The sequence below is a fragment of the Bufo gargarizans genome, chromosome 4 (genome assembly GCF_014858855.1).
Source record: "Bufo gargarizans isolate SCDJY-AF-19 chromosome 4, ASM1485885v1, whole genome shotgun sequence".
NCBI lineage: Eukaryota > Metazoa > Chordata > Amphibia > Anura > Bufonidae > Bufo > Bufo gargarizans.
Window position 1 is genome coordinate 226608459 of NC_058083.1, and position 144179 is coordinate 226752637.

The 144179-nt window shown below is 45.3% G+C and overlaps 1 protein-coding gene across 2 annotated transcripts; it reads right to left on the minus strand.

The window, feature by feature from the left end:
- Window positions 1-56286: 56286 nt before the first annotated feature.
- Window positions 56287-107283, minus strand: GCLC (glutamate-cysteine ligase catalytic subunit). Of its 2 annotated transcripts, XM_044289758.1 has the most exons (17): window positions 107025-107135; window positions 106772-106834; window positions 81558-81670; window positions 74408-74590; window positions 71400-71513; window positions 70827-70885; window positions 70326-70462; window positions 69449-69523; window positions 68824-68940; window positions 68565-68703; window positions 66727-66839; window positions 66285-66377; window positions 64719-64823; window positions 64284-64365; window positions 63172-63269; window positions 62957-63077; window positions 56287-57726 (listed from the first exon to the last, which is right to left on the minus strand). In XM_044289758.1, the coding sequence occupies exons 3-17, from the start codon at window positions 81599-81601 to the stop codon at window positions 57527-57529; spliced, it is 1680 nt and encodes a 559-aa protein (XP_044145693.1). In that variant the 5' UTR covers window positions 81602-81670; window positions 106772-106834; window positions 107025-107135; the 3' UTR covers window positions 56287-57526. The 2 variants fall into 2 exon arrangements, with proteins under 2 accessions (XP_044145693.1, XP_044145692.1); XM_044289757.1 differs by lacking the exon at window positions 106772-106834 and having other exon boundaries at window positions 107025-107283.
- Window positions 107284-144179: the final 36896 nt, after the last annotated feature.

Here is a 144179-nt window from a genome sequence, read left to right on the forward strand (position 1 = left end):
CCAATTGCATGGTGAGGGTATTCAGCGACTTGCCACATTTAGCAATGGCCTGCATCCTGAGGGCAGACAGTCCCTTGCGGTAGCTAATGCGCCAAATCTATTTGAATGGGCCACCGGAGCATTATATGGATCAGGCCCTTCAGTGTCAGAGTCCATATCAGACAGGTCCCCATTTGCCACTGATTTTCTAGGGGTACCTTTCCCTGAGGCCACATTCGAGAGTCTGGCATACTTCTCCAACTTGGCCGCTGCTTCTTTCTGAAGTGCCGTGACGCGACCCGAGCGCCCAGGAGTGGCGTCGGTGCCATCTTGGCTCTCCTTCTCCGGCCCTCTCTGCTCCTTCCTACGGGTCATGCCGGCTTTGCACAGTACCCCCAACAGTTCAGACGGGTGCTCAAACGTCTGTCCTCCAAGGTATCGCAGGAAAAACTTTAATCCAGGAGGCTTTTCGGGATAATTTAGCCAAGGTGGCGGAGGAGCTCTGCACCACGTGTCCGCTCATATCCTCCGCTAGGCCACGCCCCCCAACCATCCCAAGTGTAGTGGCTTGCATACTATATAACACTGCTCCGGAATGGGAAAGTACAGCAGCCTGGATTTTGTAAAAGAAAGGCCAGATATCCATATGTCAGAAGAGGATGCAGAATTCTCCATCGGAAGCCGGGAGAGACTACACCGACATGTAGAAACCAGCTACCAGCAGAGCACAGTGAAGTCCCCAAGGAAGGGGGAAGAAACTGACAGGTGCAGAAAACGGCAAGGCCCAAGGGGACGGCACTACTGTCATGTAGCACCACTAGTCCCTGAATCTAAGGGCGTACAAGAACGCCCAGACCATGGAAGAACTACGGGACCATATCCGATACCAGGGCGAGCAGTGGAAAATTCCACCCACCAAGTAGGGGTGTGGCGCTCACTGGTCCTGTCACACCCATATCAGCGAGGACGTCCAGCGATGACCCAAAAACTGCAGTAGCGGCTGGTGCTCACAATGCTTCGTATCCCTGCAGGATAGAGCATTCAGTGGAGATTCAGGAACTCTGTCAGGACTGGACCACGTATCTCTGTGAAAACAAAGCAGAAAAGCAGTAAAAACAACGCGAGTACTCCATCATGAAATGGGGCAACGCGACTGTGCGGAATACAGTAGTACTTTATAGGGTTCAAAATCTAGCATGACAGCCAATAACCTGCACGCGCGAGGGGAGTGTGCGGTGCGCGACAAGCAATAAAGTAAAAATCATGCCTAGTACAAGCGCAATGAGAGGACTTGGTGTCATGCCCTGCTCAGGCTATGTGCGGAGGTCTGCCAGGTTAGCAGCATGTGTGTAGCCTTTTTGTTTTTGTTTTGGAATTGAGCTATAGCCGCCTCCCTTCAGGTGCACTGGGTGGGGTCATTGGTTTGAGTTTAAATTACGCCCACTCCCAGTGTCCTGTGCGGGTTATAGCTTCTGTCTGGCTCAGAGGAAGGAAGGATTTGCTGTTCCTGCTCAGTAAAGAGAAGTTGGTTTTGTTTTCTTGTGGTTTTCTGTCTAGGCTGTTAGAGAGACGCCTGCCCCCTCCAGGTCATGAGGGAGCAGGCTGCCTCTTTCCCCCATTCATAATCTTAGGGATTCTAGGGAATCTTCAGCCTAGGCGCGAGGACACATTTTTTCCCACCTTCAGGGTCTAAACGTGGGCATAGAAGTCTAGGGAGAGCTGTTAGGGATTTGTCAGGAGGTGACCTCTATCCCCAGCTTCTTGCCTAGACACTTGTTTGTTTATATCCTGTGTATCTTGTATCCTGTCTGCCGTGACAGTTGGAGGTACTGCACAGGGTGCCAGATCTGAAGAGGCCAGCTATATTCTGGATCTAAGAATTGCAACTCTACTCCGCCCAAAAGGGGGGAGAACATACTGTTGCCAGGTACATATTCCAACCACGATGGCCTGTCTGATACATCGCCTTAAGATAGTACAAGTACACCTCTGAGCATGACGGTAATAAGGTGCCAGATGCATACTAGAACCAGAAAAGGGTGATGAATACAGCGTCTGGGGATGGGACCATCACTCAGCATGAAGCGGGGCCCCATGATTGCCTAGCACACATTAGAGCCTGGAAAATACACCCAGTAATGCAGGAGCTGTATGGGCCACAGATTGTACCAATAGAGCACAGCACTTGGAGATACTATAAATACTCCACCTGAAAGGGAGTAATCTGATTGCATGTTGCACACGATAATGAGAGTGGAGACATAGCATCTGGAAATGGCATAGGTACTGCGCTTGATAAAGGAGTAGAATGCCTGCATGATGCATACTACAACCAGACATGTGTAATTGCGAGAAAAACAGCTGTGTAATGCAGACTAAAAACCAGACAGGTGTAAAGGCTATAACATCTGGTACAGGTACTCTACCCAATAAGGGAGTAATACATTGTGTAGTGCAGACTAAAAACCAGACAGATGGAATGGCTACAGCATCTGGAGATGGTACAGGTACTCCACTAAAGAAGGAAGCAAGGTTGCTGCATGGTGTACACTAGAGCCAGACAGGTGCCATGGCTACAGCGACTGAACATGGCATGTATACTTCGCCTGTGGTGCACACTAGAACCAAACAGGTGTAATGGCTACAGCCTCTGAAGATGATACAGGTACTGAATTAGAACAACATAACAGTAACCAGTATATATATTACAATTTATCTTACTGTGAATCCATGGCCCTTAGAAGCCTTGAAAGTGATAATACAATTGTAATAAAACCTTCTGATAAAGGTGGTAATCTAGTCATACTTGACCACAAAAAATATCAAAAAATGTGCCTAGATCTGCTAAATAAGGACAGCTATAGAACTCTCCTGAGTGATCCCTCTCCCATGTTCCAGACACAACTTAAATCCATTCTCCAAAACAGTCTTGAACAGGGAGTCATTGATAATACGGAATTCCTATTTCTTTTTCCTAAATCTCCTGCGTTTTATAGTCTTCCGAAAGTGCATAAGGGGCTGCAGTTACTCAAGGGTCGTCCTATTGTATCAGGAGTCGACTCTCTCACTCATCATTGTGGTATATATCTAGACAGAGTTTTGAGGGATTTTGTTTTGTCATTACCATCATATACTAGAGATACTATGGATTTTCTACGCAAGATCGAAACCATCTCCATCGATTCCCATTGTTTCCTTGCTAGTATAGACGTGGAATCCTTCTATCACATACACATCTATACCACATTATAGAGGCATGGCGGCAACAGCCCACTACCTCAGCACTAGAGGTATTCACTGTCGCAACCATAATCAGTTCATCATGTGTCTTCTTGAATATACCCTAACTCATAATTTTTTTGTGTTTAATGGATCTTTCTACCACCAGCTCAGGGGGACAGCAATGGGGAGCCCTTGTGCCCCTACTTATGCTAATCTCCTCCTGGGATGGTGGGAGGACAAATACATTTTCCCAGACCATCAGATCTGGTGGAACGATAAGATCCTTTTTTAGACTCGTTACATGATGACTGTTCGGTGACTAACTACACTCATAAAATCAGAGACTTCATAAAATGTAAGACCAAGGGAGTTATTTATATATGCCAATGTACCTGTCCCAAAGATTATATTGGGAAAACATACAGAGAGTTTAGACGAAGGGTGTGTGAACACACTAATGACATTAAATGTAGTGACACCCCCATTGCCAACCATATTAACAAAGATCATGGAGGTAACCTTAATTCCTTCATGTTCTCGGCTTTGAAGGTAGTTCCAATGCCTCCGAGAAAGGGTGACTGGGATCGGAAGATTCTCCAGAAGGAAACTGAATGAATATATCACTTCCGATTCCAGTCACCAGGTGGTTTAAATGAAAGACTTACGTACACTTGTTTTATTTAAACTGTTTCTCCTTTGGATTATAGCTTCTACCTCTAGTAAAATACAGTTGTCCCCCACTGGACCATAATGGTGCGAGAAGCACCTGTAATACTAACAGTGACCTATACATCATGGTCCCTGTAATCGTTATATATAGTGAGCATGGGTACCACTCACTTTCTTTATATATCCCTACTATCAGATTTTTAACTCTCTCCCTTCTTAACACTATACCTCGGCTAGCTGTATATTTTCACCAATATGTCCTTCAGGTAAAAAAAAAAAGGGGTCCTCTGTAATATTATCATGTTCATCGTAACCTTGTGGCATTTCTTTCTATGAGTCTTTTCCATCGGAGCTTTGTGACCCCATCACTTCTGGTTTCAGAGCTTTGCGATTCACATGTGCGCTCCAGATACCGGAAGTCACATGTTTGCGCTCGATTTCTGCCTTCCACCAGCAGGAAGCATCTCCCCGGCGTCCGGAAGCTCTGTGACGCTTGCACTTTAAATTCTGAGCACTAAATTCAGTACACTATCCGCTTGCACTCCCCATACGTCAGCGTGCCAGGCACTGTGGGCATTGTATATCAGTGAGTACAACTATATCAGGACAATTTATCTATATCATGTGAGCTTTTAGTGACAATCTCCATCTATCTAAATTATTATTTTCTAGGTGTGTGCTGACATGGTCTCATACATACCTTGATCCCACATATGAACTCAGGGAGATAAGTACCTTATCATTTATGTATCATCTTTTTTACATGATTATATTAATCCCTACGAACATTCATTATTATCACCCCCTGATGAATCGCCAGATGCGTATGTGTATAAGGTTGATTCTTGTACCCGTGCGAAAATGTACATATCGGATACGTACATGAATGTAGGGTTTTAATAGGGCTCAGTCAGGTTTTAGGCACGGGGACAGGGGGCCTCCACCATCAGGGGGCTTCCCTGGGCAGAGACTACAATTTAAGGCTAAAAATAGGGATAGAATTTTCTACCCTGAGGCTCAACTTTGCTACCCCAGACATACCTATCCTTCCTTCCAGCCCTTCTATGAAACAAGTGATTATTTTGTTTTGTTAGGCGAGAGCCTGTATTTCTTTTGTTTATCACTAGGGCATTTGCCCTGTTACCCCTAAATCAAATTAAAGGTAATTTTAGAAGCACGTTTTTCCTCAAGAAATGTCCCAATTAATTAATACGTGCTGTATATCCATCATATCTACTTTAAGTATTTTTTTCTGATACAGGTACTTCACCTAATAAAGGAGTAATATGATAAACCAGGGGTCCCCCAGTAATATGTTGCGTGGTGTACGCTACAGCTACAGCTTCTGAAGAAGTAATACGGTGGCCTGGAACACTCTCCGACTAGAAGAGTGTGTTGAATATAGCCCCTGGAATAGAGAAATTACTCCAGCTGAAAAGGAGATACCTTGGAATGAGGAAAGTCTGCAGGATACAGCATTTGGCAGTGGTACGAGTACCCCCCTGTGAAGGGAAAGGCGTATGTACCTGGGACACCACATAGGTATGCTGGCGTGCTAAACACGGTTACGGGTAAAGCACCATGTACTGGAGAGGCGGCAAGCTGACTTACCTGTGTGGATAATATCCTGTGCAGCCAGGGAAGTGCCATCTGAAAATTCACTAAAGGGGATACCAACTCTGGAGAGGAGAGGTTCCTCAGTGGACATTTGTCTTTGACCACCCAGAGAGATTCTGTATGGTGGAAGACCACCTGATGCTCTGTTCCCAGTCAGAATCGGTGCAGAGGTGTCCCCCCGAGGAGGCGTAAGATGCGTCAGGGAAGAATATGTCACCAGCCTCAGACCTGTACTGGGGGTGACCCGAGGATGCAGAGGAGGAGCAGGACTTAGTTGCGACAACCCGTGGTCGTTTGCGGGACCTGGTGTCTGAATGTGAGCATGCCCCATCCGCTGAAGAGTCCATGGGAGGGGCAGAGGCGGACGCAATTTGGGCAGGCAAGCGGTCCAGTGAGTCCACCATGGATTGGGAGAGTCGGGCAAGGTTCCCTATGGCTTGGGAAAAGGAAGAGGCCCATTCAGGAGGGACCGACACAGAAGGGGTGGTCAGGGAGACATAAAGGGCCTGGGAGCAAGGTAATGCACAAAAAACAGGGAAGGCTGACAGCATGGCAACTTTTTATTGCAACAGGTTCATGTAAAATACATGGCGACCAGTAGAGCTGGGAATGAGAGTCCTCTCTGGAGAAGGATACAGGGGCTGATAGGGAGTGTGAAAAAAGAAAAACAGCCAGGCAGAGGCTGTCCTACCATAGCCCAGGTGCCATGTCCCTGAAGAGGTACTGCAGCAGCTGCAGAAACGTGCAAGGAGGTTTGCTGACAAGATGGAGGCTCTTTCTTCTTGAAAAAGAGATACAGTGGAAACCTCCCCCCACAGGGTTAAAGCCCACGCTTGGCTGGGCTAGGAGGGGAAGAGAACCCCTCCCATAAGCCGAGAGGAGCATGGAGGGGCTAAGAAAAAGGTCGGGAAGCGAGGGGGGGGGGGACGCGGGAGAAGATTCGGCCTAGGCGAGAAAGAAGCCGGGGCCTCGATTAATGAAGTGGCTGAAATAGGGCCCTCATGAATGAAAAAAACGGGTGAGGGGGAGCGATGCTCAGGGAGGGTAAAAACAGGGCAAAATGAAGATGCGGCCTAGTCCCGGCAAAAGTCGGGGACTAAAGTAGAGGGAAAAATCCGGGAGACACATGGGTGGCCAGGGAGGTGAAGGATACCCAAGGGAGGGAAAAAAAAGGGGAAAGGAGGGACCTAACCAGGCCCCACAAATGAAATGAATCCCACCCCTTGGCCAGAAAGGGGGATTTAACCCGGAGGACCTCTTGGGGCAGGGACACAGGGGAGAATACTTACTGTCCGGCGTCCTCAGTCGCCGCAAGGGTCACCCTTTTGGCAAACTCAACACTTACGTGGGATTGCCGGCATGCCACTGCAGACTGGGTGACCGGCGTAGGTACTTCAAGTATGCACCCGCAGGGGTTGCAGCAGACCGAGACATGTCGAATAAAGGAAAAATGAATCAAATAAAAATGAAAAGCAGCAAGAGCTGCAAAAAACTGAGCAGGTCATGTCTGCCTCCTACAGACATTAGACTAAAACTGATTAGCCTAGTGGCTGTGGAGAGGGTATAGCCCACCTGGGCGGAGCCAACCTTTTTGTTATCTGGTGTCGCCTCCTAGTGGTAGCTGGGCATATACCCATGGTGCTGTGTCCCCCAATGACATTAATGAGAAATGCAGATTTTAGTATAATTTGTTCCCAGAAACAATTAAATAGTGACATTTTATGATCCAGACAGAGCAATGCTATATTATTATATGAGTATGGTAAAGTTACTGCATTTGGACATCTGAAGTCAACTTGATTAGATCTCTGATCTTTCTTCGATCACTTGTATGTTCCTTTTCCATAACTAGGTTTTCATCACTGCTTTCCCTGTCAAGTGTTGTTGCCATGTTATTTCCTGAAAGAGACTAGTTATATAGAAAAGCTAAATAAATAACAGTGACCGCTGTATTGGCAGCCATATTGTCATCTAGTTTTCTCATAGGCATGTACTTATGTACTTCAAGGCTATGGACACCTTTGTTCTTATTGTATTTATTGCTGTTTCTTCATATATTCTTGTAGTACGCCTGATGAAGAGACTGGTGATGTCTCGAAAGCTCGCTATGTAACAGCATTACTTCTATTTTTCTATTTTTGTCCATTTTACAATACTCTTATTTTGTTTCTCTTAATGAGAGCACTCAACTAGTTTTAGTTTACTGGTTTTAGCTTTGCTTCACATGCACTCAGGAATGCTCTTCCATGAGATTCACTCACTGTTCTCCTCTGCTCTGAGAATGTTCCTGTGGATGTTCCTGTGGATTTCACATGCACCGACACAGCTCTGCTTCCCCGCCCCCACATCCTGTTACATAGCACAGCTAGCAGCTACTTGTATGCTACAGCCTGCAATCAGCAGCTCTGTCCCTCACTTTCCATTCTGTAGAAAATCCATTATTTGTAGACACAATAGATATTTCTGCTGATAACGTTAGTGCAGCGATCTACAGTCAGAACCATGGTGTTCTAAGCAGGATATAGATCTCATTATTGATGTGCTCACTACATGCGCTCTCTTCAGAATACAGTATTGTGTGCAGTCCACACAGGGAGCGGTCGCTTTTCCCACACAGATTAGTACAGTGTGAAGACACACAATGCTATGTACAGCAGTGGGCACCATGTGGCAGTGCTGTGTGTGTATACCATGTGGCAGACCTGTGTATGCTGCGGGCACTTTTAGGGCAAAATCCCTACTTCTATGACCTGCTGGGGTCCAAATCAGGTAAAAATGCGAGTACTCGGAAGAGATGAACAATTATCTCTCATCTTTATTGGGTGGACACAAAATATTTATACCCTTTTTCTAGAACTCAAGCCAAACATAGATATCGTCATTTTACGTAAGCATTTATTTTTTGATGTTTGCAAGTCAAGCATATTTAATTACAAAAAACCTTATCTATCCTTGAGTTATTCATCCTTGAGAAGTATCTAGAACCAGTTGTACTCCCAGAACATCAGACACACAGTTCTGAGAACTAACAAGTAATTAACTTTGTTTGTCTCAAGTACACATGGCTCAGCAATTCTCAATTCTGACCTAAAATAAACCAGCAAAGTAAGGCTACTTTCACACTAGCGTTCTGCTGTCCGCTCGTGAGCTCCGTTTGAAGGGGCTCACGAGCGGAGCAGAACGCTTCCGTCCAGCCCTGATGCAGTCTGAATGGATGCGGATCCGCTCAGACTGCATCAGTCTGGCGGGGTTCAGCCTCCGCTCCGCTCGCCTCCGCACAGCCAGGCGGACAGCTGAACGCTGCTTGCAGCGTTCAGCTGTCCGCCTGGCCGTGCGGAGGCGTGCGTATCCGTCCAGACTTACAATGTAAGTCAATGGGAACGGATCCGCTTGAAGATGACACCATATGGCTCAATCTTCAAGCGGATCCGTCCCCCATTGACTTTACATTGAAAGTCTGAACGGATCCACTCAGGCTACTTTCGCACTTAGAAATTTTTCTAAGTTATTAATGCAGACGGATCCGTACTGAACGGAGCCTCCGTCTGCATTAATATGATCAGATCCGTTCAGAACGGATCCGATCAAACGCAAGTGTGAAAGTAGCCTAAAATGGAATCCCTCACAGGCACCATGTGGTAGAGCTGTGTGTCAATGGGCACCATGTGGCAGAGTTGTGTGTCAATGGGCAACATGTAGCACAGCTGTGTCTTAATGGGCACCATGTATCAGTGCTGTATGTGTGTAGGGGACACCATGTGGCAGAGTTGTGTATGCAGTGGGCACCATGGGGCAGTTGTGTGTGTTTAGTGGGCACCTGTAGCAGAGCTGTGCGTGTAGTGGGCACTATGCGGTAAAGCTATGTGTGCAGTGGAACCCATGTAGCAGAGCTGTGTGTACAATGAGCACCATGTAGAAGAGCTGTATGTGCAGTGGGCACCATGTAGCGGGGTTGTGTGTGTAGTGGACACCATGTAGCAGAGTTGTGGGTATAGTGGACACCATGTGGCAGAGCTGTGGGTGTAGTGGGCCCCATGTGGCAGAGCTGTGTGTACAAAGGGCACCATGTAGCAAGCTGTGTGTGTAGTGGGCACAATGTAGCATAGATGTGCATCTAGTAGGCACCATGTGGCAGAGCTGTGTGTGTAGTGGGTACTATGTAGCAGAGCTGTGTGTACAATGGGCACCATGTGGCAGAGCTGTGTGTGCAGTGGACACCATGTAGAAGTACTGTGTGTGCAGTGGGCAGCATGCAGCAGTGCTGTGTGTGTAGTGGGCACCATGTGGCATATCTGTTCCTGGCCTCTACTCTGCTCTCCCAGATTGCAGAGCAGTCTCCCAGGAAAGTTACTGTAGTTCCTACCCAGACTAATTCAGAAATGCAAAGCACAAGAAGAGGTTGCATATGGCAGGGTGATAAGGAACCTCTGTCCACTCCTATACCCAATCCCCCTGTTATCATATCAACCATTCCCCTCCTCCACATGCCCAGAACTTTTTTGCAGGCAAGGGCCAGGGGGGCGCAGGCAGCAGGCACACACCTGAAAAAGCGAGCAATGTGTGCCGCTGTGCCACTCCTCTTCAGTGCTGCGCTGTTTCTCCTGCCTGCTGCTCCATCTGGTCTTCAGAAACTTGGTGAACATAGAATAGCAGCTAGTACTTTTCTCTAGCTGGCGGCACATGGCAGGCACTGGCTGCTGAATCTGGGGTAGAGTGGGCTACCTTCTTTTATTGATTGTGGGAATGGCAGGATGAATAAGGGCCAGGGAGCTGTCACCCCAATGTGACCGCACTGTATGTGAAGGGGGGTCGGGGGCACTGGCACATGACAGGCCAGACGCTGTCATCACACAAGTGTATGCTAATGACAGGACTGGTCTGGAATGTGTTTTACAGCCTCTAATAGACATGGGATGTGTATTGGGAGCTATAAAACACATGGCAGACTAGGGCTGTCATTAGCAGGGAGAAAGAGACAGCGCGCGCTCCCGTGTGGAGTGAGGAGGAGTTAGATGACGGATTCTCTGTAAATTCACTGAGAGCAATCGGCTGTGCATAGGAAGCAGGCTGTAGAATAAAAATGAAAAAAATAAAAATAAATTATAAATTCAACCAATTGGAGAAATGATTTTCTCCACAAAATAAATTGGTGGAAATTATTATTATTATTTTTTTTAAAAAAAGGTGTGCATATCCTTTAACTTACCTGAAACAGAATAAGGAGTTATTTCTGTTCCAGAGCCCTTTTTTCCAGGCGATCTACTGTACTTACTTGATTGACCTCCTATTTCAAGTGTCTAAATACCTATTGGCCTTTATACCATTACTATGTATAAATATATCAGGGGTCAGTACAGAGATCTATCCCATCAGCTATTTATCCCCAGGACGGTGACTGTGACGAGGGGACATCCTCTGCGTCTGGAGGAAAGAAGGTTTGTACACAAACATAGAAGAGTATTCTTTACGGTAAGAGCAGTGAGACTATGGAACTCTCTGCCTGAGGAGGTGGTGATGGTGAGTACAATAAAGGAACTCAAGAGGGGCCTGGATGTATTTCTGGAGTGTAATAATATTACAGGATATAGCTACTAGAGAGAGATCGTTGATCCAGGGAGTTATTCTGATTGCCTGATTGGAGTCGGGAAGGAATTTTTCCTCTTAAGTGGGGAAAATTGGCTTCTATCTCACAGATTTTCTTTTGCCTTCCTCTGGATCAACTTGCAGGATAACAGGCCAAACCGGATGGATTATGTACTATTACTATGTTACCATGCAACACTAGTAAGGAGAGTTTTTTTGAAGGGGGTGGGTTGCTCTCACAACTACTTTGTACGTACAAACCCTATGTTAACGGTTAGTATTAGATTGCATTGATAGAAAATAACACCACCCTTGCTGAGGGTGATCTCCTGAACTTTCCTTATGGTTGGTGGTCTATCTGTGAGTAGTGTTGACTGCGAATATTCTAATCGCAAATTTTTATCGTGAATATCGGGACTTCTAGAATTCGCGAAGATGTAGACTATAGTGCTATATCTTCGTAATCGCAAATATTCTAGATTTTTTTCCATCGGTACCCTTCTGCTTCTTGCTTGTGGGCCAATGAGAAGGCTGCAATATCTTTGTCTGAGCTTAGCAACATCCCTAGCAACCAATAGGAAAGTTGCCTACCCCTTACTATATAAGAAACTCCCCAGCAGCCATTTCTGCAGTTTTTTGCAGTTGTGAGAGAGAGAGAGCAGTGTCATTGCTGTGCTCTGTGTTTTACTGTGTCATTACATTAGATAGATAGTTAGCTCATATATATAATACAGATAGTTAGTGAGAGATAGTCAGTGTAGGTTAGATCAGTGGTCAGCAAAGTGCGGCTCGCGAGCCACAAGCGGTTCTTTAGAACCTTCACTGCGGCTCTTTGGTGTGGGCTGGCGGGTGGGCGGTCGCGCAGCCATATAGCGCCGCTCAAGCTGCTTGCAAAATGTCTGTAATGCGCCTCCTGCCCCCCGTCTGTCTGCTCCTTCCACTTTATGAATGAAGCAGGCAGGCGGGGCACGAGGCGCATGACGGAGGGAGAGATGTCACGCTGCGCACAGCAGCAGAAGGGCGGGCAGCGGCGCTCTAGTTTGGCTGCCCACTGCCGGCCATGTGAGGAGTGGTGAAGAGGCCGCCGCTCAGGAGGAGCGAAATGTCCTGCAGCAGAAAGGTAGGAGCTGCCCCCGGTGTGTGCACAGCACCGGCCCCGCCGCAAGTGTCCCTGCCTCCTCCCTTCCCCCCACTAATACATTACTTTACTTACTAGAAGGCACTTATGGGGGATATCTGTGGATGACACATATATAGCATCTTATGCTATATATGTGTCATCCACAGATATCCCCCATAAGTGCGTCATCCACAGATATCCCCCATAAGTGCGTCATCCACAGATATCCCCCATAAGTGCGTCATCCACAGATATCCCCCATAAGTGCGTCATCCACAGATATCCCCCATAAGTGCGTCATCCACAGATATCCCCCATAAGTGCGTCATCCACAGATATCCCCCATAAGTGCCCTCCACAGATATCCCCCATAAGTGCGTCATCCACAGATATCCCCCATAAGTGCGTCATCCACAGATATCCCCCATAAGTGTGTCATCCACAGATATCCCCCATAAGTGCGTCATCCACAGATATCCCCCATAAGTGCGTCATCCACAGATATCCCCCATAAGTGCGTCATCCACAGATATCCCCCATAAGTGCGTCATCCACAGATATCCCCCATAAGTGCATCATCCACAGATATCCCCCATAAGTGCATCATCCACATCTGCAGACAAATTTAATAAAAGTGAAAAATGATAAAGATAAAATGAAATAATAATCAAATCCAAAAAAAAGAAAGTACATATAAAAGTATGCAAAAACACACTCTGGGCAAATAGCGGTCCGCAATGCACGGACGCAGACCATGGGGCAGCTGCATGAGAATCGCGGACCCATTCACTTGAATGGGGTTTGCGATCCGCATCCGACTGCCCGCACCGCAAAAAAGTAGCGCATGCTGAAGTGAATGGGTCCATGATGCGGGCTGCACACAAAAAAGTAGTGCATACGCTACTTTTTTGCGGTGCGGAGGCACAGCCAGAAGCACCACGGAAGCACTCTGTAGCACTCATATCCCGGATCCTGGACCCATTGAAGTGAATGGGTCCTTGATGCGGGCTGCACACGGCCAATGCCCGTGTATTGCGGACCCGCCGTATGCGGCCTGCAATATGGCAACGGCGGGCACACGGTTGTGTGCATGAGCCCTAATAGTCCTCACTGGTACTGTTGACGCAATATTGTAGGTTTTAAAAATGTGGCTCTCGAAAAAAGATTCAATCATGGTTTTGGCGATATTTGGCTCAGTTGACAAAAAAGTTTGCACACCACTGCCATATACCATCGGGCCTACTCATTCCTTTGCAGGAGGGCAACCTGTGTGATCAGAGACTACAGTAGGTATGAACGGACGTTCTTCAGTCCCCCCCCCCCCCACCCACCCCCACAGGACACACTGGGGAATTCATTATTGATGATAGATAGATCAGAGGCAGGGCCTACTGAAGGATTCCGTCAAACTCTGACACTGCTGCTGGAAACTAGTGACGCATTTGTTTGCCCTTTAATCGGGGGCACTGTTAATGGATTATTTCTCAGGTGACATTCTGTGCTGCACAAGTGTATTGCTCTCATTAAGGCTACATGCACACAACCGTATGTGTTTTGCGGTCCGCAAATTGTGGATCCGCAAAAAATAAATAAAGGATGCTTACAGGTGTGAAAGTTTTATGGTGCCTAAATTCTCAGATACCTGATGTCCCCACTATCTCTTCAGTTTTGAAAAGATTTCACATAAGTTGTAATTTAGACATTTCAAATTCTGGGCGTTAAAGTCAAGGAGGCGGTCTTATCAATGATTGACAGCTATCTCTATAATGGACACGGCTGCATCCTTGACTTTATAGTCCAGAATGAGTAGAAATTTTAATGTATAAAATACAAGTTTTAATGAATCTTTTCCCATAAAATATATAGATCAATCTGCTCAGCTCCTCCTGCTCTATAACATACTGCCTGCAGCTCAAACACCAGTATCAATGTGACAGATTCCCTTTAATAGCATTTGTTCGATAAAAATACTAGGCAAAAATACTACAAGTAAAATGCAGACTAGAGAAGACAACCTCTTTACCATCTCTACCTTTATTATATTTCACAAATAAATAAAGCACACAGAATACCAGAACAGCAAGGCTTTAATTTAAAAAGTGGAGCTTTGCTTGTTTGACCTGCTCTTTACTAAACTGCACTGTCCTCTGGTGGACATTATTGGTAATGCAATTAACCAAGCCACAGTTGTGACTCAAAAAATGTAGTTAAAGGGTTTGTCTCACTTCAGTAAGGGGCATTTATCATGTAGAGGAAGTTAATACAAGGCGCTTACTAATGTATTGTTGTTATCCATATTGCCAGCTTAAAGGAAGTGTCTCTTCTGCTGCAGCTCAGGGGTTGTGGCCATGCTCTCCCTATCAGTGGTGTCGCCGGGGGGGGGGGGGGGGGGGGGGGGGGCCAGAGGGGGCCACGGCCCCCCCTACATCATGCTGTGCCCCCCCAACTAAAATGCCCGTGCCCCCCCAAGTGAGCCGCCGCAGTCGGGCACAGCCAGGGAGATGAGCGCTTCCATTGTGCTCATCTCCATAGTTATCTGCCGGCCTGTGTGCTGCGGCGGTGCAGGGGAGGGAGAGGTGTGTCCCTTCCCCTTTCTCTGGTAGGCTGCAGGTACTAGGCCGGCAGCCTATCAGAGGCCGCCGGCCGGCGCAGGCGGCGCAATGACGTCATCGCGCCGCCTGATCCATACAGCGCGGGACACAGGCCGGAAGAGGCCTGCATTGCATCGCTGACATGGAGGTAAGTATGAGTTGTTTTTTTTTTTTTTTTTTTTTTTACAACAGTGTTACTGGCACATTGGGGGGGCAGCTTATTACTGGCACATTGGGGGGGCAGCTTATTACTGGCACATTGGGGGGGCATCTTATTACTGGCACATTGGGGGGCAGCTTATTACTGGCACATTGGGGGGCAGCTTATTACTGGCACATTGGGGGGCAGCTTATTACTGGCACATTGGGGGGCAGCTTATTACTGGCACATTGGGGGGCAGCTTATTACTGGCACATTGGGGGGCAGCTTATTACTGGCACATTGGGGGGCAGCTTATTACTGGCACATTGGGGGGCAGCTTATTACTGGCACATTGGGGGGCAGCTTATTACTGGCACATTGGGGGGCAGCTTATTACTGGCACATTGGGGGGCAGCTTATTACTGGCACATTGGGGGGCGGCTTATTACTGGCACGTGATGGGGGGGCTTATTACTGGCACGTGATGGGGGGGGCTTATTACTGGCACGTGATGGGGGGGGCTTATTACTGGCACGTGATGGGGGGCTTATTACTGGCACGTGATGGGGGGCTTATTACTGGCACATGATGGGGGGCTTATTGCTGGCACGTGATGGGGGGGCCTATTACTGGCACGTGATGGGGGGCTTATTACTGGCACATTGGGGGGCGGCTTATTACTGGCACGTGAAGGGGGGCTCTTGTTACTGGCACGTGAAGGGGGGCTCTTGTTACTGGCACGTGATGGGGGGCTCTTGTTACTGGCACGTGATGGGGGGCTCTTGTTACTGGCACGTGATGGGGGGCTCTTGTTACTGGCACGTGATGGGGGGCTCTTGTTATTGGTGGGCACTATAGGGGCATCTACTGAGGCCACAAAGAAGGGGTATTTTATATGGGGGGCTCTGTACAGTAGAATTTTATACTGGGACACATTATGGTGGGTACTATGGGGAAGGGGGGAGAGGAGTACTATGGAGTCATCTACGTGGGGCACTAAGAAGGGGTATTTTATACTTGCAAATTATGGGGGACACTGAGGGTATCTACTGGGGCACTATATATGGGGCATTTTATACTGGTAAATTATGGGGGGCACTAGGAGGAAGGGGGGAGAGGAGCACTATGGGGGCATTTACTGGGGGCACTATATAGGGGTATTTTACACTGGCACATTATGGGGGACATTAGCTCAACTTGGGGCATTACAAGGGGGTATTTTTTGCACTGTCACATTATAAGGAGAATTATTTCTACTGGGGGGGGGGGGGGCATTATGGTGGGCTTTATTACTCCCCCATGGTATGACCCCCTAGTAGCAGCACCAGCCTCTCCCTGCTCTGCTATCCCTCTGCCCCTTCTCCAAATCCTTATTATGAAATCGTTCTTATTAGTATGAAACACAACATCAGCTCCGCCGAGCCCCCGGCCAATGTGGTGAAGTTGTGTCCGAGATCCCCAAGGGCCAAGCCAAGTAACTAAGTTTTCATGTGAAATATGTTTGTTATACACATATAGCCTACACTGTGCCCCACAATGTACAGTATAACGCTACACTGTGCAACACAATGTACAGTATACCGCTACACTGTGCCACACAATATACAGTATACCGCTACACTGTAGAGTCTGTTCTATAAGCACCCTTGTTCTGTGGCAGCGGACAGAAAATAATCTGGAAGTGCCGCTCCCGAGACCAGGCTCTGGATCCGCCACTGGACCGCTCACAGGAGTGTACATTTCTTCTAAACTGTAATCCGTATCCTCGACCTGCAGCAATCAGCACTCGCTCGGTAACAACTAACAGGCAGTACCTGAAGGCTGTAGCCTGGCCCTGTTACCGAAGCTAGCCGAGTGGTGTAAGGTTAAGGTACTAGTAGAGATGAGCGGCCGCTGAATCCGGATTTAAAGTTAGTTACTGCAGGATATGGATTACAGTTTAGAAATGTCAAATGTACACTCTTGTGAGTGGCGGGGAGGGGGATCTGTGGATGACACTGTTATAGAGGGGGAAATGGGGATGACACTGTCATGGGGTGGATCTGTGGATGACACATAAGATGCTATACACGGTATGTGGCATCCACAGATCCCCCCCCCCCCCCCATAGCAGTGTCATCCACAGATACTCCTCTCTATAAAAGTGTCATCCACAGGCAGCTAGGACATGTTGAAATCTGAGTGATTTTTTTAATTTATTTTTTAAACCACAGACAGCAGGACTTTTCTTCCCTGTTGCGGTTTTAGGTATTGGGTAAAGTATCGCAGCATTTCTAAGCGTACTTGTGTAAATATATCGTTGTTATAGCTGCCCCCCCTACTTTTGTCTGGCCCCCAGTGTGCCCCCCAAGATTTAAAAGCAAGAGACGCCACTGACTGTATATATACTACAGAGGACAGTATACTGCTACAGATGGATCTGGATAGTTTGGACTATTGGGCAGAGAAGTGGCAGATGAGGTTTAACACTGACAAATGTAAGATTATGCACATGGAAAGGAATAATGCAAGTCACCCGTACATACTAAATGGTAAAACACTGGGTAACACTGACATGGAAAAGGACCGAGGAATTTTAGTGGACAGCTTTCCGTTTCTGAGTTCCATCATGGGCTCTCACAAGCGGTCCAAAACGGATCAGTTTTGCCCTAATGCATTCTGCATGGAAAAGGATCCGCTCAGAATGCATCAGTTTGCCTCCGTTCAGTCACCATTCCACTCTAGAGGCGGACACCAAAACACAGCCTGCAGCGTTTTTCTGTCCGCCATGTGGTGTGGAACGAGATGGATCATGACACACAATGCAAGTCAATGGGGACGGATCCGTTTTCTCTGACACAATAGAAAACGGATCCATCCCCCATTGACATTCAATGGTGTTCAAGACGGATCCCTCATGGCTAGATTTGAGCGAACCCAAACTGCAAAGTTCGGGTTCGTACCGAACTTTGCGAGTTCGGGTATCCAGAGCCGAACCCGGACATTTTCACTTAAGTTCGGGTTCAGTGTCCGGGTGTTAATAGCATTATTAAAACAGAATGCTAAATAAAATGTCTACTGAGGGGTTAAAAAAAAAAAAAAAAAAAATCACCTCATCCACTTGATCACGCAGCCGATATCTTCTTTTCTTCAGGACCTACAAAAGGACCTGTGGTGACATCACCGCGCTCACCAGGTGATGTCACCGCAGGTCCTGCTGAATGAAGATAGAAGGACCTGCGGTGATGTCACTGCACTCAACATGGGAAAATAATAAATTGAAGTTCGGGTCCCCATTGACTTAAATACCCGGCAAACGCAAACTTCCACGGGTTCGCTCAACCTTAGTCATGGCTATAGAAGACATAATAAACCGGATCCGTTCATGACGGATGCATGAGGTTGTATTACTGTAACGGAAGTGCTTTTGCAGATCCATGACGGATCTCGAAAAAAATGCTAATGTAAAAGTAGCGCTATTCAGTTTTAAAAAAAAGATGACTGAGGGGAGATCTAATTACTATGTATAAATATATCAGGGGTCAGTACAGAGATCTCTCTCATCATCTATTTATCCCCAGGACTGTGACGAGGGGACATCCTCTGCGTCTGGAGGAAAGAAGGTTTGTACACAAACATAGAAGAGGATTCTTTACGGTAAGAGCAGTGAGAATATGGAACTCTCTGCCTGAGGAGGTGGTGATGGTGAGTACAATAAAGGAATTCAAGAGGGGCCTGGATGTATTTCTGGAGTGTAATACTGTTACAGGCTATAGCTACTAGAGATGGGTCGTTGATCCAGGGAGTTATTCTGATGCCTGATTGGAAGGAATTTTCCCCGCTAAAATAAGGAAAATTGTCTTTCACCTTGTAGTTTTTTTTGTCTTTCTGTGGATCAACTTGCAGGATAACAGGCTGAACTAGATGGACGTATGTAGCACATGGCCGTTGCCAGGCGTGACCCCTTATGGTGGTCCACAAACAGCAGGTCCGCAATATGCGGGCACTAGCCATGTGCTCACCGCATCACGGATGCAGACTCATTCACTTGAATGGGTCGGCAATCTGGAAGGTGTGGTGCGGAACGGAGGCACGGAACCCCATGGAAGCATTATGGGTTTTCTGCCCGTGCCTCTGCGCCACAGGCGCATAAAAATAGAACTTGTTCTATTTTTTGTGGTGTGGACGGATCACGGACCAAATTAAGTTGAATGGGTCTGAATCCATCTCGGGAGTCGCACGGATAGTGCCCATGTCTTGGGGACCTCAAATTGCGGTCCCCAATGCATGGAATGGCCGTGTGCATGAGGCCTTAGGCTGTGGCTACACTGCAACTTTTTGTTGCACGACTAATTTATTTTAACTATTGAACTACAGCTATAATCCAAATGAATGCATTCAGTTGAATACAATCTTGTGGACTGCAGCTGTCATTCAATAGTTAAAATCAATCAGTCGCGCTACAAAAAGTCGCAGTGTAGCCCTAGCCGTACACACTATATTACTATGTTATTAATGTATGGGGGTAATACTGATCTTCCTACAGTGGTCTGTTAGTAACAGTACGGTGGAAATATTCAGTCACTATTTAGCTGTATTACTAGTAGTCATGGTGCGGCGCTATCTGGATTGGGGGCCATTCAGGTGATGGGTGCTGACCCCCTATCTATGCCCCGCAGTCATGCCACTGATTTTGACACTCAGACTCTGTAGCCGATGACATCACAGATAGTGTTTCTAAGGAAAAAAAGAAGCGTTATCGTGCCAGGATTCTAATGGTGACATCACAAAAAGTGTAACCATGCCAATGATGACATCACAAAGGATGGCGTAGCATCAGAGCGGCCATCTTGAATGTAATGGGCTTACACTTTATTAACATACCCTTAATGGAGATAAAACTAGTGGATGGAGTATTAACTGGGGGATCAGTTATTTTGAGACTTGTACTAGTTTTCCGGCTATAATAAAAGTCACAAACTTTAGCACATGCAGATTGTGTGCAAAAATGTGTGACTTTAAATATAACGCTTTTAAATATTGGTAACGCGCCCCTTCAGGATCCAGCTCTGAGCTTACTTATGCAATTTGATAATTAAGAGAAATAAAACACATTTTTTTTTTCTTTTAAAAAAACACTATTTTTATTTGTAATTCTTTTGCAGCTCTGGCTCCGTCTTCAGGATTGGCTGGATTCAGGTCCGCTAACTTGTAGAGAGGAGGTCAGGGGTCGCACCTCTGGCAGATTTTCAGGGACAGAATATTGTCACCAGAGGTTCCTGATGTTATTTTGTAGTCGGATCCTAGAAGAAAAAATACCCAAATAAAAAAACGGTTTACAAAAACACAAGAAGACGGAGGGAAGCGGCCAAACTTACTGGACCTGGTGGTGCTCTGCTGTCTTCACTGGAATTTCAGATGGTTTGGATGGCAGAAACCATCTATAGATGGTAAGTGGGCCCCAAGGGGTAGATGGTAAGTGGGCCCCAAGGGGTAGATGGTAAGTGGGCCCAAAGGTGTAGATGGTAAGTGGGCCCCAAGCTGCAGATGGTAAATGGCCCCAAGCCGCAGATGGTAAATGGCCCCAGGCGGCAGATGGTAAATGGCCCCAGGCGGCAGATGGTAAATGGCCCCAGGCGGCAGATGGTAAATGGCCCCAGGCGGCAGATGGTAAATGGTGGCCAAGGGGCAGATGGTATAGTAAGGGCCTATCGGCAGATGTTATAGCCGGCGGCAGATGATACAGCTTGGCCGCTTTCTCTTCCGGGTACTTAAGGCCCTGATGTTAGTGGTGTTCCCCGGAAGGTCCTCCATCTCCACATCGTCCGGATATTGGCGAGGGCCAACATCCATTTTCTCATCATCACCGTTATCAGACTTCATATCCACATCATCGGGATATTGTCGAGGGCCGACATCCATTTTCTCTAAAGCATTCACCACAGGAATCGTCTTTGGCACCAACCTCCTCTTCTTCCAGGACTTCCCCATGGTGAGAGACAGCTAGAGATACTGACACTGCTGTCAGGGCGTGACCCCAATTTATGGGATTAGACCACACCCCCTGATTATTATGTCATAAGTAATGAGTCATGCCCCATTATGACATCACAAGTAAAAAGGTCATGCCAGAGGAGGGGGGGGCCAAGGGGACAAGCATCTATTGATGACATCACAAGAAGTGTCTTAGCATGAGAGCGGCCATATTGGATGTACTGAACTCACGTTTTTAATATCACATCATGTACATACATGTTCTTGTCTAAAATTTTCTTCATATTTTTTCATTCTTTTCACATAGATTTTGGCATGAGGGGTGGGATATATGACCCCAGAGGACTTTGGTCCCTGTAGCAGCCAATCACAGTGCAGATTTAATTTCGTATTCCGTCTTGGAAAATAAAAGCTGCGCTGTGATTGGTCGCTATGGGCAACAAGGACTGTTTTTCTTTTTGACCATTTCACCACATTTGTCCCATCTCCATCTACATCTCCCAACCTCTCAGTTTTCACGAATAAAATTGCTTTAGACAAATGAAAGCAGCGCTGTGATTGGTTGCTAGGGACTGTTTTACTGTTAATCTGACCCGATTTGTGAGATGATGGGAGTGATAGATTGTGTATGAGAAATAGATGACGGGAGTGATACATTGTGAGATGGTGTGAGTGATAAATTACATACAAGATGATGGGTGTGACATACATTGTGTGTGAGATGATTACAGATATTTAACTATAATGTAACATTTTTACAATAAAACATTTTAAAGATATTTCTCATACAGTGGATTATTGTGTAATATACAGGACTATACATGGGGTGCAGTATAATATACAGGACTATACATGGGGTGCAGTGTAATATACAGGACTATACATGGGGGGCAGTGTAATATACAGGACTATACATGGGGCGCAGTGTAATATACAGGACTATACATGGGGTGCAGTGTAATATACAGGACTATACATGGGGCGCAGTGTAATATACAGGACTATACATGGGGGCAGTATAATATACAGGACTATACATGGGGTGCAGTGTAATATACAGGACTATACATGGGGTGCAGTGTAATATACAGGACTATACATGGGGTGCAGTGTAATATACAGGACTATACATGGGGTGCAGTGTAATATACAGGACTATACATGGGGTGCAGTATAATATACAGGACTATACATGGAGCGCAGTATAATATACAGGACTATACATGGGGTGCAGTATAATATACAGGACTATACATGGGGTGCAGTATAATATACAGGACTATACATGGGGTGCAGTATAATATACAGGACTATACATGGAGCGCAGTATAATATACAGGACTATACATGGGGTGCAGTATAATATACAGGACTATACATGGAGCGCAGTATAATATACAGGACTATACAGAGGACAGTATACTGTATATATATATGTACTACAGAGGACGGTATACTGTATATATATGTACTACAGAGGACAGTACTGTATACAGTGGCGTCGCCAGGGGGGGCCAGAGGAGGCCACGGCCCCCCTACATCATGCTGTGCCCCCCCAACTAAAATACCAGTGCCCCCCAAGTGAGCCGCCGCAGTCGGGCACAGCCAGGGAGATGAGCGCTTCCATTGCGCTCATCTCCATAGTCATCTGCCGGCCTGTGTGCTGCGGCGGTGCAGGGGAGGGAGAGGCGTGTCCCTTCCCCTTTCTCTGATAGGCTGCAGGCACTAGGCCGGCAGCCTATCAGAGGCCGGAGCAGGCGGCGCGATGACGTCATCGCGCCGCCTGAGCCATACAGCGCGGGACACAGGCCGGAAGAGGACACAGTGTTACTGGCACATTGGGGAGGGCAGCTTATTACTGGCACATTGGGGGGGGGCAGCTTATTACTGGCACATTGGGGGCAGCTTATTACTGGCTCATTGGGGGGGGGGCAGCTTATTACTGGCACATTGGGGGCAGCTTATTACTGGCACATTGGGGAGGGCAGCCTATTACTGGCACATTGGGGAGGGCAGCCTATTACTGGCACATTGGGGAGGGCAGCTTATTACTGGCACATTGGGGAGGGCAGCCTATTACTGGCACATTGGGGAGGGCAGCCTATTACTGGCACATTGGGGAGGGCAGCCTATTACTGGCACATTGGGGAGGGCAGCCTATTACTGGCACATTGGGGAGGGCAGCCTATTACTGGCACATTGGGGAGGGCAGCTTATTACTGGCACATTGGGGAGGGCAGCTTATTACTGGCTCATTGGGGGGGCAGCTTATTACTGGCACATTGGGGGGGCAGCTTATTACTGGCACATTGGGGGGGCAGCTTATTACTGGCACATTGGGGGGGCAGCTTATTACTGGCACATTGGGGGGGCAGCTTATTACTGGCACATTGGGGGGGCAGCTTATTTTTGTACTTGCAAATTATGGGGGACACTGAGGGCATCTACTGGGGCACTATATATGGGGCATTTTATACTGGTACATTATGGGGGGCACTAGGAGGAAGGGGGGAGAGGAGCACTATGGGGGCATTTACTGGGGGCACCATATAGGGGTATTTTACACTGGCACATTATGGGGGACATTAGCTCAACTTAGGGCATTACAAGGGGGTATTTTTTGCACTGTCACATTATAAGGAGAATTATTTCTACTGGGGGGGCATTATGGTGGGCTTTATTACTCCCCCATGGTATGACCCCCTAGTAGCAGCACCAGCCTCTCCCTGCTCTGCTATCCCTCTGCCCCTTCTCCAAATCCTTATTATTAAATCTTTCTTATTAGGATGAAACAGAACATCAGCTCCGCCGAGACCCCGGCCAATGTGGTGAAGTGGTGTCCGAGTAAGTTTTCATGTGAAATATGTTTGTTATACACATATAGCCTACACTGTGCCCCACAATGTACAGTATAACGCTACACTGTGCCACACAATGTACAGTATACCGCTACACTGTGCCACACAATGTACAGTATACCTCTACACTGTAGAGTCTGTTCTATAAGCACCCTTGTTCTGTGGCAGCGGACAGAAAATAATCTGGAAGTGCCGCTCCCGAGACCAGGCTCTGAATCCGCCACTGGACCGCTCACAGGAGTGTACATTTCTTTTAAACTGTAATCCGTATCCTCTGACCTGCAGAAATCAGCACTCGCTCGGTAACAACTAACAGGCAGTACCTGAAGGCTGTAGCCTGGCCCTGTTACCGAAGCTAGCCGAGTGGTGTAAGGTTAAGGTACTAGTAGAAATGAGCGGCCGCTGAATCCGGATTTAAAGTTAGTTACTGCAGGATATGGATTACAGTTTAGAAATGTCAAATGTACACTCCTGTGAGAGGTGGGGAGGGGTATCTGTGGATGACACTGTTATAGAGGGGGAAATGGGGATGACACTGTCATGGGGTGGATCTGTGGATGACACATATAGCATAAGATTCTATATACGGTATGTGTTATCCACAGATACCCCCCACCTATGCAGTGTCATTCACAGATCCTCCCCCCCCCCCATAGCAGTGTCATCCACAGATCCCCCTCCCTATAAAAGTGTCATCCACAGGCAGCTAGGACATGTTGAAATCTGAGTGATTTTTAAAAATTTATTTTTTAAACCACAGACAGGACTTTTCTTCCCTGTTGCGGTTTTAGGTATTGGGTAAAGTATCGCAGCATTTCTGAGCGTACTTTTGTAAATATATCGTTGTTATAGCTGCCCCCCCTACTTTTGTCCTGGCCCCCAGTGTGCCCCCCCCCCCAAAAAATTTGAAAGCTAGAGACGCCACTGCTCCCTATCACAGCTCAGGAGGCAGTTGAAGGATGAAGGATGTGTAGCCTTCTTAATGAGCCGGACAAAGTATTCAGATCCAGGTGCTAATTTAAAAACTGCAGAATATTTTTTGTGGGACGACCCCTTAAAGGCGAGCTTACACAGCCCGATGGATGGAGCAACACTTCCTTCCCGATAACTGCCTGCTTGTCTGTGGAGGAAAGAGCTGCACTTACATACAGCGATCACCTCCACAGTATGGGGAGGTGCGATCGCTAATGCATTCTCTCATCCTCAAATTCATTTTTTCGGGTCAGCTTTACAGGGGCTGCTTATTTGGAATGAGAATATAAATATGAAAGACTGAACTTAAGTTTAGCACAATCAAGTATTATGTTTAGTGGAAACATTTTAGCTGTTATTAAGGAAATTATCAAACCGGTTCTGGCTTGCTACAAATGATGGCTTCATCAGCGCTATTGCCAATATGCATAGTGTGGAGACACTTGACCAACACCAGGTGTCATGGTGTCGGGTGCCATCAGCTTCTATGGCCGTTCCCGTCTGATATTACTGGAGGGAACATCCAGCCTTCAGTATGTTCAGGACATTGTGGACCAAGTCCTACTGCCCCTTTTGGACTCGCCTGTCCACACATTCCCTACACTACACAACATGCTCTTCAGGATATCCAACAGTTCCCCTGGCAAACTCTATCTCCAGATCTCTCCCCCATTAAGAATGTCGGCTACTGGATGGGGTAACGGATCTTCCATGCACAGCAGCCGACAACCACCTTTGCTGAACTACGATTCCAAGATAAAAGAGCTTACAATAAGGAGGCTATCCAGCATCTGTATGACCGCTACAATGCCAGAGTGGCAGCCTTGGGCCTCTTTCACACTACAGTTTTTTGCGTTCCGTATACGGTCCGTTTTTTGCGTTCCGTATACGGAACCATTAATTTCAATGGTTCCGCAAAAAAACTGAATGTGTTCCGTATGCATTCCGTTTCCGTATTTCCGTTTTTCCGTTCCGTTGAAAAGATAGAACATGTCCTATATTTGGCCGAGAATCACAGTCCGTGGCTCCATTCAAGTCAATGGGGCCGCAAAAAAAACGGAACACATACGGAAATGCATCCGTATGTCTTCCGTATCCGTTCCGTTTTTTGCGGAACCATCAATTGAAAATGTTATGCCCAGCCCAATTTTTAATATGAAATTACTGTATACTGTATTTGCCATACGGAAAAACGGAACGGAACAACGGAACAGAAACGGAACCACAACGGAAGCAAAAAAACGGAACAACGGATCCGTGAAAAACGGAACGCAAAACACTAAATGCAACATACTGTAGTGTGAAAGAGGCCTTGATCACAGCAAGTAGAGATGCCACCCAGTATTAACCTCTTAATGACCACTTTTTTGTGATTAAGCGTACATTGTGGTTTAACGATTGTCAAATAATTTTAAAAAGTTACTATCAAAATCATTTTTGGCATATTTTTTGGTTTTTCATATTTTTTTTTTTTAGCAATTTCAGTTTTTTTTTTAGTTTAGTTTTAAAAATATTTATTTACATAGAAACATAGAATGTGTCGGCAGATAAGAACCATTTGGCCCATCTAGTCTGCCCAATATACTAAATACTATGGATAGCCCCTGGCCCTATCTTATATGAAGGATAGCCTTATGCCTATCCCATGCATGCTTAAACTCCTTCACTGTATTTGCAGCTACCACTTCTGCAGGAAGGCTATTCCATGCATCCATTACTCTCTCAGTAAAGTAATACTTCCTGATATTACTATTAAACCTTTGCCCCTCTAATTTAAAACTATGTCCTCTTGTAGCAGTTTTTCTTTTTTAAAATATTCTCTCCTCTTTTACCTTGTTGATTCCCTTTATGTATTTAAAAGTTTCTATCATATCCCCTCTGTCTCGTCTTTCTTCCAAGACGGTATGTTCAAGCTTTTTATTCTTTAAATATGCAAACTGACACTAAAATAAATTATTGAAATGGGTTCCCTATTTTTTTAAATATAATATGTAATTTCACCAACGGAGTGGTAATGGCAATGGTTTTGGTTGGCATTGTATTTTATTTCTTTTGGCACATAATTTGTCCCCCAAGAATCATAAAAATACCTCTAGGGGACACAATTTTTTTTTCCATTTTGGATTATTTCCACTGTAAGTGGGGCATCCACAGAAGCCCCAGTTACAGGGAAAACAGCTCCCTCTGGGGGCATTGTACACAGGCAGAGCTGATCAGGGCCTGCTAAGGATGGATTCTCTCTGGGTCTGTTCGGGGAAAAAACTGATGGTTTTGCACACAAGTTCAGCACAAGTTCATTCAGTTTTGTCTGCGATCACGTTCAGCGTTTCATTTTTTTTCCACATGGACGCAATCAGTTTTTGATTTGTTTTTTCACGTACTTGAAAAAAAATGAAGAATAATCTACATCTCCTAGCAATCATAAGTGAACAACGCATTGCATCCAGATGCAATCCGTTTTTCACTAAAGCCCCATTCACCAAAAATGCAGAATATAGAACATGCTGTAGTTTTTCCTCAATGCAATTCACTGCTCGGTGCTCATTGGGCACTATGCACCGAGAAATTGACTAGACCAAAAGACAAAAAAGAAGCCGGAAACCAAAATCAAAGAGAGAAAAAAAAAACCGCAAAAAGCCACCTCATGAACAAAAATGCCTGTGTCTCCCGCATTTCATATTTCCCATAGACATTCAGCTAACATCTGTAGTTGTAGTGTTTTTACTGCAAAAATGCACCCAAAAAATAAAATAAAACACAGGAGCAAAAATGCCACTAAAAACACACAAGTGCGGAAAAACGCCAGCAAAAAGCTGTGTGAGTGATCCGATTCCCAGGGGAGGTGGATTATCTAGGAAAGCTAAATTGACGCAATTGTGAGCTACATCTTGTAGCTGAACTACCATCAATGGAAGATTCATTCATTCATGATTTAACTAGTAAATATCGGGTTAACATCTTGTGCTTTACGTCCACAGTTAGTTCAGGAATATTCACCTGCAGATAAGCTGAAACTTGGGCTGTAATATGGCCATTAAAATGACTATATTCCAGACGGCTAGATACAGTAGTGTGTTAGGATCATCAATGGTGGAATCTATTCATTACAACATTCAAATATTTTAAAAAATTGTAGTCAAGACAGTAGTGCATCCTATCTGAATATGTGCTAGGTCATTCTCTTAGGCTGGGTTCAGACCTGAGCGTTCTGAAACGAGCGCTCTGTATGCGCGATTGTACGGGCGTTTACAATCGCGCATACAGAGACTGGCGTTCACACATTGTCGCGCGTTCCCGAATTTCTATGTGCGGGAACGCGCGACAAACGCCCAAAAAAAAGCTCAAGCACTTGTTTGAGCGTCGGGCGTTTTACAGCGCGATCGTACGCGCTGTAAAACGCCCAGGTGAGAACCATTCCCATAGGGAATCATTGTTTCTTGCCTGTTGTGCGTTTTACAGCGCGTAGGAACGCGCTGTAAAACGCTCAGGTGTGAACCCAGCCTTAATGATAAACGGACGACATTACTGGCTGCCCAGAGGGTACAAAGGACTGATCAGAACAAGAAGACCTAACCTTCTCTGAAATGACATCACTTTACTCTTTTACAATTTTAGCATAATTACATATTGACCTGGGCATGTTCATTTCACTGACCTGGCAATGTTCATCGGTACGTAAAACATTTACTTTGTCTTTTTAGTTTTGAAAGGAAAATCAGGTGAATATCTTAGACCAGATGGCCTATTATGGCTGCACCAAAATATGTTTCCTATGTTCAGAAAAAACGGAGTAGTCTTTGTTAGGAGCTATTACAAGAGACACATAAATTCTCATACGGCATTAATCTATATAAAAAGTTACGGTAAGTAACCCATACTGGGTTACTTACCGTAACTTTTTATATAGTATAGCTTAATGCCGTATAAGAATTTACTCATTACTCATCTTGTACTTTGCCTAAGGCTCCTTTCACACGGGTGAGAATTCCGTGCGGGTGCAATGCGCGAGGTGAACGCATTGCACCCGCACAGAATCCGGACCCATTCACTTCAATGGGGCTGTTCAGATGAGCGGTTATTTTCACGTATCACTTGTGCGTTGCGTGAAAATCGCAGCATGTTCTATATTCTGCATTTTTCACGCAACGCAGGCCCCATAGAAATGAATGGGTCATCGTGAAAATTGCAAGCATCCGCAAGCAAGTGCGGATGCGGTGCGATTTTCACGCATGGTTGATAGGAGATGATGTAAGTAAATTGATAATATAAGTAAATTGATAATATAAAGTTAATTTACGGTAATATTTTCCCTTATAACATGGTTATAAAGGAAAATAATAGCATTCTTAATACTACTGAATGAAGATAGAAATCTTCTATCTTCATTTAGCAGAACCTGCGCAGACGTCATTGCGCTCACCACGTGGTGAGCGCGATTACGTCAAAGGTCCTTTGGCAGGTCCTGAAAGAGGAAGAAAGAAGATGATGCCGGCTGCGCGAACAACAGGATGAGGTAAGTTAATTTATATATTTTTTTAACCCCTCCACCCCTATTTTACTATGCATTCTGTATTAAGAATGCTATTATTTTCCCTTATAACCATGTTATAAGAGTAAATAATAAAATCTACAGAACACCTAACCTAAACCCGAACTTCAGTGAAGAAGTCTGGGTTCGGGTCTGGGTACCACAGTCAGTTTTTTATCACGCGCGTGCAAAACGCATTGCACTCGCACGATAAAAACTGAACATCGGAATGCAATCGCAGTCAAAACTGACTGCAATTGCGTACCCACTCGCACGATTTTCCCTGATTGCAGACGCAACACATCCGGACCTAATCCATACACGCTCGTCTGCAAGGGGCCTGTGGCCTCTTGCACACGACCGTATGTATTTTGCGGTCTGCAAAAAAACAGATCCGCTAAAAATACGGATGACTTCCGTGTGCATTCCGTATTTTGCTGAATGGAACAGCTGGCCCCTAATATAAGCAATATAATGTCCAGATATATTGTTGCTCCTCACATACACATGCAACAAATTATCTTGAAAAACCATCTGCAACAACAGTTACAATTTAACCCCCTCCCCGTATGCATTTTGCAACTTAGTGACCAATCTTTTTCATTTTGTCGCATTCGTAGTGTGTCTTGTCATAAAATAGGCACATCCCCGGAATTGTGTGCCTGTTGAGTAAAACAGGGAGTGGAGTAATTTTATGCCAACATTTAAAGGCATAGACAATGGGGGCATATCGCAAGGATATGCTCCCATTGTCTTATAGGTGCGAGTGCCACCACTGGGACCCGCACCTATATCGAGAACGGAGCCCTGCAAGGTGGTGGCTGGAGGACTCCGGTCCAGCCACCACCAAGCCGGCTCCTCATAGAAGTGAATGAGAGCGCACTGCGCATGACCGGCCACAGCTCCCATTCACTTCTATGGGCTCGACGGAAATAGCCGAAATAGCTATTTTCTCCGGCCCCATAGAAAATGAATGGAGGGCTGTGCATGCGCAGTGCGCCCTCCTTCACTTTCAGGGCTCCGTTCTCGATATAGGTGCAGGTCCCAGCGGTGGGACCCGCACCTATATGACAATGGCGGCATATCCTAGCGATATTCCCCCATTGTCTGTCATGAGACAACCCCTTTAAGCATGTTTACAGGTGTAAATGTTAGTAAATTGTCTGGGGCCATACCCCCACCACTCCCTCACCAAAACCAAATGTTGAACGCGGCATACAAATGCCTGTGCTGTGAAATATTGTCACACGGGTGATCCCTCCCCCAAAAAGAAGCACCGCTGCCTTCTCAAACAGCTGATCGGTAGGGGTCCTGGGTGTCAGACCACTACCAATCAGATACTGATTACCTATCCTGAGTAGGCTTGAGCAATCTGACCTTCAGATTAAAGATCCGAAGTCGATTAGTTCAAATACTTCAATTTCAATGCAGTTTCTGTATAGCATTAAAATGTATTGACTCAGTGGAGCCAAAGTTCATTTTGCCTGGTCGCGCAAGACGTCAATGAATTCCTACTGTATCCATATCTGCATATTTAAAAACAATTTAAAATAGCAATCCGAAGTGGGCTTTGGTACTGGCTGGTACCTCAGTACCAAAGACCACTTCAGATTGATATTTTAAATTGTTTTTAAATACGCAGATATGAATACAGTAGGAACTCACCGCTCACTCGACTTCGGACGAGAAGAACTTTGGCTCCACGGAATCATCCAGTACATTTTAATGCTGTACATGTGATGGAAAAATGAATCAAGCCAGCAAAGGAAACATTATGGACAATCACAATACATTAGTAAGTGCCTTGTATTAACTTTGAAATGTCTATCAATTCCCTTTGCTATTCCAAAATTATTAGGTTCTGCAAAACAGCTAAGCTGCTCCTGGAGTGGCGTAATTAACCCAATGTCTAAGGCCTCTTTCACATGGGCGTTGTGGGTGAGGCCCGAATGCGTTCAGGGTGCATTGTTGGAAACTCGCGCGAGTAGGCATGCAATTGCAGTCAGTTTTGTCTGCGATTGCGTTCCAATGTTCAGTTTGGGTTTGGTGTTCTGTAGATTTTATTATTTTCCATTATAACATGGTTATAATGGAAAATAATAGTAACATACATAGTAATATAGTACATAAGGCCGAAAAAAGACATTTGTCCATCCACTTCGGCCTGTCATCCTGCAAGTTGATCCAGAGGAAGGCAAAAAAAAAACTGTGAGGTAGAAGCCAATTTTCCTCACTTTAGGGGAATAAAAAATTCCTTCCCGACTCCAATCAGAATAACTCCCTGGATCAACGACCCCTCTCTAGTAGCTATAGCCTGTAATATTATTACACTCCAGAAATACATCCAGGCCCCTCTTGTATTCCTTTATTGTACTCACCATTACCACCTTCTAAGGCCCCATGCACACGGCCGTGTGCGGGCCGTGGAACCGCGGCCTGGATCCCTCCTGAGAGCAGGAGCGCACGGCGTCACTGGTTGCTATGACGCCGTGCGCTCCCTGCTGCCGCCGCAATACAGTAATACACTGGTATGATCTATACCAGTGTATTACTGTACTGTGCCGGCAGCAGGGAGCGCACGGCGTCATAGCAACCAGTGACGCCGTGCGCTCCTGCTCTCAGGAGGGATCCAGGCCGCGGTTCCACGGCCCGCACACAGCCGTGAAACACGGCCGTGTGCATGGGGCCTAAGGCAGAGAGTTCTATAGTCTCACTGCTCTTACTGTAAAGAATCCTCTTCTATGTTTGTGTACAAACCTTCTTTCCTCCAGACGCAGAGGATGTCCCCTCGTCACAGTCACAGTCCTGGGAATGAATAGATGATGGGATAGATCTCTGTACTGACCCCTGATATATTTATACATATTAATTAGATCTCCTCTCAGTCGTCTTTTTTCTAAAGTGAATAACCCTAATTTTGATAATCTTTCAGGGTACTGTAGTTGCCCCATTCCAGTTATTACTTTAGTTGCCCTCCTCTGGACCCTCTCCAGCTCTGCTATGTCTGCCTTGTTTACAGGAGCCCAGAACTGTACACAGTACTCCATGTGTGGTCTGACTAGCAATTTGTAAAGTGGTAGGACTATGTTCTCATCACGGGCATCTATGCCCCTTCTGATGCAACCCATTATCTTATTGGCCTTGGTAGCAGCTGCCTGACAATGGTTTTTGCAACTTAGTTTGCAGTTTATTAAAATTCCTAGATCTTTTTCCATGTCAGTGTTACCGAGTGTTTTACCATTTAATAAGTACGGGTGACTTGCATTATTCCTTCCCATGTGCATAACTTTACATTTGTCAGTGTTAAACCTCATCTGCCACTTATCTGCCCAAGCCTCCAATCTATCCAGATCGCTCTGTAGTAGTATACTGTCCTCTTCAGTGTTAATTACTTTAATACAGAATGTTAAGTATAATGTCAATTGAGGGTTAAAAAATAATAAAAACATAACTCACCTCATCCACTTGATCGCGCAGCCGGCATAGTCTTCTATCTTCTTCTTTCAGGACCTGCAAAAGGACCTGTGATGATGTAATCGCGCTCACCATGTGGTGAGCGTGGTGACGCCAGCGCAGGTCCTGCTGAATGAAGCTAGAAGGATCTTCTATCTTCATTCAGCAGGACCTGTGCTGACGTCACCGCGTTCACCACATGGTGAGCGCGATTACGTCATCAAAGGTCCTTTGTTAGGTCCTGAAAGAAGAAGAAAGAAGACCATGATGGCTGCGCGATCAAGTGGATGAGGTGAGTTAATTTTTTTACATTTTTCAACCCCTGTTAAAAGGGAAAATAATACAGTGAACAGACTTTAATGAGGTCCGGGGTTGCTCATCCCTATCATCTCCTAGCAAGCATGAGTGAAAATCGCACCGCATCCGCACTTGCTTGCGGATCCTTGCAATTTTCACGCAGCCCCATTCATTTCTATGGGGCCTGCGTTGCGTGAAAAACGCAGAATATAGAACATGCTGCGATTTTCACGCAACACATAAGTGATGCGTGAAAATTACAGCTCATCTGCACAGCCCCATTGAAGTGAATGGATATGGGTTCAGTGCGGGTGCAATGCGATCACCTCACGCATTGCGCCAGCAGGGAATTCTCGCCCGTGTGAAAGGGGCATAAGGCCTCTTTCACATGAGCGTGACGGATTGGCTCCGGATGCGTTCAGGGTGCGTTCAGTGAAACTCGCACCATTTTGCAAGCAAGTTCAGTCAGTTTTGTCTGCGCTCGCGTTCAGTTGATTTTTCTGCGCGGATGCAATGCGTTTTGATGCGTTTTTCACGCATGTGATAAAAAACTGAAGGTTTACAAACAACATCTCTTAGCAACCATCAGTGAAAAACGCATTGCATCCACACTTGCTTGCGGATGCAATGCGTTTTTTTTTATTGAAGCCCTATTCACTTCTATGGGGTCAGGGCTGCGTGAAAAAATATATAGAATATGCTGCGATTTTAACGCAATGCAGAACTGATGAGTGAAAAAAAACGCTCATGTACACAGACACATTGAAATGAATAGGTCAGGATTCACTGCAGGTGCTATGCATTCACGTCACGAGTTGCACCTGCCCGGAAAACTCGCTCGTGTGAAAGAAGCCTAAGGGCTCTTTCACACAAGCGGATGCCATGCGTGGAATCCGCTGCATGAAAGAATGCCAAGACCCGTTCCGGACAGCAGAGACACGGAGCAGTAACATGATTGATAATGCTCCGTGCCTCTCTGTGACCTTTTTACTACAAAATCTCAGTGAGATAAAGTTGTCACTGTGATTTCGTAGTAAAGAGATCACAGAGAGGCACAGAGTTATCAATCATGTTAATGCTCCGTGTCTCCGCTGTCCGGAGCGGGGCTTGGCATCCTTTCACGCAACGGATTCCACGCATGGCATCCCCTTGTGTGAAAGAGCCCTAAGGGTACGACTACTTGGAACAGTCGTGTACAGCAGCTACCACTAATTAAACTAATGAGACTGCACTGTTCAGTGGACAGTTTAACCCCTTCTTCCCCAAGCCACTTTTCGCCTCCCTGCACAAGTCATTTTTTGCAAATCTGACATGTGTCACTTTATGTGGTAATAACTTTGGAACACTTATTTATCCAAGCCATTCTGAGATAGTTTTCTCGTGACACATTGTACTTCATTATAGTCATAAATTTAAGTCAATATATTTCACCTTTATTTATGAAAAAATCTCAAATTTACCAAACAAAAAGTGATACCTCATAAAATATTTATTACTTAACATTCCCCATATGTCTACTTTATGTCGGCATCATTTTATAAATGTCTTTTTTTTTTTTAGGACGTTAGAAGGCTTACAATTTTAGAAGCAATTGAAGTCTGAAGTCACTTTGTGGTGTTATATAGTGGAAACTCCCCATAAAAGCCATTGTAGAAACTACACCCCTCAAGTTACTCAAAACTGATTTTACAAACTTTGTTAACCCTTTAGGTGTTCCACAAGAATTAAGGGAAAATGGAGATGAAATTTCAACATTTTTGGGCAGATTTTCCATTTTAATCCATTTTTTTCTTTAACCCATCGAGGGTTAACAGCTAACCAAAACTCAATATCTATTACCCTGACTCTGCGGTTTAAAGAAACAGCCCACATGTGGTCGTAAACTGATGTAACGGCACACGGCAAGGCACAGAAGAAAAAGAGCGCCATATGGTTTTTAAGAAGGCAGATTTTGCTGGACTGGTTTTTAGATGCAATGTCCCATTTGAAGCCCCCCTGATGCACCCGTACAGTAGAAACTCCCAGAAAGTGACCCCATTTTGGAAACTACGAGATCAGGTTCCAGTTTAATTGGTACTGTTTTGGGGTACATATGATTATTAATTGCTCTATATTACATTTTTTGTGAGGCAAGGTAACACAAGGTTTTGGCAACACTTTTATTTTTTACAACATTCATCTGACAGGGTAGATCATGTGCTATTTTTATAGAACAGGTTGTTACGGACACAATGATATCAAATATGTCTACTTTTTTGGTTTATTTGTTTCAGTTTTATATAATAAAGCATTTTTGAAAAAAAATAAAAATTTTGTGTCTCCATTTTCTGAACGCCATATTTTTTTTTAATTAAAAACACTTTTTTTTGGCTTTTTTAAAAATAAAAAAAATTTCTGTCCTACTCTGGGACTTCAACTTTTGAGGGTCTGATCCTCTCTGCAATGCATTACAATTAGTGTGGAGCGAACCCAAACTCTAAAGTTCGGGTCTGTACCGAACTTTGCTGGAAAGTTTGGGTTTGGGTTCGAGTTCGGGCATTTAATAAAGCTTTTGAAAAGCTGGATCACGTGTAGAACCGCCCATCAGCTCTGAGTAGTGCAGGGACAGGAAGCAGGCAGCTGAAGGGAGCAAGAGTGTTAGGACTCTGGCTATTTGTTTTGTGGGTGACCTATAATGATTTTTTGCGGGTGCAATACACCAGCTTTGCACCCCTGACACACAAATATAAGAAATCTGGCTGTTAATTCTGTAGCGATTTTTTGTGGGTGCAATGCACCATTTTTGTACCCCTGACACAAAAATATAATAGTTAATCTGTCTGTTAATTCGATGGGTGACATGTACCCATTTTTGGTGTGAGACACACGCGCACTGCAAATGTGACAGAGAAATTAATATAGTTAATCCGTCTGTTAGTTCGGCCGGTGACATACCCATTTTTTGGTGTGAGATACACATGCACTGCATATGTGACAGGAAAATTTATATACAATGAACAAAAATATAAATGCAACACTTTCGGTTTTGCTCCCATTTTGCATGAGCTGAACTCAAAGATCTGAAACATTTTCTGTGGCAGGCGCAGCACTATGCCTTTTAGGCCTCATGCACACGACCGTTGTGTGCATCCGTGGCCGTTGTGCCATTTTCAGTTTTTTTTCACGGACCCATTGACTTTCAATAGGTCCGTGGAAAAATCGTAAAATGCACCGTTTGGCAGCCGCATCCGTGATCCGTGTTTCCTGGCCGTGAAAAAAATACGACCTGTCCTATTTTTTTCACGGCCAACGGTTCACGGACCCATTCAAGTCAATGGGTCCGTGAAAAAACACTGATGCACACAAGATTGGCATCCATGTCCGTGATCCGTTTTTTCCTATCATTTCAATGGCAAACTTGACTTAGATTTTTTTTTTCATTTTACATGTCCGTGGATCCTCCAAAAAACAAGGAAGACCCACGGACGAAAAAACGGTCACGGATCACGGACCTACGGACCCCGTTTTTGCGGACCTTAAAAAAAAACGGTCGTGTGCATGAGGCCTTAAGCTGTGGCATTAGAAGAATTTTGATATCTCTGACTTTTAGTCTAACCAGACTGTCTATTAGGGTCCATTCACACGTATGCAATTTCATTCCGCATTTTGCAGAACAGAATTGCAGACCCATTCATTTCTATGGGGCTGCACGATGTGCTGCCCGTATCCGGAATTTCAGATCCGCACTTCTGGGTCCGCTGTTTCGATCCTGAAAAAAAATAAAACATGTCCTATTCTTGTCCGTAATTGCGGACAAGAATAGGCATTTTCTATTAAGTGTCGGAGATGTGTGTTCCGCAAAATGCGGAACACACATCGCCGATGTCCGTGTTTTGCGGATCCACTGATCCGCAAAACACACACAGTTGTGTGAATGGACCCTTACTCTGTAATTCCTCTAGCGCCGTTCTATGGAAACAGTAGGTTTAAAGAGCACACCAAATGCTTGAAATAACTTCTTTATTAACTTCAACTTTTCTTCATATAATACTGCCGGCTCCGCAGCAGATAGTCCATGTCCAAAACACATGTTGAAAAGAGATCACAAAATGGCGGTATGCATAAATCTAAGGCACACCTGTGCAATATTCATGCTGTCTAATCAGCACCTTGATATGCTACACCTGTGAGGTGGATTATCTCGGCAAGGGAGAAGTGCTCACTAACACAGATTTAGACAGATTTGTGAATAATATTTGAGAGCAATGGGTCTTTTGGTGTATGTAGAAAAAGTTTCAGATCTTTGAGTTCAGCTCATGCAAAATGGGAGCAAAACCGAAAGTGTTGCGTTTATATTTTTGTTCAGTGTAGTTAATCCGTCTGTTAGTTCGGTGGGTGACATATTCCCATTTTTGGTGTGAGGTACACCTGCACTGCATACGTGACAGGGAAATTAATATAGTTAATCCGTCTGTTAGTTCGGTGGGTGATGTATACCCATTTTTGGTGTGAAGTACACCTGCACTACAATTGTGACAGGGAAATTATTTTAGTTAATTCGTCTGTTAGTTCAGTGGCGTCCCAAGAGCAAGCGAGGCGAAATATGGGGGGTTGGTGTTTCCTCCAGGCTCCTGGTCTGTATTTGTCTTCTCTGCTACATTGCACAATTGTTCATAAGTTTTGCATTGCCTTAGGCCGAATGCACACGGCCGTGAGCGGTCCGTGGAACCGGGGCCTGGATTCCTGCTGAGTGCAGGAGCGCACGGTGTCATTGGTTGCTATGACGCCGTGCGCTCCCTGCTGCCGCCGCAATACAGTGATAGAGCGCACGGCGTCATAGCAACCAATGACGCCGTGCGCTCCTGCACTCAGCAGGAATCCAGGCCGCGGTTCCACGGACCACTCACGGCCGTGTGCATTCGGGCTTATTCTGTATGTCTCACCCACTATGGTTTACTCATTGTTATTCCCTGTTGTGACCTTTTTGAATGAATTTATGGACTGGCATTGATCGTATTGATAGAAAAAAGGAAATTAAGCAGGCACACTCTATTTGGGTTCTATTAAATATTTATTTGTATTAATAATAAGAAGTTAGGTTGTTTGGTGTTTGGGTATATATGGTTATGAGGGTACTATATGGGTAATATCACTCTGTGGTGAATGTCCTGGAAACGAGGTGGCAAATATAAAAAAAATATAGATAAAAATATAGATACTCTATGGTGAGTATCCTGGAAACAAAGTGGCAGTATATATGTACTCATCTTCCCATTGCGCCATGAATAGATTTGCATAGCTGGGGGCGAATCTGGTGCCCATGGCCGTCCCTTGGATTTGTAAGTAGAAATCTGTATTCCAGTGAAAGTAATTGTGGTTAAGTATAAATTCTATGCCTCTCATTATGTATTCAATTTGTTCGGGTAATAGGGTGGCTTCTTTTGTTAGTTGTTTGTTAACTGCTTGTATTCCCTGTTGGTGGTTGATGCTGGTGTAGAGTGATTGGACGTCTAGTGTTCCTATGTACCAGTGGGATTTGAATTCTAGGTTTTCTACTGTCTTAATGATTTGTGTGGTGTCTTTGATGTATGATTTAATCTTTTTTACTCTTGGTTGTAGTAGTGTATCTATGTATTGTGATAAGTTGCTGGTTAATGATTGTATTCCCGAAATGATGGGGCGGCCCGGTGGGTTGTCTCTATTTTTGTGTATTTTCGGAAGGCAGTACAGTGCGGGTAATCTTTGGGGCGTGTTTACTATGAACGTATATTCTGTTTCTGATATGATGCCTTCTTCTTTTCCTTTTTCACAGTATTGTAGTAGTTCTGAATAGTATTGTTCTGTTGGATTGTTTTTTAGTTTTTTATATGTGCTGGTGTCTGCCAATTGTCTCATGCACTCATTGTTATAGTCAGAGACATTTTGGCTTATGATAGCCCCTCCCTTATCTGCAGGGTGTATTACTATGTCTTTTTCTTTTTGTAGTTGTTTTATTGCTTCTGTTTCTTTTCTAGATAGGTTGTTCCATTTTTTTTCGGGTGTTCCTTTATTTTGCGTAGGTCTCTCTCTACACATTGTTTAAATGCTGCCAATTCCTGTCCTATTTCTTGTCGTGGATATTGATAACTCGTCTAACTGTCCATTGATCGTATTGAGTTGTGCAATACCATATGTACAATTTGAATGATTATTTGCAACCTGCATAAAGTTACTGACTTTTTCTGTCAGGCTCTATAAATGGATATTGCACATCCTCTGAAGATTTAAGTATATGCCTGAGGGGGAGCTTTTCTGTTATAGCACTTCATGTATTGCTGCTATTTTATTATGATATTTGTTTGTCAAATTATGATGTTACATTATATGTGTGTTTTCAAGTTTTTGGTCAGCTGTTTGGGCGAAAAAACCCACACCGTGCAGGAGCTGTGGACAGGCATGGAACAGCAGACCGATGAGTGGTTGGTGCCAAGGAGCCTGGCTGCGTGCGATAACAGGCGAAATTTCGTAGAAGCTCTGGGGCTAGCCGGTTTGATGCACAGGTTCCAGAAAAATTACCCCGATACATCAGAGCTGCTGCAGAAGTGCGGGCTGCCTGTACGCACTTTCACCGTTCTCATCCTCCTGCTGCTCACCTGTCTGCGCTGCACGTAACTTTGGCCGTCCCGCTCACTGCAACGTACCTACAAGGTGGAACTCTACCTTGCACATGCTAGAAAGACTTTGCAAGCAGCAGGAGATAGTGGAGTTTCAGTGGGTCTCCATGCGGGACATGTGTGCAGTGTTGCGCTGTTTCAAGTACTCCACCAACATGGCCAGTGCCGATGACACAGTCCTCAGTGTTACTCTCCCACTTCTATGTCTCCTTGACAAAACACTTTGAGCGATGATGGAAGAGGCTGTGGCACAGGAGGAAGCAGGATTATTGCCACAGTTATCAGGCCAGACATTCACCTGTGGCTCGGAGGGTGGGTTCCTGCACCAACAGAGACCAGGTACACAACTGTCCAGCCAGGGCACAGTTCTGCAGAATGATTAGGAGGAACAGTGTTCACAGCAGGGTGGCAACCAAAGCAGCTTATGGGCATCAATTGAGCGTTGGTTGGGGGTGTGGGATACAGATGATACACCTCCCACATAGGACAGCTTGTTGTTGCCTGGAACACATGAGCAACTACATGCTGCAGTGCCTGCACAACGACCGCCCAGTTGCCCACATTCTAACCAGTGTCGATTAGTGCGTGGCCACCCTGCTGGATTCCCACTACATGGGCAACGTGCATGAGGGCAGCACAAGGCAAGGGCAGAGAAGGCAGTCACCAACGCATTTGGCACACCGCCAGCACCTCAGAAGGAAGGGTTAACATGGCCAAAATGTGGAAAAGCTTTGTCATCACACAACAACCAGCACCACCAGCTGATACGGAATGTATTAGCAGGAGGCAGCATTTCAGCAACATGGTGGAACAGTACATGGTCACATGCACTGACTGATGAGTCTACCCCATTCAACTTCTGGGTCTCCAAATTGGGCACATTGACTGAGCTTGTCCTTTATGCCTTGGAGATGCTGGCCTGCCCTGCAGCCAGCGTATTGTCTGAACGCGGGTTTCGCACGGCAGTGTGGGGTTATCACAGACAAGTGCAGCCGCCTGTCCACAGCCAACGTAGACAAGCTCACGTTCATTAAAATGGGACCAGGCATGGATAGCACAGGACTTGTCCGTACCTTGTGCTGAGTAGACAAGGATACTGGCCACACCAAGCCATTGTTATACTCCAGCGCACTTTCTCTGTATTCTCTTTTCTAATTAATTACCCAATGTTTTGGTGTCTTCCCAAATTTATTAAATAAAATAAAAAGAGTGTTGGCTACCTCCTCCACCACCACCTCTTCAACCTCCTACTCCAAGATTATTTTTTTTTCTATTCTATGTTATTTTAAGTCATTTAGCTATCCACATTTGTTTGCAGGGCTACAGTCCTGCTCTTGCTCCCATTTTGCAGCCCCCTAGCCCTTACTATTACTATTTTACAGCCATTTTCGTGCACCAAAGTTCAGGTTCCTATTGACTTCAATAGGGTTTGGGTTTTGGTCCAGAACCCAAATTCTGACCCAAACATCCACGGGTACGATCACCTCTAATTACAATACATCTGGGGCTGGATCTCCTCAGCCCCCTTAGAAGGCAGGTCCCGATGCCGTGCAAGGCATTGGACAGACTTGGCACCCATCAGGTCCCAGCCACATCAGTGTGGGGACCCAATAGGCTCCCTCACCCAGCGCATGCACCCTAGTGCTGACTGTGGCATAGAAGAGGTAAATCCGCCGGCATCGGATTTACAGCGATGCCGGAGGATACAGCCGGGCCCCTGCAGTGATAAGGTGCGCACCGCTCCGATGCCCGCCTGATCACCATGACGTAATAGTACAGACTTGCTGTATTTTGACGTACTATTAAGTGATCTGGTGGGAAGAGGTTAAATAGAGGCAGCCGTGGTCTGTACAACCACAGCACTGCTAGAGCGCAGTACAGCCACACCACAACCTCGCTGTTCTAGCCATACACAGTATTTAATTTATTTTTTGGGCTGAACCTGCCGAGAATGGTGGGTTCGGATGACTAATGTGGACTGAAAGCTTCTGACTACGCCGACAGATTATGTTGGCGAAGACCAGGATAGGGCAAAATGTTTTTGTCAAATCCTTTTGTTCTCCTGGGAGATAAGCCAGAAGCAGTTTTCTCTACTCTCTCCATAGAATACACATGTTCGGTCATACCGTATGCGCATGTGGAAGTCGGGAGGGAGCAGTCAGCCCAAAAAAACGAGATTTTTGTATAACTTACCAGTAAAATCTCTTTCTCGCTCTTTCCTTGGGGGACACAGAAGACCTTGGGTATAGCTCATCTCCCTAGGAGGCGTGACACTAAGTAAGAACTGACAGTCTCTCTCTCCAGGCTGAGGGTATAGCTGTGGAGGAGGGGCTGTCAGTTGCGTGTCCAAGTAGTGAAAACAAGGCAAAGTCCAAAAGTGGAACCAACAAGCCAACTACCCAACGGGTAAAACAAACCCGGAAACCGTGCAGAGAAGAACAAAGAATGGGTGGGTGCTGTGTCCCCCAAGGAAAGAGCGAGAAAGAGATTTTACTGGTAAGTTATACAAAAATCTCGTTTTCTCGCCCAGTTTCCTTGGGGGACACAGAAGACCTTGGGACGTTCAATAGCAGTCCAAGAGGGGAGGGACCACAGCACCAAGGCGAAGCACCTGAAGGCATCAAGAAACCGCCGCCTGCAGACCAGGCGGCCCAAGGCAGCAGACGCTGAAGCCCGAGTACGCACCCTGTAGAACCTGGTAAGGTGTGCAAGGAAGAAGTGACCGCCTTGCACAAATGCATGGCCGAAGCCTAATGCCTCTGACCCAGGAGGAACCGACAGCTCTGGTGAAATGAACGGTGACACCAAAAGCAGAACCCTGCCCTTGGTGCGGCAACCACAGCAATAGCCACTCTGAGAAAGAGGAGGAAAGCCACCCTGGATGCCGTCAACCCTTCGCGCGGACCTCCTGGAACCCAAGAGGCCGAACGTAGACAAGAGTCGGAGATCTCCAAGTAAAAAAACTGCAAGGTCCAAACAACGTCCAAACCGGTGAAGTGTCCGTTCCCGGGGGTGGGAAGGGGAGGACGACTGCCTCGACGAAATGAAAGACAAACACCACCTTCAGAAGGAAGGAAGAGACGGAATGGAGAACAGCCCTGTCCTGGGGAAAGACAAAAGGCTCGGAACAAGAAGGGCCGCCACTCAGGCACCTGCCAGAGACACGATGGCTACAGAAACACAACCGTACAGGACAGAAGGAGTAGAGAGAACCACTGTAACGGCTACAAGCGAAAGATTGGAGCGCCGAGAGCCCAGTATGTAGGTCCCAGGGCGGTACCGGAGGGCAGCACAAAAGGAACCCAAGAGCCGCTCCACGGAAGAAGGTCCAGACAGGCCCAGAGGGCCAGGGAACACTGAAAGAAGAAGGGCAGCGCTGACACCTGATACTTCAAGCGACAGAGTCCCAGTCCCAGTTCCAGGCCGGACTGGAGAAAAACAGAACCATGGAGAGAGAAAGGAAGAGCGGGGGAACGCCCAGCTTCCCACAGAACCCCAGGTAAAAACCTAAGTCCTCCAACAGATCCTGGACGAAACACGGCCAGGAGCGAACACTAGCGAGCCCACTAGAGTCGCCTGGGCAAGAGGGTGAAAACCCAATGATCAGGCGCAGACCAGTAACACGGGTAGAACGGTCGGTAGAACTGGTCCCGCCGGCCCCCGAGCAAGTTGTCCCGGATCCACCCTGAGTGGGGGAGCAGAAGGACAAACGGACAGGAACCGAAGGGTCCGTCCAGCAACCGCCAGATGCCAGGACAAGACAGGCTAAAACCCAAGCCGATGCAGTCACCACAGGAAGACGGACTACAGTCCCGGTGTGGGAGATCTGAAGACAATCTTGGCAAAAGGCAGTCCTCCCAAGCTACCGAGAAGGTAAGTCCATAGCAGAAACATTGCCTAGAATTGAAAACAAAAAAACAAAAACGCAATCTGCACCCAGCGGGAGGACAGAACGCCGTAGACCCGGTAACTAGGTACACAGCTAGTACAACCAGTGTGGACAAGGGGGACTCAAAGGGAACACCAGTACCATCCACATGAACAACCACGCTCTCCCCCGAGGGAAGGGCAGTGAAGGAACAGCCTCTGACGCGCGGCCGGAACAGAAGCCACATCGGAGTGATCTGTACCGAGTGGGAGCCAAACCGACCGGCGAGAAAAGGCGGTCGAGACAGAGGCCGGCATAGGAGTGGGCAACAGAGAAGCCATAGAACAGCTCAAAAGCAGCACACCGCTACACTGAGACACCCGGTCCACCGCCTTGAATACCCTGAAGAACTCAAGGCGGAGGTCCTCCGGACCTGGGTAGGCGAGCACCCAAGAGAAGTTGGGTGACCTTCCCAAGAAGAGCAGCCCGAACCTGGTAGCAGATCAGACTGAAGCACCGAGGGCGCCAACCGGAAAGAATCATACCACACTGCACCCGAAGAGGAGGAAAAGGTACTAGGCGAGGGGACCGTAGTCCTGCCAGAGCCAACATAAAATGCGAAGGGCGCTGCAGACAGCACTCTCGACCATGTGACCACTAGCGCAGGGAAACAATGCCGCGGAAGGACGAATGGGTACGTATCTAGGAACCACGAACACTCCCCGGGCGGAAGGGCCAACGAAATGAGTGAGTACCACCCAGCTCGGTGCAGTAGCGAGCAGCAGAGCCCGTCTACTTAAATATAAGGTATTCATCTGTTGCTTATTGGACAACACCTTAGGCTCACACATGTGGACAGAATGATCTCCTTAGAGAATAGTGCAAGGCTTGCTGCAAACACCGTCTCCCAAGAGAAAAAGTATGTCGCAGGGGGAAAGGAGGCATACGTACGAGTAGCCCCGTAAGCAGTGAGGCTAACCCACCTACGGGACGAGAAGGCATACACGGCCCAAACAACGCACAAGAACGTCCGCTCACTGCAAAAATATCACTCAGCGAAGAAGGCCAGCCACAGAGTCCCACAGTATCTACGGAAGTGCAACTGAAAAGGAGTTATGCACAAGACTAGTAAGGTATGCGATAGAACGCAAACTGACCTCCTCGAAAGGGGGGGGGGGGGACATGTACCTGGCAAACTGCAGTCAGCAAGAGTGCAAGGGCCCGCCCCAAAAAGGGGGTGATGCCCAAGGTCGTAACTACGTCAGAGAAGTAGGGCATACCCTACTTCGCCCAGAAGGGCGCCATACACATGGCCACACAGTATCCAGCAGGAACGCAGGAGGTCCACCTAGTGAAAGGGGGGTCATGCACAGGGCTATCCTAGCATTAAGTGAGTGTGCAACAATTCACCCAACACCGAAATTTTGTGAGAGTGCAACTACTCCACCAATGAAGGGGGAACATGAGCAAGTCCAGCACAGCACATACAAGGACAGCCTTGAATCCCGTGAGCGTGCAAAATTCCGCCCATGGAATGAGGGGTGGTCACGCACAAGGCCAGCACCGCATCCAATGGGAACACAAGCGTTCCACCCATGTTAGAAGGCCATGCTCAAGGCCAGCAATGTATCCGGTGAGAGTGTAGTATGCCGCCCAGAACACGAAGGGTGGGGGGGGGGGGGGGGGCCATGCACATGGCCAGCATCGCATTCAGGGAGAGTGCGAGCAGCCGGTGAAAATGTGCGTATGTCACCTAAAGGAGGCATGCCCATGGCCGGCAGCGAATCCAGTGAGAGTGCGTACACCGCCCACGGAAGAGGGGTCATGCATATGGCCGGCAGCGGATCCAGAGAGAGTGCAAGCACCCCGCCATGCATAGGGTTCATGCACCTGGCCAACAACGTACCGGCGAGAGAACAACCACCGACCGAGGGAGTGTATGTATGCCGCCACCAGGGAAGGAGGCATGCCCAAGGCCGGCAGTGAATCCAATGAGAGTGCATGATACCGCCTATGGAAGGTGGTCATGCACATGGCTGGCAGTGAATCCAGTGAGAGTGCCAAATGCCGTCCACAGAAGGGAGTCATGCCTATGGCAGGCAGCGAATCCAGAGACAGTGCGGCGTTCCGCCTAAGGAAGGGGGTCGTGCACATGGCCAGCACCGAATCCGATGAGAGTGCAATATTCCGCCTAAGAAGGGGGTCATGCACATGATCGGCAACGAATCCAGTGAGAGTGTAGCGTTCCGCCTATGGAAGGGGTCACGCACATGGCCGGCAACGAATTGCCGTGTTCCACCTATGGAAGGTGGTCGTGCACATGGCCAGCACCGTATCCGGAGAAACTGCAGTAGGCCGCCAATGAAAGGGCGATCATGCACAAGGCCAACCCGCAGTTAAGGAGAGTGCAGTATCCCGCCAGGAGGGGGGTCCTGCACATGGCAGGCACCCCTACAGAAAAGGCCACATGCACTGACCAGCGCCGTAGCGCGGAGAGGGCAAAAAAAACCGCCTAGAAGGGGAAATGACCCTGGTAGCGCCGCAGCCGGGGAGCGCGACACCATGCCACCTATGGAAGGGGGGCATGTATACAGGCAGCACTCTGAGATGAGGCTGCAGTGTCCTGCGCAGCCCACAAGTCATATTAATAAATAATTTAATTTCTTTTTTTTTTTTTTTTTTATTTATTTATTTATTATAACCCAGCCTCACTGAGGCAGAAAGCCACACAGGCCCATCGGAAGCCGGCCTGTACCCAAGGGGTTAACAGGGATCCGGCCTGGGGGCGGCACTGCGATCCTCTGGGGGCGGGGGAACCTCCAGGCGGGAAGATTCGCACCCGGAGAAGTTCCAGCCCCCTCCAACAGAGGCCCGAATTTTGCGGCCTAGCAGGCCGTGAAGCCGGGGTCTAAATTTTTAGCGGCGCCCGGCTGACCGGGGCCGCACAGTATTTAAAGTACCGGCCGGGCCTACGGAGCGGCACATACCGGCCGCGGGTGCCCACCCCGCGGGCCGGAAGAGCTGGGGACCCGGATAGAGTGGGATCGCTGCCGCGAAGTGTCGCCCAGGAGGGGAACAACATTTTGCGGCGCCCGGCCGACCGGAATGTTCCGACGGTCGGCCGGGGGCTGTTGAGGCATAGCGCTCATTTGTAGGCCGCGGTGCCCACCCGCTGTCGGAAGCGATGACCCGGCAGCCATTTCACCCCTGGAGCGGGCCCTTGGCCTAGAACAGCGCTCCATATGGCCGGCAGCCACAACCACCTTGCCCTTGGACCGGTGCCCGTGATGGGTCAGGGGCAGCAAGGCGCGGGCCCTCTGGCCCTGAAGCAGTGGCCGGTAAGAGGGAGGGGGACCCTGAGACCGGGTCTGTGAGGGTGGGAGGCCTGCATAACCCCTACGTCAGGGGCAGCTAGGTGCGAACCTCTGCAGCTCCCCAGGCATTCTTCTTGTCAGGGAGAAGGGTGCCAATGTCCTATGGAGGGGAGGAGAGGGAGCAGAATGTCGCCCTGTGGCAGCCAGGGGCCAGCCTAGGACTAGCAGGGACAAAAGGGTCCAGAGGCCCTGTCAGTATGGGGGTCAGGCACGCAGGAGACCGGGGTGGGGGGGGGGGACGTAGGGCTGGAGAAGCCAATCTCTCACCACAGCCGTCTTCACCCTCGGTCCGTTCCAGCAGGGTCGCCCCTTCAGCTACTGGCACCGTAGTGGCAGGACGCTGGAAGAGGGACTTGGCGTGCGGGCGACCCTTGCGCTGGCGGGATGTAGGGGAGCTGGGCTGCCCTGATCCACCTTGCCTTCTGTGGGGGAGGCAGCAGTGCGGATGACCGGCACTGGCGCAGCTCGACCCCGGGAGAAACAGAGAGGTCTAGTGCGTCTGTGTTGTCCCTGATGTTCTGGAACAAAAAGAAAAGAAAAAAGTAAAAATCTAAAATTAAAACAAGGAGAAAACAGCCCTGCAGAGCAGGGAGTGTCTTGCCTCCTTGGACACTAAGCTAAAAACTGACAGTCTCTCTCTCCAGGCTGAGGGTATAGCTGTGGAGGAGGGGCTAACAGTTCTTACTTAGTGTCACGCCTCCTAGGGAGATGAGCTATACCCAAGGTCTTCTGTGTCCCCCCAAGGAAACTGGGCGAGAAATCTTTTGTTCAAAGGATTTGAAATTTTAATTATATATTATTTTTACCAGACTAGAAGAGAAATACATTCTTGCTTTGCTACACTGCAGATATATTATTGTGTTGATACTCATTTTCAATCTTCTAAATCGCTGAGGAGAACACATCTTTGTGTAGCTTCGCTGGCGCAGAGTCAGATTTCATCAGGAATGTTATTGTGTAGTAATATTGACCAACGCCAGAGGAGCGACCACATACTTGTGTTGCTCTGCTGGCGCAGGTAGATTTTATCAGGCCTGTCTGGTGTAGTCTAATCTGACCAACGCCAGAGGAGCGACAACATACTTGTGTTGCTCCGCTGGCGCAGGTAGATTTTATCAGGCCTGTTATGGTGTAGTAATCTGACCAACGCCAGCGGAGCGACACATACTTGTGTCGCTCCTCTGGCGCAGTTAGATTTTATCAGGCTGTTATGGTGTAGTAATCTGACCAACGCCAGAGGAGCGACACATACTTGGTCGCTCCACTGGCGAAGGAGATTTATCAGGCCTGTTATGTGTTAGCCTTGGAGCACCATGAAGATAGCAAGTGCAAACTGAGTAGATCACCAGTAGCACACCCTGCTGGATTAAACAAAAAAAAACACACACATTTTTAAAGACTCCGACCCCCCCGCCCCCCCCAGCCCAAGATCAAACAGACTGGAAGCAGCCTTTGGGTGCTGTCACATATTGTGGCAGTTTTGCTTTTTGAACTACCAAGGGTACAGTCAAACGTTCAGATTCTTTAAAGCAGTTTTTGAAGTCAAGCCAGTAGATAATATATATAAAAAAAAAAAAAAAAAAAAGAGATTTTTTGTATAACTTACCAGTTAAATCTCTTTCTCGCTCTTCCTTGGGGGACACAGACCTTGGGTATAGCTCAGCTCCCTAGGAGGCGTGACACTAAGTAAAACTGTTAAGCCCCTCCTCCATCAGCTATACCCTCAGCCTGGAGATAGAGGCTACCAGTTGCGTGTCCAAGTAGTGAAAGGATAACAACCAATAACGGAAACAACCAGCCAGCAACCCAACGGGGCGCCAGACCATAACCCTGTAACCAAACACAGAAGGGTGGGTGCTGTGTCCCCCAAGGAAGAGCGAGAAAGAGATTTAACTGGTAAGTTATACAAAAAATCTCCTTTTCTCGCCCATTTTCCTTGGGGGACACAGACCTTGGGACGTTCAAGAGCAGTCCAAGAAGGGAGGGACCACAAACCCAAGGCGGAACACCACCAGAGCATCAGGAAACCGCTGCCTGCAAAACCAGGCGGCCCAAAGCAGCATCCGCTGATGGATGCGTATGCACCCTATAGAACTTTGTGAAAGTGTGCAGAGAGGACCAAGTGGCTGCTTTGCACAACTGTTCAGCCGAGGCCCGATGCCTCTGCGCCCAGGAAGCTCCGACTGCTCTGGTGGAATGAGCAGTGACGCCGAAAGGCGGAGGTCTGCCCTTGGCTCGATAAGCCTCAGACACCGCCAGTTTAATGAAACGGGCAATAGCCACCTTGGAGACCGCCAACCCTCTGCGCGAACCCTCCGGAACCACAAACAGGGAGTCCGTGCGCCGAAAGGACCCGGTGACCTCCAAGTAAATCCTCAACGCCCTGACCACATCCAGACGGTGCAGTTCCCGTTCTCTGGGGTGGGAAGGAGAGGGACAGAGCGACGGAAGGACGATGTCCTCATTGATGTGAAAGGCGGAGACCACCTTTGGCAGGAAAGTCGGGGACAGGCCGAAGCACAACCTTATCCTGGTGGAAGATCAGGAAAGGTTCGGAGCAAGAAAGAGCCGCTAACTCCGACACCCGTCGGAGAGACGTGACGGCCACAAGAAAGATGACCTTGCAGGACAGAAGGCGAAGGGAGACCTCCCGTAAAGGCTCGAAGGGGGCTGATTGGAGCGCCGAGAGCACCACATTCAGGTCCCAGGAAGGAACTGGAGGGCGGTACGGCGGAACAGAGTGAGCCACCCCTTGTAAGAAGGTCTTAATTGGCCCTAGAGGGGCCAGGGGACGCTGGAGAAGAATAGACAGCGCCGAAATCTGACCCTTCAGAGAACTGAGGCACAGCCCCAGGTCCAGACCCGACTGGAGGAAGGACAGGATTGTGGGAAGAGAAAACCGGAGAGGTGGGATGCTCCGGGACTCACAGAACCCCAGATAGGACCTCCAAACCCGATAGTAGATCCTAGAGGATACAGGCTTACGAGCCCGGATCATGGTGCGGACTACGTCCGCGGAGAAACCCCGTCGCGTTAAGACGGCGGTCTCAATAGCCACGCCGTCAAACGTAGCGAGCCTAAATGCTCGTGGAAGATCGGTCCCTGAGAGAGAAGGTCTTCCCTGGAGGGCAGTGGCCACGGTGCGTCTGCCAACAGCAACATTAGGTCGGCGTACCAAGACCGGCGGGGCCAATCCGGGGCGATTAGAATCGCGGGGACGCCCTCTGCCGCGATCCTCCGAAGAACCCGTGGCAGGAGGGGAAAAGGAGGAAAGACGTACAGAAGGGAGAATTCGCGCCACGGAAGGACGAGCGCGTCGGCGCCGTATGCCTTCGGGTCCCGTGCCCTGGCCAGGTATAGGGGGACCTTGTGGTTGAATTTGGAGGCCATGAGGTCCACGTCAGGGCGACCCCAGCGAAGACAAAGGGCTTCGAACACCTCTGGGTGCAGGGACCATTCTCCCGGGTCGATGGTGGACCGGCTGAGGAAATCCGCCGCCCAGTTGTCCACCCCCGGGATGTAAATCGCAGATAAGGCCGGCACGTGCGTCTCCGCCCAGAGGAGAATGAGGGTCACCTCTTGCATCGCTGCAGCGCTGCCTCCCTGATGGTTTATGTATGCCACAGCCGTGGCATTGTCCGATTGGATCCGAACAGGGTGGCCCCTCAGCAGATGGGTCCAGTGTCTGAGGGACAGAAGAATCGCCCTCAGTTCCAGAATATTGATTGGAAGTCTGGACTCCGATAGAGACCAAATGCCCTGGACGGACCGGGGAGGGAAAACCCCCCCCCCACCCCCGTAAGCTGGCATCTGTGGTAATCACCAGCCAGTTCAGTGGAAGGAAGGACTTCCCCCTTAGAGGGATATGCAACCACCAGCCGAGGGAAGCCCGAGCCAGGGGAGGCAGAAGAAAGGTCCTGTCCAGACTCCTCGGTGATTTGTCCCAGGCCGACAGAATTGCCCTCTGAAAGGTGCGGGATCGGAATTGTGCGAACGGCACCGCTTCGAAACAGGCAACCATCTTTCCCAACAACCGCATGCTGGATCTGAGGGAAGGGCGGTGATGGCGGAGGAGACTGCGAACCGACCCGCGAAGGGCCAGACGCTTGTCCGACGGAAGGCGGACCTCCGCCAACTCTGTATCCAGGAGCATCCCCAGGAAGATCAGCCGTCTGGAGGGGGTAAGGGAAGATTTGGGGTGGTTGATAATCCAACCGAACCGCGTCAGGGTCTCCAGAGTGAGTTCCACACTGCGGGATGTCTGAGAGAAGGAGGGTGCCTTGACCAGGATGTCGTCCAAGTATGGGAGAAGAAAAACACTTCTTGAACGTAGAAGGGCCAAGACAGGGGCCAGGACCTTGGTGAACACTCGAGGAGCCGTCGCCAGACCAAAGGGAAGGGCGACGAATTGGAAGTGATCGTCCCCCACCGCGAAGCGCAGGAAGCGGTGATGACATGGAGCAACCGGAACGTGGAGGTATGCATCCTGAATGTCGATTGAGGCCATGAAATCCCCTCTTTCCAGGGAGGCCACTGCGGACCTGAGAGACTCCATCCGGAATCTCTGCAGTCGGAGAAAACGGTTCAGGCGTTTTAGGTCCAAGATCGGACGCACTGAGCCTTCCTTCTTGGGAACCACAAAGAGGTTCGAGTAGAACCCCCTGAACCTTTCCGTCGGAGGCACGGGGGCGACGACACCCTTGTCCATTAGAGAGTGAATGGCCGCGAAGAAGGCGGCCACTCGTACGGGATCTCGCGGAGGACGGGATCGGAAGAAACGGTCTGGCGGAATGGACGCAAATTCGATTTTGTATCCGCAAGATACAATCTCGAGCGCCCATGCGTCTGAGATGTGGGCCCGCCATACGTTCCTGAATAGGAGAAGGCGGCCCCCCACCCGGGTGGGTGGGGGCGCACCTTCAGGCAGAGGGCTGCTGGCCTGTGGGAGCCCGTGCAGGCTGGGACTTGCGCCAGGTAGGTTGCGTCCGAAAAAACGCCTTCTTGCGTCTATCCTGGGCTGGGCCAGAGGAAGAAGAACTGGCCGCGGGTCTAGACCCGGTGGGCTTGCGAAAGGACCGAAAACGGGACGAACCAGCGCGACCACGGGGGGCGCCCATTGGCCTGGACTGGGGGAGGTGAGTACTCTTCCCACCCGTGGCCTCTGATATAAGTTCGTCCAGACGGGTTCCGAACAGGCGGGAACCCGTGAATGGTAGGCCGGCCAAAGAGCGTTTGGAAGCGGCGTCCGCCGCCCAAACCTTCAGCCAGAGTTCCCTCCTGACAGAAACTGCCAGGGCAGAGGAACGGGCAATGAGGGCACCCGCATCAAGGGAGGCCTCACAGACGAATTTTCCGGCCTGAACAATTAGTTGGGCTAAGGAACGGAGGTCCTGAACAGGGACGACCGACCCTAACTCCCGTTCCAGTTGCAAACCCCATTCAGAGACCGCTTTGCCAACCCAGGCAGAGGCAAAGACCGGTCTAAGGGCCGAACCAGAGGCAGTAAATATGGCCTTGGAGAGGGATTCCGTACGACGGTCCTCAACAGACTGGAGGGAAGATCCGTCCTGTACAGGAATAGTAGTGCTTTTGGACAGGCGAGCCACGGGAGGATCAACCTTAGGCGGGGATGTCCACGTGGTCACAGAATCCGCTGGAAAGGGATAACAAATGTCCAGCTTTTTGGGTGTAATAAAGCGGACGTTAGGCCGAGTCCAAGCCTTGGATACCACAGAAGAAAAATCAGCGTGTATGGGAAAAACCTTGGAGGCCTGTTTGGGGCGGAGAAAGGACACGCCGGCCTGTTCAGAGCTGGGGGGGGTCATCGTGTAGCTGAAAGGTATCACGGATGCTAGTGACAAGATGCCCCACCGCGGACGCCAATTTGGACGGAAGCTCTGAGTCCATGTCCACCTCCGAATCCGCCAGTTCTCCCTCAGAAAGCGTATCCCTTTGAGAGGATAGACTTGACTGAGCTCGCACGCATGGCGGAGAGAGCGAAGCATCTGGAGAAGATGTGCGCTCAACCCTTGAACGTTTCTGAGTATGCCGGGCCCTGGAAGATTCGCTGGGAGGCAGGGAACCAGTGGGGGCGGCAGAAACGGTAGTCCCAGCGGGTGCGACAGGGATTGTGGCAGCCTGCGGGAGAGGCGGTCTATCCACGAGACGGCCCACTACGTGTGTAAGGCTTTCCACCGCCTGAGACAGAGACCTAGCCCAGTCAGGGGGTTCAGAGGCACCGGGGGGCGCAGCGGGAAGCGGGCCCTGCACCGGGGCCTGACATGCAAGGCAATGCGGCTCAGATTGCCCACGCGGAAAAAGTTCCTTACAGGCGGTACAGGCATGGTACCAGGGTTTGGGGGCACCTGTGGGATCTGACATGCTGAAGTGTGGTTGTACTCTAATATAGAGACCACAAAGGGTTATAGCAGCTATGACCAGGAGGGTTAGGAGAGGGTTAACTGTCCTACCAGTGCCTCAGAAGAACGTCAGGAGATGGCCCAGATCAGCAGCAGCAGAGAAGCAATGAACAGCAGTGAGCAGCAGAGAGCGCCCACAGAAGCCGAGCGATGTACACAGGAGGTTAGAGTCCCCCACCGTGTCCCAGCTTCCTGTCAGGAGTGAGGAAGCGCGGGAAACCTCAGCAGAAAGCGCGGGGAACAAGCTCCGCCCCCTCCAGCGCTTGAAATGTCTCCTGTGAAGGAGAATGTAGCTCCGCCCCCAAAATGACGCGCGCGTAAGCCCCGCCCCCTGCCGGGACCGCTAAGCCCCGCCCCCCGGTCTCGGCGGGAAGGGGGAGAGAGAGAAGAGAAAAAATGGAGTCAGAGCCCCGAATGAGGGGGGGAGAGAAAGATAGCAGCGTGGGGGGGGGAACGGCGTGGGGGTGCTGAGGATGCTGCTGTGCTGCATTGTCCTGCAGATGAGCGCTCAGAATGAGCGACCACGGGTGCCCCCCTTACCCAGAGGGGTAGATGCTGCAGATAGGGACGGGGTATGGGCTGGAATAGCCATCTCACCCTCCGACGTCTTCACCCTCAGTCCTTTCCAGCAGGGTCGCCCCTTCAGCCACTGGCACCGCAGTGGCAGGAAGAGGGGCTTGGCGTGCGGGCGACCCCCTAGCTGGCGGGATGTAGGGGAGCCATTGCTGCCCAGATCCTCCTATTGCTTCTGTGGGGGAGGCAGCAGTGCAGATAAGTTGGCACTGGCGCAGCTCAACCCCGGGAGAGCAGAGAGGTCTAATGCGTCTCTGGTATCCCTAGGAAAAAATAAAATAACAAAATTAGAAGAAAAAGTAAAAATAACAAGGAGAAAACAGCCCTGCAGTAGCAGGGAGTGTCTTGCCTCCTTGGACACTAAGCTAAAACTGGTAGCCTCTATCTCCAGGCTGAGGGTATAGCTGATGGAGGAGGGGCTTAACAGTTTTACTTAGTGTCACGCCTCCTAGGGAGCTGAGCTATACCCAAGGTCTGTGTCCCCCAAGGAAAATGGGCGAGAAAAGGCATTTTTTAACAACTATATTGATGGCCTATCCTCAGGATAGGTCAGTCTCTGACGGGCAGGGCTCCAATTACCAGCACCCCCACCAAACAGATGTTTGAAGAGCAGACAGCCCTCATGCAAGTGCTACTTCTCCTTCAAGATTACACTGCATCTGTGCTGCCGCTGGAAGCGAGACAATGCGCAGTGTGATGCTAATGAGGAAGCTGCGCTTGGAGTGTCGCCTCCTCTTCAGTCGGACCCTGACCATTCAGATATTGATGACCTATGCTGAGGATAGGTCATCAATATTACTGGCTGTACAACCCCTTTAACCCCTTAGTGACCAAGCCTGTTTGGGCCTTTATGACCAAGCGTTTTTCTTCCTTTTTTCATCGTCGCGTTCCAAGAGCTATAACTTTTTTATTTTTTCGTATATATAGCTTTATGAGGGCTTGTTTTTTACGGGACAAGTTGTAGTTTTTAATGGAACCATTTTTGGGTACACATAACTTTCTGATTAACTTTTATTAACTCTTTCTGGGAGGGAGATGGGGGAAAATAGCAATACTGCCACTGCGTTTTTACATTATAAATTTTACGGCGTTCATTTTTCGGTACAAATAACATAATATCTTTATTCTCTGGGTCAGTACGATTACAGTGATACTAAATACTTATAATTTTTTTAACGTTTTACTACTTTTTTTTTCCAATAAAACCCCTTTTATTAACCAAAAAAATGATTTTGCATTGCCACTTCACAAGACCCCTAACTTTTTTTTTTTCTTTTTCTATGGAGTTGTGTGAGGGCTTGATTTTTGAGGGACAACTTGTATTTTTCATTGGTATCATTTTGGAGTAAATGGCGCTTTTTGATCGCTTGTTATTACGTTTTTTTTCGGTGGAAACTAAGAATAAATTAGAAATTCTCTCTTTTTTATTTTTATTTTTTACAGCGTTCACCATAGGGGATAATTTATGTAATATTTATGTAGTCCGGGTCGTTACGGACGCGGCAATACCAAACATATGGGGGATATTTTCTTTTTGCAATTTTTTTCATTGAAAAGCGTATTTTCAATGAAAAAAAAGCATATTTTTTTATTTTATGGAATTTTTTTTATTTAATAAATGTTTTTTTTTTTTTTTTACTACTTAAAAGTCCCACAAGGGGACTATAATATACAGTATTTTGATTGCTTTTAAAATGTAATGCATTATCTCTATAAGGCATTACATTTCAATAGCATTTCAATAGGGATGCTATTCAAAACTTGACCAGCAGCTGGCGCCAGAGAGGCACGGCCTGCTGGAAATAACTGAAGACAGGCTCGGGGCCCTGATCGGAAGTGAGGTAAGCTTCCGAACACATCAGCACCCCGCGATCTTATTTTCGGGGTGCTGATGGGAGACAGAGGGAGTCCGCTCCCTCTGTCACCACTTTACATGCAGCGGGCGCCATTGCGCCCGGCATGTAAAGGGTTAAACAGCCCGGATCGGCACTCCTGCCGGTCCGGGCTGTTAGAGCAGGGTCCCGGCTCTCATGTGAGAGCCGGGTCCGTGCTCCCCGCTGCACGGGGGAGCCGTGCAGCGCTTAGACCGGGCCGCCGTAAAAACGCGGCAGCCCAGCCTAAGGCCCCTTAGTGACCGCCGTAAAAACACGTATGGGTGGTCACTAAGGGGTTAAGGGCCTTTTACACAGGCCAATAAGTTGCCAAATATCACCCTATATAAAAGCCCTGATCAACTGAGAAACCAGCTAATTTGTTTGCTGGCAGAACATGACCTTGTGTAAACAGGAGATGTGCTGCCAGCAACAGTGTAAATCAATGATCCCTGTAAGTAGTCCTGGATCAGCACTCACTACCCCATGTAAAGTGACCCTCATGTTTGCATGTTCCTCCCTCCAACAAAAAGACAAACATACCGTAGGTAACAGTTATGTATTTTTAAATATACATCAGGATTAAAATAATGCTGTAGAACAATTGACCGTTCTTCTCCAGACTTTATAGCATAACTATAGCAGGCAAGCATCGCAAGTTCAGCTACTGGAATAAAAGTTTAAACATCACATCCGTAATATATATATATTATTTATACAGACAAGTAATAGAACGGTAACAACCCACTTTATATTCAGTTATTAAAATAAACCTGGACTTGCAGTCAACAACCAGTTAGTTATAATTCCTTTACAACAGATAAGAGCAGTATTACAAACAGTTAAATATTACAAAATCTCACATAAAATCAGGCTAACGTTCTTTGTACATAACGCACTCAAGTTTTAAGGCCAATGAGGTTGTCAGTTGGACATGCTCTGAAAAGTACTATAGGCAAATCCTACAGCACAAGTCAAGTTATCAAAACTGGAGTTCTGAAGTCATTTTAACTGCTCATGTGAAAATAAAAAAGCCTAAGGCCTCACGAACACAACCTTTTTTGTATCTGTGTTTGATTCTGCATTTTTTGCATATGGATCCATTCATTTCTATGGGTCATTTCTAGTAACGGGAGTGAGAAAAATGCAGATTGCACACAGAAGGCGTCTATATTTTATGGGTCCGAGGTTTGCAGACAGTTGTGTACATGAGGCCCAAGCAGCATTTTTCCTAAAACATGCAGAGTGGGAATCTGGCTGATCAGTACTGTGGAATTAAAATGGTTTGACAAATCACGGAATACACGTCTCCCCGAGGCAACGCCAGTCCATTGGGCAAAAGGTGCTAGCTTCAGCACAGAGGACTTTCACCCGCCTGCTTCATTTGGCAACTTTATAATCTGATATAGTAGTTCTGAAACTTGCCAATTTTTTTTGTACATTGGTTATAAAAGGGCTGCCATTCTACACATTCCTTTAAAAACAAAAAAAAGATAAAACCTTGAATTACATACACCTATTGGTAACTTAGTGTAGAACTAAATGAACAGAACTGTATTCCCAGAGTATACATAAAAATAAGCTAATTTCACAGTAACATAATACAATGTTAACCAAATACATTGTTAGTCAAAAATATTTTACTATTTACATGTATACTGTATAATTGTTAATCGGATTCATTATGAAGCTACCACTACATAAAATCAGATCGCCTTAAGTGCAGCGCCCCTTGGTCACCATACCACCAGGACTGACCGTACACTTTATAGGCGATAGGTCCCATCATACATATTTGTTCCCACTTTGCTTTACTCTAGTTGAAAACCCCAGCAGCTCTGGACAGCTCGCCTGTTCATTAGCTATTTGATTGCATTTCACTATCAGGTCATAATTAATTCTGTCAGTGATCACGCTGTCTTGCTTGTAATCCGGATGATTTGATACAAATTCTCTCATCCATCGGGCAACGGTCATCAGCTCTCCTACAAAAACAAACATTGATATGCATCAAGACTGGAAAGTTACTCATGCAGGTATTAATATATGAGCTTACAGAGTTTGCGCAGTGTCGATATTGACGACCTACAGTGAGGAACAGAAGTATTTGAACACCATGCAATTCTGCAAGTTCTCCCACTAAGAAATCATGGAGGGGTCTGAAATTCACATTGTAGGTCCATTCACACCTCAAACAGAAAAAAGTAAATTCAGGAAATCACATTGTATGATTTTTAAAGAATTTATTTGTCCACCAGGTTGTCTCTGGTGTCTTTTGACAGCTCTTTGGTCTTGCCCATGGTAGTAGTTGGTGTCAGACTGTGTGGTACACAGGGGTCTTTAACCCCTTGGGGACCAGTCTAATTTTCACCTTAAGGACCAGGCTATTTTTTGCAAATGTGTCACTTTGTGGTGATAACTATTGCTTTTACTTATTCAGGCTATTCTAAAACTGTTTTCTCATCACGTATTGTACTTCTAGACAGTAGTAAAATTGAGTAAATTTTTTTAAATAAAAATAAAAATCTAAATTTAGCAAAAATTAGGAAAAATTTGCTAGTTTCCAAATTTCACTCTACTTTTATAAGAGTTAGTAATACCTCAAAAAAATGGATATTACTTTACATTCCCCATATGTCTACTTCATGTTGGGATCATTTTGTGACTAGACATTTTATTTTTGTGGATGTTAGAAGGCTTAAAAAGTTTAGAAGCAAATCTTAGAAAATGTCTAAAACCCACTTTCAGGACCAGTTCAGGTCTGAAGTTACTTTGTGAGGCTTACATAATAGAAACCACTGAAAAATGACCCCCATTTTACAAACTACGCCCCTCAAGGTATTCAAAACTGATTTTACAGACTGTTAACCCTTTAGGTGTTCCACAAGAATTTATGGAAAATAGAGATACAATTTCACTTTGGCAGATTTTCCATTTGAATCTATTTTTTCCCAGTTACAAAGCAAGGGTTAACAGCCAAACAACTCAATATTTATTACTCCGATTCTGTAGTTTAGAGAAACAGCCCACATGCGGTAGTAAACAGCTGTACGGGCACACGGCAGGGCGCAGAAGGAAAGGAATGCCATATGGTTTTTGGAAGGCAGATTTTGCTGGACTGGTTTGACACCATGCCCCATTTGAAGCCCCCCCTAGAGAAGAAACTCCCAATAATAAAAAAAAAAAAAGAAAAAAAAAAAAAAAAAAAGTGACCCCATTTTACAAACTACGGGATAAGGTGGCAGTTTTGTTGGTACTAGTTTAGGGCACATATGATTTTTTTTGTTGCTCTATATTACACTTTTTGCGAGGCAAGCTAACAAGAAATAGCTGTTTTGGCACAGTTTATTTTTTTTGTTTTTTTACAACATTCATCTGATAGGTTACATCATGTGATATTTTTATAGAGCAGGTTGTCACGTATGCGACAATACCAAATGTGTTTTGCTGTTTGTTTCAGTTTTACATAAAGCATTTTATTTGTTTTATTATTCTTTAGAGTCTCCACATTTTGAAAGCCATAGTTTTATTTATTTTTTGGTGACTGTCTTGTTGGGGCTCATTTTCATTATGGGTTAGGTCATGTGATATTTTTTATAGAGAATCTTAGAAAAATATATTTAACTTTTTGGGCGATGTCTCATGTAGGGGCTCATTTTTTGCGGGATGAGGTGACTTTCATTTTGATCACTTTGGGAAGGTGGGCAAAAATTTCAATTTCATCATAGTTTTTCTTTGTTATGGCGTTCACCGTGTCGGGGAAGTAACATGACCGTTTCATAGATCAGGTCATTAGGGACGCGGCGATATCAAACATGTGTAGTGCATTTTATTTTTTATTCCGTAATAAGTTTTTATTGACCCAGACCCACTTGGTTCTTGAAGATCCAGTGGGTCCTGATGTCACAGGACCCCCCCCCCCCCTCAGCATTGTAACAGAGTGCCTGCTGAATGATTTCAGAAGGCACTCTGTTCCATTCGCCGCACGGTGGTGATCGGAAATACACCGCTGGCTTCACACATGAGCGTTCGCGATGGAGCGCTCTGTATGCGCGATTGTACCGGCGTTTACAATCGAGCATACAGAGACAAGCGAACGCCCATTGTCACGCGTTCCCGAAAGTCTATGTACGGGAACGCGCGACAAAAACGCCCCAAAGAAGCTCAAGAACTTTTTTGAGCATCGGGCGTTTTACAGCACGATCGTACGCGCTGTAAAACGCCCAGGTGAGAACCATTCCCATAGGGAAGCATTGGTTTCTCCTTGTTGAGGAGGAACGCGCTGTAAAACGCTCAGGTGTGAACCCAGGGTAAGTCCTTGTGTCCCCAATAGGTTAAAGAGCTCAGACAGGTGCTAAAAAATTAGAATAATGAGTGGAGTAGAGGTGGACTTTTTAAAGCCACAGTAACAGGTCTTTGAAAGCCAGAATTCTTGCTGTTTCTCAGGTGTTCAAATACTTATGTTCAGCAATGCAAGACAAATAAATTCTTTAAAAAAAAAACAAAAACAAACAAATGCGATTTCCTATAATAAAAAAAAATTCCACAATGTAAATTTCAGACCCCTCCATGATTTTGTGGGAGAATGTGCAAAATCGCAGGGTGTTCAAATACTTCTGCTCCTCACTGTATCCTCAAGACTGGTCATAAATATCAGATTGGCGGGGGAGCATCTGCCAGCTCCACCACAGAGTACAAAAAAAAAAAAAAAAAAAAAAAAAAAAATAAAAAGGGGTGCCGCATTTCTACGGACAGGTATAAGTTGAGCTTGAAATCAAAGGCAGTTTACCCTTGGACAGCCCTTATAACCTGTTTCAGTATAAGTTCCAGAGGGTTAACTGCAGAAATGCATTTCAAATTTTTCTGATCTGTCCTCTCCACCCAACAGAGCCTTGATGCAATGTTTTGGCTGCACAGCGATGGCCTTTATACTGAGCAGCAACTCACTTGCCTCAACGGTTTTGAACCATACTCTGCTTAGGCAGTGATTGGCTGTGGCGGTACATGGGGCATTACCACTTAAAGGATAACTTTATTTTTTATTTTTTTTATTTGCTAGTTTATTACAGCTGGGCATGTATATTTGAGTTAGTCAATGATCACAGATCTTTTGACAATTACCTTATAATAACAGCTTTCAATAAAGGGGTTGTCCAGGTTCACAGCTGAACCCAGACATACCTCAATTTTCACCCCGGCATCCCCCCCTGACATGAACATCGGAGCAGTTCATGCTCCAATGCTCTCCTTTTCCCTGCGCTAAATCACGCAGGGCAAAGGCATTTTTTGGAGATTCAATGACATATTGGGGCTCTCCATAGGGCGGTGACGTCACCGGCACTGATCGGCAGGCTTTAGCGCTGCCCTAGACAGTAAAACAGTCAGCAGTGTGTTAGATCGGAGCACGAGAGGCTCCAATGCTAGCCTCAGGGGGCTGCCTGGGTGAAAATAAGGGTATGTCCAGATTCAGCTCTGAACCTGGACAACCCCTTTAATGTCCTCAGTCCCTTAAAAGACCATTGCTATGGCTCATCTGTCTCCGGCTAGGAAGACAGAGGGGTGGTCCTCCAAACTGAATGCCTACATTAGGCTTCAGAGTGAGGAGGCATGTCTCTCAGTAATCCAATCTGATTGGCGGGCAGGAAGCTGCTGGCTACAGCAAGTTTGTATGTGACCTGAGGGAATGCAGTTTTGGCCTCAGAGAACTGGCAGGGGAGCCATTTTGAATAGATCCTCATAATGTAGGATTCAAAACAGCCGTAACTAAAGGGGAAAACTCAAGGAAAACAGTGGTAAGTGAAGAAAGTAAAGATTGCTTTATGCATAATGCTGCTGCGGCAGTAACATGCTAAAATAGATTATTTTTTATAATGAAAATATATGACAGTTATTCTTTAAGTAAAAACATTAAATAAGGGCTGCAGGCAGAGGACAGATTTGTGGCACTGGATCCAAGGGGTGTTTTGAATGACTGGAATACAATGCTTGCTGTCAGTTTGCAACTCCAACACTATGAATGGACAATTTATCAAGGCTTTAACTAGTTTAGAAATGGCTCATGTATAATTATTAATATACTGCCGTAAGATCATGATATCAGGCTTTTCATCCCCATTGTGTAAAATTTTTATTTAGAAGATACAATTGGTGTCAGTACCAAACTACACAGCTCAGATATATAGGTAAAGGAAGAATATAAGGATAGAGTTAATTCCATTTTCCAAAGATTAAATGGCTGAAGTGATCTTAACCCAAATTGCTCATACAGTTAACTAACTAGGTATCTAAAAATGTGTCGGGGGTTCATGCACAGACCCATATCAGTATGCCAGGATGAAATAAGAGTCATATTAATTTTAATATTAATCTTTTCCAACACTATTCAAAGGATCACTACCCTTCCACCAAATATATATAATACTACCAAGAACCACCTTTTCAGTTCTAAAAAGATTAAAGGGGTTTTCTGAGATTTTCATACTGATGACCTATCCTCTGGATAGGTCATCAAGTTCCTTTTTTCAAGTGGAATCCATATAATGTACATAAAGTGCAAGTAGTGCAACGTTTCAACTAATACATACATGAGAGAATATGTATTAGTCGAAACAGTGCACTACTTACACTTTATGTACTACATGGATCACACTTTAATAAAAAGGAACTTGAGGATATGCTGCCGTCTACAACATTCTTTGGCATCTCTGGATAAGGCCTCTTGCACACAACCGTATGGCATTTCAGTCCGCAAAAAATACGGATGACGTCCGTGTGCATTCCATTTTTGCGGAACGGAACAGCTGGCCCCTAATAGAATACTACTATCCTTGTCAGTTATGCAGACAATAGGACATGTGTGTGTGCAAGAAGCCTAAGTTATGAGCATCTGATGGGTGGGGGGGTCCAACACCTGGGACCCCCACAGATCAGCTGTTTGAGAAGGCAGCAGCGGTCCTGTGAGCGCTGCTGCCTACTTGCAGCTTACCATAGGCCAGTGATGACCCGTTTATTGGTCACATGGCCTAGGCGCAGCGGAGCCCCGAGTGCGATACCAAGCACAGCCACTATACAACGTAAAGTACAATGCATGGCAAGTTGCGAGAAAGCAACGGCACTCCTGTGATCTAATTGGCGGTGGTCCTGGGTGTCAGACTCTCACCAATCAGACCCTTTTAACATGCAGGTTAAAATGCATTTCTCTCCATATAACCTTACCAGACGCTCTCTTCTTGATAAGTTTAAGGTAGTTTAAGATGGTGCAGCGAGTATCTACATCAACCTCCATATTTTCAAGGTAGGAATTGAGAATTGGTAATAAACCTGGGAACACACCATCCTGTAAATTATAAAGTAGGGACTTAATCTACCGTGCAAACAGACATTCAGATATTACTATACCTTATAAAAAAAAATTGAACAAAACACCTTACCTTTCCATTGATTATTGTATCAATGCTCATTAGAGTGTATTCTTCAGCTTCTGTCCCATTAACTGCTGTGCAGCAACCATCAACAGGAGCTATACTAGCTATTTGCAAGAAAAAAAAAAAAACTGATTCATTAACCCTACAACACTTTTAAGACTGAGTTAAGATTTTTTTATCTAATGGATCCATCTTTACATGTGCAAAAACAAACCTTCATGGTTGCCTGTGCCTCTAGGACAATTTACTAGGTATAGTGTGGCAGGAAATTCGGCAAGTTAACTGTTCTGCTTGCTGATACACAGGAATAGTCAATGATAAACTAACAAACTTTTGCAAAATAAAAATTATATCTATATACACACACACACACACACACACACACACACACACACTTGACTCATTTTGGCAGCATTAACCAAAATATTGTGTAGCAGTCAACTCAAATGGTAAGACCTCCTATATTGATATAATCCATTGCCAGATTACTGCTGCAATGCTCTTTATAATATTTGGTGTAGAATTGGGAGAACAGTACAATAGATCTATTGTTCTCATAATTACTCTGAGGCCATAACTGCGCCAGAAGGGCCAAGTTCAGCTAAGTTCACATATGCAGTGTGAACTCTGGCAGAAGAACGGGCTAGGGCTGCGCATCACCAGATCCCCATTGACTACAATGAGATCCAGCAGCTTTCCAGCATAAAAAACAGAATTTTTGCCAGAAAGTCTAAATCCCAGTGAGATCCCATTGTAAACAATAGGGATCTGGCAGTGTGCGGTCCTATCTGCTATGCAGTGTTCGGTCAATTCTGTCAGTATGTTCTTCTGCTGGATCAGGCTGCCAGAGTTTACATTGCATACGTGAACCCAGCCTAAGACAGTTTGCCATGCTCAAAGTTCAAATAAAGGAGGACGTAGAAGGGCCATTCCAGTCTCAATTACTGTAACCCATTACTAATTGGTCCCCCTTCACCAGACACTCCTCTCTCCAATATATTATGGAACTGCCTAATTTTCCTGTGCTAGATGGCTACTGCTCTAAGCTTCCTGAAGAGAAGCCTAGGCATCTCATACCGAGTAGGCACATTTGACAACTACAAAATCATAGCACATACCTTTACAAATATCCTTTCTGAAGTAAAACATGCCTTTCCTAACAGCATCTCTTTTTTGGGCCACTTTCATGTTTTCATCAACCTGTGAGAAAATAGATTGAATACAATGCTCATCTACTTCTGAATCAAAATAAATAGTTGTGCATGTGTACAATAGGAATAATCCTATATCTAAAACATGTACGGCGGACCCAACTAAAGTGATGGCATCTGTTTACAGATCACAAAAAGGAAACGGCGATATGCATTAGGCCTAACCGAGAGGAATTTTAGTAGTGATCTGAGTGAATTATTAGCACAGAAGAGAGAAGAGATGGCTGTTGAGTGGAGAAAGACAAAATTAAATTACTTTGCTTGCAGTACTGACTTATGCAAAGTTTGTTGAAATGACAGTGCCCATTTGATCTTCACCCAGAGGTCTCCGATACTACTTACCTTTGACAAAGGAATTAGAAAATCCAACTTGTATGAAAGAATTACTCTCGTCAGTAAAACCACAAACACTACATATGCAGAGTTCTCAAAATCTGTCAACTGAACCTAAAAAAAAAAAAAAAAAAAAAAGCTGTTTATGTACAATCAAACTTTGCACATTCCTAGTTTTATGCCAACCAAAGCCCTGCAGACACTAGCCCCTTTAGGAGATGCTCAAAAGAGCGACATCCTATCTGGCCTACGGCGAGATGATGCATTACATTTTTTAGGGTGTTAGCAACACCCACTTGTCACCGATGCCTGATGTAATCATTACGAGTTCTCTTGTAAAAACGCTAAAATATATAGAACACAGCTTTGCTTTTATAGCCTTAGGGCTCTTTCACACCTGCGTTCTTTTCTTCCGGCATAGAGTTCCATCGTCGGGGCTCTATGCCGGAAGAATTCTGATCAGTTTTATCCTAATGCATTCTGAATGGAGTGAAATCCGTTCAGGATGTCTTCAGTTCCGGCCAAAAATCCTGAAGACTTGCCGCAAGGCCGGATCCGGAATTAATGCCCATTGAAAAGGCATTGATCCGGATCCGGCCTTAAAGAGGACCTTTCACTAATATAGAAACTAAAAACTAACTCTATCCCTGGGCAGAGCGGCGCCCAGGGGCCCCCCTGCACTTACTAGTATGCCTGGGCGCCACTCCGTTCGCCCGGTATAAGCTCCGGTGTCTCAGCTCCGTCTGTTGTATTGGACTGATTTTTTTTGTAGGAGGAGTGTCCCTTGCTGCAGTGCTGGCCAATCGCAGCGCACAGCTCATAGCCTGGCTATGAGCTGTGCACTGCGATTGGCCAGCACTGCAGCAAGGGACATGCCTCCTACAAAAAAAAATAAAAATCAGTCCAATACAACAGACGGAGCTGAGACACCGGAGCGGCGCCCAGGCATACTAGTAAGTGCAGGGGGGCCCCTGGGCACCGCTCTGCCCAGGGATAGAGTTAGTTTTTAGTTTCTATATTAGTGAAAGGTCCTCTTTAAGCCAAAACGTTGTTTCGGCGCATTGCCGGAGCCGACGTTTAGCTTTTTCTGAATGGTTACCATGGCTGCCGGGACGCTAAAGTCCTGGCAGCCATGGTAAAGTGTAGTGGGGAGAAGTATACTTATAGTCCGTGCGGCTCCCGGGGCGCTCCAGAGTGACGTCAGGGCGCCCCATGCACATGGATGACGTGATCGCATGGCACGTCATCCATGCGCATGGGGCGCTCTGACGTCATTCTGGAGCGCCCTGGGAGCCGCACGGGCTATAAGTATACTGCTCCCCACTACTACTATGGCAACCAGGACTTTAATAGCGTCCTGGCTGCCATAGCAACACTAAACGCATTTTGAAGATGGATCCGTCTTCAAATGCTTTCCGTTCACTTGCGTTTTTTCCGGATCTGGCATGTAATTCCGGCAAGTGGAGTACACGCCGGATCCGGACAACGCAAGTGTGAAAGAGGCCTTAGAAAAGTGAAATACAGACAGGAATAGCAGTTAACCGGCTAAGATCTACTCATAGAACACAAACTAACCTCCATAGGACGAAACTCCACTCTCCAACCTATATCCGAGTTGGGCGGAGGTGGCTTAAACCTCATAGTCTGCCAATTTGTCGACTGAATATTCTGTGGATTAAAGAAACGCAGGATAAGGCAACAAACTGAACTCACAACTCAGACTGACAAACAGGCGTGCAAGATACATTTAGAGAAACAGAGCCAAGCCCATCAATATCACAATGTACTTCTGTGGGCTTCCATAAGATCACAAGTACCTGTACCAAGCTACTTAGGGGTGGTCTGGGATTACACACCTTCTCCTCTCATTGGATTGTTAGACTAGGGTCCCACTCAAAGCAGCTTCAGCATTTGTTTTGGCTTACAAATAAATCTAAATACTGCCCAGAATATAGATCCATGTGAAAGCAAGTAGTAAAGCATTCCATATGCCCCATATTTTGTCCTGTCACCGTACCTCAAAATGATCAGATTCATTGGAGTCGTCCAGATCTATTTTCTCTTCAAACAAGGTCAAAGGATCTCGGATAAATAGATGTGCGATGTGTTGAGCCAAGAGATGGTCAATCCCTGTTTCACAAAGTAAATCACAAGAGGATTGAAATTGAATCGGTGACGCCCATAACCATGCTGGTGCGGTTTTAATAGGAGAGGGAATTGTCAGAAGGTTGGTGTTTTAAACCCCTAGTAAAGTGCTTGGTCATTTCATTCTCTAAGGAACTACCTGAAAAGGAGCAGCAGAGCTCATGCTTGACCTGCTGCTCAATTCAGATGGGGCAACAGGACTCCAAGGTGGTCTCAGTGGTCAGACTCCCCAACCAAGTGATAACATGTAAAATGGTATAACCTCTGAGCATTCAGCCCCCCCTGCCCCTTTTCTTTATCCTTACATCTTCAGATCTGTAAGCTTTTAGTTCTCTGTCCACATGGTCCTGTCCTGCAAGACTAACATTTACAAATGGCTCAATCGCAACATTCAGAAAGCCATAACAGACTGCTTCGTAAGGCTTTTGAAGCATAAGTTATATTAACACCATTTTGGGGTACACAACCCATTTAATAATTATTTTAAGGAGGGTTAATTGAAACAAACCCAGCAGCTAGGTAACCTTTTGGGCTTTATTTACAGCTTTCAGCATGTGGTTTAAAGAGGCAGTCCCATTTTCTCATATTTATGACCTATCCTCAAGATGGTCAATAATATGTTGCCAGGGATCAGACTCCCAACATTCCTGCCAATCACATTTGCTTTAATGCAGGCTTGTCCAAACTGCGGCCCTCCAGCTATTGCAAAACTACAACTCCCAGCATGCCCTAATAGCTGTAAGCTATCCAGGAATGCTTGGAGTTGTAGTTTTGGAACAGCTGGAGGGCTGCAGTTTGGACATGCCTGCTTTAATGGAAAAGAGCATATGTAACGACACTGCTCCACCGGTGCAATGTTGATGACGAGCAGGTAAACAGTCAGGAAATAGTGCTTGCACAAGTGCCACCTTCTCTTCAAACTGATCGGCGGGCTGCTGGCAGTCAGTCCCTCACCGATCTGATATTGATGACCTATCCTGAGAATGGATCAATGTGACAACCTCTTTAACATCTTGACTAAGTACTAGCTGTCGACAGCCCTATATATCCCTAAAATCTCACCGCTTTTATTATCAAATTCACTAAAATCCCCACCTAGGGTTACATTTTGAGATTGCATGTACTTTGTCTCATGGTAAAACATTTAAACTTGTGCAGCTCCTTTTAGTAATCTGGACCTTTTATTTTCTCTGTTCTCCTGACTGGATGGAATCAGTGAAGAACATCAGGGGCTCCTGGCTATACACAACCACCTTTGCATTTAAGGTGCCAGAACTACAGGCCTTGGCAGTTTATTACTATATAAAACTTCTGATTATTCAAGGGAGAGGTGCAGAATGAAGGTGGTAGGCAGATTTAAGAGACAGTTTCTCTTTAAAAAGAACGACAATTACTTAAAGGAGTTATCCAACCCCTATAATGACCCCCCAATGACCAGGCCCATCATAGATTATACTTACCCCACTTGGGAGCCTCCCATCCCCCCTTGCAGCCCGCTATTGGCCGCACCCCCCCCCCCCCTCCCAATCACCAGATGTTTTGATCCATGTGATGTGAAATGCAGCAGCGGCCGTGGGGGCATCTGGAGTGACACAAGTGCCGAGGAGAAGGGTACGTATAGTCTATATGAGGGGCCTGGGCATTGGGGCAATTATAGGTGCTAGATAACCCCTTGAAAAATGCGATACTTTTATGCAGATGTAATCTTACCTTCTCTTGTTAGCTGGCTATAGATTTCTTTATCTATAGTTAAGTCAATATCATTGTACTTTTCACCACATGTAGACAGATAACTGTCTATAGAATCATACCGAGATTTACTGATTCGATATTTGTCATTTTTTAAAGGCTAAAGGAAACAAAAATACACAATTTCAACTTCAGCCATAAAGAAACAATTTTATAATAAAAAAAGAGCAGGGAATCAAACAAAAAACAAAACACATTATGCAGTAATATTAAAAGTTACCTCCAGGCCCCGTTCTTCTTTAGTGCGATCATCTACAGAGGCAGATATAACGCCCCACCGGCAGTCAATATCAGATACATAGCCTCTGTAGAATGGAGCAGCAGCACTTAAAGCCATCTAGAAAACAATATATATATTTTTTTTTTTAATCAAAGCTCCAAGAAGGCAAACTTGTCACTTAAACCCACATGAGAAAAGTCTGAAACTAGGAGGAGTTCGCAAACTGCATATTCAGGGAGATTAATGAAGATAGGCCTTACAACATTTAGTGAAATCCTGAACTCTCATCCTTTCATTTGATCTCATTAGGTCTCCCATTACAATTAAAACTGATACATTTATGAAGAACCCTTCTGTGTGCTAGACGAGTTCAGACCTATCCCTCCTCCTCCACCCTGTCCAGAATAAAAAGGATCATTAAAACCCGGGGATATCAGGCCGAGGAGAGGGGGAAAAAAACAAAACAAAAAACAAAAAAAAAACCACAGCAGATTAACCTCTGTTCTCAAACAAGCCTGTAGATGTAGAAAACATGAAGGTGATAATCTTTTTACTTTTTGAAGTCATGTCCTTTAAAGAACGAAGGAAATATGAAATACTGAAAAAATAAAAACTATACACTTACTACAATTGGGCATATTGTTGCTAGCTGGTCATAAAGACATCTGGCTTCTGAAATGCTGCACGCCTGGAAAGTTACCTAATGAAATAAAATATATTATATACAAAATTAAAGATAATATATCTCTCCATCACACATACCGTGTTTCTACAAAAATAATTTTTATCCGAAAAAAGGGTTAGGGCTTATTTTGGCTGCATGAACATATTTTATATAGCCACATGCCAATTACAGAACAGTCCCTGGACAACGTTTATATTAAATATGACTATAACCCACCTATCCATAGGAATGCACCCATATACTGCAGTACATGGGTGCATTCCTATGGATATGGGGGGGGGGGGGGGGGGGAATAGTCATCTGCCACACATTTTTCATTCTGGTACTGTATATTGCCCCCGAGCGGTCCTTACCCAAGGGACCTAGGCAGCAATCTACGTTACCAGGGAGAGCAGATACGGCAAGGGAGAGATGTAGGGAGCTCCTCCAGGCAGCAGAGAGGAGATCCTCCTGCTGCCTCCTTCATGCAAGTAAGAACATGCGGGCTGGCAGCAGTACAGGGCATACAGACAAGCCTCCAGGCTGCCCAACGTGGAAGGGAAGCGCGGGCTGACAGCATAATTTAGCATTTAGTGAAGCCGCCGCCCACCCAGTGTCATGGCAGCTCAGGAGCCATTAGTAAGCGCTCCTGAGCTGCTGCAGCCCGCACATTTCCCCCACCTTCCCTTTATATAAGATACGGCTGTATCTAAGGCTTATTTTTGGAATAGGGCTTATATTTTAAGCCTACTCCAAAAACTCAGCAAAATAGCGCAAAGGCTTATTTTTGAGGAAACGCGAAACTATAATATAATATATAATCTCTAATCACACATACCTGAAGACAGCAGTTGCCCATCCCAAAACCCATGGCATCCATGTATATATGATCAGGTAATGCTGCTTTTCCTTCGTCACCAGGATCATTTGCAAATCTTTCAATAAATGGTGTGGGAGTATTTTGGTCTCTAAAAACTGCGAAACAGAAAAAAAAAAAAAAAAAAAAAATAAGTACGTTTCTTAGTAAACACATTCACAAAGGACAAAGGTGAGGAAGGCCATTTTCATAGCAAACACAAACAAATATGATCTGCAGGAAGAAAGGAAAAATGTATTCATAGTCCCATCTTGTATGGGTCTGTCTGCACTGTCCTTTTTAAAAGCTGATGGCTCATTGAAGAAAACTTTTGCGAAAAGAGTCGATCAACACAGTTTGAGTATCAGATACACTAGAATTTTATTATTTACTACTCCAAATTACTTCCTATTATCTGCTAAGAAATAAAGAGGGGAGCACTGTAACAAGTTAGTAACAACTGACAACTTAAAGTCTACTTACTTGGAACATTTATGGCTACTTTATCACCACGCCTGTGTCGAATATTTCTGGTTAAAGTACTGTGTAAAAGAAAAGCCAAGAGTTAAGCCTCAGTCACACGACTGTCCTTTGCAACCGTGTGCTGTCCATATTTTTGGCGGATAGCACACCGACCCATTCATTTCTGGGGGGCCCAGGCACATCTGTATTTCTTGGAGATCTGTGTGGCCATTCTGCAAATCATAGAACATGTCCTATTCTGGTCTGTACTGTGGACGAGAATAGTCCTTTCTAGTGATGGGATTGGGAAAAATGCAGAGTGCGTAGGTGCATGTATTTTGCAAATCCATAATTTGCGGACCGAAATACAGACACGGCCGTGTGCATGAAGCCTTATCCTGAATCCAAGAGCTGTGACAATAAACTAAACCAAACAAAAAAACATTTCTTCCCATCATAAAACGCTACGAAATAAGATTTTCTAGTTGTATATAGTAACAGACGTAGCTCTAAACATATCCGGAGTTGGGAAATTCACTCGAGGTGTATTGCTGAGCAATAGTCAAAGTTTTACAGATTGAACCTAACATGTACCTAAACCGAGGGTGCTTGTTAATCGCTTCATCTGGAAAGAAGAGAGACTTGGAGGCTCCTTGTTCCACTGGAGTTGGTTGAAATTCTGGAAAGGTAAATCCAGGACATCCCAATCTAAAACCATAGAAGGTAAAGGAGGATTAGTACTGGATCAGCTGCTCAAAGGCAGCGGTCATTTTAGAAAATGAAAGTTCATATACATTACTGCAGTTTCACAACAGTGATTAGCCTTTATATAAACATGCTAAAATTGTGTATTTTAAGGAATGCAGACATTTAGGAAAAGAGATTTTAAATGGCCACTAAAGTATCAAACAACTTCTTAAAAAACACATCTGAAAACGTCAAACAGTTTTGCAGTCCACTCAACTGTAACTAGGTGAATCTCGTCCTTAGCAGCATAGACCGACTGAAGGAAGTCTGTCTTTTAGTGGTTGGTTTTGGAGCTCAGTGCAGAGGCCCCTTCTCCATTCAGGACTCAGAGCTTGAACACTACAGAATGCTCAGACTGCCGTTTACCACAACAACCAATTCTTTGTTCCAGTACATCGCAAGTGCATTTTTTTCACCCCAGTCATAATAGATTTCGTTTATGAAGTGCTTGAGTGCCTCTGTGTTGGTTTTAGCTCATTAGTCAGCATCCCTCACTGGACTGAATGCATTCAGTTTAGGCCTCATGCACACAGCCGTTGTTTTGGTCCGCATCGGCAGCTTGGATACAGACCAATTCACTTCAATGGGGCAGCAAAAGATGCTGACAGCACTCTGTGTGCTGTCCGCATCCGTTGCTCTGTTCCGTGGCCCCGCAAAAAAAAAAAAATAATAATTATATAATATATAACCCTTCCTATTCTTGTCCACGCTTTGCGGACAAGAATAGGCATTTATATTAAAAGGCTGTCTGTGCCGTGCCACAAATTGCGGAACACGCACGGACGCCATCTGTTTTGTGGATTTGCGGACCGCAGAACACCACGGTCGTGTGCATGAAGCCTTACATACAGGTGAAAGTCGCAAAATTTGAATATCGTGCAAAGTTCATTTATTTCAGTAATGCAACTTAAAAAAGGTGAAACTAACATATGAGAGACTCATTGCATGCAAAGTGAGATATTTCAAGCCTTTTTTTGTTATAATTTGGATGATTATGGCTTATAGCTTGGGGTTTCATAAAGTCAATCTCAGGCACCCTTTGCTCAGGGGGTATGGATTGGTTAGCTGACTAGAGAGTGATACTTTGAGCCTAGAATATAGAACCTTTTCACAATATTCTAATTTTAACTTGCATTAATGCAATTCCTTTTAAGTTGCATTATTGAAATAAATGAACTTTTGCACAATATCCAAATTTTTCGCGTTTCACCTGTAGTCCTTTCCCCATCTGCATTGTAAGCAATGATTCCTTGTCATCTGGATCTTTCATCTCAAACTATTCCTTTCCCCTCCCCAAAAGCTGTCTTCTGACCTGCAATAATTTCCCCCTCTTTATGTCATCATCATATCTATTCTGAATCCTAGAGCTGCATGCTATGAGGATAAACTGTCTTACACACCATGTGTGCCGAGGATAGGTGCAAGGATTAGGATAGGGATTACTGGCCTAGAAGTATGGGAAAGGTAGTCTAGAGCAGTGTAGTACTGGTAGACTGCCTGTGTGTGGACATGCCCCAGGCTTGAGAACTGGATGCAGGAGCAGCTAGAAGTCAATATAAGCAGCACACTGGAGGAGGCTGGAATGGATACTAATTCAGAACAGAGGATCATGTTCCTACACAAAGTGAGATTCCCACAATGGACTCGCTCATGTGAAACAGCCCTTATTGTTAAGAGCCTAGGCCCCTTGTTTTAATTTGTGTGTAAGCATACATCATGCCTGGTGGGGATGATCCTGCTGAGTAAAACCATACCGGAAATTAAGCAAATCAAATACATTGTTCCTGAGTAACTTCACTTTTCAATGCATGTAAATTAGGTCTTCAAAAAACAAGGGGCAGGACCAAGACCTTTTGCACAGAAAGCCGCTCACTTTCCCTGATGGTTGGCAGGGCCAGGACCCTTGTCTGGTCCTGAAGTCTCATGCCCGTGCCGTAGACTACACCATCAGCATCATATCTGTTTTTGCTTCCCCAGCATTGCAGATGACTATTGTGCATATGCCAAGGTTGTCATCCTCCACCTAGAACAGGAAGATACATGGCTCAGTTTGGGTGGGAGGACAACATTGGTGCATGTGAAGTAGTCTACAACTGAGGCAAGAGTTATAGGGCCAGATGAGATACTTGGCCCTTTCGTTCAAGGAGAGAAAGGAAAGTGGCCACCGGTAACCAGAAGAAACCACCTCTTGAGGAGCCAAAAACCTAATTTACGTATTAAGTGATGTTACTCAGGGAAGTCAGCTGTTATTAGCAGTTCCTAAAACATGCATTGGGAATATACTGGTGGGAGGCGATCCCCACTAAACGTGGTGGTTGTCTGTTAACCCCCGGATATACAGCCCCCAATAAGAGTATCCTTTGGTGCTTTACAATTGACAAGCAGAGAAAGATTAGGCGGATGGGACCCATTCAACATATACTGTAATAAGGATCATATTTTACAGTTCTGATACTTCTATACACTCAGTGAGACACTAACCACTATAGAATACATTGCCCATTTGTTATGGAAGGATAATTAACCAAGAAATGAGCAGTCATGTAGAGACAATATATTATATAGTTGTGCAACAGGTGGAGGGCCGCAGGTTGGGCTTCCCTGCTTTATGAGATATGAAATAAGAGGCAAGGTTTAATATGCCCACTATCTGCTGGGAGATTCAATAATTAGTGGAACACTGCTGAGGCACTGCCGTCCAGCACATTTCTACCCTCTCTATGCAATTAGGTATTGTTTTACTCATCAGCATCAACCTTACCAGGCTTTGACTGGTTCAATGGGGTTGATCCTGCTGACAGATGCTCTTTAATTACACATCACTATTGTCAATGGAATAAAACACCACATTTCACCTCGGAAAGGAAGTTATTGTGCAAATTGAGACGTAGTCTGAAAGCAAAGAAGAGGCTTCCTGGCGTCGTTTCCTCATATTATCTTCCACTGTGTTAAATTCGGACATTGTTCCACCGTAGGGCTGGCCAGGAGTCCCCTCAATCATATAGCTTCCATACTCAGGTCTCCAAAGAGTAGGATGGCTAAATATGGGATAAAGAAAACAAAACAACATTTGCCTACTGCAAATATGCAAAAGATACGCACAGAAGTACCCGCTACAAAGCTCACAAATGAATGGGACAAACGTCTCTATAATGATGTCCATGTTATTCACATATCAGCATTTCATGGTCGAGATCGGAGTAACCTGAGCGATTACAGATACAGCCGAGCCGGCTGTGCAGTTTCCCTGACTCCCATAGGAGTGAATGGGAGCTATGCAAATAGTGTAGCACAGGTTATGGGAGTTACAGAAACAGTGTAAAGCAGCCTGCTCAGCCATTACTACAATTCCACCAATCCCTGGCCTGGCCCAGAATATGGTTATGGGAATAACCAGAGCATGTACCTGCACAGTCTGCCACTATCCAACCACCCCCACACTGGCAAGACCCAGATGCCAAAATCATTAATAAAACTTCTAGTAGGGACAACAGAGGAACGGTATGAACATACGTTATTGCATGGGGAATGCAAGTGGAAAATAAAAACACCCCTGTCAGGAGGAGAGGTGACATGTTCTCTTCAAGAGGGTGTCAAAGCCTTTTAAATCAAGTCTCTTAGATTTTTACATTTTTCATGTCAATAGTTATATTAAATCTGCTGAGTGGCAGCGCCGGCCGGAGCTGGAGAGGCAATTTTATTCATTTTTTTAAACGTCTGATCCGAGGTCCGATTGGATGCTGGGAGAGGGGGGCAAGATCTGAGACCGAAAAAGGGATAAAGGCAGGGACAGTGGCAGCTGGGTGAACCCCTCTCTGTACCCCCCCCCCCCCCCCCCTGTGTTTAGCTTGGCTGCCATTAATGCCAAATAAAGAACTAAATACATAACATTCTGAACTTAAAAATTAGACTGGTCAAAATGGCACCTGTACTATATGTAGTATATAGCGCAGGCACCACTTTGTGCTGATCTAGATTTTTTTTATTGAACCACAAGTCAATTACATAATCGAAGCAGAGTTCGGTTCCAAGGTATTTCACTGTAATAATCAATTTCCGAAGTTATTCAACATGTTGAATAACAGACTTTGCCTCATTGGAGGAGAAGGATGGAATTTTACGGTTCTTGGAAAAATAAAATAGGTCATCTACTCTGTCTTATTAGGTGTATTAGCACAGTATCAAGTCTTTCTAAGGCTACTTTCACTCTTGTGGCAGTGATCTGGCAAGCAGTTTCGTTGCTGCAACTGCCTGCCGGATCCAGCAATCTGCATGCAAATGGACAGCATTTGTAGACTGAACCAGATGCGGATCCGTCTTACAAATGCATTGCAAGAATGTATCCGTCTCGCCAGATGTCATCCGGAGAAACGGATGATCCAGATATAGATATTCTATTTTATTTTAAAGAGGTTGTCTCACCTCCTAGTTTCTTCTCTCTAATGCTGTTCAGAAGGGGGCAGTTACTCTTGCATTGACTGATGGCAGAGGCAAGTGGTGCTGGGATAGTGTAACCCCGACCCTTGCCGCCTCAGCGTCTTCTCCCGAGGCTGCACAAGTATCAGGAAAGTCCAGGGTTATCTCTATATTTGCACATATAGATAAGTGTGTTGGAGCAAGAGCACTAGCTGATAATGTAGTCATGAGTCAGTGGATGGCACAGAAAAGGCGCGCCCAGATAAGCACCAGATTGTCCTGAAGAGTCCCCCCCCCCCCCCCCCCCTCCCCCGACAGTCTGCAGCTCACTCATCGGAGGTGAATCTGGGTAACCTGGCCATAGACTCTACAGGGAGATTTCCTGGTGGGCCAATTGCTCAGGGTACATGAATAAATGTGGTAACATCAGGCACACATGCACCTAGCCAACGGTCGCAGGTGTCCTCCCGAATACTGCTGCGTTCCGGACAATGATAGGGTCATACTGTGAGCAAGTGGCAGTATTTTGTGATGCACGATGGCATCTTGTTCCAGCAGGGCAATAATTTGTGCTGCAGTGTGGAATTTGGTGCTACTAGGGCAGTATTTTGTTCTACACTATGGAATTGCTGCCCCCCACCTCCCCTTCTAAAGCCCAACCTTCTGTCAATTTGGACCGGCCTACAACATGGGGCCACATTTTTTTATTTTTCCAGTCTACTCATGGAGGCGAAATCACTGCATTTGCATGTGGTGATCACCTCTACAGTACAAGGCCAAGGGATCATGATTGCGATCGCTCGGTCTCATACAGTGTGCAGTTTTAACAGCACAATCTACTTCCCAGGAAAAAAAAAAAATAAAAAAAAAAATAAAAAAAGTAAGTAGGTGAATGACCGTTTCACTCTAACCAACTGACTGGCGGGGGTCCCGAGTGTCAGACCCCGGCCGATCTGATATTGATGCCCTATCCTGAGCATAGGTCATCAACATTAAAAGCCCGGAAAGCCCTTTAATATCATTGCGCCTTACAAATATTTCAAAAGCATTGTGAATATTCACGACTAAAACCTAGGCATAAAGAGGAGATTTAATTATTATTTCCCTCATGCCAATTTTCTGTTGTAAAATATTAGCAACCCTGTGTTTGCTACTTTATCAGTGTGACCGAGCCCAAATCTAGGCACATGCTGCGTCTACACCATACTTTTCCAAAAAGTGCATTGCACAGGATATCAGACCGCCGTAAAACGAAGATTTTCAGAGGGAACCTGCAGGCAGCACATTATAGGAGAAGCTGAGCAGATCGATACAAACCTTTTACCATAAAACCATGTAACGTATTCACGTATGTTAAATCTCTGCAATGCCCAGAATGAGGGGTCGTGCTGGTGGTCCTTACACAGCGATTGACAACTACCTCTGCATGACTGTACATACAGAAATAGTCATCACTAATACTACCAAGATGACTCTTAAGATGTCTTTACATGGGCCAATATTCAGGCAGATCGGGAACAAACATTCCTGTGAACACTTTTTCCCTACAATCTGCCAGTCTAAACGTACCGCCGATCACCCGATGAACGAGCAAAAAGCTCGTTCATCGGGTAATGCTGTCATTCATGCAGACACATCAATTATTGTTCTGGGCAGCAGATCATGCTAGCAGCGATCAGCTGCCCAGAAATCATTATTCTGTATGAGGGCCAGCGATAGCTATAGAAACCCCATTGTCCTCATACTGCGAAGCAGTACATAACAGCAGCGGTCTCCTTCAGTGAGCGAGCAGCCGACTGTCAGGAAGGAATGCTTGCTTCCTGCCAACCTGGTTGGCGCAGGTAAACCCACCTTTAAGCCCAGAAATCAGCAGACATTTAAATGAATTAATGGTTTTGCTGAATCTTTTCTTAAAAAGATACATAATCAGTCTTCTCAGCTTCTCCTACTCTAACATGTTAAAAATAGATTGGTTTCATATGTAAACTTGGTAAAGTTTTTTTAATATTGTTAAGATTTTCTTTTCATTAGCTCTTTTGGAGACTTTAGCAAGTCTGATTGCTTCAAGTGTAGACTGCACTTTTACAGGCTCCCCAAAATACACAAGGGGACATCTCCCCTGAAAGGTCGTCCGATAGTCTCTGGCCTCAGTTGTCTGACCCAGAATTGCGGGATTTATCTGGATCAGATTCTGAGGGAGTTCGTCGTGTCCTTCCCGACGTACACAAGGGACACGATGGACTTCCTCAATAAAATTGACACCGTGAATCTCGATCCAGACTGCCTACTGGGTAGCATCGACGTTGAGTCGCTGTACAGCTCTATACCACGTTTGTGGTCTTAGAGCTATTGACTATTTTCTCCGGAGCAGGGGGATCCAGTGTGCTATGCACAATGATTTTGTTCTGGAATTGCTGCAATTCACCCTTAGTCACAATTTTTTTCTTTTCGATGCACTGTTCTACCACCAGCTCAGGGGGACGGCAATGGGCAGCCCATGTGCCCCATCTTATGCCAATCTCTTCCTGGGCTGGTGGGAGGACACCCACGTGTTTCCCAGCCACGCCGTCTGGTGGTCGGATAACATCCAATTCTGGACACGATAGACGACGTGTTCGTGGTCTGGAGGGGTGAACCCGCATGTTTCAAACACTTTGTCTCAGAACTCAATCAAAATGAAGTGGGCCTTAAATTTACCTATGAGCTGGACCCTGTGTGCATTACCTTCCTGGATGTGAGAGTAACCAAAACTGGGGATTCTCTATCCACTAATATCTATAGGAAAAGCACTGCTACAAACTCCCTTCTTCACTGGAGTAGTCACCATCCTACTCCTCTAAAACGCGGTATACCCAGAGGTCAATACCTCAGGGTCAAGAGAAATTGTTCTAATGATTCTTCATTCTTCAGTGAGGCTGGGAGTCTACAGGAGAGACTACTGGCTAGGGGTTACCCCAGCAGAGTGCTGCGGGATTCGTTTCAACATGCAGCAACCAAAACCCAGACTGAACTGCTGGTACCCAGACGCAGAGCAGTAGATGGCCCTCAACCGGCACGCATCATTGCCGAGTTTGATATCGCCAATCGCGAAATTAGGCAGGTACTCGAAAAATACTGGCCTATACTGCATTTGGACTCTGATCTTTCGGATATTGTCACGAAACACCCTGCGGTCTCCTATAGACGTGGAAAGAGTCTTAAGGACCGCCTGGTACGCAGCCACTATTCACCACCCATTAAGAGTGGCACATGGTTAGACCGCAAACCCATGGGGGTCTTTAAATGTGGTAGATGCAAGGCTTGTCAATTTGTGTCTACCGCGAAGACAATCACTTGCTCTGCCACGGGTCATACCTACCAGGTTCGCGATTTCACTAACTGTATCAAAAGGACTGGTCTACTTGTGCCAATGTCCATGCCCGAAGGACTATGTGGGGAAGACCATACGGGAGTTCAGGAGAAGAATTCTGGAGCATATAAATGACGTGATTAAAAAAAGGTGCCAACACCCGTGGCTACCCATGTTAATGAGTGCCACGGGGGTGACCCCTCAGCTCTCATTTTCACTGTCCTTGAATTAGTGCCTCCCTCCCCACGGGGCGGTGACTGGGATAGGCGAATCTTGCAAAAAGAAAAGGGAGTGGATCCATAGGTTTCGATCACACTCCCCCCATGGCCTAAACGAGCGACTCACGTTTTCATGCTTTTTATGAGTTTCATATTGCAGTGGCTCCTTCCTCATGGTCACCCATTTTTCTCCATGATACTCATTGACTTTTATAAACATTTATTCTGTCTGCCTGCAGTTGGCCCTCTGGCCCGGCGCTGTGGGGTTCCCTGTCTGGGTGTCCCTTTAGCATGTTTGGCCATCAGTTTTAAATTTAATGTTCCGTAACTCAGCCAGGGTGCGTAAAGTACCCGAATGCATTATCATTGATGCATGGACCTTATATCTGTCCATATGTATGACTATGCCATCCCGTTATTGGGTAATGGCTATACACATCTGAGAACTTTAATTATTCTACCTTCTTATTTAACACTTGTATTTACTAACAAATTCCCCGCCCCCCCCCCTTTCCCTTCCATTTCCTTCTTTCCCTCCTATATTTGTATTTAAATCCCTCCATTAGTTTTATTTATGTTTATGTCTATGGAGGGGCATCTTCCGCCCTATAATGGGTTAAATATGGGATCCACTGTGACCCTAAGGAGTTTTGCCGCATACACCCCTACCACACACCTAGGCGCCTCCTCTCCCATGTATTAAAAAAAAAAAAATCGCTATGTTCCTAGGGCTGGATAGAAAAATTCAGGCTTGGGAGCCTTCAGAAATCTGTTCCCGGTAAATAACCCCCCACAGACACAGGGGTCACAACTGAGCACGGCATCCGAGTGGCCAAATGTCTAATCAGAGTTACCTCTGATCACCAACACTCTTGGCAAGTGTCAGTTGTGTGACACAGTACTGCCGACTCCTGAGCTGGCGTCATCTTTAAAGTTCCAACATCTGCTGTACATGTATGGCAGATTTTGGGAACAGGTAAGCCAATTTCACGTTTGCCATTTTGATGAGGTTACTCTGCAGTGGAAAATATTTTGCACCAGCAAAATGAATATATTAAGGCATGTAAATTTCTTACTCATTCCACATTTTTGAACCCATCGTGTCCTACGTGGTGCAGTTTTGTGACATCAGAAATTGTGGCATTGAAAACCCATGTAGCAAACTATCTAAAGGGACCCTGTCAGCACCATGTTGAGTATAAAAACCATAGTGCCTGCCAGGGCTTCCAGAGAGAGTATTGTTACAGTACCTTCATTACGGTAAACTGCTAAAATAAGCACTTTGTGCCAATATGCAAGTGAGCTATTCGGTGCACTGAGGGAGGGTCCTAGCCACTCTGTGCACGCTAACTTTGCCACTGTACACAGGAAGAGCCTCTTTTCCTTGGATGAGTGACAGAGGCAGCCTGAAGGCCTGTCCCTGGTATTCAAACTTCAGCACACAACCTACTATGACAGCAGCACTGCTCCCAGTGGCATTAGGCCTTACCCTGGGTTCAGACCTGAGCGTTCTGAAAGGAGCGCTCTGTATGCGCGATTGTACGGGCGTTTACAATCGCGCAGAGACAAGCGAACACACATTGTCGCGCGTTCCCGAATATCTATGTACGGGAACGCGCAACAAAAACGCCCCAAAAAAGCTCAAGAACTTGTTTGAGCGTCGGGCGTTTTACTTCGCGATCATACGCGCTGTAAACCGCCCAGGTGAGAACCATTCCCATAGGGAAGCATTGGTTTCTCCTTGTTGAGCGTTTTACAGCGCGTAGGAACGCGCTGTAAAACGCTCAGGTGTGAACTTAGGGTTAGTCTGAGATCGAATTCATACATTTTCAACAGTTTTATATTTAAACATGTGGTTTGAGCAGCTCCTTTCACTGTAACCATTTCCTAAGGTGAATATTTCAAGTTATACATTTGTAGCAGAAGGGGTATCAAATCAACAATTAAACTGAATAAATAGCATGGGGGGGGGTAAGAGAATAAGACAACTTTTTTTTTAGAATAAAAAAAAGTTACACATACTTTGGGTTTATTTTTTCACCTCGGCCTTGAAGTGTATCAAGCATTTCTTCTCCGTTAAGCACTAATCGTACCTTGTGCTTTTCATGATCAAAGGCAACCAAAATGTACTCCACCTGGAGAGAAAGGAAAAAATAAAAATAAAAATTTAATAATAATATATACAAAAGACACATGGTTTATATAGATGCCATTATAATACGTTTTACTTGGCATTCTACATCTTTCCCAGAATAGCAAAAGACAATCTGCACACAATGGTTTTGATTTTCCATATCCCTTTCTGTGTAAATAGATACTGAAATTAGATTTTATATAGTTCTTGATTTGGAGGAAGATTATATATATATATATATATATATATATATATATATATATATATATATATATATATATATATATATATATATATATATATATATACACACACACACACACACACATATACATATACACACACACGGCCTTATGAGATTGCATGCTTTTTAATGAAAAGCGATGGCCACATTCAGATTAAAAGATGCAACAGGAGAATATATTTAGAAGAAATCTGTCACCAACGACCTCCTTATGCAGCTGTTTGCCTAGACACATAGCAGTGGGTCTCCTGATTAAAACGCTGCTTTTCTTTTAGATCTCAGTCGGTCTTCCAGAGTCATGATACTTTCTTAATTTGCAAGTTATGCCTTTGGTGCATCCAAGCTCTGCTCCTTTCTGTGGTCAGCACCTCCCTCACTACTCTGCTTCTGCCTGGCCTTATCAATCAAAGCAGTTGCTGACCACAGAAATGAGCAGAAGTTGTGTGCAACAAGCGCAAATGGTGAAGCCTTTATTGCACCAAAGGCCTAATAAAAAGTAACTTCACTCAGGTGTACACAAAAAAAAAAGTTTTAATCAGGTGAACTACAACTATGTGTCTATGCAAACAGCTTGATAGGGAGGTCAAGGGTGACAGATTCCCTTTAAAATAAATCTAACAGAGGAATTTAACATGTGCACTATACCTATCCAGCAGAAGGCCTGCTGGAGCCCACCGTATCCGGCCTGACTAATGGAACCCGCTGGCTCCCGGCATTAATGCCAGGTTGCAGGTGGACAAGCCCTTATTTGGCTGAATCCCATTATAGTCAATGGCCTACGGCCCTATCTGGCAGAGAAAAGGCCTGCTGGAGTACACTGTATTTTCATTTTTACATTAATGTGATGAATAAAGCTTAATGAAGACATGAAAACCTTTGTCCTACAAGTATTCCAGCAGAAAGCATAAGAGGAGGCCAAGGAAACCGTAAAACATGGGATTTGTTAAGAACAAACAAGTCTCTGGAAACGTCTCAAGTGCTAATCACATTAGTGTAACCGCTCTATACAAAGAGCCGAAAGCTGGAATGATTGAGACGCGCAAAAATTTCAATTATGTCACCGCACTTATTTGCCACAAATAGTTTTAAAGAAAGATCCCTTTTTAATTAAAATCTCACGGAGTTTTAACCATTGATGCTCAGGTAACATTTTAGCCTATTCTCAACACAGCCATTTTCCATTTTTATCTTGCCTTACAGGACCAATAAGTTAGATTTCCCACTTGGGCTATTTTCACACCAGTGGTTTTACTGGATCCGGCAGGTTCAGCAAAAATGTGTTCGTTACTGATAAAACAACCATCTGCATCCGTTCTGAACGGATCCGGTTGCATTAGGTCTTCTATAGCCAAGACGGATCAGTCATGAACTACATTGAAAAAAAGAAAATATAATTCAGTGGGGGACGGATCCGTTTTTATTGTGTCAGAAAACTGATCCGTCCCCATTGATATACACTCTGTCCATCTTGCTTTGCACCACATTGAGGACAGAAAAATGCTGCTTGCAGCGTTATTCTGCCCGTGATGGGGACGCAACCAAACAGAATACATTCTGGTGCACTCCATTTCATTCAGTTCAGTTTTGTCCCCATTGACAATTAATGGGGACAAAAAGGAAGCGTAAAGTGAGAGATGTGAAAGTAGCCTTATATAGCCAAATTGGGGCTTGCTTTTCGCAGCTGTACTTTTAAAGGGCACCACTTAATATTACATATAATATGGTGGGAGGCTGGAAAACTCTAAAGTGGAAAGAAATGCCATTCTGACATGATTTTCTGGGTTTAGTGTTTACTGCGTTCCCCATGTGGTAAAAATGGCGCGTTAACAGGGTATTCCAGTTGAGGATAAATATTAGCTTGGTGGGGGTCCCACTGATCACGAGAACAGGGACCCCATACCATCTGCATCCCCCCTGAAATGAATGGAGCAGCCGTTCGGGTATGCGTGCGGCTGCCCCTTTCAATTCTATGGGAATTCTGGAGATAGTGGAGCTCTGTATCTGGCATGTGCACCCAGCCGCTAAATTCTTTTCAGGGGGTACGGGGCACCAACCAATCTAATAGTTACCTCCTATCCTAAGGACTTCTTTCTCTGGGTCAGTGAAATTACTGCAATTTTAGTAATAACTAAAAAAATAAAATTAAAATAAAAGCTCTTTGGATCGCCAAAGTAACTTTTATATTGATGACTATGGAGCTGCATAATGGCTCATTTTTTTTGCAGGGCGATCTGTAGTTTTTAATACCATTTTGGGATCTCTTTCTTCTTCCAAAAAATAGAATAAAAGGAAAAAAAAAAATCTGCAGTTTTCAGTTTCTTATATTGATTTGTACTACTGAAAATATGTTGCAATGGCAGGGCCCATTTAATCAAAGTTGAGCAATTTCAGAGATGCATTGCAGTTTCACAGTTTTAACAATCTTAAAAAAGGGGTTCTCCAGGAATTAAGAAAATGAAAATAATGAAATGTAACTTTCTTATAAATATATTCCAAAATACCTTTCATTAGTTATATAAGGGCTTGTTTTTTCTGGGGAGCAATCATTAGGAGAAATTAAATGTCCTGCTTTGCGATTAGGAGAGGTTTTGTGTGAACTATTAGGACGGCGGCCAAGTTACTTCAGAACACTGAGCTAAAGAGCCGTCTCATCCTCCTCTCTGCTCTACTTGTTAGGGATGATTAGCGTTGAGGGAAGTCGCTTCTGTCAAAAACAGTTTGAATGCTGTAAGGAGATCCGTCTCCGTGTAGTATTCAAAAAAGGTATGGGCTCCTCCGAGGTGAAATTCATTATACCCAAAGTAGTGTGCGACTTTGTTGAATAACTTTGGACATTGATTATTCAACTTGAAAATACATTTTAAAGCTGGGATCCGAAGTCGGCTTCAGTACCTAGGTACCGAAGCAGACTTCAAATCCCAGTTTTAAAATTGCAGAGCAGAGGCAGCTTTTTAGCTCAGTGTTAAGTAACTTATCCTCCTGTGTTAGGAGGACAGGTTTTATGTGCACTAATAGGACAGCAGCTATTTTATTTCTCCTAATGATTGCTCCCCAGACAAAACAAGCCCTTATATAACTAAGGGAAGGTATTTTGGAATATATTTATAAGAAAGTAACATTTCAGTATTTTTGTTTTCTTAATTCCTGGAGAACCCCTTTTAAGATTCTGTTAAAACAGTGAAACTGAAACGAGTCATTATAACTAATAAAAAAGGTATTTGGGAATATAGTTATAGTAAAGTAATATTTAAGTATTCTCATTTTCTTTATTACCAGGGAACCCCTTTAAGTGTTCAGCTTTGCTCACACAGTACAGCATGTACCGTATAGAAAATTAGGAGTGCATACCAAGGGGAATAGTATATAGAAAGTCTAGGGCCATGTTCTCATGTGGTAGATTTTCTGCATGAAATCTACAGTTTGTGTGAAAACCATAAAATGTGAATGGAGTTTTACAATCACTGTGCACACGCTATGGATTTAAAGGAAACCTCACAGAGGGCAGCACGAGACCCTCAGGACTTTTATAGCTCGCGCCAGCACTGCAGGAGATTTAACTCCTGTGTGGCATCCTGCCTTCGGACAATGAAGGATAGGAAAGTTACAGCTACCTACAGGAAAGATGCCCATGAACACTGGAAAATCCTTTTAAAGACCAGCAAGTCAAAGTAATAAAAGCTGTAAATTATTACAGTCAAGTCATTTTTGGTTAACTGTACTTTACCTTTGGACACAAGAGACCATCCCCAACATTTAAAGAGAACCAGACACCTAAAGGGACAAGCCTGATTCTCCTTACCTTACCAGCATCTGCCACTAAGGGACAGTCCAGAGGACCTCATTAGGGACATATTAGTTAATGGGGCTGTCTGGTTACAGGAGGAAACATGACATCACAAAGGATCTGCCTGCAATAAAGAGCTGTTAAGTACTCACCTGACAGACCCTGCACCAGTTCTCCCGGCCAGGCTCCATTTATCCGGCTGCAGCAGTAAAGTAACACTCAATAACACGTGACCACTGCAGCCACTGACTGGCCTTGACAGGTGCACCGCTGAGGCGATTGTCGACAGGACATCGCCGCTGCAGACAGGTAAATAGAGCCCGGCTGGTAGAACCTAAGAGGCTGCGGGGAATCTGTCAGGTAAGTCTTGCAGGCTCCAGAATGTGCTCATGTACAGGTTAAAAGGAAATCTGTCACCAGGATAAATTGCTATTGAAGTAAAGCCTTGGCCTAATAGCACTTAGTACCTTATTTCCAGATGTGCCTTTGTTCCAGCAAAGATGTTTTTATCTTCTGAAAATCCAGTTTATTTGGTATGTAAAATGAGCCAGTAAGGTGCCCAGGGGGTGTCATTCTTGCAGGAAGGAGCCCACCCACCCCTCCTACATCACATTTAAGCTATAACTCTGCCCCTTTTTCCCTGCTCCCAGCATGAGGGCAGACTTGGGCTCCTTCCTGTAAGAGTGACACCCCCTGGGCACCTTACTGGCTCATTTGCATACCAAATAAACTGGGTTTTCAGAAGATAGAAAACATCTATTGCTGGAACAAAGGGACATCTGGAAATGAGGTACTAAGTGCCATTAGGCCATGGCTTTACTTCAATAGAGATTATCCTGGTGACATGATGAGCGGGAGAAATGTTGTAGGCCTGCATTCATGCAACGCCGTTCTGGTTTATTTGCTTTCAGGTATGCGCATTATGAAGTAGTGAGAGAAGAGCTTCATTTATTCCTTTTTTCCACTCTTTCAGGACCCACTTAGCCTTTGCTTGAGAATGACGGACAACTCTTCACTGGGAATCCCCTATGACATCCAGATCTCTTGACATTACATTCTCAGAGGTTGTATTGACTGGTTAACCCCTTTAATTTTACGGTAAGTGTGTAGGGCGATATCAAAAATATTCAGACAATGAAGATTACAAGGGAGAGGGAGAGCTCCAAAGACATGAAACCTGTAGTATAAAAAGGCGGAGAGTCCTCTCCCACTTCAGCATGTCTTTTCCGAGGATTTGAGGAACTCCGCCCCATAAGGTTAGCATCATGAAAATATAGGTCTTTTTTTGCTGCAACACTCGTGAATAGTTATCCAATCACCAAGAAAAGGGAGGGAAATATGGGTGCAGTCGTTGGTTCAGGAAAATCCGATTACCGGTAAGAGTAATCTTAAAATTTTTCTTCTCACCTACGACTAAAAGGTGGGATAATAGCTGAAAGCACCTTTGAACCAAAAGATTAAATCAGAAGGAGAATTCAACTGCAGACAATAGCGATTGAAAAGAAGGTAGAGATTGCCCTCGTAGAGTGAGCGTGAAGGCCTTCTGGAGGTTCCCTTCCTGAAGATGAATAGGCCAGGGATATCACAGAAGTGATCCATCTTCTCAAGGTTTTTTGGACGCTTGCTGACCTTTATTCTTTCCCTGAAAAAGAATAAAACATGGAGGACTTCCTCCAATCTTTAGTCCTAGAAAGGTAATGAAGTAAACATCTCCTAACATCTAGACCAGGGGTCAGCAACCTTCGGCACTCCAGCTGTTAAACTACAATTCCCAACATGCTCCATTCATTTCTATTGTGTGCAAGTGTGCATGCTGGGAGTTAGTTTCACAACACCTGGAGTGCCGGAGGTTGCCTACTCCTGATCTAGACAATGAAAAGCCTTTGCCTCAGATTTTGTACTCTAAAAGAAAGATCGAAGGATAATTTCCTGAGACCTATGAAATCTGGATGGTACTTTTGGAATAAATGCAGGGTCAGGTCTGATAACTACCCCATCATCTAGGATGGTAGTATGAGTATTAATAGAGATCGCCTGAAGCTCACCAATTCTACGGGCTAAAGTAAGCACCACCAAGATACATAATTTAAGAGATAGTATCCTAATCAGATTAGGACATTCAGGACAAGATTAAAGTCCCAAGGAGCTACCCTTGGGGACAAGTTCAAAATCAGTTTTAGTGACTGACAAAGAAACGTTTGACCCACGAGCTTGTTGAAATTTGTTCATTAAAGAGAGCCGATAGAGCCAAAGTCTGAACTCTTACGGTGTTGGGGGGACAACCCCCTCTGAAGGAACTCCAAAATTTTAGTAATTGGAGCCCGACATGGAAGGTCTGAAGAGAGAAACCCTGTAAAAAGAAAAATAAAAAAATCATCCAAGACTCTCGTATAGGTAGAAACTAACTCTTTTCCTACTCTTTAAGAGGGTATTTAGTAACTCATCAGAAAAACCCTCTTCTAGCTAGAAGCTGCCTTTCAAGTTCCAGGCCATCAGATGCAGACTGTCTACCTGATTGTGAAACACCAGCTGACTGACTGACTGACTGTCTGTCTCCTTAGCCAAGTGAACCATGGTCTCTTTGGCAAAAATGGAGAGATTAGAATGACCCTCGCTCAGTCCTCCATTATCTTTTTCAAAGCTTGTGGAAATCAAGGGGAAGGCATAAGCTAGAGGAAAAAAGGCATCTTGACCACAGGGGGATCCCTCCAGAGATATGGGGGGGGGGGGGGGGGGGGATTGATTGCAGCAAAAAAGTCTACACATGGAAGACCAAACTACAAACCAGATTCCCAAAAAGTTGGGACACTAAACAAAATTGTGAATAAAAACAATGCAATGATGTGGAGATGGCAAATGTCAATATTTTAATTTGTAATAGAACGTAGATGACAGATCAAACGTTTAATCCGAGTAAATTTATCATTTTAAAGGAAAAATACATTGATTCAAAATTTCACGGTGTCAACAAATCCCAAAAAAGTTGGGACAAGTAGCAAGAAGAGGCTGGAAAAAGTAAACTTTGAGCATAACGAAGAGCTGGAAGACCAATTAACACTAATTAGGTCAATTGGCAACATGATTGGGTATAAAAAGAGCTTCTCAGAGTGGCAGTGTCTCTCAGAAGCCAAGATGGGTAGAGGATCACCAATTCCAACAATGTTGCACAGAAAGATAGTGGAGCAATATAAGAAAGGTGTTACCCAGCGAAAAATTGCAAAGACTTTGCATCTATCATCATCAACTGTGCATAACATCATCCGAAGATTCAGAGAATCTGGAACAATCTCTGTGCGTAAGGGTCAAGGCCGTAAAACCACTGGATGCCCGTGATCTCCGGGCCCTTAAACGACACTGCACCACAAACAGGAATGCTACTGTAAAGGAAATCACAGAATGGGCTCAGGAATACTTCCAGAAACCACTGTCAGTGAACACAATCCACCGTGCCATCCGCTGTTGCCAGCTGAAACGCTACAGTGCAAAGAAGAAGCCATTTCTTTTTTTAAACTCGTTTTATTGAAGTTTAACATTAGGCATGAATCAAGACAGCAGGAAGTAGTGACAGCCCACGCAGGGGAGTCCCAGACTTCACAAGCAAATGATCAGATACATATCATAAGAACATCTAGAGGAACAGTTACATTATGTGCAAGAGCAGTAGGCAAACCAGCACCCTATCACGAACCAAGAAGAAGCCATTTCTAAGCAAGATCCACAAGCTCGGGCGTTTTCACTGGGCCAGAGATCATTTAAAATGGAGTGTGGCAAAATGGAAGACTGTTCTGTGGTCAGACAAGTCACGATTCGAAGTTCTTTTTGGAAATCTGGGACGCCATGTCATCCGGACCAAAGAGGACAAGGACAACCCAAGTTGTTATCAACGCTCAGTTCAGAAGCCTGCATCTCTGATGGTATGGGGTTGCATGAGTGTGTGTGCCATGGGCAGCTTGAATGTCTGGAAAGGCACCATCAATGCAGAAAAATATATTCAGGTTCTAGAACAACATATGCTCCCATCCAGACGTCATCTCTTTCAGGGAAGACCCTGCATTTTTTAACAAGATAATGCCAGTCCACATTCTGCATCAATCACAACATCATGGCTGCGTAGGAGAAGGATCCGGGTACTGAAATGGCCAGTCTGCAGTCCAGATCTTTCACCTATAGAGAACATTTGGCGCATCATAAAGAGGAAGGTGCAACAAAGAAGGCCCAAGACGATTGAACAGTTAGAGGCCTGTATTAGACAAGAATGGGAGAGCATTCCTATTTCTAAACTTGAGAAACTGGTCTCCTCGGTCCCCAGACGCCTGTTGAGTGTTGTAAGAAGAAGGGAAGATGCCACACAGTGGTGAAAATGGCCTTGTCCCAACTTTTTGGGGATTTGTTGACACCATGAAATTCTGATTCAACATATTTTTCCATTAAAATGGTACATTTTCTCAGTTTAAACTTTTGTTCCGTGATTTATGTTCTATTCTGAATAAAATATTAGAAGTTGGCACCTACACATCATTGCATTCAGTTTTTATTCACGATTTGTAGTGTCCCAACTTTTTTGGAATCCGGTTTGTATTATTTTTCCAAATATCCTTGGGTTCAGGCTCCATTCTCCCTGCGAGATTAAGTGGCAGATGAGGAAATCTGCCTCCACATTCTCCACCCCTTTTATGTAGGCTGCCGAGATAGAACAAAACTGCAAGTCTATCTGAAAAATATCGGCCAGCACTGACAAACTTCGGCATTTGGTACCTCGGTTTGTTTACACAAGATACCACTGTACTGTTGTCTCACATTCTCAAGTTCCTGCCTGAAAACAACAGAAGAACCTGCAGAATTGCAAATTTTACCAACATCCACTCCTTCATATTTGAGGGGGACAAATCTCAGATCTTCCTACCATAATCCTTGAAAGGATAGGTTTTGAAAATGGGCGCCCCAGCCCCAAGGACTTGCATCGGTCGTCAAGCATAGCAAGTCGTTCACTATCCATGGTGTTCCCTGACTCAAATTGTCCATATTCAAACCACCATTTCAGGTCGATTATCTTGGCAGAGATCTCCATCTTAAATTCTAAAGGTAGTTTCCCTTTCTGCCACACGGTCAATAGCTCCCATTGAAGGTCCCTTGAATGAAATTGTGCCCACATGACTGCAAGGATACATGAGGTTAGGCTTCCGAGGAGTGACATTACTTTCCTTAACATTTTTTTGGACATCTGATCAAGGTCTGTATCTTTATGTTCAAGATTTTTTTCTTCCGGTAAAAAACACATCTGCCACCTGGAGTCTAGAATTAGACCCAAAAACTGCTGATGCGCAAGAGGATTTAGTTTTGATTTTTTCCTGTTCAAGATCCAACCCAATTTCTCCAGAATTCCGATCACCTCTTGTACTGCCCTGCTGCATGCCTCTTTGGTCTCTGCTACAATTAAGAAATTGTAGTATGGGATAAAGAGTAGGTCTTTTTCTCGAATGTGAGCTGACATTTCTGCCACCACTTTGGTGAATATTCTGGGGGCCATAGATGACCCAAAGGGAAGGGCCTGGAATTGCATGTGGTTGATAAATACTTCTGATGTATAGGTACATGAAAATAAGTCTAACACAGCCATGAAGCACTCTGGAAAAACAGAAGATTTATCACTGACTTTATGGTCTCTATTCAGATTTTTACCAACAAGAACAGATTTGACTTTTTTAAATTTATGATGGTTCTGAACGAACCATCTGGGTTTTTTGTTGTTTTTTTTTTTTTTTTTGTAAAAAACAAAAAAAAAAAAAAAACAAGAAACCCTTCTCCTTCCTGACACTTGGTACTGAAACCAATACATTTTTCTCCTTTAGGGACAATACTTCTGACACTATAGCCTTTCCCTCTAACCCAGTGGATTTTGTCATTACAAATCTTGATGGAGGAACAGAGCAGAATTCCAGTTTTAGACCCTGACTGAAGGTGTCCAAGATCCAAGGGCTTCTGGAAATTAGTTTCCATGCAGGAAGAAAATTCTTTAATCTTCCTCCCACATGATACTTGGTGTCATTGTTGACTTGATTTTTTTTCTAGTCTCTAAAGGATTTGTTAAATAAATGCGCGCCCCCCCCCCCCCCGAATTACATTTAAGATCTTTGTCTTTTCTCTCCTTCTCTATTGGATTGAAAGGGGCGAAAGGATAGACTATACCTTCCTCTTGAGGAAAATAAGTTTAGCACAGGAAATTTCTTCTTCTTCTTGTCCCCTGCTTTCTCTAGCAATTCATCCAATGATTAAACAGAACAAATATACCCCTTCACAGGGCACCGCACAAAGCCTCTTTGACTGAAGATCTCCATTCCACTTTTTTTAACCACAGGGCTCTGCATGAATTGGTCAAAGCATAGGAACGAGCCGATACCATAATTGCATCTGCCCAAAAAAAAAAAACCACGCTGCTTTCTTGATAGTTGGGAGTCCAGCTAAAAGGTCTTCTCTGGGACACTTCTTTTTTTATTTGATCTTCCAGCTCAGAAAACAGGTCGAGGCAATAGAAGGTCTGAAGGAATAGGTAGACCCTTCCCAGGCTCCCTTTAAAAACCCCTCCGCTTTCTTATCTAAGGGATCTTTTAATGATACCATGTCTTCGGAAATGGCGACATCCACCTTGGGCGCCTTATTCCAGGTGGCTGCTACCTCCTCAGAAAGAGGATATTTTCTCTCTATATTTTTTGAGATGCAAACCCTCTTTTAAGGTCTTCTCCATTCTCCCTTAAAGGAACCCGGACATGCCCTTATTTTCACTCAGGCAGCCCCCCTGATGTTGGCATCGGAGCATCTCATGCTCTCCCTTGCCCTGTGCTAGATTGCAAGCTTCCACCTGGCAGTGTGTTCGGTGACCTCATCAGCTCTGATGGGTGTTCTTTATCGCTGCCCTAGCAGTTTTACTGGCATGGGCAGCGCTAAAGCCCACCCATCAGTGCTGGTGACTACACTGGGCTTCCTGGCAGCACCATGGAGAGCCCGGTTCGTCACAAACTCTTGAAAATGCCTTTTTCCTGCGTGATTTGGCGCAGGGCAAAGGAGAGCATCGGAGCATGAACTGCTCCGATGCTCAAGTCAGGGGGCTGTCTGGGTGAAAATGGAGGCATGTCTGGGTTCAGCTCTGAACCCGGACAACCCCTTTAACGCGGACACGTTCTTGTGAACTGGGAAAGATCTTAGATGTCTTGTTTCAAGGCCACCAACGTTATATCCTGCAGTGATCCCAGTTCCTTAGAATGTTCTATTCCCATAATTTAACTGCTTTAAATAAACTATCTACATCTTCAACTGGAAAGAAGGGCTTCCCTATTGCTTTTTCTTCATCAAAAGAGTAAGATGAAAAATCCGAACAAGGATTTTCAAAAGATTGTAAATCTTCCCTCTCCTGAATCTGAGAAAACCACATCACATCTGCATTTTCCTATGCTTGTGCTCCTTAGTAGCATTGATCTTTTTAGATGCCAGGGACAAGTCAATTGCAGACATTTATAAAATGATGGCGACTCCTCCGCCACAGTTTTATCAATGCAGGTCTGGCATAGCTTTTTCTCATAATCAGATGCTAGCGAATATTTGCATATAGCACATTCTCCATTTCGCCTTTTAACCACGGCTTTCCCTGAAAAACCCAAATACAATGACATGAAAAAAATAATAAGTATACATGGCCATAGGCCTCTCACCCCCTCCAATAGGTACAAAGGCCGGAGTGGACACTGGATCTTCCGCTGTGTCCTTTCTTCCTCCATAGTGGCTGCCAGACAATTATTGCGCTCCTAATCCAAACTGATGTCGCTCTGCCAGGAATTCTGCTGTAACACTGAATTAGGTGTCTAACCGCCAGCAACACTTCCAGGATCTGTGCATTATCTGCACCTCCCCTGACCTCACGTGATGGGTCATGATGCCATGTGCACTCCAGGTCTCCTTCTGGAATCTTCCCATAGAGTGGAGCATGTTGTGCTTTTTCATAAGTTTAAACAGTTATATCTACTTATTTTAGTTATAAATGGGTATTCATTGCCTTTAAGAGCAATGTTGATGTATAGTCACTTTTGTATGGATTTTCATGTAGGCCGAAGTCCATGAGAAGATTACTGTGCTGTTCAAAAGCTAGTGTTATTGTAACAATATAGTATACATTTAGAAAGTTAGATACACCGCACCTGCAGATTCTGAGGCTTCATTGTTTTTCCTATCTGAACATAAATTCCACAGTGTGAGAATTGTCTAGATGTTCCTCAAAAGTATATATTCATGTATCAAAGTTTGTCCCTCAGCCCTGAGACAAGGCCTCCAGATGTCAGAGGTGTGAAGTATTGAAAATATCAGGCATGTATGAGTTAACCCTTAATGGTATGATGCTTATACAACAGTGCCACCTACATATGAGCAGTTAATACTACATCAGTAGCAAAATTGCATTCTGGGTAGTATTATGACGTCATGCTCCTCATCAATGCAGCCATCCAACAATGATTGGAAAGTTCCAAATTCGGAGGGCGTGTTCATCTGATCGTTTTGGGTTAAGAAACCAGATACAAGAAAAAAAAAAAATAAATAAATAAATAAATAAAACACACACACCAAACACACTCTTGAGAGCTGGCTGCCCCAAGACTCTTCACGTCACTTGACCCTTGGCTAATGTATATTTTGTTTTTATGTAGTATTGATCTAAATTAATTGGCTTGATACTTAGCCAGATACCCGCTCATTTGCAGACGTGTAATGTTAGTTGCTACATCAGTATTTTCTCTGATTTCAGTTATGATGCATATAACTGAATAAAGGGGACAATATTGGAGAAACTCTTTGTTGGGAATCTTTGTATTCCCTAGTTTGATATCAAGCCAATTTATAAGTTTTGTTGCAATACTACCATTATCTGAAAGATTGGTTATTTTTGGGCTGAGCAAGGGCTCGTATCTGTCATCTTCTTGATTGAGTTTTCCGCATAATCCATTGATTGTATATCTCTCACAAATTTAATGCTGTATTGCATAATATTCTTGTGTTGGTTGAGTAGTTTTTTGTTGGTATATAGTGGTGAATTCTGGGTACTGCATATCATTGTATGTTATTGAAATTTATGTTGATTAATTTTTTGTTGTATTTTAAACTATTGTATAATAAACCATTTATATTTTTGCAGACGCTTGCACCCTGTTTTACTGATCTCACAAAATAATCAGGTTCTCGATTGAACTCTTTTTGAGATGTTTATGTCCATCTCACGGGTCAATATAGTTTACAAAATTTTTCTTTTACACAATATTTTTTTTTATATATTTATATAAAGCATTTGCCTTATATACCCGACAAGCAGAAAGTGGCCTTAGGTGGACACCGATGGGTCCCCTTTAACTATAAGGAATTTGACAGCTTTCAGCCAAAAGGAGGCTGCTGTATTTGTGTGGCCGAAAGCAGCCAGGTCCCATTATAGTCATTGGGGATGCGGAGCTATCCACCTGGATACGGTAACTTTGGCAGTCTTTTCCCCTGCCGGAACAGAATACCAGATTATTTTTACCGCAGATCTTTCCTCTGAAATGTCAAATTCCTTTTGAATCCACAGCTGGCTTCAGCTGAAAAAACCTGCTCCAAATAAGGCTACTTTCACACTGGCGTTTTGGCTTTCCGTTTGTGAGATCCATTCAGGGCTTTCACAATCTCACAAGCGATCCAAAACGGATCAGTTTAGCCCTAATGCTCAGAATGTATCAGTTTGCCTCCGTTCCGTCTCCATTCCGCTTTGGAGGCAGACACCAAAACTCTGCTTGCAGCGTTTGTGTCCATCTGATGAAACTGAGCCAAACGGATCCATTCTGACACACAATGCAAGTCAATAGGGAACTGATCCGTCCTCCATTGTCTTTCAATGGTGTTCAAGACAGATCCGTCTTGGCTATGTTAAAGATAATACAAATGGATCTGTTCTGAGCGGATGCAGACGGTTTTATTATCTGAACGGATCCGTCTGTGCAGATGCATGATGGATCTGCACCAAACACGAGTGTGAAAGTGGCCCAAGTCAGAACCTACTGCTCAGTGAACCTGTCACCTCTCCAGACATATCCCTTTGAACAACTACTAGCGTTCCCTATGTAATAATTCTGGGGAATCTATTCTTATGACGCTGATGTGCCAATCCTTTGTTACTCCTGCTAGAAGCTTTGAATACATTAATAACTGTTAATAATGAAGGTCCATCTGAGGTGTTAACAGTTGGGAGTGTGACCCTGCACAGCCTAAACTATGCAATCAGCACTATGCAGGAACACCCCCTCAACTGGACCTTTATTGCAAATTGCTAGTAACTCATTCATAACTTTTAGCAGGAACAATAAAGGAACAGAACAGAGTCATAAGAACAGATGCTTTAGAGTTATTACATGGGGAATGCAATGTGTTACTAAAAGGGACATGTCCTTAACCCCTATTTCACCTTAGGACCAGGCCATTTTTTGCAAATCTGACCAGTGTCACGTTATGTGGTGATAATTTTAAAACGCTTTTACTTATCCAGGCCATTCCGAGATTGTAAATTTCCAAGTTTCAATTTCTCTACTTCTATAATACATAGTAATACCTCTAAAAATAGTTATTAGTTTACATTCCCCATATGTCTACTTTATGTTTGGATCATTTTGGGAATGCCATTTTATTTTTTGGGGACGTTACAAGGCTTAGAAGTTCAGATGCAAATCTTGACAATTTTCAAAAACCCACTTTTAAAGGGACCAGTTCAGGTCTGAAGTCACTTTGTGAGGCTTACATAATAGAAACCACCCAAAAGTGACCTCATTCTAGAAACTACACCCCTCAAGATATTCAAAACTGATTTTACAAACATTAAACCTTTAGGTGTTCCCCAAGAGTTGATGGCAAATGGAGATGAAATTTCAGAATTTAAATTTTTTGCCAAATTTTCCATTTTAATCCATTTTTCCCCACTAACAAAGCAAGGGTTAACAGCCAAACAAAACTCAATATTTATTGCCCTGACTCTGCGGTTTACAGAAACACACGACATGTGGTCGTATACCACGTCAGGGCGTAGAGGGAAAGGAATGCCGTGTGCTTTATTTACACCATGTCCCATTTGAAGCCCCCTAAGGCATCCCTAGAGTAGAAACTCCAAAAACATGACCCATTTTGGAAACTACGGGATAAGGTGGCAGTTTTTTTGGTACTATTTTAGGGTACATAAGATTTTTGATTGCTCTATATTACACTTTTTGTGAAGCAAAGTAACAAAAAATAGAAATTCTGAAATTTCATCTCCATTTGCCATTGTCTCTTGTGGAACACTTAAAGGGTTAACAAAGTTTGTAAAAATCAGTTTTGAATACCTTGAGGGGGTGTAGCTTCTTAAATGGGGTAACTTTTTGGAGTTTCTACTCTGGGATGCATCAGTGGGGCTTCAAATGGGACATGGTGTCAAAAAACAAGTCCAGCAAAAACTGCCTTCCAAAATCCATATGGCATTCCTTTCCTTCTGCGCCCTGCTGTGTGCCTGTACAGGAGGTTTACGACCACATATGGGGTGTTTCTGTAAACTACAGAAACAGGGCAATAAATATTGAGTTTTGTTTGGCTGTTAACCCTTGCTTTGTTACGGGAAAAAAATGGAAAATTTGCCAAACAATACCTGTTTTGGCACCGTTTTTTTTTTATTATTTACAACGTTCATCTGACAGATTACCGTATTTTTCGCCGTATAAGACGCACCGGCGTATAAGACGCACCTAGGTTTTTGGGGAGGAAAATAAGAAAAAAAATATTTTGAACTAATTGTGGTCTGTGGGTGATGCACTGTTATGGGGATCTGTGGATGACGCACTGTTATGGGGGATCTGTGGGTGACACTTATAGGGGATCCTCTCTGGATGGCACTGTTATGAGGATCTGTGTATGACAGTTATGGGGGGGGATCTGTGGATGACACATATATAGCATCTTATGCTATGTGTCATCCACAGATCCCCTCCATAAGTGTGGGGGTCGCATTTGCTTTTATAATGGGGGTGGGGGTCGCATCTGCATTTATAATGACAGCGGGGCCCGTGCAGTGACTGTATTCTACTACACGGGCCCCGCTCACTGTATAATCATATCCCTAATACCGTAGTTAATTGTTGTGTGCACTGCATGTAAAAGCATAATGTGCGATGATGAGCGCTATTACTTACAATTAGAAGCGCTCGCCGTTCGGAGCAGAGAGGAGGCAGGAGGCAGGCCGGGACTCGGGAGGACGGGCGCTGGCAGTGTGAGTCATACGTCACGCGCCTGCGCCGCCTGCTTCATTCATGAAGCAGGCGGCGTGGGCGCATGACGGATGACTCACACTGCCAGCGCCCGTCCTCCCGAGTCCCGGCCTGCCTCCTGCCTCCTCTCTGCTCCGAACGGCGAGCGCTTCTAATTGTAAGTAATAGCGCTCATCATCGCACATTATGCTTTTACATGCAGTGCACATAACAATTAACTACGGTATTAGGGATATGATTATACAGTGAGCGGGGCCCGTGTAGTAGAATACAGTCACTGCACGGGCCCCGCTGTCATTATAAATGCAGATGCCGCCCCCAGCCCCTCCTCCCTCACAGCTGATACACCCGCCGCACGGCATTGCGGCGGGTGTATCATTGAAAACTAAGCAAAATCGGCTACATTCGCCGTATAAGACGCACTGCTATTTCCCCCCCACTTTTGGGGGGGAAAAAGTGCGTCTTATACGGCGAAAAATACGGTAGATCATGTACTATTTTTATAGAGCAGGTTTTACCCAATATGTTTACTTTTTTAAATTTATTTAAGTTTTACACAATATCATTTCTGGGGGAAAAAAAAAAAAAAAAAAAAGTCATTTTAGTGTCTCTATAGTCTGAGAGCCATAGTTTATTTTTATTTTTTGGGCCATTGTCTTATGTAGGGGCTCATTTTTTTGTGGGATGAGACGACTGTTTGAATGGTACTATTTTGGCGTACATACGACTTTGATCACTTTTATTACTTTTTTTGGAAGGTGAGCAAAATTTAAATTTCATCATAGTTCTTATTTATTATGGCGTTCACCGTGCGAGAAATGTAACATGACCGTTTTATAGATCGGGTCGTTAAGGACGTGGTAATATATAACATGTGTAGGGAATTTTATTTTTTTTAATTTTTAAATCAGGGATAAGTGTTTTTTTTATTTTAACTTTTTTCACTTTAACATTTTTTTTTACCCAGACCCACTTGGTTCTTGAAGATCCAGTGGGTCTAATGTCTGTATAATACAGTACACTATATATAGTGTACTGCACTGCATTTCATTCACACCTTGTCTGAACAGATCTATGCCTTTAGCACAGATCTGTTCAGCACCATGGACAGCAGGATGCCTGAGAAGGCGTCCTGCCGCCATGGGAACCTTCCCCGTCTGCCACAACTGCGCACCCGCCCCCCACACTGCAGCACGCCTCGAAATATAGGCACTTTGGGGTTTCTGATCCACCGCAGGGATCGGCAAAGCTGAGGGGGGGGGGGGGGGTCACAGGATCCCCCTAGGCATTGTCACAGGGTGCCTGCTGAATGATTTCAACAGGCACCCTGTTCCGATCACTGCCAGCCGTGATCAAAACTAAACAGGACATACTGGTACGCCCTGGGTCCTTAAGGACGCGGGAAACAGTTAAACTAGTTCCTAATGTAAAAATTATAAGCCTTTGCAATTGCTAGCTAGGTTTTCCTCCTCCTTCCCCTTCCATGTTCATCTTCTGTCTTATGAGTTACGGCTACCACTGCTAGAGTGGCGGCCGCGCTTGCGCAAATACCTCCGTTTGTCTCTATGTGGCTGGCTAGGCCGACAGGACCGTGCATGGCTTTCATGCGCACTAGCTCCCAGGCCGGCCACTTTGTGCCTAAAATGCGAAGTCACTATGTATCAACCATCTGCTGCCTCCAGCATCGTGCACGGAGCAGGGACCCGCTGTCGCAGCCTTATTGAGGTGAGCAGCAGAGGAGACACAGCAATGCTGTAATCCACAATCATGGTCTGTAGGACGGGAGAGAACAAACTGCAGGATCCTCCCTTGTTTCTGGTGTGAACAGGGTTAGCTCGGCACACAGTAGTGGAAACCTGAGAGCAGCTCCGAGATAACCATCTGAAGCATTCCTTCTGCTCAGTCTCCTGAAAAGGTCACACCCATAAGCACTGAAACGGACGCTGCCTGGCAGTGCCACTTCTCCAACCTCCTCAGAGCTGGGGAACAAGGATGAGCAAAGTGGTGAGATGGGAATACCCCTTTAATGAAGACCCTGATCACATTGATCTGGCACCTTAAATACTCTATACTCACATGAGCAGACCGCAATGGACAGAAATCCTGGGCTGGTATACGGCAGATTAGTCACCCGTCAGATAGTTTCGGCAAACAATACAACCATCAACACCGCACACTAGAGGCGGGTTTACACCACACAATGTAGCCGCTGATTGTTGGGAAGGAAGCAATCCAGCGATCACCCCCACAGTATGAGAGATCACCACTAGGATCGCTTGTCTTTATACAGCTGTTCAGAGCCCAATCCCCCCGCCCCCAGGAAAGATCATTTCAGTGTCTGCACAAACAGGCTCACCCGATAAATTAGTGTTTTGCTTGATCGTCAGGTGATGTGCGGCGCACTTACACGGACGGGTTGTCGGGAACGGGCATTCACAGGAACTCTCGCTCCCGATAATCTGCTCGCTAACTGGCTTGTGTAAATCCACCTTAACCCCCTTAAGGACCGGGCCATTTTTCACCTTAAGGACCAGACTGATTTTTGCAAATCCAACATCTGTTATTTTATGTGGTAATAACTTTGGAACACTTACTTATCCAAGCCATTCTGAGACAGTTTTCTTGTGGCACATTTATAACTGTCATGAAGTACAATTTGAGTCAATATATTTCACCTTTGAAAAAAAAATACAAAAATGTACCAAAAATTTAGAAAAATTAGCAATTTTCTAAATTTCGATTTCTCTACTTTTAAAATGGAAAGTGATACCTCAAAATATTTATTACTTAACATTCCCCATATGTCTACTTTATGTTGGCATCATTTTGGAAATGTTATATTTTTTTAAGACGTTAGAAGGCTTAGAAATTCAGAAGCAATTCTTAATTTTTTAATTTTCCAAAAACCACTTTTACCCCCTTAGGGACACAGCCTTATTTCACCTTAGGACCAGGGCATTTTTTGCAAATCTGACCACTGTCCCTTTATGTGGTGATAACTTTAAAACGCTTTTACTTATCCAGGCCATTCCAAGATTGTTTTTTCAGTCACATATTGTACTTCATGACACTGGTAAAATGAAGTCCCAAAAATTATTTTTTGCATAAAAAAAATACCTAATTTATCAAAAATTGGGAAAAATTTGCAAATTTCAAAGTTTGTTTCTCTACTTCTGTAATACCCCTAAAAATTGTGATGACTTCACATTCCCCATATGTCTACTTCATGTCTGAATTATTTTGGGAATTCCATTTTATTTTTGGGGGATGTTACAAGGCTTAGACGTTTAGAAGCAAATCTTAATTTTTCAGAGATTTACAAAAACCCAACTTTTAGGGACCACTACAGCTCTGCAGTCACTTTGCGAGGCTTACATAATAGAAACCGCCCCAAAATGACCCCATTCTATAAACTACACCCTTCAAGGTATTCAAAACTGATTTTACAAACTTCGTTAACCCTTTAGGTGTTGCACAAGAGTTATTGGCAAATGGGGATGGAATTTTAGAATTTCATTTTTTTTGCCTAATTTTCCATTTTAACCCATTTTTTCCACTAACAAAGCAAGGGTTAACAGCCAAACAAAACTGTATCTTTATTGCCCTGACTGCCGTTTACAGAAACACCCCATATGTGGCCGTAAACTACTGTACGGCCACACAGAGGGGCGTAGAGTGAAAGGTGCACCGTTTGGTTTTTGGAAGGCAGGTTTTGCTGGACTGGTTTTTTGACACCATGTCCCATTTGAAGCCCCCTGATGCACCCCTAGAGTAGAAACTCCATAAAAGTGACCCCATCTAAGAAACTACACCCCTCAAGGTATTCCCATTTTAGAAACTACGGGATAGGGTGGCAGTTTTGTTGGTACTAGTTTAGGTTACATATGATTTTTGGTTGCTCTATATTACACTGTGTGGCCAGGTAACAGGAAATAGCTTTTTTGGCACAGTTTTTTTTTTGTTATTTACAACGTTCATCTGACAGGTTAGAGCATGTGGAAATTTTATAGAGCAGGTTGTCACGGACACGGCGATACCTAATATGTATACAATTTTTTTTTTTTATTTATGTAAGTTTTACACAATGAATCAATTTTTAAAACAAAAGTTTTAGTGTCTCCATAGTCTAAGAGCCATAGTTTTTTCAGTTTTTGGGCGATTATCTTAATTAGGGTCTCATTTTTTGCAGGATGGCATGACTGTTTTATTGGCATTATTTTGGGGTGCATATGACTTTTTGATTGCTTGCCATTACACTTTTTGTGACGCAAGATAACAAAATAGCTTTTTTTTTTTTTACACAGTTTTTTTTTTTTTTTACGGTGGTCACCTGAGGGGTTACGTCATGTGATATTTTTATAGAGCCGGTCGATACGAACGCTGCGATGCCCAATATGTATACTTTTTTTTATTTATGTAAGTTTTACACAATGATTTATTTTTTGTTTCAAAAATGAAATCATGTTTTAGTGTTTCCATAGTCTAAGAGCCATAGTTTTTTTAGTTTTTGGGCGATCATCTTGGGTAGGGTATGATTTTTGCGGGATGAGATGACGATTTGATTGTTACAATTTTGGCGTACATGCGACTTTTTTTGATCACTTTTATTACCTTAGTGGGAAGTAAGGTGGGCAAAATTTCAATTTCATCATAGTTTTTTATTTTTTATTTTTATGGCATTCACCATTCGGGTAAAGTAACATGACCGTTTTATAGATCAGGTTGTTACAGACGTGGCGATACCAAACGTGTAGGGAATTTTATTTTTTTCATTTTTAAATCAGTGATAAATGTGTTTTTTGATTTTTACTTTATTTTTACCCAGACCCACTTGGTTCTTGAAGATCCAGTGGGTCTGATGTCTGTATAATACAGTACACTATATAGGGTACTGTATTTAACTTACACTTTGTCTGAACAGATCTATGCCTTTAGCACAGATCTGTTCTGAACCATGGACAGCAGGACGCCTGAGAAGCCATGGGAACCTTCCCCGTCTGCTCAGTAGTGGCCAGAATTGCGCAGACGGGGAAGGGTAAGGACGGGGCTGTCGGGGGGCTCTCTCCCTCTCAATCTGGGGCTGCAAAGGCACAGTAGCCCCCCCGATGGGAGAGGGAGGGAGCTCCCTGAGCCGTTAACCTTTTCCATACAGCGTACCGACCGCTGTATGGAAAGGGTTAAATGGCTGACATCGCAGCACAGATGTCAGCCGTTTATACCACTAGACGCCAACGATTATTCAAGGGGAGGCGGGCGGAGGATAGCGATCCCGTCTGCCGCACCGCCCGCAAACCCCCCCCCCCGCTGGGCTCAAATCACTCCTCCTGCAAGATCGCTGTGACGCCTCCCCCCTCCTCCTGCTGTACGATCGCTGTGACGCCTCCCGCTCTCCCTCCCTCCTCCTGTTGTAACATCCTGTTGTATTGGTACTAGTTACATGTTTTTTTGTGAGGCAAGGTAACCAGAAAATGGCTGTTTTGGGTCAGTTTTTTTTTATAACATTCATTTGACAGGGTAGATCATGTGCCATTTTTAGAGCAGGTTGTTACAGACGGAATGATATTAGAAATGTCTACTTTGTTCCAGTTTTACATAAATCATTTTTGAAAAATAAAATTGTTTGTGTCTCCATTATCTGAACGCCAATTTTTTTTCTGCCGATCGTCTTGTGCAGGGGCAGTTGATGTTTTTATTGGCATCATTTTTGGGTACATATGATTATTCATTATTACACTTTATGGGGCAAGGTGACGAAAAAAATTGGTTGTTTTAGCACAGTTTTTATAGCATTCACCTGAGGTCATTGACATTTTTATGGTTCAATCAATTTTTATTGATAAAGGTATATAATGACAAGCAGGTCAATTGCAGATACAGTAAAACAAGCAAAATGCTGAGTACATTAGGGTATATCATAGCTTTATGTGAATAAGAATCTGGAACGACAGACACACAAAGACTAGGGACAGGAGGGGGGGGGGTGAGAGGAAGGGTGTAGGTTAGGGGTCAGGGAAAGGGACAGGAGGCAATCCTTTATTCCTCAGCTTAGGTGCCAGAGGAGCTAAGGACCTCAATCCTGCCGGTGTCCAACCAGCTAGTAAAAAACGGGCCGAGTTTCTAAATTGGAACCAAGGTTCCCAAGAGCGTAAGAAAACCTGGACCCGATTATAGGATTCTGATCAGAGTTCCTCCATACGAATTAGGGTGTCCATGGCCAATATCCAGTGTATCCTCTGCAAGCTGTCTGTGGACCTCCATCTGCGTGGAATAATTTGTCACATGGCTTCTACAAAAATTCTAAGGGCACCCCTCTTTACCATCCGGGGGCATCCTGGATAGACAGATAGCAGAGCAATCAATGGCGAGGGCGACACATTAGAGTAGTATAGAGAATTGTGTAGGGCGAATACATCTGCCCACAAAGACACCCCCACCATATGTGAAGCATATCATTGACATTTTTAAAGAGCAGATTGTGAAAGACATGGCAATACCTGATATGTATACTTTCTTGTTTAAGTTTTACATAACAGAATTCTTTTAAACAAAAAAAATATATTTTAGTGTCTCCATAGTCTGAGAGCCATAGCTTTTTAATTTTTTTACCGATTGTCTTAGGTAGATGAGGCGACGGTTAGATTGGTACTATTTTGGGGGCATACGCCTTTTTGATAGCTTGGCGTTTCAATTTTTGTGATGCAAGGTGACCAAAAAAAAAAAAATAATGTCTCCATGTTCTGAGAGCTATAGTTTTATTTATTTCTCGAGCGATTTTCTTATGTAGGGGCTCATTTTCGCAGGATGAGGTGACTGCTTTATTGGTACCATTTTTATCACTTAATATTGCACTTTGTGATGTAAGGTGACAAAAATGGCTTTTTTGACAGACCAAAAAAAAAAAAAAAAAAAAAAAAAAAAAAAAAGGAAAGAAAAACGGACGGGGAGGATCATGTGATACATTTATACAGCCGGTCATTACGGATGTGGCGATACCAAACATGTGGTTTTTCTCCTTTTAGTATAATATCTGGGGAAAAAAAATTTTTTCTCTCTTTTTATTTATTAAAAACACTTTTTTTTTTTACACTTTATTTCTGTCCCACTTTAGGACTTCAACTTTTGGGGGTCTGATCCCCTCTGCCATGCATTACAATACATCTGTATTGTAATGCATTGCCTGTTAGAGATTGTGACTCAGTGTCATACACTAACAGGTTGCTTAGGAGACGGGCCTGGGGCTGGATCTCCTGGGCACCTGTAGAAGGCAGGTCCCCATGCCGTGCAAGGCATTGGGTGGCCTCTGCACGGCATCAGGCTGCCTTGTCACGCATCGGATCCCAGCCACACCAGCACAAGGACCCGATGGGCTCCCTCACCCACAGCAGACCCCTTCTATGTTGCGGTCAGCGCAGACCGCAGCATAGAAGGGGTGAATCCACCGGCATCTCTGTAAACCGTGATGTCGGCGGATGCAGCAGGGGCCGCCGTTCCCCTGCAGTGATTGGGCAGGCGCAGCTCCTGCACCCACCCAATCAGTCCACCGTGCATGTACGGCAGAATGAGTTCTGGGACAGCTTCCCCTGCCGTACATGTACTGCATTTTGCATTAAGGGGTTAAACTTAGAGGAGGGAAGTAGAAAAATAAATGGAGCCAGCAGACTTGTAAAGTGGCAAATGATCAGCCTCATTCAGACAACAATGTGCCATCTAATGCGATACCAGAGTATGCTTGCAGCGTTTTGGTGACCGCCTGGCGATGTGGAGCCAAACTGATCCGTCCTGACTTACAATGTAAGTCAATGGGGATGGATCCGTTTACATTGATACAATATGGTGCAATTGTAAACGGATCCGTCCCCCATTGACTTTGAATGTAAGAAAGGACGGATCCGTTTGACTTACACTTACACTTATACTTTTTTTTGACAGAGTAATGCAGACGGATCCGTTCTGAACGGATACCAGCGTTTGCATTATCGGTGCGGATCCGTCTGTGCAGATACCAGACGGATCTGCACCTAAACGCAGGTGTAAATGTAGCCCAAGATAACATTTAATAGTTTTTGTTGATATTCTGTGCCACTTGGTACATTTCATAAGTCATGCCCCTTTGTTGGACAAATCCCCTGTGCTGTCCTCATAGAGGTCCTGTCCACGAGATGGCCGCTGATGGAGGGTCATGTGACCAGGCACATCACTCAGCCTCCTCCATTCAAACATACAGCACCCGCACTACACTCCCAGCAGTGCAAGTACAGATGACAGGTGTAATGGACAGAGGAGACATCACATGGAGGTGATTTGCCTGGTCACATGACCCTCCATGAGAAGCCATCTTATGGACAGGACCTCTGTGTGGACTTTATAAAACAAGGGGACATACCTCCTGAAATATAGACAATGGTGCAGAAGGTCAACAAAGGCTCTATTAGGAAGTGGCATATAGTCATCAGTATATATATATATATATATATGTGTGTAAGTGGCATATAGTCATCAGTATATATATTAGTAAGTGGCATATAGTCATCAGTATATATATTAGTAAGTGGCATACAGTCATCAGTTGCTAGAAAGCAGCCAGCCCTTTAAAGGGCAGAATTATAAACAGCAGCATGCCTCCAGAGCAGCACACATGTTCATCAGGACATGTACCTGTCAGTTTTACACTTCTACTCCATATCCTGACATTGCACATACCTGTATCCATATGGCACACAGGGTCTTCACAGGCAGAAAGTCTGCACTACTGCAGCAAGAAGCCAAACAGCTGGAGGTACTTACCTACAAGGTCTTCCATGGGTGTGACACGGGGCCCACCTGTCACCCCAGGAGCCCCGCTCAGGCCTAGATGAGTAAGTGACAGGTCAGGAGATAAGCGCCAGGGCTACCAATGGGCTGAGCTCACACAGAGAGCACGCCGCAGCCATGGCTACCATACTGAGGAGAAGCCCTTCCGGGAGCCACCTGACCACCCGTGCCCCAATCAGCAGCCACCGGAGGGGGCGCACTGTTACCCAAGTCCCGGGGTCCTCACCTCATCGCCCCACTTCAGCACGTCCTTCTGGCGCTCCTTCAGTTTGTGGTAAATGTTTAAGAACTGGATGATGCCGTGCTGCCGCACATGGTCCGCGTGCTTCTTGGTTTCCTCCCAGCTGAGCGGGGAGCCCTGAGACAGGAGACCCATAACTGCAGTGTGCGTGACTGAGCCCCCGGTGCTGAGCGGACGGACTGTGAGAAAGTCTGCCCCGCGCGCTCTCACGCCGCTCTGTCACACAGCTCCGCCCACCGCAGTCTTGTTATGAGGAGGCGGCCGACAGACCACGTGACCCGTGCAGCGCTCTGCTAGCTGCGGAGTCGCGGTCTCCGCCGGCTCCTCGTCATGTGGGCGGGGGCTCGGGGCCACGCCCCTCCGTGACTTAGCAGTTTTATTCAGGTCGCTGCCTGGAAGGTTAACTCCTCCGCTGCCGACCTTATGTCAAAGAGATTTTCTGGGCACAGTTGACAATGTTATCTGATACTGTATGACTGTGCAGTGTTCTCTATAGTCTCCGGCTTGTCACAGTGACATGGTCACATTCCAGCCATGAAGAATACTGACTCTTTTCACAGTGTTCTTGGCAGGGCCGGTTTTAGACAAAGTGTGACCCTGGGCAAAATTTTAGGTGGGGTCCCAAAAGAAATATTGCGCAGACAACCCATTCAACACAGCCTGCCTTCGCTGATTGCGGATTACACATGGTCTTTCCACGCAGATTCTGGTGCAGAGAAACTGCAGTGTAATACAGTACCAGCAAGGTGTATAAGACTATCCTTAGGATGGGTCATCACTATCAGATCGGCTGGCGTGCTGCTCCCGGGAGACCGGCCGGCAGTGTAATACAGTACCAGCAAGGTGTATAAGACTATCCTTAGGATGGGTCATCACTATCAGATCGGCTGGCGTGCTGCTCCCGGGACACCAGCCGATTCACTGTTGGGAGGCCAGTATATCGGTCACATGGCCTAGTCCCATTCAAGTGAAAGGAGATGATCTGCATTACCAAGTATCGCTGCTGTCCAATGTACGGCGCTGTGTTTGGTCAACTATGAAGAGACCGCAGTGCGCACCGGAATTCTTGTAAGCGTCACAGCCTCTTCAAACAGCTGATCAGCAGGGGTGTCAGGAGTCGGATCCCCACTAATCTGATACTGATGACCTATCCTGAGGATAGACCATCCATATCAAATTCCTAGGTGAACCTTTTAACTGAAAAAAACAAGAAGCAGGTTGGAAAGACAAACAAATATAGCCTTTAAAGTGTAACTCTCCTTTAAAAACACGTTCTACATGTCATAGTGACCACATACCTCTTACATCCATGGACATCTCCTGTCATGTAGACCTTCTCTTTCCTCTTCTCCTCCGTTAGACCCAGACCACCATGACAAATTCTTTCAGCCGCATCTTGTCTCCACAGAGTTTGTAATACAGAGACGTTAGATTTATTCAATTTTTCCATCAACCTCCCCATCCTGGTGTCCCCACAGTGTCATCCTGGTGTCCCCGCAGTGTCATCCTGCTGCCACTCCCAATACTGTGCCAGTAGTGCTCCCCAATGTCCCAGGTACTATACTGCTGAAAAAATAGTGAACCCAGTAGACATAATTGGGGTAATTTATGAAACTGTGTAAAGTAGAACTGGATTTCTAAAAGAGCTATCAAAAATAAAAGGTGGAATCTGATTGGTTGCTATGGGCTACGTTACACCACCAGTTTGATAAATGACCCCAAATGTCCCTATAGTGTCCACAGCAGTTATAATGTCCCCAAGAGTGCCCCCAGTAATAATAACACCCTATATTGTGCTCCAGGTAATAATCCCTGTATAGTGTCCCCAGAAATAATAGAATTGCCCCTACAGTGCCTCCCCAATAGCAAGGCCCCCCATGCTGCCCCATATAGTAATCCCCCTATAATAATTTTCCCCCACACAGTAATTTCCCCTACATAGTAATTTCCCCCACACAGTAATTTCTACCACACTGCCCCCATACAGTAGTTTCCCCCACACAGTAATTTCCCACACACTGCCCCCATATAGTAATTTGCCCCACACAGTAATTTCCACCACACAATAGCTTCCCCCACACTACCCCCACACATTGCCCGCATACAGTAATTTCCCCCACACTGCCCCATACAGTAATTTCCCCCACACTGCCCCATACAGTAATTTCCCCATACAGTAATTTCCCCCACACTGCCCCATACAGTAATTTCCCCCACACTGCCCCATACAGTAATTTCCCCATACAGTAATTTCCCCCACACTGCCCCACACAATAATTTCCCCCACACTGCCCCATACAGTAATTCCCCCCACACTGCCCCATACAGTAATTTCCCCATACAGTAATTTCCCCCACACTGCCCCATACAGTAATTCCCCCCACACTGCTCCATACAGTAATTTCCCCCATACAGTAATTTCCCCCACACTGCCCCACACAGTAATTTCCCCCATACAGTAATTTCCCCCATACAGTAATTTCCCCCACACTGCCCCACACAGTAATTTCCCCCACACTGCCCCCACACAGTAGTTTCCCCCACATTGCCCCATATAGTAATTTGCACCCACATAGTAATCCCTCACATAATCTTTTGCCCCCACACAGTAATCCCATCAAATTATTTTCCCCCCACATAGTAATTTGCCCCCATACTGCAATTTCCCCCCGATTTACTGTCTCTTCACATGTTATCCAGTGTGTCCCCCAGAGCTGGCACATAAAACAAAATAAATACTGTGCAGCGCCCCGACACAGGCGTGTGCAATGACGTCATCACTCACTCCTGCGCCAGGATTTCACTACCGAATAGTCCTCAGGCCTACTAGGCGGGGCAGGGAACTATGCGCTCCCGTGCCTTGCCGCATTATGTGGGCGTTCGGGTCGGCGTTGGGCCCCCCAGCGGTGCTGGGCCCAGGGCTGCCGACCCGAACGTCATCTGCCACTGACTGGAAGAGGGCCCCTTTGGTGACGCGGGCCCAGGGCAATTGCCCAGTTTGCCCCACCTAACGCCGTACCTGATTCTTGGGACAGTGTAAAAAAAAAAGATCGCATTTATTCTCTTGGACGATATCGTTACGGACATGCCGAGTTTATGAAATTCAGTAATACTGCTTTCCACAATAAGAACACATTTAAAAAGATATAGATAGGTATGAGAGATAAATAGATAATAATCTTTATTTATATAGCACCACCATATGCCGCAGCGCTTTACAAATTCATAGGGTTCATGTACAAAATAAAAGACATCACAATGTAACTGGCTAATATACAACTGAAACACTAGGAGTCAGGGCCCTGGTCGCAAGAGCTTACAATTAGGGATGAGCGAATGGACTTCGGATGCTTCATTCAAAGTCGATTCACATAAAACTTTGTTGTATACTGAGTTCGGTATCAAGGTTTTTTTACAGTAATAATTAATTCACTAAGTTATTACAAAACGTCTTGTGAGACTTCGCGAAGTAATAACTTTGGATCATCGGAACCAATACATTCTCTTTCAACTTTCAAATTAGGAATGATATATACCTGGCCGTTTATTCACTGCTCTGAATTAGGCCTAGTATCAACATATTTATTATACAGAAATGAGAACTTTCCAGTTCCATAGATTAGAATACAAAGGTAACATACCAGATCTTATTCAAATTGAAACAATATGTGAAAGAACAAAGATCTACAGTAGTATTAGGCTACTTTCACACTAGCGTTCGTCGGTCCGCTCGTGAGCTCCGTTTGAAGGGGCTCACGAGCGGACCCGAACGCTTCCGTCCAGCCCTGATGCAGTCTGAATGGATGCGGATCCGCTCAGACTGCATCAGTCTGGCGGCGTTCAGCCTCCGCTCCGCTCGCCTCCGCACGGACAGGCGGACAGCTGAACGCTGCTTGCAGCGTTCGGGTGTCCGCCTGGCCGTGCGGAGGCGTGCGGATCCGTCCAGACTTACAATGTAAGTCAATGGGGACGGATCCGTTTGAAGATGCCACAATATGGCTCAATCTTCAAGCAGATCCGTCCCCCATTGACTTTACATTGAAAGTCTGGACGGATCCGTCCGAGGCTATTTTCACACTTAGCTTTTATATGCCAATATAATGCAGACGGATCCGTTCTGAACGGAGCCTCCGTCTGCATTATTATGATCGGATCCGTTCAGAACGGATCCGATCGAACGCTAGTGTGAAAGTAGCCTTAGATGGATGGGGGTAAATGTCAGAAAAAAAGAGGTAGTGGGAGGAGGGCTAAAGGAAGAGGGAGGGTTTTTCATTCCCTCTTACGACTGGCACACTTGGTTTACTGGCTATTTAAAGGGAACCTGTCACCGGGATTTGATGTATAGCGCTGAGGACATGGGCTGCTAGATGGCTGCTAGCACATCCGCAATACCCAGTCCCCATAGCTCTGTGTGCTTTTATTGTGGAAAAAAACGATTTGATCCATATGCAAATTACCCTGAGATGTGTCCTTAACGTGAGAGGAGTCCAGCGTGAAGGAGCGCAGCACCGCCCGGCATCCTCAGAGTCTCCTCCTTGCTCCCCGACATCAGACAGCCAGAGCGCCGTAATCTCGCGATGCGCGAGCTAGCACATGCGCAGTGTCCTCATAGTGTTCCTTCCCTGTGCTGGCATCAGCCTCAGGGAAGGAACAGCGCATGTGCTAGCTCGCGCGTCGCGAGATTACGGCGCTCTGGCTGTCTGACGTCGGGGAGTAAGGAGGAGACTCTGAGGATGCAGGGCAGTGCAGCGCTCCGTCACGCTGGACTCCTCTCAGGGACAGGACACATCTCAGGTAATTCGCATATGGATCAAATCGTTTTTTCCCCACAATAAAAGCACACAGAGCTATGGGGACTGGGTATTGCGGATGTGCTAGCGGCCATCTAGCAGCCCATGTCCCCAGCTCTATACATCAAATCCCGGTGACAGGTTCCCTTTAAGCCAATTTCAGGCTTCGTTCATGGCATAATGATTTGTATTATGAAACAGAACAGATTGCAACTATTAGTAAAGGTGACCGATGCGGACCCTGCTGTCCAGGCAGTACCCCTTCCAGAGTACACATACTTCCCAGTATTTTACCTCAGAGGGAATTATTAAGTTTATGGGCCAGATTTATCATTACGTTGACAGCTCACTCCACTTTAACATATGGCTAAAGTCAGTTTTAGCCAAGTCAGATTTATGATCGGCCCTTTAAGACTGTAATAAATGTGGTTTGACGGTAGCAGTTTATCCGTCAGTAAGCAGCTTTACAAAAGTCGCACGTCGTTGCGAAAAAGTCCCACGTCTTTACAAAAAAGTTGCATGTTCTATTAAAAAGTCTCATAAAATAAGCATGGTCCTCACTGGAGTGAAATTGCGCATTTTTTTGCGACTTTTTAAATAGTCGCAATAGTAAATCTGTCTAGAGATTCAGTTACATAAGAAAACACGCCCACTTTCCGAAAACTGGCGAGCATAGTGCAGAGCAGAAAAAAGTCGCAAATTTTTGAGCAGTTTAAGCGATTGCGCAAAAATTTGCGACTTTTCCACTCCATTATTCTGACTTGAGCTAATGATAAATCTATGTTCTCCAGGGGCTCCACATCTTTAAGAATTTGTCATGCCTCCTTTCTTCCCAACTGGCCAGCTTCTCCAATCGGTACATCTGATCGACCTTATCTCTACATTGTTCCACGGTGGGTGGATCTTCACTTAACCATCCCATTGGGACTAAAAGTCTCGCTGCCTGGATTAGGTGGTTGAGTAGGTCCCCCTTAGAGGGCTGCAAATCTGGAGTGGGTAGCCATAAAAGGACAGCTTCTGGAGTTAATGCGGTGTGGCGTGATAATATTTTGTGATTAAGCATGTGATTTCTGACCAGAAAGGTACTATCTTAGGGCAAAACCAAAATATATGGCTAAATGAGCCTTCCCCTGATCTGCATCTCCAGCATTCCTGGAGACCTATGGAGTACAATTGTTTGGGGGTCTTGTACCATTGTGTCAAGACTTTATAAGAGTGCTCTTAAACCCTAACACACCTCGAGAACCCATGAGAGTATGAGTGCATACGCAGGATATCTGTTTCTGAAAAGCCTCTTCCCAGCTCTGAAGCCCATGTCCGTATGTACTGAGGTGTGACTTCGTTCTTTGGTGTGAGTAGGGTGAAGTATAAATGTGAGATTAGTTTACTTGGGATAGAGTCTTTATTCATTAGTTTCTCAAACCATGTCTTTTCCCTATCCTTCCCTATCTTCTTAAATAATTTTTCAGTAGAGTGAATTTCTGAAGTGTCTAGGAAGTTACTACACCCGAGGGCCTGAGGAATAGGTTGGTGAACCTCTTCCGCCTTAAAGCCTTAGATGGTTCTCCTATAAAGTCTTCTACTGTGTGGTTCCTAAATTTTTCCCATTTCGGGGCAATGTCAGTCGCTTCGGGTCTGACAGAAAAAGGGATAAGGTCTGCTGGCATATGTAGGAATGGTCTTCCAAGGAGATCGTGATCTCCATTTAGATTTTGGAGAACAGAGGAGTGGATTTTCCTCTTTGGGCAAAGTGTTGAGGCACTGCAGACCAGCTCTCTGCACATGTGTGAGGCATGCCAGTTCTGTTTCATTGCCTGGGGCCCTATAATTGGGGATTTGTAGTATGTAAGGGCATCTGGGAGTCCAAACCCACCCTGCTCTTTTCTTAGTTTTAACCTTTGGTAGGTTATTCTGGGTTTTCTCCCATTCCATAGGAAGTTAGAAATTATCCTTCTTATTGTAGAGAAGAAAAAGCTGGGCAGAAAGACAGGCAGCATTTGCACTACATATAATAGTTTGGGCATAATAAAGATTTTTAACATTTTTTTTCGTCCCATCCATGAGACATATGGGATCTTAAGGGATTTTAAGTGTGTTTGGATATCCTTGAGCAAGGGCAAGTAATTTAATTGGAACAGCTTTCCCAGCTGAGAGGGTATTTTAACCCCTAGGTAGGTGATATGGGACCCCTGCCATTTAAATAGAGTTGAGGCCTTAAGGGCTGTGACTATCCCCTGAGGGGTTGAGACATTCATAGCTTCGGATTTGGAGTGGTTAACCTTAAGAAGTCGTGTATTGTGGGTAGTTTATTATGAATTGACCGTGCGTTTCAGAGTGCTCAGTTAAAAGAGACTGGAGAGGATGTGCAGTGGACATTAATAAGATTTTTGGGGTTTCTGTGTGTGGCAGAGGAGAAGCTGAAGTTAGCAACAGAGGGAGGGACAGGGTTCTGTGAAATATCCCCTGCAGCTAGTAGCAAGAGAACAAAAAGAGATAGCAAGTGGTTGAAATATTTATATTGGTGTATTTTTATGTATGTAATGTATTAGTGTATAAAGTGTATGTGAACTGAACAAGGCTGAGAGACGGATGGAGGGACTGATGTGGAGAGAAGGGACAGAGGGTGGAAGGTGTGGTCTGTGTGCTAGACGACCTGCAAGGGTACCTGACCAAAGGCGTTATCATTTTGCATAGGCCAGGCAGCATGTACCCTGGACGACGGACCAGTGGGCCTCAGTGCTGTTCACTGAGGAAATGGCTGCCAACGATGTTGGAGACATCAAGAAGAGCGCTATGCATCAGCCACTGTTATCACCAGACGAGCCTCTGGTGGTGGTGGTGTTACAGTGTGGGCAGGTGTGTCTAGTTAATACAGAACTGTCCTACACTTTGTAAATGGTTGGATGGTAGTGAAATCCTGATCATCAGATTTCTTAAATTTGGAGGTTGTCTTAAAGGGAACCTGTGATGTGGATATTTGATTATAATCTAACTAATTATATACAATCATTAACTACTAAAAAGTGCCTTAGATGTATTCACTTACTGGTGTGACAGATGGTTACCTCATAATATACACACAAAGATGCCACATGCTAATGAGCTGATTTGAGTCCAGCGTGATGTCATTGAGTCCAGCGTATATTTAATTCAGAGCTATAGCCACTCCCCTGCCCATCTGCTGCTGATTCATATGGAAACAAACTGTCATTCAGCAGCAGGTGGGCGGGGAGAGTCAGGAGCTCATGAATATTCATGACTCATCATTATCAGCTGGAGCTTTTCAACACAAGATGTTGGCAGAATGACTGGGTCAATTAAAGAAAGTGACCCAGCATTTTGCTAAGCAAATCAGTCACTTATTTATGTTGCCCTTAGTTAGGACACCATAAAACTGGTGACAGGTTCCCTTTAAGAATAGCATGGGAAGGTCTGGGAATATTGTCCTGAGATGGTCATCTTTGAGTAGAATAGTGTGTAGTTTTCTTCTGGTTTCTCTTGATATCTCTAGTTATGGGTTGTAGGTCTCCATTGGAGGTACACCTCATTGCCTTCTTTTTGGTTATATTTGAGGAGTTGATTTCTGGGAATCCTGGTGGCTCTGTTATTTGGTCCTGAAATGTGGTAGGATGGTAGCCGTTGTGTAAAAATATTCTCTCAAGGTGGCCCATGTGTTTCTCCCCGTCTGCTGAGCTGGAGCAGATACGATTGTATCTGATGGTCTGGCTGTAGACAATGGATTTTTGTTTTATGTACCTGGGGAGGAAGCTGTCCTATCTCAGTTGTGTAAGGGTGATCAATGGGATTCTGATATAGGGATATCTGTATTAAGTTGTTTTGAATACTTATGGCAGTGTCCAGAAAGTTGATTTTCCTATGTGAGTAATTCAATGTAAGGTTTATGGCGGGAAGAAAGTTGTTGACTCTCTCATGGAACCTTAAAGGAAGCATTCTTTCTCGACAATCTACTGTTTGCTAGTGAAGGAGACTGCTGCATTTACATTTAGCGATCTCCAGAGTATGGAGAGGAGCGATCGCTAACGCCATCACTTTTCCCTATACTGACTATTTTCACAGCACAATCTGCTGCCAGCAAACACAATTTTAGTGTTCGCACAACATTTCGATTGTTCATCGGGTAATCGGCGATGCATTTACACCACCAGATCATAGCTAACAAGAATTACAATGAATGCTTCTTTAGTAGTTTTTCTTCAGAGTCGGTCCAGACAATTAGTATTTTCATCGTATGTCTTTAATACACTTAACACAGGACTGACTTTGTCTCAAGGTTTTATGGCCTTCTAAAACATCTGAGCAGAAAGCGGGGTCCTCTCTTCTCTAAACTCAGAGACAACCAAACTTTCACAAAGCTTATCTGTAAACTAACTAAGGACTCTTTTTCCAAGACCTGTTTGTTGGTGTTTTGCAGTTTACTATTCCACCCTTTCTGTTTTCTCCTGTGCATATCCATGTTACTTTAGAGATTTTAAAGTCTCAAAAGCTTGTCTTATAACATCATTTGTTTAAGTTAACCATTAAAAGGTATGGAATTACAATATTCTATATTGTTTCTCTTTTTAAGAGCATCAAGACTTCTTACTACTAGCTAACACGGACATGTCGTAGTTTTATTCCGGCTGCCTCTTGGCATGTTGGATGTGCTGCCGCCGGACCTCCGGCCAACCTCCATTATAGTTAATGGGGCCAGAGCGGACCTCTGGCGGAACGCGTGCCCTAGCGGCAGCACGGATACAGCAGGCTGTTCACCCTGAGAAGGCTGTCTCTAATGTGAAAGTAGCCTAAACCACAAAAGGTCATTACTAAAGAAGCTGGCTGTTCATAGAGTGCTGTATCCAAGCATATTAATGAAAAGTTGAGTGGAAAGAAAAAGTATGGTAGAAAAAGCTGCACAAGCAACAGGGATAACCGCAGCATTGAAAGTATTGTCAAGCAAAAGCCATTCATGAATTTGGGGCAGATTCACAAGGAGTGGACTGCGGCTGGAGGCAGTGCTTCAAGAGCCACCACACATGGACATATCCAGGACATGGGCTACAACTGTCGCATTCCTTGTTTAAAGCCACTCATGACCCAGAGACAATGTCAGAAGTGTCTTACCTGGGCTAAGCAGAAAAAGGAATGGACTGTTGTTCAGTAGTCCAAAGTCCTGTTTTCAGATGAAAGTACATTTTGCATTTCATTTGGAAATCAAGGTCTTAGAGTCTGGAGGAAGAGTGGAGAAGCACACAATCCTATTTGCTTGAGGTCCATTGTGTAGTTTCCTCAGTCAGTAATGGTTTGGAGAGCCATGTCATCTGCTGGTGTTGGTCCACTGTGTTATATCAAGTCCAAAGTCAGCGCAGCCATCTACCAGGAAATTTTACAGTACTTGATGTTTCCCTCTGCTGATAAGCTTTATGGAGATGCTAATTTCATTTTGTAGGAGGACTTGGCACCTGCCCACACTGCAAAAAGTACCAATGCCTGGTTTAATAACTATTGTATCACTGTGCGTGATTGGCCAGCAAAATCGCCTGACCTAAACCCGGGATGAGGTGACCATTTGATTGGTACTATTTTGGGGTACATATGAGTTTTTTTTATCTCTTTAATATCATTTTTTGGGAAGTAAAGGTGGGCAAAATGTCAACATCCATCATAGTTTTTATTTTTTTTATTCACCGTGCGGGGAAAGTAACGTGATCCTGTAATCAATTACAAGTGTGCGTGTCACCACCAGATCTTTGAGAAGTTCTGATAGACGTTCTTCAGTACTTCCTGCATGATCTTCTTTTGTTTTGCTTTCGTTTTGACATCTCTCCTCCCTCTCCCAGCTGTCATTTATTAGCAGTGATTGCCTCCCTATATATCTCCTCCCCATACTGCCTCACCTTGCGGTTTATACAACTTCCTGGACTGTGCTGATGCTAGAAGCTGCTACTGCTGCATCCAAAAGATAAGTCTGTTCCTTTATTTCTATTTTCCTGTGGTCTTGATCCTAGGTGACCCTGACTCCCTCCGTATTTAGTGTAGGGAGCCGGTGGTCGTGTCCCCTCACTATTATAGGGTGTTCAGGTGTCATACAGTCGAGGAACGGGGGTATGTAATTATCTACCATAGAGATTTTTGCATAGGCTGAGCAGTAAGAGAGAGTGCTAGGGCTGTTACAAGGCTTACCCTCTTGTTCCTTAGTTTTGGATCAAGTCAGTCGGATCTTCATTTGTGTCTTCTAGTTTTCTGCAACACCATCCGTGACACTATAAACCACCTAAACCGTCTCAAGCATGGATCCAGTTTCACTTTTGACTGAACGCATGCAGGGCCTTTCATTGGAGGTAGCAGATCTCCGTAAAACTGTATCTCAGTTTCAGGTGACCGGTTCAGCTTGCGTTCATGGAGTTTGTTCTGAGCCTAAGATCTCGCTCCCGGATACGTTCTCCGGGGGTAGTGAGAATTTTGTTAGTTTTAGAGAGGCTTGCAAACTCCATTTTCGCCTACTTCCCCATTCCTCTGGTGATGAGGAGCAGAGGGTTGGGATCATCATCTCGCTGCTCAGGGATAACGTTCAGTCTTGGGCCTTTTCGCTGCCGGTGGGGGCACGGCGCCTCCGTTCAGTAGATTATTTTTTTTTAGCCCTGCGTCAGATATATGATGATCCGGATCGTATTGCTCTGGCTGAATCTAGACTACGTCTTTTATGCCAGGGTAAACAGTCTGCAGAGATATACTGTTCAGAATTTCGGAGATGGGCAGCTGATACTGGTTGGAATGATGCTGCACTCCGAAGTCAATTTTGCCATGGTCTTTCAGAGGGATTGAAATATGCATTTGCCTTTCATGAGGGACCTACCTCCTTGGAGTGTGCCATGACAGGCGTCTTAGAGAGAGAGGAGAGATCACTCCTTCCTGTCATACTCAGTCCAAGGACAGTGCGGCGGTCTCATTCAGTGCGCAGGGGTCTCAGTCTCTCTCATTCCCCTCTGAGCAGGAGCCCATGCAGCTGGGTTTGCTTGCCTCTAACAACAGAGGATTCAGCTCTCAGAGGAGGGTTTGTTTCTGTTGTGGAGGTATAAATCATTTGGCAAATGTTTGTCCCTCTAGGAGATTCAGGCAGTTTTTTGAGAGTAATAAAGTAACAAAAAGAAAAAAGTCCTCTAAAAACGTTCCATCTGTTACTATTGGCAAGGTTGATGCGGAAATTGAAGGTTTTCCGCTTGCTTGTAGTTCCCGTTTTGTCCTACCTGCCAGGGTGGCGCTAGAGAGCAAGAACATTCTTTGTGAGATTTTTGTAGATAGTGGAGCAGCTGCCAATCTAATTGATAATCAATTTACTATAACACATGGTTTCCAGGTATGCACTTTGGGAAAGGACATACCTGTTTTTGCTATTGATTCCACTCCACTTTCTCAAAAATCGTTAAAAGGCATAGTTCACAATATCCATTTGATTGTGAGTGATACTCATGTTGAGGATGTGTCATGTTTTGTCCTAAGCGGGTTACCTACTCCTCTAGTATTGGGGCTACCCTGGCTCACTAAACATAACCCCACCATTGATTGGCAAGCGAGGCAAATAAATGGTTGGAGTGACTTTTGCTGAGAGAATTGCCTCTCGACATCTGTTTCAGAGGTTTCTACTAAGACTGTACCATCTTTTCTCTCGAATTTTCGGATGTGTTTTCTGAGAGTGGTGTTCAGGAGCTGCCCCCTCACCAGGAGTACGATTTCCCTATTAATCTCATCCCAGGTGCCAAGCTGCCTAAATCTCGTTTATACAATCTCTCCCAACCTGAAAGGGTCGCTATGCGTGCTTATATCTCTGAGAGCCTGAGAAAGGGACACATACGACCCTCGAAGTCACCTGTTGCCGCTGGTTTTTTCTTTGTTAAGAAAAAAGATGGTTCTTTAAGACCATGTCTGGATTTCAGGGGGAGCTGAACAGTATCACAATTCGTGACCCTTATCCACTGCCTCTGATCCCAGACCTGTTTAACCAGATTGTTGGGGCTAAAGTTTTTTCCAAGTTGGATTTAAGAGGGGCATACAACCTGGTCAGGGTCAGAGAAGGAGACAAATGGAAGATGGCCTTCAATACCCCTGAGGGCCATTTTGAGAATTTGGTTATGCCTTTCGGTTTGATGAATGCTCCAGCCGTCTTCCAGCATTTTGTGAACTGCATTTTCTATCATTTAATGGGGAAATTTGTACTAGTGTATCTAGATGAAATTTAGATTTTTTCTCCTGATTTCAGAACTCATCAGGACCACCTACGTCAGGTCTTGCTCATTCTGTGGGAGAATAAATTGTACGCTAAACTGGAAAAATGTGTGTTTGCGGTTCCAGAAATTCAATTTCTGGGGTTTCTTCTTTCCGCTTCTGGTTTTCGCATGGACCCCGAGAAGGTCCGCGCTGTGCTTGAGTGGGAGCTTCCTGAGAATCAGAAGGCGCTGATGCGCTTTTTGGGTTTTGCCAATTATTACAGGAAGTTAATTTTGAATTATTCCTCTGTTGTTAAACCACTCACTGATATGACTAGAAAGGGGGTAGATTTTTCCTCCTGGTCGGTAGAGGCGCGTAAGGCCTTTTCTAGGATCAAGGAGAGTTTTGCTTCCGCTCCCATCTTGGTACAAACTGATGTCTCTCTACCCTTCATAGTTGAGGTTGACGCTTCTGAGGTGGGTGTGGGTGTGGTCTTGTCTCAGGGTCCCTCTCCTGCCAAATGGCGACCGTGTGCCTTTTTCTCGAAGAAACTCTCCTCCGCAGAGAGAAATTACGATGTGGGAGATAGGGAGTTGTTGGCCATCAAGTTAGCTTTTGAGGAATTGCGCCATTGGCTAGAGGGAGCCAGACACCCTATTGCCGTGTTTACTGACCATCAGAATATGGCCTACTTGGAGTCAGCCAAGCGTCTGAACCCGAGACAGGCCAGATGGTCTTTGTTCTTTTCAAGGTTTAATTTTGTTGTCACGTTCCGCCCTGGAGTTAAGAATGTGAAGGCGGATGCCTTGTCACGTTGTTTTCCGGGAGGGGGGAACCTTGAAGACCCGGGTCCCATTTTGGCTGAAGGGGTGGTTGTGTCTGCTCTTTATCCTAAATTGGAGGCAGAGGTTCTGGCAGCCCAGGCAGAGGCTCCTGATCTTTGTCCTCCTGGGAGGTTGTTTGTGCCTCTCGCTTTGCGACGCAAGGTTTTTAAGGAGCACCACGATACTGTCCTTGCTGGGCACCCGGGGGGTAGAGCCACAGTGGATCTCATTCCCTAAAGATTCTGGTGGCCGGCTCTTCGTAAGTCAGTTGAGGGTTTTGTGGCAGCCTGCGAGACCTGCGCTCGTGCCAAAGTCCCTCATTCACAGCCATCGGGTCCTCTCCTTCCGTTACCCATTCCTTCCCATCCTTGGACACATCTGTCCATAGATTATATCACGGACCTGCCGCGTTCCTCGGGGAAGACTGTGATTCTGGTGGTGGTGGACCGTTTTAGCAAAATGGCGCATTTTGTTCCTTTTCCTGGCTTGCCCAATGCTAAAACGCTGGCGCAGGCATTTATTGTTCACATTGTCAAACTGCATGGTATCCCTTCAGACATAGTTTCTGATAGGGGCACGCAGTTTCTTTCCAGATTCTGGAAGGCCTTCTGTTCTCGCTTGGGGGTTCGGTTGTTATTCTCTTCTGCTTTCCACCCGCAGTCGAATGGCCAGACAGAGCGCGTCAATCAGAATCTGGAGACATATCTGCGTTGTTTTGTGGCGGAGAATCAGGAGGATTGGTGTTCTTTTCTCTCCCTTGCTGAGTTTGCTTTAAATAACCGTCGTCAGGAGTCCTCTGATAAGTCACCATTTTTTGGTGCATATGGGTTTCATCCGCAGTTTGGGACATTCTCTGGAGAGGGGTCTTCTGGTTTACCTGATGAGGAGAGATTCTCCTCGTCTTTGTCATCTATTTGGCAAAAGATTCAGGATAGTCTAAAGAGCATGAGTGATAAATATAAGCGTGTGGCGGATAAGAGACATGTGCCTGGTCCGGACCTGAATGTTGGTGATCTGGTGTGGTTGTCTACTAAGAATATCAAATTGAAGGTTCCCTCCTGGAAGTTGGGTCCTAAGTTTATTGGGCCTTACAAAATCTTGTCCGTCATCAATCCCGTTGCCTACTGTCTTGATCTTCCTCAGACTTGGAAGATCCATAATGTTTTTCACAAGTCCCTATTAAGTCCTTATGTCCAACCCACTGTACCCTCCTCTTTGCCGCCTCCTCCGATTGTGGTTGATGGTAATCTTGAATTTCAGGTCTCTAGGATTGTGGACTCTCGTATTGTCCGCGGTTCTCTTCAGTACCTCGTACATTGGGAGGGTAATGGTCCTGAGGAGAGGATGTGGGTTCCAGTGGCGGACATTAAGGTCACTCATCTTCTCAGGGCATTCCATAGGTCCCATCCTGAGAAGGTGGGCTTTGAGTGTCCGGAGTCCACTCGTAGAGGGAGCGGTACTGTCACCACCAGATCTTTGAGAAGTTCTGATAGACGTTCTTCAGTACTTCCTGCATGATCTTCTTTTGTTTTGCTTTCGTTTTGACATCTCTCCTCCCTCTCCCAGCTGTCATCTATTAGCAGTGATTGCCTCCCTATATATCTCCTCCCCGTACTGCCTCACCTTGCGGTTTATACAACTTCCTGGACTGTGCTGATGCTAGAAGCTGCTACTGCTGCATCCACAAGATAAGTCTGTTCCTTTATTTCTGTTTTCCTGTGGTCTTGATCCTAGGTGACCCTGACTCCCTCTGTATTTAGTGTAGGGAGCCGGTGGTCGTGTCCCCTCACTATTATAGAGCGTTCAGGTACAGTCGAGGAACGAGGGTATGCAATTATCTACCATAGAGATTTTTGCATAGGCTGAGCAGTAAGGGAGAGTGCTAGGGCTGTTACAGGGCTTACCCTCTTGTTCCTTAGTTTTGGATCAAGTCAGTCGGATCTTCATTTGTGTCTTCTAGTTTTCTGCAACACCATCCGTGACAGTGCGGCAATAAGAAGAAATTAGATTTTTTTTTTACTTTTCTTTACTTTTTATTTAAAAAAATGGTCCCAGACCCACTTGGTTCTTGAAGATCCAGTGGGTATCATGGCTCTACAATACACTGCAGTACACTGTATAGTGTACTGCAGTATATTTTCATTTACACTAAGCCTGATCAGGCTCCTGCCTTTAGCATACAGTTGCCATGGTAACCATCGGAACGCTGCCACAGTGGCCCGATGGAGGAGGGAGCTCCCTCCCTCGGTTAACCCTTCAAGCAGTGGGCCGCTGCCATAGCAGACCACAGCTCGATAGGAGAGGGAGGGAGATCGCTTCTTGTTGAACCTTTTCATAGAGCGGTCCCTATGGACCACTGATGTTGACCATTTCAAAAAGAGTGTCAGCTGTATGTTACAGCTCAGGGCTGGCGTCAGCACCCGACACACCTGGGCAAGTGCCAGGGCCCACTGCTCCTGAGGGGGCCCACTGTGCCCACTTGCTCCTGCAGCTGTGTCCTGGTCTTCATTAAACTGCCTGTTCTGAATTCTAGGGTAGCTTACCCCAGAAAATCAGACAATTTTCACCATGTGCACTGCTGGGGTTGGTGGCCCTAGGACTCAGAACAGAGTAGATGAAGTTTCCTACCGTGCTAAAGGACCTTCCTGATGTCATCCGCCCATGTGACCAGTGGGGGAGGAGCAGAGATCTGTGTTCCTATATGGACAGGAGCCTGGCTGGAATGTGGTGAGGCCTCGCTGTGTGTGTCCCTGTTTGTGCGTGTGTCTGTCTGTCCCTGTGTGCGTCTGTCTGTCGCTGTTTGTGTGTGTGTGTTTCTGTCTGTCCCTGTGTGTGTGTGTGTCTCTCTGTCCCTGTGTTTGTGTGTTTGTGTGTGTCTGTGTGTGCCCCAGGCATTGCTTAGACTCCATACCACAGTCTAGCCAGTGCCTAATGAGTTACAGTTTAGACCCCCTAAAGGTGGCCACACATTACATAGAAGTTGGTTGACGATCTCATCGTCGCACTAGTGTCTGTCCATATGTATGTGTCTATCCCTGTGTGTATGTGTCTGTCCCTGTGTGTATATGTGCCCCTGTGTGTGTGTCTGTCCTTGTGTTTGTGTTTGTCCCTGTATGTGTGTCTGTCCCTGTTTGTGTGTCTGTCTCTGTGTGTGTGTCTATCCCTGTGTGTGTATGTGTGCCCCTGTGTGTGTGTGGGGGTCTGTCCTTGAGTTTATGTCTGTCCCTGTGTGTGTGTCCCTATGTGTGTCCGTCCCTATGTGTGTGTCCGTCCTTGTGTGTGTGTGCATCCCTGTGTGTATGTGCGTCCCTGCGTGTGTGTATCTGTCCCTGTGTGTGTGTGTCTGTCCCTGTGTGTGTGTCTGTCCCTGTGTTTGTCCGTACCTGTGTGTATGTGTGTCCCTGTGTGTATTTGACTGCCCCTGTGTATGTGTGTCTGCCCTTGTGCGTATGTGTCTGCCCCGTGTTTGTGTCTGCCCCGTGTATGTGTCTGCCCCGTGTATGTGTCTGCCCCCGTGTATGTGTCTGTTCCCGTGTATGTGTCTGTCCCCGTGTATGTGTCTGTCCCCGTGTATGTGTCTGTCCCTGTGTATGTGTCTGTCCCTGTGTGTGTCTCTCCCTGTGTGTGTCCCTGTGTATGTGTGTGTTAATTGTCACCATCACCATGACCACAGTGTTCCTATGCCTTGATGCAGCTGGATCAGGGTGTTCTTTGTGGGGCAAGAAGAAGAAGAAGATGGAAGAGTAGTCAGCGCCGCTAGCATGGAGTCCGTGGGAGAGACACAAGGAGGCACACTAAGGACGTAGGTAACACTACCACATGATCTACACTAGTGTTATCTGTGGTTTTATATAGGACTACAGTTAACACTACCACATTATCAGCACTAGTGTTATCCATGGTTTTACATAGGACTGCAGGTAACACTACCACATTATCAGCACTAGTGTTATCTGTGGATTTAGATAGGACTGCAGGTAACACTAACACATTATTAGCACTATTGTCACCTGTGGTTTTACATAGGACTGCAAGTAACACTACTACATCTTATGTACTAAGATTTTCATGACTGTGTTATCTGTGCTGTTACATAGGACTGCAGGTGATATCTACCATATTATCTGTACTCAGAGAGTTATGACTATGTAATGGGCCCACTGAGGTGGTGGTGGTGGGCTGGGGTTTTGTGCTACGTGCCCTGGCCATTCTGAAATGCGGGGGTACCATTATCCTCTGATTGGCTAGTCTGTTCAGACTAGCTAATCAGAGCGATCACTGGCTCGGGACCCCCCCCCCCCCCCCAATTGGTCCCTGGTAGGGTTGCCACCTTTCCCAACAAAAAATACCAGCCAAGTTAAGACACACTTAAAAGGAGGAGTGGTGGTGGGGGTGTGGCTTAACACGGGGTGTTAAGTCTCTGTCATACGTGGCTCCCAATAATATAATATTAATGCCTCCATTAGTGTTCCCCACTTTTCCTCCAGACCTTATTAATATTTTAATAGTTCAGACATTTTCTAATGAGGCAATCCCTTTTTAGTTTATATATTTGTATATGTAGAATTGTGAAAGGGAGGTTTTTATACTATTTTACTTTTATAGTAACAACTTTTAACCCCCCTAGGGGACTAGAACCTGGGATCCAGGCTGCCATGGTAACTGATCGGAGCCCCCGCAGTGAAACCGCATCCCTTTGCCTTGCTGCACAGATGCGTCGATCTTTGTTGATTGTGGCATCTGAGGAGTTAAATGACGGGGTTCGGCGGGATCGCCATTCCCCGTCATTGGGGCCGGATGTCTACTGTATGATACAGAGGGAACCCGTTGCGTATGGAGTGGGCTCAACGCAGCAGCCCGCTCCATACATTTCTTCAGCCACTGATATACCTGATTTTTAGCGATTCGTGACAAATGAATCCATAACAAATCGAATTTCTTGATGAAGTTCTGCCAGTCAGCCAAATCGAATTTTTCAAAACTTCGCTCATCTCTAGTCAAGACGTTCATGTTCATGAATGCAGGGAATGACTTACTCATATGAGGTGAGAAGAAGAGGATTTTAATGGAAACCACTATAAACTCTAATGGTCAGATTCCACCTTTTATTTTTGAAAAGTTCCTTTGGAAAATGAAAGGAGGAATCTGATTGGCTGCTATGGGCAACTAAGCCAGTTCTACTTTACATCAGTTTGATAAATGAGCCCATACGATTTTACTCCTAAATATGGCATGCTGTGAAATCATAGGTACAGTGTAAAAGATGCCGATACAATATGACACAGCAAAATCAACGCCATACCTTCCATTGCTTGCTGTAGCTCGCCTACACAGTGGTAGGTGTTTCATGGATTTGACTGACTAATTCATACACAGATTTAAATGTAGACAACTAGAGAATGCATTATCAAATGAAATGATTCATGCAGGTCTAATCTACACAAGCAGAATGGATTATCCTATACCCCATCTTCTGTTGGGACACCAGGTGAATCAGCATAGATTTTTTATAATACGCCTACATTACTTATTGCTAATGTATAACTATCTTTGAAAGGTATTCTATGTATCACACCTTGAAGGTTTTGCCCCTGTCAACAGCTATTTGGGCAGCTTACAGTATATATTCATGTATAGAAATGTGAGTATTGTAAGGGATCGCTCTCTCTCAGGGGGTTTAAGCTCAAACAGTGCTTTATTTGTCACACATCACACTTCCAAGTTTGGCATCACTTGGCACCATGAAGTCGCAGCTTCACCTCACAATGTGTTACATCAACACAAAACAACAAATGCTTGCCCGGCTAGGCACTTACTATACAGAGGTTTTCCCTAACTCACCTCTAGGTCACTGTTCACACTGCGGTATTCGGCTACACTCAGCCATGCGGTCAGACAGCTTCCTAGCTGTGACCAATGCAACCCATTGGGGTTTTGGTCCACCAGTCCTCCTGATGGTGACCACGCAATACCTTGGGGGGGATATGGCCCAACAGTCCTCCTGACTCTGACCGTGCTACCTGGAGTAGATTTAATTTTTAATTGACACAATTTTTCAGGCTTAAATTATAGTAAATGTTTGGGCCGCAGTGGCCCTGCCCCATCCACATTTTAAAAAAAGTTCAGAGAGAATCACAGAACACAAAAAATAAAAAAATAAATCACATAATTTTCCTTTGTGGCAATTTTTTTGACTTTTTAACCACTTCAGCCCCGCTAGGTGAAACCCCCTTCATGACCAGGCCACTTTTTACACTTCGGCACTACACTCCTTTCACCGTTTATCGCTCGGTCATGCAACTTACCACCCAAATGAATTTTACCTCCTTTTCTTCTCACTAATGGAGCTTTCATTTGGTGGTATTTTATTGCTGCTGACATTTTTACTTTTTTTGTTATTAATCAAAATGTAACGATTTTTTTGCAAAAAAATGACATTTTTCACTTTCAGCTGTGAAATTTTGCAAAAAAAACGACATCCATATATAAATTTTTCGCTAAATTTATAGTTCTACACGTCTTTAATAAAAAAAAAATGTTTGGGCAAAAAAAAAAAATGGTTTGGGTAAAAGTTATAGCATTTACAAACTATGGTACAAAAATGTGAATTTCCGCTTTTTGAAACGGCTCTGATTTTCTGAGCACCTGTCATGTTTCCTGAGGTTCTACAATGCCCAAACAGTATAACTACACCACAAATGACCCCATTTCGGAAAGTAGACACCCTAAGGTATTCGCTGATGGGCATAGTGAGTTCATAGAACTTTTTATTTTTTGTCACAAGTTAGCGGAAAATGATGATGATTTTTATTTATTTTTTTCTTACAAAGTCTCATATTGCACTAACTTGCGACAAAAAATAAAAAATTCTAGGAACTCACCATGCCCCTCACAGAATACCTTGGGGTGTCTTCTTTCCAAAATGGGGTCACTTGTGGGGTAGTTATACTGCCCTGGCAATTTAGGGGTCCATATGTGTGAGAAGAACTTTGCAATCAAAATGTGTAAGAAATGACCGGTGAAATCCGAAAGGTGCACTTTGGAATATGCGCCCCTTTGCCCACCTTGGCAGCAAAAAAGTGTCACACATGTGGTATCGCCGTACTCAGGAGAAGTTGGGGAATGTGTTTTGGGGTGTCATTTTACATATACCCATGCTGGGTGAGAGAAATATCTTGGCAAAAGACAACTTTTCCCATTTTTTTATACAAAGTTGGCATTTGACCAAGATATTTTTCTCACCCAGCATGGGTATATGTAAAATGACACCCCAAAACACATTCCCCAACTTCTCCTGAGTACGGCGATACCACATGTGTGACACTTTTTTGATGCCAAGGTGGGCAAAGGGGCGCATATTCCAAAGTGCACCTTTCGGATTTCACCGGTCATTTTTTACAGATTTTGATTGCAAAGTACTTCTCACACATATGGGCCCCTAAATTGCCAGGGCAGTATAACTACGCCACAAGTGACCCCATTTTGGAAAGAAGACATCCCAAGGTATTCCGTGAGGGGCACTGCGAGTTCCTAGAATTTTTTATTTTTTGTCACAAGTTAGCGGAAAATGATGATTTTTTTTTTTTCTCTTTTTTCCTTACAAAGTCTCATATTCCACTAACTTGCGACAAAAAATAAAAAATTCTAGGAACTCACCATGCCCCTCACAGAACACCTTGGGGTGTCTTCTTTCCAAAATGGGGTCACTTGTGGGGTAGTTATACTGCCCTGGCAATTTAGGGGCCCATATGTGTGAGAAGTACTTTGCAATCAAAATGTGTAAAAAATGGCCTGCAAAATCCGAAAGGTGCACTTTGGAATATGTGCCCCTTTGCCCACCTTGGCATCAAAAAAGTGTCACACATCTGGTATCGCCGTACTCAGGAGAAGTTGGGGAATGATGTTTTGGGGTGCCATTTTACATATACCCATGCTGGGTGAGAGAAATATGTTGGCAAAAGACAACTTTTCCCATTTTTTTATACAAAGTTGGCATTTGACCAAGATATTTATCTCACCCAGCATGGGTATATGTAAAATGACACCCCAAAACACATTCCCCAACTTCTTCTGAGTACGGCGATACCAGATGTGTCACACTTTTTTGCAGCCTAGATGCGCAAAGGTGCCCAAATTCCTTTTAGGAGGGCATTTTTAGACATTTGGATCCCAGACTTCTTCTCACGCTTTAGGGCCCCTAAAAAGTCAGGGCAGTATAAATACCCCACATGTGACCCCACTTTGGAAAGAAGACACCCCAAGGTATCCAATGAGGGGCCTGGCAAGTTCATAGAATTTTTTTTTTTTTCGCATAAGTTAGCGGAAATTGATTTTTTTTTGTTTTTTCTCACAAAGTCTCACTTTCCGCTAACTTAGGACAAAAATTTCAATCTTTCATGGACTCAATATGCCCCTCAGCAAATACCTTGGGGTGTCTTCTTTCCAAAATGGGGTCAGTTGTGGGGTGTTTGTACTGCCCTGGCATTTGAGGGTCTCCGCAATCATTACATGTATGGCCAGCATTAGGAGTTTCTGCTATTCTCCTTATATTGAGCATACAGGTAATGAGATTTTTTTTTCCATTCAGCCTCTGGGCTGAAAGAAAAAAATGAACGGCACAGATTTCTTCATTCGCATCGATCAATGTGGATGAAAAAATCTCTGCCAAAAAAAAAAAATGGAGGGGAAAGGCGTCTGCCAGGACATAGGAGCTCCGCCCTACATCCATACCCACTTAGCTCGTATGCCCTGGCAAACCAGATTTCTCCATTCGCATCAATCGATGTGGATGAATAAATCATTGCCGGGATTTTTTTTTTTTATATATATATATATATATATATACAAAGTGCTTGCCAAAGCATAGGAACGCCGCCTCCTCCTCAGCTCGTATGCCTCGGCAAACGTATCTGTCACTGCAGAGGAGAAAATCCCGTCTTGCAGCGCCACATACACCGACTTGCGTGTAATCTGACAGCAGCGCAATGCTTCTGTCAGAATGCACATCGGTGCTGCAGCTAGTAGATCGGTTGGTCCACCTGGAAGGTAAAAAGACAAAAAAAAAAAAAAAGAAAAAACCAGGCCACAACGCAATAATTTTATTAACTTTGGAACAGAACATGTAACTTTAACTTTTGGAACTAAACATTAACCTGTTTGCTTACCTGTTTTTTTTTTTTATTTTTTTATTTTTTTTTTACCTTTATAGAACAAACCTCTCCTTCCCCATGGGTCAATGTGCAAAGCGCAAATCGCCCAAAGATGTGGCGAAGTGCGTTATGCACTTTGTCCCATGTGAAAGGAGACGTTTGCAGCAGCTGTGAGTGAATGGGCCCTAATAGCCCTGTGTGCCTATCCTGGTGAGATGTGATCCCTATGCTAGGTGTACCTGTGTGTGGTACTTTCGGAAACACTCCCCTAAGCATAGGGCAGGGTGGTCGGGACAGTCAGGACAGAAATAGCGGGTGTCACGCCTTATTCCACTCCTGCTACAGACACAACATTTTTTTCGGGGTGGCGGTCGGTTTGAGGTACCAGCAACGACACTGGGGAAGTGTTGCTCGTGTAGACGGCTAACTACACTGGTGGATGGGGCCACGGAACCTCCTGGATACAGGAGGTTCGCGATGATCTCTTCCTGAAATTTGAGGAAGGATCCAGTTCTCCCAGCCTTACTGTAGAGAACAAAACTATTGTACAGAGCCAATTGAATTAAATATACAGACACCTTCTTATACCAGCGTCTGGTGCGTCGGGAAACTAAATACGGAGCCAACATCTGGTCATTGAAGTCGACCCCTCCCATGTGGAGGTTATAGTCGTGGACTGAGAGGGGCTTTTCAATGACACGGGTTGCTCGCTCAATTTGTATTGTCGTGTCTGCGTGAATGGAGGAGAGCATGTAAACGTCACGCTTGTCTCTCCATTTCACCGCGAGCAGTTCTTCGTTACACAGTGCGGCCCTCTGCCCCCTTGCAAGACGGGTGCTAACGAGCCGTTGGGGGAAGCCCGCGCGACTAGTTCGCGCGGTACCACAGGCGCCAATCCGTTCTAGAAACAAATGCCTAAAGAGGGCCACACTTGTGTAGAAATTGTCCACATAAAGATGGTACCTCTTGCCGAATAAGGGTGACACCAAGTCCCAAACTGTCTTCCCACTGCTCCCCAGGTAGTCAGGGCAACCGACCGGCTCCAGGGTCTGATCTTTTCCCTCATAGACCCGAAATTTGTGGGTATAGCCTGTGGCCCTTTCACAGAGCTTATACAATTTGACCCCATACCGGGCGCGCTTGCTTGGGATGTATTGTTTGAAGCCAAGGCGCCCGGTAAAATGTATCAGGGACTCGTCTATGCAGATGTTTTGCTCAGGGGTATACAAATCTGCAAATTTCTGGTTGAAATGGTCTATGAGGGGCCGAATTTTGTGGAGCCGGTCAAAAGCAGGGTGGCCCCTGGGACGGGAGGCGGTGTTGTCGCTAAAGTGCAGGAAACGCAGGATGACCTCAAATCGTGTCCTGGACATAGCAGCAGAGAACATGGGCATGTGATGAATCGGGTTCGTGGACCAATATGACCGCAATTCATGCTTTTTTGTCAGGCCCATGTTGAGGAGGAGGCCCAGAAAAGTTTTAAATTCGGAAACTTGGACTGGTTTCCACCGGAAAGGCTGGGCATAAAAGCTTTCCGGGTTAGCGGTGATAAATTGTGTGGCATACCTGTTTGTCTCTGCCACGACTAAGTCTTAAAGCTCCGCAGTCAAGAACAGCTCAAAAAATCCCAGGGCCGAATCGATCTGAGCTGTCTCAACCCGAACTCCAGACTGGACGGTGAAAGGGAAAACTACGGGTGCGGCTGAAGTTGGGGACTGCCAATCAGGGTTTGCCAGCACCTCTGGGATTCTAGGGGCTCTACGGGCACGTCTTTGCGGTGGCTGCGACGGGGTCACTACTGCACGTGCCACCGTACCAGCTTCAACTGCCCTTCTGGTGCTCGCTACTTCACCAGGTCGTACGGCAGTGCTGGTACTAGGTCCAGGAAGGGCTAGGCTGCTGGTGTATGCCTCACCACGTAATCCGACAGCACCAGCCCCACTCTGCTGCTCTTGAAGCGGATCCTGCGCAACCTGCGGTCTAGCGACACGGGGCCGGGTACGCCTGATGCTATAAGGGACCTCAGCCTCCTCGTCCGAACTTTGGGTCAGAGAGCCACTGCTTTCTACAGGTTCGTATTCTGACCCGCTGGATTCATCAGATGAGGGTTCCCACTCCTCATCCGACTGGGTCAGAAGCCTGTAGGCCTCTTCAGAAGAATACCCCCTGTTAGACATGTGGGCAACTAAATTTCGGGGTATTCCCTGAGACTACCCAAGAAAAAAAAAGCAAGCCTGTCTTACAAATGGGAGGCTAGCGAAGTACCGGAGGCTGCTGCGGTTGATAAAAAATATCAAAACTGATTTTTTTATCGCCGCAGTGCGTGTAAAGTGAATGTGCAGCGATCAAAAAAAAAAATGCGGTGGGGCGGGCGTGGGTGTACGCACGTGTGGGCGACCGATCAGGCCTGATCGGGCAAACACTGCGTTTTGGGTGGAGGGCGAACTAAAGTGACACTAGTACAATTATAGATCTGACCGTGATCAGTTTTGATCACTTCCAGATACTATAAAAGTACAAATACGCTAATCAGCGAATAACGGACTGCGGTGTGGTGGGCTGGGCGCTAACCGATCCCTAAACTACCTAACCAAGGGGCCTAAACTATACTGAAACCTAACGGTCAATACCAGTGAAAAAAAAAAGTGACAGTTTGCACTGATCACTTTTTTCCTTTCACTAGTGATTGGCAGGGGGGGATAAAAGGGGTGATCAAAGGGTTAATTGGGGTGATCTGGGGGCTAAGTGTGGTGTGGTGGGTACTCACAGTAATGATGTGCTCCTCTGCTCCTCTGCTGGAACCAACCGACCAAAAGAAGGAGCAGAGGAGCACAGCAGCCATATAACCCCATCATATTTACTAATATGTGGGGTTAAATGGCTGCTGATTGGTTTTTTTGAAAATCAGCAGCCTGCCAGCCAATGATCGTGGCCGGCAGGCTGCTGACAAAATACTCTGCAGTGAAATGCCGGCCCGCGATGCGCATGCGCGGGCCGGCTGTGACGTAATCTCGCGTCTCGCGAGAGGACGCGCCGATGAGTCCAGGAGGAACTAATCAACCACCTCCCGGACGCATCGGTGCGTACAGCGGTCGGGAGGTGGTTAAAGCCAAATCATTACGTAAAATTTTGATACATGACCCCATCATTTTTTCCCCACTTTTTATTTTCATTTCACCAATGCAAGACAGTTCCAATATTAAAACAATTGTTTGCTCACAGTTGTATTCACATTACAGGGGTCATTTACCAATCTGAAATACGCCTAAATTAGGCGCAGATGGTTGCGCAGCTATCTGTGACTTTTACCCACTCACGCCAGGTCTAAAATAGTAGGCATGATTTGGGCAGGGAAAGGGGGCATGCTGGCAGGGTCATCACATTCATCATTTTCTACATCATTTTTAGGTGTAGAAAATGGTCTAAATGTAAGACAGCTCGGAAGCTGTCCTACATTTAGAACTGGCGCTGGATGCGCCGAAGTTATGGAGAGGCCAGCTTAGGGTCCCCATATTTTTCAATTCATGCTACCATAGTTCTTCCCACATTTTACTAGAGATTCCTCCTGGTGAATGAATTGTGTCCTTGACTGAGTCATGACCTAAACAATAATTAATAGGATTGGAACTTGACCAGCGTGAAAAGGGTCTGAGGCTCTAAACAACTGTGTAGTAGTTCAAGTGCTTAAAGAGGACCTTTCATGTTATGCCATTGCTATATATTTTTTTTTTAGATTGTACACGCCGTTATGCCACTATGCCCTCGCTGTGTTCTGGTACCAAATATGCTAATTAGTAGCATCAGTACAGGAAGGAGGAGACCTCAGCTCTCCTCAGCGGGCATCTCCCTGGCTGTGATGCTGTCCATGAAAGGTACAGCACAATGGCTGAGGTAATGTATGGAGCAGGCTGCTGTGCTGAGCCCACTCCATACCTGGTGGGTGTTGACTGTATAATACAGCTGGCACCTGGCCACAATGACCGGGAATGGCGATGGCGCTAAAACCGGTCAATTAACCCCTCAGATGCTGGGTTCAGTAGCAATTGCTGCAGCTGTGAGGTTAGGCAGTGGAATGTGGCGTCCTCTGCCTTCCGATCAGAGCCCCTGCAGTGAAATTGGTTACCATGACAGCCTGGGGGCTGATCAAGGTCCCCAGGCATGGCATGGTAATGTGCCTGCAAAGCTGTGGATCAGTCACAGCTTGCACTTTCACATGTGTATTCAACTGACCCAATTAGATTAAACACTTTCTTTATTCATAAATCCATTAGATATTTCATAAAAAATAATACTTCAGTAATACATTACATACATATTCCTTTCTGCCATGTTCAAACTGCTGCGTCTCTGTGCATTACAATCCATGTGCACTAAGTTGGCGTTTCCATGCAGCAATATCCACAACAGATAATGACATGTGCTTGACAAAGGGGGCTTGTCCCCCAAAACGTTACTCTTCAGCTGTGTACAATATTGCTACTGCGCTTGTGTACAATATTACTGCTCTGGCTCTTGTGTAAAACAGGCTACAGCAACGCGAAAGCCCTCCATTAGTGCCGGTTACGCTGCTAGGCAGTAGCCTCAGCCTAGCAGTGTAAAAATATAAAAAAACTGCTCTTGTCCTGCGCAATGCAGCGCAGGTAAAGGGAGAGCATCTGAGCATGAAAGAGCTGCCTGGGTGAAGAAGGGGATATATCTGGGTTCATCTCTGAACCCGTACAGCCTCTTTAAGGAACAAAGCCAAATTGACTAAGCAAAGAAGCTGGATACTTTACGGACACAAAGCATACCAAACAGGTACAGTGAAAGAGTTTTTTTCATTCATAATGGGAGCCATATATGTGGATGATATATTCCTCTGATATGTGGATTATATTGTCACAAACCAGTGGGGGTGAACCCACTGTGCCACGTGTCCCATATCCTCTAAGGGCGTTGTCTAAGTGTACACCTCGCTTCTTCACAGTACTCCTGATGGTGGGGATAGACTTTCCAGAGGGGAACACCAGGTCGCTACCTCCTTGAGCAGGGACAGCACACGAGGCAGCTAGTCCAGGCAGACCAGGAGATACCTGGGTAGGTACCAGAAGTACAAGCGTAGTCAGGCAGGCGGGGTAGTTACAAGGAGCAACAGAGCAGGACCAAAGGATGAGGCAGCAGCGTAGTCAAACAGGCAAAAGGTCAGGGCAGGCGGCACAGGAACAGGTCACGTAAACCGGGTCAGCAACAGGAGAGACAAGGCAAGCAGGCAGGAATCAGACGAGTACCAGAATCCAGGAACAAAGTTTAAGTCACAAAAGTATCAGTAACTTAGCAAACACAAGGACCTTGACACTGAGGCATCTGGGAAGGGGGCTGAGACACTTAAGTACCTGCAGGAGAGCCTGGGTTGATCAGCAAGTGTCACGAATAATGGGGAGGGACACCAGAAAGACAACAGAAGGAAGAAGACAAAGAACTAGGCCTCAAGGCTAGGGAGAAGGTAAATACAGGCTCCTAGGAAACCCCTAGATCTGGCCCTGACTCCTGTCAGTATGTATAGACCCTGAAGGTGGGAAAATACATGCGCCAGAACCTAAACCCTATTTGCCCTGAGATGCCCTAGAGGTAGTGAAAGGGAATGAGACTACTGGTTAATTCCCAGGTGAACGAACCAGCGTCTCCCTGAGGCCTAGTAACAACAAGCACAAGGGAACAACCAAATGCAAAGAGCAGTACAACTTATCTTGTAGAAAATGGATGAGCAGTGTGACACAGTGAGGGGTTGTGTCTGGCAAGGCAGGTATTTTCCTCCCAGCATGTGCGGCTGGGCTGGTTTCCATCCAGGTGAGGTCAAATACTGGACTGGAGTTTAACAGCACCTGGCTGTCCTTAAATAGGCAGCTGGTCTGAGCAGAGATGTCTCTGTTTTTGGGATCTGAGGTTTTGTGCCATGCTGGAGGGCTGAGAGCCGCACGCTGGGGAAACAGGCCCCCTAAAGCCTGCTGTGGGCTACTGGAGGCAGAACTGCCAGCAAGATGACCTGTGTTATATGAACTTTCCATTGTGTGTAAATTAACACCAAGACTGCAAAGTTACGTGCTGTTTTGTGCAATTGCCTCAAGTGTAAATAAACACTGACGTTTTGAGTTAAGAACTTGTATTTTGCCTCTGTACTGCGCCCGCTTACCCTCTCTACCAGAGCGAAACCCCACAGCATGAACACAGGTAAGGTCCACACACCAACTCTTCCAAATCCAAGCAGAGAATATCAACCACATGGTCTGAAGTGTGAAACCAAACTAAATAGGGAAGCAGTAATGACTGCCAGCTGCACCTGACAAAAGGTGTGGTCATTACCAAACAACAACACTGAGAATCAAGAGACTGTCAGTTAACCTCACGTGCAGTCAGTCTCTCTGATCTAATCTAACCTCTGTCTTATAAGGTACCATGACAGCGAGGTCACATGACCCAACCCATGCAGCCCAGGGAGGCATGTGTGCTGTCCCTAGGGCAGTGTAACAGGAAACCAGCAGCAAGCATGCTGTGGCCAGAGCAACTGTGGAGCGAAATCCTCAGCACCACAGCACGTACAGCGACAGAGACCAGGACTGCAGCGATGGATGGAAGGATCACCGGTGAGCATGGCGCATTGGCGCCCAGGACCACGGCGGTAAGAAGAGCAACAGCGGCTTACAGCAGCCACTGTTAAGGATATATTCCTCCGATATGTGGATAATATATTCCTCCGATGTGTGGATGATATATTCCTTGCATGGGATGGAACTGAGCATGAATTAGTTACATTTTTTGTGATTATATAAATCAGTGTTATTAGTCTATTAAATTCACTCCAGAGTGGAACATGAATGTTGTCACTTTTCTGGATATGAAAGTGATAAGAACACAAGGGAGATTTGTTACCACCCTTTATTCTGAAAGTACTGAAAAACAATAACCTGCTTTCTATTATGGTGAATGAGACAAAGGATCCCTGGTTCTAACCCCCTAAAAAAGTGTAAAAATAAAAAAAGTTTAAAAAACATATAAATATTAAAAGTTTAAATCATTGCCCTTTCCCAATTTTACATACAAAAATATATAAGCACTAACATAAACCCCCAAGGGGGTAAAGGGAGATAAAACGTAACTTTTACTTGTAATAAGATAAAATAGATGCACTGCACCAGAAAGACGTACAAACACAAAGTTCAATTCAAATGGAATACTATACAGCCCCCTAAATTGTAGCAAAACCATGAGGCATGCCAAGGCCCATTAAACACAGTAGAGAAAAAATGGAATGATCTCACCAATCTCAAAACGCCTTGATGTGCTTCAATAGATGCAAAACGGACACGTTTCAATGGTTATTGGGGAGTTTCACGAAGTTCTTACAGCGCCTTAGTATGTTTCAATGGATGCGATGCAGACCTACAACCGGGTGACCTCTTGTATAGATAGGACAGCAGGAACAACTAACCCTGGAAGACCCTAATTAAAGGGAGGCAACTAATAATGCCCTGCCTATCTATATAGAGCACTTGCTCCGAAAGGGGCGACCCCGTCCGGATACCTAACCCTATATTCGGGCAATATCCCTAGTAGACCTTATAAAATGGTTCCCGACATGTCACGTTTCGTTAAATAACTTGTCTGGGGAAACGGACAAAATAGGGTATCCTTCAAAAAAAGACTACAAATGGAATACAAATGGTATAAAGCTGGCAAAGTTAGTGAGTCAAAAGTATGCATAAATAAACTGAGAGGGGAGGGGAAAAATAACCTGCCTTGGGGTCAGTAGACCAAAGAGGGTGGAAAAATGATAATATTCCCCTAAACAATTATGCCCTACAGTAGGTGAGGGCTACCGTCTAGCAATGGCATACAGTGGGCAAAAGCTGTATGTCTATACGTCGGATCTGGCGTCTGGTGTAGCAATTTAAAAGGCCGCATCCTGCGTGCCTAATCCAGGGAACTGCCCATGCGATCGTGTTCAGGGAACACGTGACCTACGCGCCGCGTCACGTGGGGCAGAACCTCAATAATGGGGAAGGCAGGCCTGATGCCTAGCAACTGGGATGCCTGGATAAGCCCAGTGGCGCCCCTATTTTGCGAGTGGGCATAAGTAAAAAATGCCTGGTAGTATTCCACAAAAGAGAAAGAAAAGAACAAAGGAGCTTGTTAGGCAGTGCACAAAACCACATTTGATTACTCATAGGGCTGAGGAGGCAAATCTTATAGGACAACTCAGCAAAAATAAAAACAAACAAAAAGACTAAAAAGGCAGGGAGAGATTATAAAACATGCAAGGGAATTAATTCTAAATATAAAAGGGGTGAGATTTGACAGAATAAGGAGAATATCACTCCTCGTACTCTGACATTCAACATTGAGGGTTAGACCTTAGGAATACCATTAAACAAAACAGCTAAAGCTGAGCTGCTCATTAAGTCCCAGTGGTGCTGTAGTTTTAGGATAGTAGATCCAACGGACCTCTCTCTGAAGAATATCTCTGTCCCAATTGCCACCCCTTCTAGGTGGTAAACCTTTATCAATGCCCATAAATGACACACGGGCCCTGTCATTATGAAGCCAGTGAACATGTTTAGCTACAGGTCTGTCCTTCATATTGGCAATATCATTGAGATGTTCACCCACTCTGTGAAATTCGCAAATGGTTTTGCCAATATATTCTTTGCCGCATTCACATATAGGGCGGTAAATAACCCCTCGTGTTTTACAATTGATGTAGTGACGAATGACATATTCTCTTCCAGTGATGTTACTTTTAAAAGTCTTACCAGTCTGAATATGTTTACATGCTATGCAACTACTGCACCTATAGCAACCCTTAGTACACGCTTGTAACCAAGAGCAGCCCGAAGGAGACCAAGGTGTCTAACTCACCCTTCCCATTCCTGGTTATCAGTACATCTAGGAAAGGTAGAGACTAGAGATGGCCTTGCGGTTCGCCCGGTGGTTGTTTTGCGGCGAACTTTGCTCATTCACGGTTCGCCAAACAGGCGAACATATGGCGATGTCCGCCACCACCATATTCTTTTGCATTGTGCAAAACATTGACCTATGACACATCCATAAGGTGGGACAGGACAGCCATTTGAGACGATTCAGCACATAGACACACCCCCTACCCTATAAATAAACCCGAGCTGGCCGCCATTTTATATTCAGTCTTTTGCCAGTGTAGGGAGAGGTTGCTTTGTGGAGCAGGGACAGGCTGTTAGAGACACCAAACACTAGCTAATAGGACCACAAAAGTCCTTTTAAGGACTGGTATAGGTGTACTATCGATAGGCGTGACATACTGAGGGGTGTGATATACTTATAATATACTTGTTAACATACAAAGTATATGTCACGAGAAGGGGATGAGTAAGGTGCAAACTGACTCCACCAACTCCTCTGTCCCTGCCTACTTGCACTTAGCCGTCCTAGGCAACGGAGCGCAACTGGGCGGCGATCCCTAACCTGCGTAAGTGCAGAGGGACAAACAAACATACAAACAAAGCAAGGTTGAATAGCAAGGACAAAACCAGGAGGTCAAGGTGGCACAAGGGAAAAGGAAGAAGCAGCGTAAATGAACAAACTGAGTGTCAATACCAGGAGAAGCAAGTCAGACAAAAGGAGCAAGCAAGAGATGAAGTCGAGTAACTAGCTGAAAACAAATACCAAGTAAAAATGCCAACAGAATATTCACTAGGTATAGGACCTTAATCTCATGCAACCTGTGGCCAGCAGGCTGCCTGTTAAATAGGGGAGCGAAGGAGTCATGTGACGTGGCCAGCGTCACATAACTCATCCCCCTGCACACTGCTGAGCGCCGAGTGTCGAGTTTGGCTCACAGACCTTTCGTCGAACTTACGGGAGCGGAGGAAGCCGGCTACGCTAAAGAGCGTGTGCAGCCGAGTCTTCTCCGCCCCCCCGTTGCCTTGAAGACGAGGATGCAGGGAACCTCCTCACTCTGAAGTTATCGCAGGGTGCCAGTGGCCCCGAAGGGAAGGAGGAGAGAAGCCGGTGCCCTGTGACAGTATATTATAGTGCATTTGTATTGTGCAGCAGCTATACAGAGGGACAAACGCTATCGGAATAACTAATTGCAACTGGTGTGATATAACAGTTGCCCCCCCCAAAAAACTGATTGAGGCAGGGGTGTGATATACATATAATATACTTTCTATATAGTGCATTTGTATTGTGCAACAGTTGTGTGTGGTTCTGCTGAGATTCCGCAGCTATACAGAGGGAAAAACGCTATTGGAACAACTAATTTCAACTGGTGTGATATACCAGTTGCCCCCCAAAAAATCTGATTGAGGCAGGGGTGTGATATACCTATAATATAATTTCTATATAGTGCATTTGTATTGTGCAGCAGTTGTGTACGGTTTTGCTGAGACACCGCAGCTATACAGAGGGACAAATGTTATTAGAACAACTAATTGCAACTGGTGTGATATACCAGTTGCCCCCCCAAAAAAAGGGATTGAAGAAGGGGTGGGATATACCTATAATATAATTTCTATATAGTGCATTTGTATTGTGCAGCAGTTGTGTGCGGTTCTACCGCGATACTGCAGCTATACAGAGGGACAAATGCTATTGGAACAACTAATTGCAACTGATGTGATATACCTATTGCCCCCAAATAAACTGATTAAGGGGTTTGATATACCTGCTTCCAGCAAATAATCATTAAGGGGTTCTATATACCTGCTTCCACAAATACTGCTCTTCTATAGGGACTTTGTCACAGGGTCATTTTGAAAATGACAGGCAGAGGAAGAGGCAGGCTATTCCGCAGGGGTGGTAGGGGTCGGGCAGGTGCACCAGGCCGGAGCCCAAGTGGGAAGTTGGAGAAGGTGCATGCGATTATGTCAAAGGACTCACCAGAGTTGGTTGAGTGGCTTACTCAGCCTACCGTTTCTGCACCCTCCTCTTCCTCTGTATCAGCTCCTTCCTCACTCTCTGCCTTTTGCACCCCCAAAGATACCACCACCACCACCACCATCACCATAGCCCCTCCACTCAAGTCAGAGGAATTATTTCCCCATCCATTCCCAGACCTTACCGATGCGCAGCCATTCCCAGATCAGCCCAAGGAGGGTGGTCCCCACTGATGATGACTAGTGATGAGCGGCAGGGGTCATATTCGAATTTGCGATATTTCACAAATATTTTGTACAATATTTGTGAATTCGAATATTCGTTAGGAGTAGTGCTGATTGCAAATTTTCGTAATGCGAATTTTCGTGATGAGAATTTTCATAATGCAAATTTTCGTAATGAGAATCAATGAGATCATGAAAACTCAGATCCGATGGTATATTCTAACCCCCAGGCATTCCCATGGTGACGGGGACGCTTATCGGGGAGGAGTATGCCAAAGTGGAACAACTGTACAGATAAAAAAAAAAAAGACGAATATTCTAGAAAACGAATATATTCGTTTTTAGAATATTTGTAATATTCAAAATTAAGAATATATAGCAATGTAGTGAATATTCGAAAAAAAACGAATATACAGCAATTTAGCTAATATAGTGCTATAATCCTCTTTGTCTAATAGTTGTAATTGTTTTCTCATCTGAAGTTCAGATTGGAAAAAAATTACAACTATAAAAAAAAAAAAAGATTATAGCACTATATTAGCTAAATTGTTCTGCATTCGTTTTTTTTCGAATATTCGCTATATTGCTATATATTCTTGTTTTAGAATATTACGAATATTCGAAAAATGAATGCATAGCACTATATCGAATATATTCGTTTTTTAGAATATTCGTCTTTTTTTCAATCTGAAGTCATGATTCCTCCCTGCTTAAGTTACTGGAGTCGGGAAGGAATTTTTTATTCCCCTAAAGTGGGAAAATTGGCTTCTACCTCACTGTTTTTTTTTTGCCTTCCTCTGGATCAACTTGCAGGATGACAGGCCGAACTGGATGGACAAATATCCTTATATACTATGTTACTATGTTAGTGCTATATATTAGTTTTTCAAATATTTGTAATATTCTAAATATATAGCAATATAGGGAATATAAAAAAAAACGAATGTAGAACAATTTAGCTAATATAGTGCTATAAACTTTTTTTTTAATGGTTGTAATTTTTTTCCAATCTGTACTTTAGATGAGAAAAAAAATTGCAACTATTAGACAAAGATTATAGCACTATATTAGCTAAATTGCTCTATATTAGTTTTTTCGAATATTCGCTATATTGCTATATATTCTTGTTTTTGAATATTACGAATATTCTAATACAGCGGTCCCCAAGCGCCGGGCTGCGGCGCAGGACCGGGCCCTGGAAGATTGTTTGCCGGGCCGCTGCAATCAGGATCGGCTGTGCCGGGCTGCGCACAGCGTGAGGTCGCTCTGTGACCTCACACTGTGCGCTGCGATACACAGCTGACAGCAAGATGAAGAGGATTGCTATGGTAACCAGGAGCAGGAGAGGTAATTTTTTTTGCATTTTTTTGCCTGGGGGGTTGACATAAGGGCTGATGGCTCACATATGGCTGACATAAGGGGCTGATGGCTGACATGGGGGGCTAGGGTCTGATAGCTGACATAAGTGGCTGATGGCTGACCTAAGGGGCTGATGGCTGACATGGGGGGCTGATGGCTGACATAAGGGGCTGATGGCTGACATAAGGGGCTGATGGCTGACATAAGGGGTTGATGGCTGACATAAGGGGCTGATGGCTCTCATAAGGGGCTGATGGCTCGCATAAGGGGCTGATGGCTTGCATAAGGGGCTGATGGCTGACATAAGCGGCTGATGGCTGACATGGGGGCTGATAGGTGGCTAAAGGTTGGGGGGTTGATCTGAGGCATTGGGGGTTTGATCTGAGGTCTGATTAACATTGGGGGTCTGATTGCTGGTCTGAGCTGAGGTGTAATGAAAAATATTTTTTCTTATTGCTCTACTGTAAAACCTAGGTGCATCTTATAGGGCGCAAAATATGGTACAGTGCAGCAGAGACCAGTGAAGCAGAGACCAGGTGCAGCAGAGACCCGAGTCAGTTTATATAGTCGATATATAGTGTTATATATTTTAATATGCACCTTGTGTTTTGTTATGCGCGTGAATCAGTCAGCACCGACTAGCACCCCTTAAGCCTCGCCTTCCCCATAAGCCCCACTCCAGAACCCCTGCCCCCTTCCCTCCCACCCGATCACTGGGAAAATTGTCTTGCATGAAACTGGTCCTTGGTGCAAAAAAGGTTGGGGACCACTGTTCTAAAAAACAAATATATTTGTTTTTTAAAATATTCGTCTTTAAAAAAAAAAAATCTGTACTGTTGTTCCACATTGGCATACTCCTCCCGGACAAGAGTCTCCATCACCATGGGAATGCCTGGGGGTTAGAATATACCATCGGATCAGCGTTTTCACGATCTCATTGATTCTCATTATGAAAATTCTCATTACAAAAATTTGCAATCAATACTACTCCTTAAGGCAAAGATATTGCAGCCTTCTCATTGGCCCACACGCTAGAAGCAGGGAGGGATAATGTGTACTGATTTTTAAAAAAAATCTCGAATATTCAAAATTACGAATATATATCACTATATTCTAAATATTCGCGAATTCTCAAAGTGACGTTATTCGCAATAAAAATTCGCAATTCGAATATTCGTGATCAACACTAATGATGACGTGTCGATGGACGTCACGTGAGAACCCACAAGAGAGTTAGAGGAGGGGAGTTAAGAGGGAGAGACGGAGCAGCAGATAGGGAGGAGAAGGAGGAGAAGCAGGCAAAACTTGCAGTGCACAGGAGGCAAAAAGCAGACGGCAAATGTATCTGGAGCGAGCCATCGACCATGCATGGTCACATTTGGCACTCCCAGGACGCAGGCACATGGCTCTGAAGTGTGGGCTTTTTTTAAAGTGTCCGCTGCAGACAATAGTGTTGCCATCTGCAGCCTGTGCTGTCAACGCATAAGTCGCGGTAAACCCAACACTCACCTAGGGACGACCTCCTTAAGAAGGGACCTGGCCTCCCATCACTGAGTTAAGTGGTGGCAACACCGTCAGAACTCACAAAGCCACACTCCCGATGCTCCACATCCTGCCTCTTCTCCTTCTCCTCCCATTTGTCCTCCACTCCACCTTCCACCGTGTCGTTGTCGCGTTCATCTGGCAAAAGGCAGGCCGCTGC

Bases quoted from the DNA above. Each gene is read 5' to 3' on its own strand.
- GCLC (XM_044289757.1), bottom strand. From the start codon at position 107,174: ATGGGTCTCCTGTCTCAGGGCTCCCCGCTCAGCTGGGAGGAAACCAAG. The intron at 71,514-74,407 runs GTGAAATGTGGT...CTATGGTTTTAG, and splicing joins ACAATAACTTCCTTTCCGAG to ATTGGGATGTCCTGGATTTA. The intron at 68,704-68,823 runs GTAACTTTTAAT...TGTTTCCTTTAG, and splicing joins AAGAAGAACGGGGCCTGGAG to CCTTTAAAAAATGACAAATA.